Raw genomic sequence first — 121,896 nt, 5'->3', positions numbered from 1 at the left:
GATTCAGATAGGAATCTAGCCATATTCCTGTTCAAATTGCATGTGATTCTTTGCAGTTCGATTTGCGTCCATTTATTTTGTATTGACGCAAATTGCACTGCAAAGTATCGGTACTCGTTATCAGCGAGTACTTGGCCTAAAGTATTGTTACTTGTACTCGCTGATATAAAAACAGTATCGGTGCAACCCTACACAACACATTAGGCAGACTACAATAACAAAAATGTGTTTGGCTTGCAGCCAACACATCTTGCAAAAAAAAAAAAAATGCTGGTCTTATATAGAAGAAAGTGTGGTTCTGAGGTGGTTAACTCTGTAATAACCTCCTTGCACATCTCAAAAGAGGTGAAGATGCTTGCCACCTGCAACATCAATGCCAAAGAGGGGGTAGGCACGTCAATGCTGTCTGAAACCTGAACTCCTGAGCATTTGGAATCACTTCTCTGTGACACCCCTGAAACTAAGGTTCTGCATTTTAGACTAAAGGGTTTGTTTATCAATGAGGCAGGAAAACACAGTAATGCCCTGTACACACGAGCGGAATTTCCATCGGAAAAATCTTGGATGGTTTTTCCAATGGAATTCCGCTCAAGCTTGGCTTTCATACACACTGACACACAAAAGATCTCTGAACTTTCGAACGTCAAGAACGCGGTGACGTACAACACTACGACGAGCCGAGAAAATGAAGTTCAATGCTTCTGAGCATGCGTCGAATTGTTTCCAAGCATGCATGTTTTTTTGCGCGTCGGAATTGCATACAGACGAACGGAATTTCCATCAAGAACTTTTTCCATCGGAAAAATAGAGAACCAGCTCTCAATCTTTTGCTGGCGGAAATTCAGACAGAAAAAGTTGGATGGAGAATACACACGGTCGGAATATCTGACCAAAAGCTCCCATCACACTTTTTTTTACGGAAATTCTGACCGTGTGTATGCAGCATTAGGGCTAGTTTACACTTGCTTCAAAACATGGCTTCAGACAGGCTGTGTTAAAACTCTCTGAACGGCAGTCAAAGCCCCTGTCACTAAATAAAATGGTTAGCTTACAGTCCTGTTTACACCTTGCTTTGGCTTCGCTTCAAAAATTATACCCCATGTAGCTTTAGTGATGCTTCAAAAGCATCTTCAAAGACTTGCTTGAAGCACCTGCAGCTTTTGAGAGGCTTTAATTCAGCTTTAGCTTTGCTTTGTTTTGGAGAAATTGCAAGTATGAGATATCCACACACACACACACAGGGCATTCCTAAGCTTCAACAAAGCTTCAAAAGAGCATCACCGAAGTTTTACTAAAGCTCCACTGAAGCTTCATCGAAGCACCACCGAAGCATCAAAAACACATAAAAAAAACATGTTGAAGCAGTAGGCACTTTAATGTGTGTTGCCATACAATTTCCATTTTCGGGTGATGGATTAAACAGTGCCTTGTGAGATGTCCAAAGCTTGGGATATATTTTTATAACCTAACCCTGCTTTAAACTTCTCCACAACTTTATCCCTGACCTGTCTGGTGTGTTCCTTGGCCTTCATGATGCTGTTTGTTCACTAAGGTTCTCTAACAAACCTCTGAGGGCTTCACAGAACAGCTGTATTTATACAGAAAAATTGAAAACTAGTCCCCCGCGTTACTAAGTGAGTAAATAGCAACTAACAAAAGTGATAATGAAACTACTGCAAGATCTGAAGTGTTCACAATACACATGTAGCAATAAACTAAACGTAATCAGCGCAATTTCCCAAACATCAATATAAATGCAAGTGAATATTGAAATTAAAATGTCCAAATATTAAATAATGACAAAGTTCTAGCTGTCACAGCAAATAAAGTGATTGCAAAAGTGGTTGAAATAAAACAGTCCAAAACGTTGATCCAAACAAAAGTAGATAGGTAAACAGTCCAAATTTGACTCCACAAACAATAAGTGATCCTGTGCCTTCACACACCTGCTGAGTGCTCACAGAACTCTCACCTCTATAAAGTGATGAATCAGCCTTAAGGGTAAATATGGAGATGGCAACCTCCCACTTCCAGGCTCCCGGCTGCCGACTCTTGGTATAATGCTCAGGGTTCCGGATTGCATGTGAGAAATAAATAAATGCCTCCCATAGTGTAAATTGTTTAAACAGTTACAGGCGCCTCTCACTTCACTTCCGGCCCGCTACTCACGTGACTTCATCAGGGGACTCCTACAGGGCCCCTGATGAAGTCACATGATGTGATATAACGCGTAGGGTGTGGCCGGAAGTGAGTAGCGGACCGAAAATGACGTGAGAGGTGTCTGTAACGCTCCAATGCGCTTTTAACTACTTTCTATGTATGCTTCCAATTGTCTTTAAATAAATCTTTTGGTGTTTAAACAATTTACACTATGGGAGGCATTTATTTCATTCCCACATGCAATCCGGAACTCTGAGCATTATACCAAGAGTATATATATAGCGTTATACCAAGAGTCGGCAGCTGGGAGCCTGAAGTGGGAGGTCACCATCACCATATTTACCCTTAAGGCTAATTCATCACTTTATGGAGGTGAGAGTTCTGTGAGCACTGATTAGGTGTGTGAAGGCACAGGATCACTTATTGTTTGTGGAGTCAAATTTGAAGGACTGTTTACCTATCTACTTTTGTTTGGATCAACATTTTGGACTTTTTTATTTCAACCACTTTTGCACTCTTCACTTTATTTACAATGACATCTAGAATTTTGTCATTACTTAATATTTGGACGTTTTGTTTTCAATATTCCCTTGCATTTATATTGATGTTTGGGAAATTGCGCTGATCACTTTTATATGTATTTAAAGAGAGATTAAATTACACACAGGTGGACTCTATTTACTAATTAGGTGACTTCTGACGGCAATTGGTTCCACTAGCTTTTGGTTAGGGGTATCAGAGTAAAGGGGGCTGAATATAAATGCACACCATACTTTATTTGTAAAAAATTTTGAAAACCATCTATCATTTTCTTTCCACTGTACAATTATGTGCCACTTTGTGTTGATCTACCACATAAAATCCTAATAAAATATATGTATATGGGTTATTTTTGGAGAAAAAATACATCCTTTAGCTTAGGTTCACATTGGAGCAGGTTAGAAGTGGTATGAGTTCAGCTGAACTCGCACGATTTCAACCCAGCAATACAGTCCAACTTCAGGAGGCGATTTCACAGGGTTCCTGCACAGATGGCTATACAAATCGCCTCCCAAAGTTGCTAAAAGCAGTACAGAAACAACTTTTGGGAAACAGTGCGGCGTCACATCGATTCGGACTGTGCCATTGCCGGCAATAGACACCGATTTAGCATGCTTTTTGACATGTAAAATCGCATGCCAAATCGCTTCAATGTGAACCTAGGCTTAGTATCATTTTAGGATCTCCTTTTTGCCAGTACTCCCTCTTGTTCTGACCTATGAGGAAGACAGAGAAATCATCAAGAAAGGCTATTTACAAGAAAGAAAGAGAGAGAGAGAGAGAGAGAGAGAGAGAGAGAGAGAGAGAGAGAGAGAGAGAGAGAGAGAGGGAGAGGGAGAGGGAGAGGGAGGAGAGGGAGAGGGAGGAGGGAGAGAGAGAGAGAGAGAGAGAGAGGAGAGAGAGAGAGAGAGAGATCAAAACTGTAGCAGACAAAATCTGGAGTAGCCAAAATCTGGTGCAGCTGTGCATGGCAACCACTCATCTTCTACTTTTTTTCTTTTAGGATTCTTATTTTTCCTTTATGGGAGGAGAACTACATGTACCAGGAATATTGTGGTTGAGTTCCTGTTTTCTGGATCGCTGTCCTGTTGGATTGCTGCAGGTGTATGCTCACATCAGTCCAACTATAGGAGTCCATGGCTTGAGATCCTGACTTCCGTCCATGCCTGTTTGACCCACCGCCGGTGGCGTGTGTATCCACATCTTAGGGTAAGAGTACCTACCCCTCCCCTGGGTGTTGGAAGCACAGTCCTGGGTGCTGTGTGTGAATATCACCTTGCATGCTGTTTAGTAGAGACTCATCAACATTTGGGATCCACGCATCCTTGGATCGTGTTAGAGGAATCCACTATGCTATTTACTTTTTGATGGACTTTGCACTGTCTCATTGAGTTTTTTTTTTAACAATACAAGTTTTTTATTTTTTTTTAAACATTAAAGACATACAAGCATTGACAGTTTGAAATACAGAATATTTGCGCAGTGTTACAAGTCACGTAATTACTACGGTTTTAAGGTTGAACATAGCAGGTACAAGATATATACAGGTAAATTCACTTCAGTTGAGAAAATGCAACCGAAAGATTGAGAGAATTGGTCAGGCGTATGAGCAGACAATCGCCCTACAGCAGTACCACCCCCAGTTTTTGGGGGGGAGGGAACACAAGGAAAGAGTGACGGGGGGGGGGAGGAAAGGGGAAAAGGGGGGAGGAGGGGGCAGGGCAGGCGGGGGAGGGGAAGGACCACCCATCACTACTTCCCATTCGCTATAATGAGATGTTCTGAGGTCTAGCGGGTCTCAGCCACAAGCGTCGACCCAACTCGACCAGATTTTATCGTATTTAGCTGGGAAGTTTCTGCTCTCATACGTAATTTTGTACAATGGCAACACCCTGTTTACTGTATTCTGCCAGGAGGATCTAGTAGGAAGATCTGACCCCTTCCAGCGCAGCAAAATTTCTCTTCTGGCATAGAATAGGGTGAAGGTAATGCATAATTTGTTATATCTATCTGCCTCTACATCGCGCAGATAACTAAGTAAAAAAGGAGGGGATCTAGTGGCACCGCCACTCCACACATCTCTGTCAGGGTGTCTGCCATCTCCTGCCAGTAGGGGCAAATTCTGAGACAAGTCCAAACCATGTGAAAAAATTATCCCTATTCAACGGTACATCTTGTGCATAGTGGACTAAGGGAGGGGTATATATTGGCGAGCCTCTGTGGGGTATAGTAAGCCCTGTGCAAAAAATTGAATTGGATAAAACGGTCTCTATATACAACCATAGAGGGGATATATGAGGAGACAGACTCCTCCCAGATCTCCTCATCTAGGTCGGGAATGTCAGCCTTCCATTTACCCAAAGTTACTGTAGTGTCAGTATCGTAAGCTAACGTTAGATATAGATAAAGGGATGAGAGGGGTTTTCCCATCACTCCCGAGATCAGGAGTCGTTCAATCGAGTACGACTCGAGAGTCACTGATGCTGGAAATTGTGAGTTAAGGGCATGAGGGAGCTACCAATATCTGAACTGGAGGGAGCAGGGGAGGTCATAGGTTCGTCTTAGTTCCTGAAATGTCATGACCCTACCGTTCAGCATCACGTGCCACAGGGTAAGGATTCCCCGTTTAGCCCACATCGCTGGGTCAGGCACCGTGTTTAAGTGAGGAAGGAGGGGGTTACCCCAGATTGAAGTATGGGGAGAGACGGTCGCTGGTTTATTACCCGACACTCTGGAGCATTGCCATACCCGTATGGTCGTCCTCATGGGCCCCGTTACGCAGGGGTGTGCCTTACAACCCCTAAACACCAGATTGGAGAGTGCCGCATAGGAACCCAGGATGGCAGCCTCCAGGGTGACAGCCAGGTTCTGCTTAGGCTGAGAGAACCACCATCTGACCGTGACTAGGACCGCCGCCCAGTAATATATAAGGAAATTTGGAAAAGCCAGCCCACCGCTGGATAAAAGGAGATAAAGGGTACGTTGCGCCCCCCCGAGGGGGACGACCAGCCCAGATGAAGGTAGTCACAATACTGTCTAGTTTCTGGAAGAAGGATCGAGGGATAGGAGTAGGGGTCTGCCTGAAAAAGTATAACAATTTGGGTAGGTACATCATTTTGATGACATTTTCTCTGCCCACAGGTGTGAGGGGGAGGTTGCGCACACCATTTCTCATTGAGTTTAAAGTTTATATGCATATTCCCCTTTTTTGATATAACATCACACCTGTTGTTTGTCGTTCTATATATTTGTTATACCAAAGTATTAATAGATCATGCGGTGTCAATTGACCATTTGTGATCTCATTGGGTTTAGTTTTGGTGCACATAACACTCATGTTTTTATAACACTTTTACATATTTTTGAGTAGTTTTTTGCACTTTTTAGCACAACTATTTATTGTGCTCATTTTTCCCTGGTGTATATCTTGGGCACATTAATGTTTTCAGCGCTGCACTTTTTCCTCCATACTTCATTAGGTACACCTTGCTAGTACAGGGTTGGACCCCCTTTTGCATTCAGAACTGCCTTAATTCTTCATGGTATAGGTTCAACAAGGTGTTGGAAACATTCCTCAGGGATTTTGGTCCATAGTGATATGATAGCATCACACAGTTGCTGCAGATTTGTCGGCTGCACAGCCATGATGCCAATCTCCCGTTCCACCACATCCCAAAGGTGCTCTATTGGATTGAGATCTGGTGACTGTGGAGGCCATTGGAGTACAGTGATCTCATTGTTATGTTCAACAAACCAGTGGTGAGATGATTTGAGCTTTGTGACGTGGTACATTATCCTGCTGGAAGGAGCTATCAGAGGATGGGTACACTGTAGTCATGAAGGGATGGACATGGTCAGCAACAATACTCAGGTAGGCCGTGGTGTTTAAATGATGCTCAGTTGGTACTAAGGGGCCCAAAGTGTCCCAAGAAAATATCCCCCACACCATTACACCACCAGCCTGAACCATTGACACAAGGCAGGATGGATCCATGCTTTCATGTTGTTTACATCAAATTCTGACCCTACCATCTGAATGTCGCAGCTGAAATCGAGACTCCTCAGACCAGGCAACGTTTTTCCAATCTTCTATTATCCAACTTTGATGAGCCTGTGCGAATTGTAGCCTCAGTTTCCTGTTCTTAGTTGACAGTATCGGCACCCGGAGTGGTCTTCTGCTTCAAGGTTTGATGCGTTGTGCATTCAGAGGTTGTAACGAGTGGTTATTTGAGTTACTGTTGCCTTTATATCATCTCAAACCAGTCTGCCCATTCCCCTCTGACATCAAGAAGGTATTTTCCTCCACACAACTGCCGCTCACGGGATATTTTCTCTTTTTTGGACCATTCTCTGTAAACCGTAGAGATGGTTGTGCATGAAAATCCCTGTAGATCAGCAATTTTTAAATACTCAGACCAACCAGTCTGGCACCAACAACCATACCAAATTCAAAGTCACTTAAATCCTCTTTATTCCCCATTCTGATGCTCAGTTTGAACTTCAGCAAGTTGTCTTCACCATGTCTAGACGCCTAAATGCATTGAGTTGCTGCTGTGTGATTGGCTGATTAGCAACCAAGCAATTGAACAAGTGTGCCTAATAAAGTGGCCGATGAGTGTATATTTTTTTGGTACTTATTTACCACCTATGAAAGAGGAACCTATAGGATGCCAATGAATGGTTGGACGTCCTGGGGGGATGGGGAAGTGGGGGATATACAGAACCCGAGTATTACAAAACCCATCGCTGTATGAAAAAGCGCTGAGTATCCGTCTTATAATATAGGGGTCATCTCTGTGAGTGCACATTTTGGTCACACGTGGTGGAAGACTTAGGACCGTATGGAAGAAGAAAGGACGAGGAGGAAACACAAGTGTGTGAATAGTTCCTATGGCGTTGGCACACACTATATGTATATCTTCAACTTCTCTTTATGAATTTTAGTGTTTGAGCTCTTTTTATTTGGTTACATTTGTGTAACACGCCGTAACTTTACTGTTTTTTTTTTTTAGTATATTTATTGGCGGCAATCTCTCCTTTTTTGTGTGCGCTAAAATGAAGTTTTGCTTTTTTACGGAAAATTAGCGTTTGATAAACACGTCCACTAACATCACGTGTCGTGTAAAGATTGTCACTAGCACCATTTTATTGGAATTATCCAGACAATGTCTGTGGTAGTGAACAGGTAATCTGTGTGAATGAAACCTGCAGCTGCCCATAGTACCCCTCAGGATACAATGAGAGGAATCCATGTGCCCTCCTCGGAATAAAGCCCTTTCCTCACAGCTGCAGGAACACAAGCCCGGGAACAGTGAACACCACAGACTGTAAACGGGTGAAATCTCGGCGGAAATTCTCCACAAGGGGGACAGGCAACCACAGCATTTCCCAGCAGGCACAGCGAGCCGCCGGTGCGCAGGCTGGCCTCAGTCGCCCCCTGTACAGCAGACACGGGGCATGTGTCTATTTGCAGGCGAGGGCCCCAGACAGCCAGGCGCTTTATTAAATGCCGGCAGACAGCCAGCGCCAGCCCACGCTGCCCCTTTAAGGCGCGCTCCACGCTCGACCCGAATACGCGCTGCCCACCGACTCGAAACAAAAGATTCCTCGCCTGACGTCATCGGGCCCCGTCGCCGCCCGCTGGCTGGTAAACAGGTGGGGCGTCTGAAGGGGGGAGCCAATCAGCGCTAGCGCCGTCCTCCTGGAGGGGCGGGCGGGGCGCGCCGCGAGCGAGGCGTGACACGCAGACTTTGCGTTCCACAGGTGAAAAGAGGCCGTGCTGTGCGGCGCGCTCCCGTAGTGCTTGCTCTGTCTGGAAAGGCTTGTGGTCGCGCAGTTGAGTGGTCGCCGTGCGCTGGGTAACTATGGCGGAGCTGCCGGCCTTTTTCTTTGTTGCTATGAACGTCCTTCTGCTGGACGGCCCCGGTCTGACGAACGGTAAGCGGGACAATAGTGTGTGGGTACGGGGGGGAGCGAAGAGTGGAGTCCATGGGGAGAAGGAGGGGGGAGGTTACCTATACACTGTGTATACATGCTGGAGGGGAGCTCTGTGTGGAGGGGGAGGGGAGGGCAGCACTCCAACCTGTGTTTAGGGAAGTGCTGTGTACAGGAGACATTGCTGACATCACACTGAACTCCCTCACCTGGACAGCTCACCTCTCTGAATTCTAATCATTATACTCAGTCCTAGATCACCCCACCTGTGGGCCCCCCCTCTATGTCTTTACAGGAGATCACAACACTCACTTGGCATAAGATTGTTGTTTTTATTGTCCCATCTACATCCTATTAGATTCTCCTTCACTTCCTGTCCTATAGACACAACAGGAAGTGAGTGAATCCCCTCTGAAAGCAATATTAAACCCAAGCCCAAAATGTATTCTATTACAGATTACAAATCTTTTAGATGTGGCTACATCAGTTTTTTTCTTTAAGGTCCCCCCCCCTTTGTTTTCACCTGGTGATCTGGCTAGTAACACCCCTCCTGTATTAGGCCTCTTACACACGGTGCTGATAGTGTGAAGAGCAGCATTTCTGTACATAATTACAGACATTTATGTTAGGCGTATTTGCATGCATGTATTTGTGGTTATTTACTGACCAGCAACGCAGATTTAAAAAAAAAAAAAATTCTACTGATTTATATGAGACTGTTGTTTACGCACCTGTGTGCACAGGCTCAATGAAAACAATGGGCTGCAATTTAGATTGGTAAAAAAAAAAAAAAATAATTGTGTGCCTGAAAACCTGAGCTTTTTCAGGCAGCGATGTCTAAGAGTACACATGATCTGAAAATCAGAAGTAAAATTTCGTACTGAGAACAATCTGACGATTTTTGGATCATTAGTATTGGTGATTTCGACAGCCGATTCCCTTTTTTTTTTTTTTTTTTTTTTGTACGACAAAAGCTGGATGTGCAGACTGACATTTTAGTCGGATGTGAACACAACTTCTGATTTTCGTTTAACTAGTACTGTTTTCATCTGAAAAAAATCGTAAGAGCAAGACTACACATGCTCAGTAATGAAAGAATACATACAAAACTATTCAACATATTGCGTCACTTCTGAAGTTGTATTCTTTTGTATGAGAATTTTCTTATGGTGAGTAACTTCTTCACTTTCCACATGAGACTAGCATGTCACAAAAAAACGGACGAACGGTCGTCCGAATATCTGATTGTGTGTACGAGGGTTTAGGCTTCATCTACACTACGGCTGCTAAACTGAAGTTTAGGAACAGTTGTGTACTTTTTTTCAGCAGCCCCTGAAAACTCTCCTCTGTTATCTTATCTGTACATATACACTCAGTACTTTGTAGTTAAGAGGCAGTTGAGTTTACTGACTTTTTTTGAAAGCAGAACAATTGCATTCAGGACTTTAGTTTACCAGCATTTCAAATGCTTGTACAATTATAAGCTTTTTTAAAGGTGAAATTCTTTCCGATAATGTTTTGAACATAATAAAAATGTTGAAAAAACACAAATTTCACCACATGCTGCTGCCTGCTTCAATGAATGAATCCAGTAGTGACAAACTTTGGTCCTTTATTGCCATTTTCTCTCTTCGGAGCTTCAGCAACATCAGGAGCATTTCCTCACACATGCTCACGAAATGCTATCACAAAAAATAAGACCACTATCTACAAGCACACTGCTCTGTCTGCTGCTGCTCTCTTTTCTCACAGAATGGCTGAAATAGTTAATAATTTACTGTTTTTTCATGCATTGTGGGCGTTTGGCAAGGTCTCTAGAGGTAATCTTTAAAAAAATGCTTCTAACCTCAAACGCTCATAACCGCTGCAAAACTCGCATAAACTCAGCATGTAGAACTGATGTTTTTCACAGTTGATTTCCAGCTGTGAAGTTTTCAGCGTTCAGAAAAGGCTTTCAGCTGCCCTGTGTACATGAGCCCTAGGCTTCATCTACACTAGCCTTCTTTGGCAGCTCCTAAACTTGAGTTTAGGAGCTTTTGGTGTTTTTTGCCTAAGCTCAACTCCGTCAAAGCTTATGAGGACTTACTAAAACTGGTGCACTCAGAATCTGGTGCATCTGTGCATAGTAGCCAATCAGATTCTAAGCGCAACTTGTTCAATTAAGCTTTAGCAAAAAAACCCGGAAGCTGATTGGTTTCTATTCAGAGTTGCACCAGATTTTGCACTCTCTAGCTTTAGTAAATAACCCATGTGTCCATGTACACATAGGCTTTTCGCAGCGTTTAGGACATAGGTGCTCAACCTGTGGCCCTCCAGCTGTTGCAGAACTAAAAATCCCATGATGTACGAAAAGTTATGGGCTCCATTGTTAGATATTCCTGGGCTTGCTTTGGCGGATCTGATCACGGACAGGCTACTTGGGCTCAATGTTGATAATTGCTCTGAAAAAAATGCTAATATTGTCACAAAATATTTTTATGCATGTTAGACTCTGAATTTATTGTGTGTCAGGGGTCTCTAAACAAAGGGCCAGTTTACTGTTCTTCAGGCTTTTGGTGGGGGGGGGGGGCAGGACTTGACTTGACTGTGGTCATCAGGAGTAGAAAATCTCCCAGCATCATTTTGTAGTAAACAGTGCCTCATCTTTGGTAGGACTTGTGCTCCATCTTTGGTATCAAGGGAGGAATAATGTCCCGTCATTGGTATGAATTGTGCTCCATCGTAGTTGTCATTGGGAGGAATTGTCTCATCATTGGTAGGAATTGTGCCCCATCATAGGTGTCATTGGTAGGAATTGTGCCCCATTATTGGTATGAAGTGTATTGAATGGCTTTTATAGGTTGTTTTATAAAACTTTGTCCCATGATGTACTGCAAGGTTGACAGGTACAAGCACGACTCCCAAAGGCATAATGGGATTGGAGTTTCACATCAACCGGAAGGCCACAGGTTGAGTACCCATGGTTTAGGAGCTGTTGCGTTTAGGTGAGCTTCAACCTCCCTCTCCTGAATGTGGAAGAATCATGATCAGGATAGGAACATTTTGACCGTGGGAAAATGCTAATTTGATATAAATGCAATTAATTGTGTAGGTTTGTCTTTATATTACATCATTTTGGTAAAGCTCACACTCACTACACATTATAATCTGATGGTAAAATCTCTTTTTAGAACTGCTAACTGGGTTGAATGAAAAAATGATTTGGTATTTTGGCTCGTTCCTAATGCTACATAGTTTTGGTAAATCCAAAGTTGCTTGTACAAAGATTGTACAGTCAAATTTATAAAAAGCATGATGCCCTTTAGTCTAAAGTAGATGGCTATTTGTCATACTATACAATCCGATTGAACTTTGTGGTGTAAAAATGTCCGTAGATGGATAGAATCTTGGCTAGTCCGGCAGAGATTCAATTCATGTATGGGCAGGCTGGTTGTATTGAAGTCCATCGATCAACCTCAGTATAACCAGCCTATCTGATTTTTTGCATGCAATAACTGCCGGCGGCTTTAGCCACTAGCAGCAATCATGGTGTTTTGTCAGGAAGATTCCCCAATGTCAGAACACCATAGCACTGTGGGAGGGATTCCCCCCATCAACACAGACTGTATTTCTTTCCTGCAACCTGTGGTTGCAGAAAAGAAAATCAAATCATTTGTGGCTTTCCTAAAAGCCCACTTGATTGGATACAAATTGATTGGGTAGTTCAGGTAGGTCCCCATATTTTATAGTATTAGTAAAGCTCACAACAAAATTTACAATCTGCTATAATCTCTTTTACAACAACGAACATCTGTGTAGTGCACGCATCTGCCTGACTGGATATTTTAGGTCGGTCCTAATATTGCATAGTTTTGGTAAATCTAAAGTTGCTTGTACAAAGATTGTACTGTCAAATTTGTAACCTCTTATGGTGACCCTAAGGCCGGCCATTCACAGTTCTAATTTCGTCCAGTTCAGCAGGGGCCAGCCGTGATTCAAACCAATAATGGGCAGGCTGAAGTGTACCCAAGTTAATCAACTTGGTAAATCAGCCTGCCGGATTCTCTTGCTATAATCACTGTCTTCTCAGACAATTGCTCGGCTTGTTGATGGGAGAATCGTGAAAATTTCGTTCAAATAAATTTGCACCGTGTATGGCCTGCCTAACTTTGAGCCTGGGTTCACACTCTTGTGATGCGGGAACCAGTACAATTCCAGTGCGGGTTCCCACATTGCATCTCCCTCTCAGGCAGTTCACACTGCCCCCTGTGGGACTCAATACAAAGTTAATGACACCCCCAGATCAGATTACAGTGCGCACTGTGGATTCGAACAGGAATCGGATCGCATGGGTGTGAACACCCATGTGATCCGATTCCAGTGCAAGGGGAAAAAAATCCCTGCACCTTTTTTGTGATTCCAATGCGAGTTCAGCCATGCAGACTGAGTGCGAATCACATGCGTTGACTGTGTTCATATGTTTGAACCCAGGCTAAAGGAGATTGTACAATCAGATAGTATAGTGCAGTGATGGCAAACCTTGGCACCCCAGATGTTTTGGAACTACATTTCCCATGCAGCTACACTGCAGAGTGCATGAGCATCATGGGAAATGTAGTTCCAAAACATCTGGGGTGCCAAGGTTTGGCATCACTGGTATAGTGTATGACCAAGAGCTGTGTAGTTTTAAGGACCCACCTGACTGGATACAAATTGATTGGGTAGGTATATCGTTTTGGTAAACCTAAAGTTGTTTGTATGGTCAGATAGTGATGTGTATGGTGGCCACATGTGCTTCAGTTTTATTATCTGATTGATTTGTGATATGAACATTAGGACTTAATTGGCAAATAATTGAATAGCCATAACTCCTGATTGATTTAGATGCTTTGTTAATGAATTAAATTATGTTTTGATCAATCAAATTATGAGTTGCACGGTAAAAGCAGAGATGCGGTGGATAACTTACAATCATGTCTTCCACCTATCGATTTGAAATCCACTTCCCCATGTGTGTCACACTGATAGACTGTAGATTGATTATTCAGTTTGGGAGAGATTGATCAGAAAATCCATCATTTATGGAAGTGTGTATGGACACCATTAGGACTCAGGCATATGGATGTATTTGCCTGTACAGCATGAAAAACAAAAGTATTTTAGCAGCCAGACATCAGGAATGGTACATACAGCCCACTGCCTGTCATAATTGACAGGCTGAGATACGCGGAGGCTGTGCTCATATCTGATCGGTAATCGTGTATAGGGATATATACTCTAAAAGCAGAAAGTCCATATCTGCGGCATACGGCCTGTTACACAAATACTGCTTGGATATGCACTCTGCCACTGCTTATTTCAGCCTGTCATTGATCTTGGCAGGCAGTGAGCGCTAAGCATCACCTGTGAAAATCGGTCCTGTATGGACATACCTTTCATTGTGTAGAAGCCCTTACTTGTCGTCAGAAGAAGTGTTCTTAAAGCGGGGGTCCACCTATCTATCGTTTTTTTTTGGAGTTCATTCACAAACTTTTCTTCTCATGATTATCTACTCACATGTTCTGTGTAATAAGTCCGCCTGTGTCCGATTTCGTTGTAAAGAATAACTTATAAAATTCACTGAAGGCGGTTTCCATCTTCATTGTGGGCATTTGAAGCCCACAAGCATGTATTTCCTGGATGCGGTGAATGCTGTGCTCCCAGCATTCACCGAGATGTTGTGATGACGTTGTTGCACAATGCATGCTGGGAAGCCTGAGACTAGCTCCCAGGGGACTGTGGGAGGTCTGGGAGAGGCTAGAAACACATCTACTCCCATAGGAGATAAACCAGGAAGTGCTAAGAAGATTAGAAAAAAAAGGTAATTACGGCGATTTAAATTTTTTTACACAGCATGTCAGCATCTAGGCAAGGAAGAGAATGCATAGAGCTAATGTTTAAAATTTGGGTGGAACCCCGCTTTAACTTAAAATATTTGATTTCCCTCAGTTTGAGTCACAGATGCACGTCATCAGAACAAATCTCCTGAACACAAAGACAGCAGTAAGAAGCTGGCTCTGGTTCTGACCAATTCCCACTCTAAAACTAAAAAAAAAATTTTCATTTAGAAACATTATATTGTGTTGAAATTAGCAGCTACATTGGAGGGTGCCTGCCTTTTACACAGGAGATTAGATTATTATTACTATTATACAGGTTTTATATAGCGCCAACAGTTTGCGCAGTACTTTACAACATGAGGGCAGACATTACAGTTACATTACAATTTGGTAGAAGAGGAATCAGAGGGCCCTGCTCGTTAGAGCTTACAATCTAAAAATGGAGGGTCAATTGATACAAAAGGTAATAGCTGTGGGGGATGAGCTGATGGAGGAAGTAAAACAGTGTTTGTTAGAAGCAGGATAAGCTTCTTTGAAGAGAAGGGTTTTCAGGGATTGCCTAAAGATGGATAGATTAGGGGACAGCCGGACAGATTGGGGTAGGGAGTTCCAAAGTATGGGAGAAGCTCTGGAGAAATCCTGGAGACGAGCATGGGAGGAAGTGAAAAGGGAGCTAGAGAGTAGGAGCTCTTGGGAGGACTGAAGAGAGCGGCTTGGTTGGTATTTTGGGACTAGGTTAGTGATGTAGCTGGGGGCAGAGTTATGGATGGCTTTGTAGATTATTGTTAGTACTTTGAATTCTATTCGTTGGGTGAGTGGAAGCCAGTGGAGGGTTTGGAAGAGAGGGATGGAGGACACTAAATGGTTGGTAACGTGGATGAGTCTTGCAGCGATATTCATTATGGACTGAAGGGGGGGAAAGGATAGTCTATGTAAAGGTAATCCAATGAGGAGGGAGTTGCGGTAGTCAAGGCAAGAGATAACCAGGGAGTGAATTATAAGCTTGGTGATGTCATTAGTTAAAAAGCATCGTATTCTGGAAATGTTGCGGAGGCTAAGGTGGCATGATTTGGACAGAGATTGTATGTGGGCCTGAAAGGACAGTTCAGAGTCTAAGGTTACCCCTAGCACCCTGGCATGTGGGGACGGACTGATAGATGTGTCATTGATCTTGACAGAGAAGTCAGGGGATGGGGCACGTGGGGGAGGAAATATTAAGAGCTCTCTTTTAGATAGATTCAGTTTGAGGAAGTGGTTTGACATCCAGGCTGATATGTCTGTTAGTAGATCAGTGATGCGTGAGGAGACTGACTGGGTGAGCTGAGGGGCAGAGAGATTTGGGTGTCATCAAGATATAAATGGTAGTGAAAGCCATGGGAGGCTATCAGCTGACCCAGGGAGGACGTGTAGATTGAGAATAGTAGAGGTCCAAGGACAGAACCTTGGGGGACCCCAACGGTAAGAGGAGTTGGAGAGTAGGATGTAGAGTTGTAAGTGACACTGATGGTGCGATGAGATAGGTAAGATTTGAACCAATGGAGAGCGCAGCCATGGAGACCAAGCTAATTGAGTTTTTTGAGGAGGAGGGGGTGGTCAACTGTATCAAAGGCAGCAGAAAGGTCCAAGAGTAAGAGTATGGAATAATGACCCTTGGTTTTGGCTGTTAGTAAGTCGTTTGTGAGTTTTAGGAGGGCAGTTTCTGTGGAGTGCTGTGTGCGAAATCCAGACTGAAGGGGACCAAGAAGGTTAGATGACCTGCAGTTCAGTTTACTTGATTGTGTAGGCTGATCCTGAATACAGTACCTGTTGAAAACTTGCATTTATAGGTTAGCAAGCCACAATGTTGTTTTATAGGAGTTATGTGCCTGGGGAGGGATGAACAATGGTACAAATACATCAGTGCGTAATCCTCTTTGTATATATAGTGATTATTGTGCTTGTAGAAGGATGGATTGTACATACCGGTACTATTCATTGTTTCTAGTACTGAAGACAAGCAAGGGAGAGGAATGTATGGTGGTGTGAATGAAGACAGATTGTGCTGCTGGGAGAGGAGTGGGATCTGTAAAACCAGTCAGTGGTAAATAATGGATGGGTGCTCCAGTGTTCAAAACTGATCCTACAGTGGAGTACCGTCTGATCCTTTTTTTTTTTTTTTCTTTATTGCACTTGAAAGACCGCTGAGCAAATACAGTGTGACATAAAATATTGCAGCGACCACCATTTTATTCTCTAGAGTCTCTACTAAAAAATATATGTAATGTTTGGGGGTTCTAAGTCATTTGCTAGCAAAAAAAAAAAGATTTTAACTTGAAACCAACCAATGTCAGAAAAGGGTTTAGTGTTTAAGTGGTTAAACTTTCCACACTTTCACAGAAGTGTATTCCATTGACCAATTGTTACAATGTTTCTACTTAAAGGGGTTGTAAAGTTAATTTTTTTTTTTTTTTTTAAATAACAAACATGTTATACTTACCTTCACTGTGCAGCTCGTTCTGCACAGAGTGGCCCCGAACCTGGTCTTCTGGGGTCCCTCGGCGGCTGTTTCAGCTCCTCCCCGCAAGCATTTACCACCTTAATGCGAGCTCCCTCGCACGGTGGTGAGTGCTTGCGGGCGCGCTCCCGTGATACAGCCGGCGGCTATAGCCGCTCGCTGTATCACTCGGCCCCGCCCCCGGTGCGCCACGTCATTGGATGTGATTGACAGCAGCGCGAGCCAATGGCTGCGCTGCTTTCAATCCATCCACTGCAGCCAATCAGCGACCAGGCTGAGCTGCAATGAAGATGACGAGCAGCGAAGATTCGAGGCGTCAGGTAAGTAAAACGGGGGGCCTGGGGGCGGCGGTACTGTCAAAAGTGCATAGAATGCATTAAGGTGAAAACATTTTTACCTTTACAACCCCTTTAAGTTTCACTGCTCAAGAATGTTCAGATTCTTGGCAGACTGCCCTTTTTTTTTTTTTCTTCCTTTCTCTTGACCGTTGTGGCTTCAGAAGAGCAGAGAGAATTCTTTGCATAGCAAGAATCGTGAAACACTTTATTCAACATCGCATCAGGGATAAAATCGCGATAACGATTCTTGATGATTAATCGTGCAGCTCTAATTTGCAGTAGTAATATACTTCATCATGGTCTCTAGACAGTGCTGAGGAACATAGAAACTACATGCATCTTAGCAACAAGATGCAATGTAACAAATGTGACCAATAGTTGCATCCAATTGCTGATTACTTCCAGCGTTCTCTAGAATTGTTACATTTTATTGTTTGTTACAGACATATATATTTCCTACGCTCTTCACCGCCATCTAGTGGCCATAATTAGGTCTTTTACTACTGCAAAAAATAAAAAAAACTTATGTTCAGAGGAGAAGCTAGCCTAAGCCAAATTTTTTTTGGCCAATTTACACATAAAGATTGCATTTCTTTTCTATAAATAGACCACCACTGTATAAAGAAAAGTGTGTATTGGTGTTGGCAAGGAGAAGTATGTATCGTACCATGTAAATTGTCATGTTTTGTTGCTTTTAGAACACACAAATTATAACCTTGAATTTATATTTGTATTGATTTTGTATCCTGTCGCTTAGTCTTTATCCGATTTCATATAACTTGGTTACCATTGTTATAAGCAAAACATATGTAGGCCTAAACCAGTTTTACAAAGTTATGCATTTCTGCTTCTATATTTGCGTGCATGTATATCTATGTATTTCTTATTCCCGTTTTTTTCTTATTCAGTAAGTTTTATTGAATATCAAGGATAAGTTGCAAGCTTATATTGTTTCTGCACGTACAGTGCTTTGTAAAAGTATTCACCCCCTTGGCTTTTTACCTATTTTGTTACATTATAGCCTTTAGTTCAATGTTTTTTTTTAATCTGAATTATATGTGAGGGATCAAAACACAAGAGTCTAAGTTGGTGGAGTAAAATTAGAAAAATATATACATAAAACTATTTTTCCCAAGGCGTCTTTCAGGACAGCACCTGAGAGATGGCGACTCCACCCACCGGAACAGGAAACACCTTCTTCCTCCAAACTTTAAAGGGAGGCGCCTCCCCACCATACCTCAGTTTTTGTGTTTCCTCCGGCCTGGAGGGAACATCTTTTGAGGGGGAGCAGGTTCTCTCAGGTGCTCCTGGGAGACGGGGCTTCCTTTCTTTTTTTCCTCCTTCAGGGACCCGCTGTCCTCCCGGCCTACCCAAGCCTCGGCAGTGGTAGCAAACGGGCTCCTCTTCCCCTCCTGGTGCTCGGTGAGAGCCGTAGACCCGGTGATCCGCGCGGTCATAGGGCGGCGGTGCGCGTGCGCCGCCGCCATGTTTTTTGGCCGGCAGGCGCGGCGGAAGTGACATGGCGGGGTCGCTGGGTCAGCAGAAGCGTCATTTCTGGCATGGATGCAAGGGGGGAGGAGGGAGGACAGGAACTGGCGCCTACTTCCGCTTCCGGTCCGGTGCAGATGCACTATGGGAGTCCGGAAGCGGCTTATAAAGCCACAAGTGAGGAGCTGCACACCAGAGATGGAGGACTCAGCGTCTGCAGCGGTGGGGACAGGCACAGGCGCCAGTAAAGCTCAGGTAGGAGCAGCAGTTTAAGTCTGCCTTTCTTCCTTTCCTGGGTTTGGTCTATTTTCTTTTTTCTTACCCCCTAGTGGCAAGGGGCCTGTCTGGGCACTAGAGGCTGACTGGTTTCTTCTTAGTGCACCTGTGGGTGATTCTTGTGTAGCTGAGACCGGGTCTCACTAAAAGGTCCCCTGGTTTTTTCCCTTTTTTGTTTTTTCTCTCACAGGCTAAAAGCTCTGACCCAAAAAAGAGATGTCCTTCTTGCAGGGCCAAAATGGGAGAAAATTGGAAAAAAGCCTTATGCAGTACATGCATCACTTCTTTAGTTAATCAGCTTCGGTTTGTGATGATCTGGTTGCCTCTGTAAAGAAGGAACTATACGCCACGATTCAGACTTTTCGTGACTCTTTAGTTAATCCAGCTGCTAGTCAGCCATCCACTTCTGAGGCTTCCCAGGGTTCTTTTTCTTTCCCCATGGTAGAAGCTTTACCTGAAGGCCCCTCTATCAGGGAAGAGCAGTCCCCTACTCCTTCCGTTAAAGATTCGGAGGAGGAGGGTGAGGAAGCGGAGGTGGCTCCTTCCAAATTTAAGCTTTCCCTAGAGGAGGTAGACGGACTCCTTAAGGCTATCCATGTTACACTTGGCTTAAGTGAGGAAAAGAAGGAGTTATCTCTTCATGACCGCATGTATGCAGGGTTAAATGAGCCTAAGGGGCGAACATTTCCGGTTCATTCGGTCATTTCTGACGCCATTACTAAGGAATGGCAAGATCCAGAGAAAAAGCCCTTTTTTTCCAGAGCCCACAAAAGGCGATTCCCTTTTGAGGAGGACCCTTCTGCGGTGTGGAATAAGGTGCCCAGGTTGGATGCGGCCTTTTCACAGGTCTCAAGATCCACAGACCTGTCTTTTGAAGACATGGGTATTCTTAGGGATCCAATGGACAAACGCATGGATCTTTTGCTCAAGAGATCATGGCAATCAATCATGAGCAATTTAAAACCAGCAATGGCCACAACCTGTGTAGCCAGGAAGCTGGAATACTGGGTGAACCAACTTAGATCTCATATAGTGGCAGATTCCCCCAAGCAGGAGATCTTAGATTCCTTTTCCTACCCTGATTTCTGCTGTTGCTTATATTGCTGATGCTTCGGCTGAAGCTATCAAAATGTCAGCTAGGTCTGCAGCTTTAGCAAATGCTGCGAGAAGAGCTTTATGGCTAAAAACCTGGCCAGGTGATACAGCTTCAAAGAGTAAACTTTGTGGTATTCCCTTTTCAGGTGACCTTCTTTTTGGCCCTGATCTAGATAATATCCTAGACAGAACTGCCGATAAGAAGAAGTCCTTTCCGGTCAAAAAGAAAAAACAGACCCCAAAACGTCTTTTTCGACCTCAAAAAACTCAACAGCAACATCAGGAAAATAAGTTTCAGGGCAGGAGAAAAAATTGGTCCGCGCAAAAGGCGAAGGGCAAAGGCGGAATTCTCTTCCGTCCTCCTTCACAGGCCGAAAACTCACTATGACGCATCTCTGCGGGTCGGCGGAAGATTACGAGAGTTTCTTCCGCAGTGGTCAGTGATAACTACAAATCAGTTTATTCTGACCACTCTCTCGCAGGGTTATACTCTCGAGTTTTCCAGAAGCCCCCCAAGAAGGTTTCTGGTAACAAATGCTCCTCGAGATCCATTAAGGGCCCTGCCCATGAAATCCTCTCTGGAGGAACTGATGCAACAGGGTGTAGTAATCCCGGTGCCACCAGAGGAATGGCACGAGGGTTTCTATTCTCATGTCTTCCTGGTAAAAAAACCAACAGGAAGATTTCGTTTAATTCTAAATTTAAAGCCACTAAACAGAGCCATCAAATACAGAAGGTTCAAGATGGACTCAATTGTCACCGCCAGAAATCTTCTGACTCCAGGTTGTTTCATGGCGTCAGTGGATTTAAAGGATGCATACCTGCATATTCCAATCTCATCCCAGTCCCAGAGGTTTCTCAGGTTGGCGGTAAGGTTGGAAGGCAGAATTCAGCATCTGCAATTCAGAGCCCTCCCCTTCGGGCTATCATCCGCACCCCGAATTTTTACCAAAATAATGGCAGAAGCTCTAGCTCCGCTGCGTCTTCAGGGAATCGCAGTAATTCCTTACTTAGACGATCTGCTATTTTTCGCCCCTCAAGAGAGGAGTTGAGGAGCAATTTAAGCAGAGCATGCAGCCATCTGGAGTCTCTAGGTTGGATCCTAAATCTCCAAAAATCTTCCCTGGAACCATCTCAGGAGATTCGCTTTCTAGGGTATATAATAAATTCGGTAAGCCAAAGAATTTTTCTTCCTTTAGAGAAGAAAGGAAAAATCCAGGATACAGTGTCCTTTTTGCAGACCAACCAGCAGCTGACGGTAAGGTTGGTCATGTCAGCCCTGGGTGTTCTGACTTCGTCAATGCCAGCTGTTCAGTGGGCAAGACTGCACTTCAGACATCTGCAGGCCTTTCTTCTGAGATCTTGGGATCACAATTTGGAATCCCTAGATTCAGAGGTAAGAGTTCCAACCCAAGTGAAGAGGTCACTATGGTGGTGGAAAAGGCAGGATATCCTATCGGAGGGGTTAGTCTGGGCCTTTCCAATCGAAAAAAGGCTGACAACCGATGCCAGTTCCTGGGGTTGGGGAGCCCACCTAGAAAAGGGTTTCACTCAGGGAAACTGGTCCAGGAAAGAGGCGACCAAGTCCTCAAACTGGAGAGAGCTCAAGGCGATCGACTTGGCTCTGAAGTCATTTGCTCAGGGGCTTCGGGCCCAGCATGTTCAAATACTAACAGACAATGCCACGGCCGTGGCTTACATAAACAGGCAGGGAGGTACAAGGAGCAAATCGCTGCAAGTACTAGCCATGAGCATTCTCCGTTGGGCAGAAGGACACCTGCTGTCTTTATCAGCAGTCCATCTAAAGGGATCCCTGAACGGGGTAGCGGATTTCCTGAGCAGAAACCCCATTCGGGAAGCAGAATGGTCGCTGAACCCAGAGGTTTTCGCCATGATTGTCGAGAAGTGGGGGCTGCCAGAGGTGGACCTGTTCGCCTCAAAGGAGAATGCCTTGGTTCCGCAATTTTTTTCCCTAAGCAATCACGACGGGTCACTAGGAACAGATGCCTTGGCGTATCCATGGAGATTCCATCTCTGCTACGCTTTCCCCCCATTCCAGTTAATTCCCTTAGTTTTAAGAAAGATTCAGGGGGAAACAGTACCGGTTATCCTAATCACACCTTTTTGGCCAAGAAGGGCTTGGTTTTCAACCGTTCTGAAAATGGCGGTCAGGCCTTGTTGGCATCTGCCCCTCAGGTACGATTTACTATTTCAGGGGCCAGTAAATCACCCAGAGGTAGCCACTTTGGCGCTCACAGCCTGGTATCTGAAGAGCAGCTCTTAAGGAGCAAAGGTTTTTCCAACCGGTTAATCTCTACGCTATTATCCAGTAGGAAAAGGGTGACTAGAAATATCTATTCCAAGGTCTGGAAGGTTTACAATACATGGTGTAATTCATCTGACCATGACCCAGGGAGTCTTGTTTCCATTCTGGAATTTTTACAGGTTGGTGCTGACAAGGGACTAGCAGTTAGTACCTTGAAGGTGCAGGTAGCTGCGATAGCAGTGTTCCTAGAAAAATCGGTGGCCTCAGATCCGTTGGTAACCAGATTTTTCAGATCCCTTACGAGATCCAGACCAGCACCACTTAAGTTGTTTCCGAAATGGGATCTGTCGATAGTCCTCCAGGCTCTAACAAGGAGTCCTTTTGAACCTTTGGAAGAAGCGCCACTTAGATATCTCACTTTTAAGTCTGTGTTTCTGATTGCCATGGTCTCTGCACGAAGGATCAGTGAGCTTAATGCTTTATCAGTTAAGGAACCCTATTTATCTATCTTCCCAGATAGGGTTATACTTAGAACAGATCAGAAATTCTTACCAAAGGTAGCTTCAGTACAAAATCGTGTTCAGGACATTGTACTTCCGACCTTCTGCCCCAACCCAGTAGGGGAGAAGGAGACTTGTTTTCACATGTTGGATGTTAGAAGAGTTTTGTTATGTTACTTGGAAAGGACAAAGCTCTTTAGACGTTCAGATTCTCTCTTTGTGCTATTTTCGGGCAACAGGAAAGGTTGCCAGGCTTCTAAAATCTCTTTAGCAAGGTGGCTGAAGTTAGCCATTTCAGAGGCTTATTCGCATGCAGGTGTGTCTCCTCCAGCAGGAATTTCTGCACACTCAACAAGAGCATTAGCGGCCACTTGGGCAGAGAGAGCTGGTGCCACCCCTGAACAAATCTGCAAGGCGGCAACATGGTCGAGTTTTCACACATTCGTGAAACATTACAGGCTGGACCTCACATCTGCTAATGATCAGGCGTTTGGCAGAAAGGTCCTGCAAGCTGTTGTCCCGCCCTAAGGGGGTAAGTCTCTGTTATCCTCTCAGGTGCTGTCCTGAAAGACGCCTTGGGAAAAACCAAGTTAGACTTACTGGTAACTTGTTTTCCAGAAGTCTTTCAGGACAGCAACATCCCGCCCTATTGTATTGTATATACTATGCTGTGACTAACGTATGTGTTTATGTGTTCCAGCCGGGGCCGGAGGTCTTCTCTACTACAACTGAGGTATGGTGGGGAGGCGCCTCCCTTTAAAGTTTGGAGGAAGAAGGTGTTTCCTGTTCCGGTGGGTGGAGTCGCTATCTCTCAGGTGCTGTCCTGAAAGACTTCTGGAAAACAAGTTACCGGTAAGTCTAACTTGGTTTTTCAGAAATAAACTGATATTTGGCATGTGCGTATGTATTCACCCCCTTTGTTATGAAGCCCATAAAAAGCTCTGGTGCAACCAATTACCTTCAGAAGTCACATAATTAGTGAAATGATGTCCACCTGTGTGCAATCTAAGTGTCACATGATCTGTCATTACATATACACACCTTATTGAAAGCCCCCAGAGGCTGCAACACCTAAGCAAGAGGCACCACTAACCAAACACTGCCATGAAGACCAAGGAACTCTCCAAACAAGTAAGGGACAATGTTGTTAAGACAAAATCAAAATCTTTGAGGATCCCTAGGAGCACCATCAAATCTATCATAACCAAATGGAAAGAACATGGCACAGCAGCAAACCTGCCAAGAGACGGCCGCACACCAAAACTCACAGACCGGGCAAGGAGGGCATTAATCAGAGGCAGCACAGAGACCTAAGGTAACCCTGGAGGAGCGTCAGAGACTGGAGTATCTGTGCATAGGATGACAATAAGCCGTACGCTCCATAGAGTTGGGCTTTATGGCAGAGTGGCCAGAAGAAAGTCATTACTTTCAGCAAAAAACAGAATGGTACGTTTTGAGTTTGCGAAAAGGCATGTGGGAGACTCCCAAAATGTATGGAGGAAGGTGCTTTGGTCTGATGAGACTAAAGTTGAATTTTTTGGCCATCAAAGAAAACGCTATGTCTGGCGCAAACCCATCACATCACCCAAAGAACACCATCCCCACAGTGAAACATGGTAATGTATTTGTCATTTAGATATTTAGAAAATAGTTTTATATTAGAAACCCGAACTTCATATGTTGTAGAATGGTTGTTCAGAGTCTAGGTTACAAGAAACACTTGAATCCATTCAGTATTTTATTGGGCATTTAGACAGAATCTGTCTGCAATCTGTATCCCTGCTCTTAAAAATCAAATAGTCTTTTGCCTGTGCTGCTATTAAATTGCACACATGGGCCAACCATGAGATCAGGCTGCCCTGAGCAACCTGAGACTTAATTTTGATGATGGATCCCAGCTAAAGGATAGACTAGACAGACACAATTTCACAGCTGTCATATGAGGCTTTTAAGATATCACAGTTTCAGTTTTTTTCTGTATTCGGAGCATGTGTGGTCTTTCGGTCTACTTGCGAACAATCCTAATTTCTTGTTTTTATCCTATCTAGGATGATTGTACAGAAAATCTGTATGCTTGCTCAGAGTGGTTTTCTAGTTCGTGTAGGGAAGTAATTGTACTTTACTAACTTTTATCAGCTCCTGAAATATTAATTTAGTGTTGGGGATTATGCTTTGTGAAATGTCATTAAATAAACATACTTGTAGATTTGTTAAAATATGTTCTGCCAAGATATTTAGAAGTATGACTTGGAATAAGCTTCTTCCAAAGCTAGCCATGAATGTTTTACTTTTTGCTTCTATGAAAAGCTTGTATTCCTGTACTATCATACCAATTAAGTCAGAAAGTAAATGACTGTTGCATGTGTTTGTGTTGAATTTAGAGTTGGTCAGTTGCCATTGTACTTGAATGTCCAGCTAGGGGCTGTGAACTCAAGGAGTGTGTATCCATTGACTGTAATGTAGTAATATTTAAAAGCTATGTGCTGTCTATAATGTTTTTGGATTTATTGGCTACTTGAATTCTGGAATTTCCTAAAGTAGTCTTAATTCGATTGTTAAAGAAAAAAAAATGCCTATACTTACCCGCTCTGTCCAATGGTTTTGCACAGAGCAGCCCTGATCCTCTCCATCTGGGGTCCCCTGCTGACGCTCCATGCCCCTCCTCTTCGTCGGGTGCCCCCACGGAAAGCCGCTTTCCATGGGGGCACCAATGCAGGCTCGCTCATGAGTCCACAACCCCCACACCCCCCTGTTCCCGTGTCACAGCTTTTTATTGACAGCAGGGGGAATCGATGGCTCCTGCTATCAATCTGTTCATTGAGGAGAGCGACTGCTGCTGAGCTCGTACACATTGCTGGATCGAATCGGGCTCAGGTAAGAAAAAGGGGGGGCAGCTGCAGCACAGGTTTTTCACCTTAATGCATTAAGGTGAAAAACCTTAAGGCTTTACAACCAATTTAAGCCATGTAAATACTTTGTGGCTCAATTTTAGTTTTAGCCATCCATTGTATAAGAATGCACATACAGGCAGTCCCCAAGTTACGAACGAATCTGAGTTACGAACGGAGGTGGTATGACGTCACTGCTGGCCGTTTGTGCTCCATGCTGGTCCCGGATACAGCTGAGCATCCATCTTGCAGCACTAGACATAACCCACACTGCAGTATTACATGGCCACAAGAACCCCAAATAACACAACTGCATGCCCAGAAGCACCTGGAGCATCCCACATCATTGCACATGCTGGAGTTGCACTTAAAAATGTACTGTTCCGAGTTGCCAACAAATTCGACTTAAGAGCAAACCTACAGTTCTTATCTTCGTAACCTGGGGACCGCCTGTACTTCACTTTGATCATTATGAATGGATTGTTTTACCCAAATCTGGATATTTTGGTTCTCAATACCATACTGAATATAACTCTCACATTTTAATCTAATGTAAAAACTATTGTGCCAACGATGACTTCCATGTCCCGTGCCTTTTTCTGCATTTTCCATTGCGTTTATACAGTTCAAACACTTGTCAGGTTTTTATTGTCTTCTATGTCTCCGGTCTCTGCTGGTAAGATTTATTGCACTATTTGACCTTGTGAGCATTGTCTCTTGATTTGGGCAATCAAACAAACTAAAATTGTAACAGGAACAAGAGGTGAAAGGAGACCTTTCAGTAGGGACACCTGTCTGAGTGAAATTCTCCTCACTTTGGAGTCTTCCCTTCTTACTTTGAAACGCAGACAAAAAAAAAAAATCTTGCAGAGGTCTTAAGGGATAAGTTCACCTTTTTAGGAGTGCAATGCCAGACTCCTGCAGACAAGACCTGCAGCTTTCAGCTGTTCTTGCAAGCGGGCTGACTGTTTACCACCTGCAGGGCTTGTGAACAAACTACGAGGCCAATCTTCAGCCTCCTCGCAGTCCAGAACTACAAACTGTCAGCCGCAATGGCTGATGGTAGTTGTAGTTCATGCATTTCCAGGAAACTATGAATGACGCAACCGTGTGGGCGAAGCCCCGCATGGCCACATCATTTTCATATGACAGCGGGTGCGCGGAGAAGATCTCCCTGCTTGCTGACCCAGGGATGTGGGAAGGGGCTGCAGCTGCTGGCACATGTTGTATGTTCCAAAAGATGAACTTATCCTTTTAACCATTCCATAATCTATCTAAAATTTCACGTTTGGGGCTGTATATACACTTGCATCGATATTAGAACTTTCACTGTATAACCTTAGCAGATACCCTCAGGTGCCTCATGGGGTCTTATGTATGAAGGTTATACTATTGGAGAATTTTTGTTGCCTGGGGCACAGTAATGCGGAGTACACACCTAGACCCTTTTCACACTGGGGTGCTTTTCATGCGTTTTTGTGCTAAAAATAGCGCTTTTTGCTAAAAATAGCGCTTGTAAAGCGCCTCTCAAGTCACCCCAGTGTGAAAACCCCTTCTGGGGGGGTTAAAAGCGCTGCTAGTTTACTGCTAACGCCCTCACTGCCCCAGTGTGAAAGGGATCTAAGTTTTTTTTTTTTGGTTTAACTTTGTGGGCTGAACGGGAAAAAAACTTCCAGATCGCCATGCTAACACAAGCGGTTTTAGTGTTGCGATCTCCCCCCCGCTGAGCTATTGTATTCTGACAGGGGGACTAGCACCCCAACAATACACACTGTTCAGCGCTCATCGGCTGTGAGCTTTGATCAGATGCTAGTTTCACATCATGCTCGTGACGCTGGCTTTTGTTGGACAGGGATCTATACACACACGGGCTGAAAATTAGCCGGTTGTGGTCAAACCACCCATTTTCGGTCAGTTTTTCGGCCCGTGTGTACCCAGCCTCGGTCTCCAACTGTCATTTTTGCAGTCCTGTGAAAAATGAATTAGCAATTCTGTATAGGTGCTAAAGACAGCAAGGGCTGTTCTAGTTGGCACGCTATTTGTCATCCACACCATTTGCGAACAGCCGGTATAGGTGGCTTGAGGGAAACAGTCAAGTCTATTTTACATTTTATACGGTACAGAACCTTTAGTGTTCTTTTGGTAATGTGCTGTACAGTATGTATTTTGTATTAAATCACTGGAGAGTTCTTTCCTTGAAGCATCATACAATTAGAATATCATTACTATTTTAGATGTGAGGAATATTTTTATTTGTTTTTTTAATTTTTTTAATTGTCCTATTAGCTAGGGGATTTATGCAAAAGACAATGCTATATAAAAAAAATGGAGAACACCATTATTTCCTCAATTAACTTCAGGGACAGTCCTTACTCTTACTTTCTTACAGTAGATTGTTGGCTTGCCAGTGTATAAATAAAGTAAAATAACGGGGGCTCTATGGGTAGATTCTTGAGGCATTAGTACTCTACCCTCACATATTATACAGTGTTCTCAGAATATTAAATAATTCTTTAGCCCTGGTTCACATCGGTGCGTTTGACATACAATTTGACATGTCAAATCGGCAGCAATTGCTGGCAATGGCACCGTCCTAATCGGTGCAACGCTGCATTTGTGGCACCGATTTCAATAAGTAGTTTCTGTACTACTTTTTGCAATTTCGGGTTGCAATTTCCATTCACATCTGTGCAGAAACCACACAGATGTCTGAAATCATCATCGAAATTGGGACTGACATGCGGGGGTGAAATCATGCGAGTTCAGCTCAACTTGCACGGTTTTATTCCTGCAGCTCAGTGTGAGCCTGGGCTTAATGTGATAGCAGATTTGGATGCAAATGTGTGTTTCTCCCCTATTTTTTCCAATGCAGCTTTTTTGTTTGTGCAGCCATATATTTTTACCTCCAAAATGTAGCCAACAAAGTCTGCTGATTAAAATATCACATTAGTGCAACTTTTATGTAATGTGGCATAATAGCAAACTCAAAGTGAACATATGTGTTTTCCTTTTAAGAGAGCTTTATCCCATTTTCAATGCTACCTTGTCATGCACACAGGAGAAAACCTTTTGTGTAATTTAAAGCGGAGCTCCACCCAAAAGGGTAAGCTCTGCTTCACTGCCACATTTGGAATTTTTTTTGAGGGAAGCAGGTACCTGGTTTTGACAGGTACCTGCTCCTAATTCTGTCTCAGATCACCGCGGCGAACTGAGCTGGAAGTTCAGTCCCTTCTCCTGCAGTCTTCTGGGACACGTCCCAGGAGTCTACGGGACCATGTACAAGGCGCAGTGTAACTCGTGCATTCGCAGTAGGAAACGGGCTGTGAAGCTACAAGGCTTCACTTCCTGTTTCCCTTACTACAGATGCAGGCACCTGCACCCAAAACTGGTTAAAGAATTGGCATATGTGAGGAAATCGCGGGATCCCTGGACAGGTAAGTGTCCTTATATTAAAAGTCAGCAGCTAGAGTATTTTTTTCTGAAGGAGCCTGGAGCTCCTTTTTAAGATAAAAATAAGTAAGGTTGACGTGGGCACAGCTGCAACTTCTTCCAAGTTTGTGATCGCTAATGTGTATTCACTTACGTGAGCATTTCATGTCTGCGCAGTAATCACAAACATCTTCCAGATTGTTGCAATCTAAGAATTAATCTGGAAAGGAAAAGAATGTTTTATAATTGTGGGTGGGCAGCATGTGCAGCCTATTATAACTGTGCACAGGTCAGTCGGGCCCACAGGTGAAGATGTGGCCCCAGATACTTGCAAAATATTTTATTTAGGGCTCATTCATATGGATGCAGAGGCTCATACAGCATGAAGAGCCGCTTGTTTATATGCCTGCAGGCAGTCTGAGTTAGTGGAGACTTAGCGGTTGTATGAACTCACCTGCACATCTGAGTTTGACATACAGTGTAGGTCCAGGGCTGTAGAGTCGTCCTCAAATGTGCGGGTGAGCCTATACAGCTGTGTTGTCTCCATTAATCAACACAGGCTGCCTGCACACAGCTCCATGTTGCTCCAGACACATAAATGGCTCTTCACACTGTATGGGCCTCTGCACACATGTGAATGAGCCCTTAATCCCATTCCATATAATACCACTTAGTACATATGAACCAAAAAGGAACAACTGTTTTGGGCGTCCTTGCCCTTTCTTCAGTTCATGTGTCCATCTGAATTTTCACATTGTGCCGTGGAAAGTTCCATGCTTATCCCTTTAGGCTATTTTTCAATGAACACATCTGCTGAATGAAGCTGTGGGGGAGCTTCTATAGAAGGTGGGCTTAAATTGAACCTGTTTTGCTCTGCAAGGGTTGAGCAGATTTGCTTTTAAAGCAGGCCCATGAGTAGCTTTAAAAATCTACATGAATAAATTCCTGATATGCCGCAGTATAACAAAATCGTTATGTAATCTTCAGGCCTAAAATGATGTTTTAAGCATGTGTGCAAGAAAAAAAAAATGGCTCTGGCATTATCAGCTTTTAGTGAAGTTTAAATGGTTTGGTCCAAGTGGATAGAGGTGAGTTTGGAGGATACTCAAGCTCATCTGATTCATACTGAAATCATTGAAACAGCATGACAGTGGGATCAACGCAACGAGCATTCAACAAAGGCAGCCTCCATGTTTTTCCTCTACAGGTTTCCTTTTATTTTATAAACCATACAAGCAGTGCTGAGATTTCTTTCTGGCAGAAGCCTTTTTTTCCACGCTCTCTCCAATGACGTTCAGTCTTGATTTCTACAAAATTATTATACAAGATTTATGTAGAAAGAAACATTTGGTATATGTCCCCCACAGGTTTTAGTTAAGTCAGAAACTATACTAAAAGTTGGAAAGTGATTTTTTTTTTTTTCACCAATACAGTTTAGTGTGGAAGGGAGCAGCTTTAGTGTTTTTCCGTAATGTGAAAGCATCTTTTCAAGCAAAGCAGTCATTTTTATTCATTGCTGTCGGTTTCCTATTTATTTTTATGCTCACTGAACTTTAAGGACGTTTAGGGCTCACCTGAAGTCATCGGGTTTATTTTAGCTCCCTATCTGGAGTAGTGCATGTAGTAGCACCTGCATTTTTCAGCATTCTGTTGCTGAGGGCGATATTCCTTTGCCATAAATACCATACACCGCAACTGTAGAGAACAAAGCTCTATTCTTTGTCTGGAACCTGACGTTTAAACATGACAAAACAAGTCTGTGAAGGTTGGGTTTAAACACAGATCAGACACACAGCACTAATCTGTTGACTAGGAGTTGCTTGATTCTGTACAGATGTGTTATTTGTCCTAGTACAGTAAGAATGGAAGTGTGCACTATGAAAAAAAAATCATAGAAATTCATATTTGAATGGTTTGTGTGTGTGTGTAGTATAAAAAAGATTTATAAGATCTGCATATACCATCCCCATTCTTCAGTCTGCTAATTTTTATGTCTTCTCGATAAAACCTTCATAGACTTTGCTGGTGCATACTAGCAGAGGGAGAGAAACGTGCTCCCTTTGGTGTATCCATTTCACTCATTGATCTGGGCTGATGCATTGGTTTTGCTGATATCTAGATGGAGCATAAAAACAACCATGCAGACTAATTTCCTCTGGCAGAATAGACAGACGTATAAATGTGTAGTCCCAGCTGCAGTGTCAGCAGTACTAAGTAGGAATAATATGATCACCACTGAAGCACCTCGAAAGCCTTTTTCTATTTTGCTGAGGGTATTGAAATTTGAGATGGTATATTTAGCTGAGAGGTCATTGTGTTATTAGAGCGTTTATGTGATGTAACTGAGCTAACCTGACATAGGAGGGCTGGCAAAGGTGAAAGGGGCTAAAGGCTTTGGGCTAATCCATGTCTTTACAATGGGGACCTCCTTCAGTACAACACATGTTAAAACAAATTCAGCAGTTTTTTTATTTCTGTTACTGGCCTTCTATACGGTCAGTCAGCCATGACTATCCTTCAAAAAAAAAAAAGTTGATTGTAATACAGTGCGTAAACATGGCTATAATGAGCCATGTTTCTCACGTAAGGATCTGAATGTATTCTGTGTCATCGTTGCTGCAACGTCTGAGTTTTTAGCATATTTTGCTGTAAATGTATACATGGAGGAGCAGCTGCTGAGTAGCTATATTACTATACTATAGGGGAAAGTAGGGTTACACCGATACCAATTTTTTTTTAAGACCAAGTACCAATACTTTTTTTTTTTTCAAAGTATTCGCTGGTACCGATGCGTGTTTTTTTTTTTTTTTTTTTTTTTTTGTCGTGACAATGGCACTAATATGCAGCACTGATGAGGCATGGACTCTCAGTAGTTTTAATTTCTTTTTAAAAATATAAATATATATTTTCGGTCTCTGTCTCTATCTATAAATATCTATCTTTTTTTTATCAACCCTGTTTGGGGGGGGGGGGGTTTGGTGAGATGTCAGGGGTCTAAACAGACCAACAGACCCCTGACATCTCCCCTTTGAGACATGGAAAGCGACTGAGGACACTCATTCCCCAGTCCCTTTCTCCGCAGCATCAGCTGCACTGAAGATGAATGAACATGAGACAGAGGCTCCTCTCCATTCATAAACTGAAGCATTGTAAACACAGTTTACAATACTCGATTATGAATGGAGAGGAGCCTCTGTCTCTCTGGCCATTCGGAAAAGGAAGGAGCCGGTACATGACATTTATACCAACTCCTTCCTCCACTCTCCACCTTGACAGATCTGGGACGGAAGGGGGGAGGCACACAGAGGGGCACCGGAGGATGACACGGGGGGGGGGGGCACAGGGAGGAGTGCATGGAAGAGGACATGGGGATGAGGGGGGGACTGGACTGGACTGGAGGAGGAGGATACATGGAAAGGTTGGGGACAATCTGTGGGGGAGTTGCAATCGCTGATCTGTGTGGCTCGGTGATTTAACTCTCCCACCACTGCAAAGATCGTCCCTGACTGTCCAGGTATCGGGTCAAGCATTGGAGCATTTGCATGAGTACAAGTACTCGTGCAAATGCTCGGTATTGGCACCAATACTAGTATCGGTGCAACCCTAGGGGAAAGTAGTTGCTGAACTATTGTAGCTTCTGCCCCTGCTTTCTCCAAATTATTGTTACTTTTAAAATGGTTTAGGTGTCAAATGCCCATGTATACATAAGGGTATCATTTAGGCATGCATGCTTTAGCAGTTTTATAGAACATCTAAAGACTATCCTGAACTTTACCTCTTCTGTTTGTGTGAGCTGATCAGAAAAAATCGAATTGTTCTGTGTATCTCTCTATTTGCTGAATGATTACAACAGTGTTTTTTTTTTTCCTTCAGTCTGTGTATTCAAAGTGCAGTCAAGTATGTGTAAGGTGGATTCATGAAACTTAGACTAACAATGAGGAGACATACAAGTATATGGCGTGACAAGAAATGTGCCAATTGTTATCCATATATCTTGTTTTGTCTGAGGATAGGACTAAACACTGAAAATATCTGAAGTAACTGATGTTGATCAACTTTTTTTTTTTTTTTTTTTTTTTTTGTACTTGTATAAAAAAAAAAAAAAAAAAACCCCAGTGGTGCTATAGTTGACGCTGATTTGTAAGTTCCAACAAAATTCCATATTTAAAAAATTGAAAAGGCTATTATTGAGTACCAATGTAATGGGCAGGTACCCATAGCAACAGATTATCTGTGATTTTGTGTGCCTGCAGCCTATATTTATCAACCCTGTTTTGTTTTGTTTTTTGACGGCTTTGTCAGGTTAGCTTTGTTTCAGCTCTATTAGACTTTCTTTCTTCTGTGATTTAAAACACAAACTGGAGTCCTTTTTTTTTTTCCAGACATGGTTGACTGCTGCCTGCTGGCACTCATTATCTCTAATGAACCCTAGTGTTGCCTGATTATTGACACAGGTGCTCCTAGAAGTCATGCTTTCTGGGAAATTTGCAGTGTGTGGTCAGGTATAGGGGAATATTAAAGCAGTAATCTAGTCAAATATGAAAATGCAGATCACAAACACATTGCATCATGCCTGCACAGGATTGTATGGTACCGCTGTACCATGCAATCAGATTGCAGTGAATTTTGAAAAGCAATGCAAACGCTACTTTTGGTGCAACCCTGTATGATTCCAGTGTGATTCAGCGCAGCCTAGTTATAGCTTAAAAACATTTTGATGCATTTTTAAATGTTAATGTAACTGCCTGAAGGCTGCCTTCCATCAAACGGCTACATAGCAGAAGTCTGGGTGAATGGTTCTCACTGTGAGCCCATCAGGTCTGTCTTGCATAGCACAGTGCTATCTATCCAGCATATTTTTTCAACACGGGGGCCTAGTAGGTGTGTTCAGACAGTTTGTAGGAGTGATCAGCAAGAACCTCAACAGCTAGATGCTCTTCTTCCATAGTCCAATGCAGAAATATCTTGATTAAAAACTTCATCAACCAGATGCTCTTCTTCATTATTCAGTGGTCAGGCAAGGTGGATCCTGGCTTTACAGTGTGGTAGGGATGTGACAATTATAACAGTGTGGTGAAAAACAGTGCTGCCCAACACTACTTTCTTTCTTCAAATATTTAACTGAAAGCACCCAGAATTTTTACATGTCCTAAAATTTTGATTTACACATTAGTGGCATCTTCTGCAGTACTGCAAATACATGGAAGTAGGGGCGAAACAACTAATCGATTAATTGACAACTAATCGATTATGAAAATAGTTAACTATTTTCATAATCGGTCAGCTGATTATTTAGACTGCATACAGAATGCATTATTTGTTTTCATATCTGGAAATACAGTGCAGCATGCATACAGCTCAGTACACCATCCATACATGTCAGCAAGTGCCTGAGAACTTGTGAATGTGTGAGGAGCAATGCCTCATGGGACATGTAGTCCTGGGCAGGAAGTGAGTGGTTCTAAAGGCAGAAGGTTTTTTTTTTTACCTTGCTATAGGGGCACTCTATACTATACTTTGCAGCTTGCTATAGGGGCACTCTAAAGGCAGGAGGAGCCAGAAGTGTTGGTGGGGGGGCCCCAGAAGAGGAGACTGGGGCTGCTCTGTGCAAAACCATTACACAGAGCAGGTAAGTATAAAATGTTTTTTGTTAAAAAAAAAAAAAAAAAATACTTTAAAGACTCTGTGCGGTGAAGATCACCATCTGAACCCAGAGAAGGTGGAGGCTGACAGACGAGGTAATAGAAGGCATTAGTTATATTTAAAGTAAACTTTTACCACTATTGTGCATTATATTTAAAATGTTTATATCCATGAAATAAAGTCTCAGCTTTTAGTACTACTTTAATATAAAGGATTTATCTCCCTTCCACCCTAATAATTACTTTTACTGTTCCACAGTATAAATGAACTCCTTATAGTAGTGATTATCTGCTCTTTTTGAACTATAAAGGGCTAGTTTTTTTAACCCATTATGACGTGATAAAAAAAGCATGCTGCTGCTACTAAACGTCTTAGGCCTGGTTCACATCTATGTGTTTTTTTTTGGTGCTTTTTGCACCAAGGGACACGCTCCCTTCTATGCTTTTTTTCAGCCACTGCGTATTTGGAAAGGGACTTTTTTCAACGCAAAACTGTGCTTTTTTTTTGGTTCAATAGACTTCAATGGTGAAGCTGCAGAAAAGCATGTAGTGTGTTTTTACACAAATTTAAGTCTTTTAATCTGCCCAACATCAGAAAGCACTGCAGAAACAGATCAGAAGCAAACTGCATAGGTGTGATCCGAGCCTTATGCTGGCCATACACGTATCGATTTTCGGATGAGAATATTCATACGAATAATCTTTGTACTAGGGTTGTCCGATACCGCTTTTTTAGGACCGAGTACAAGTACCGATACTTTTTTTCAAGTACTCGCCGATACCGATTACCGATACTTTTTTTTTAATGTCACGTGACAGTTTTTTTTTTTTTTTTGCTATTTTTTTTGGGGGGGGGGGGGTGAACGTTGTATGTGTGTGTGGTTTTTTTTTTTTTTTTGTTTTTTTTTTTTTTTACAATTTTTATTTTTTACAATAATATTTTTTTTATTCTTTATTTTTTTTTTAATCAGCCCTTTTTGGGGGGGCTTTGGTGAGATATCAGGGGTCTTAACAGACCTCTGATATCTCCCCCTTGAGACAGAGAAAGAGACAGAGGATAGAGATTCCCCAGTCCCTTTCTCTGCAGCCTCAGCTGCACTGAGAATGAATGGAGAGAAGACAGCGGCTTCTCTCCATTCATAAACTGACACATTGTAATCACAGGAGATTACAATGTTTCAGTTATGTGAATGGACAGAGTCAGCTGACTCTATCCATACACAAAGAAAGGAGGAGGGGGACGGAGGAACTGAGGGGGAGAACGGAGGGGACAGATAAGGAGAGAGGAACGGAGGGGGAGAACGGAGGGGGACAGATAAGGAGAGAGGAACGGAGGGGGAGAACGGAGGGGGACAGATAAGGAGGGAGGAATGCAGGGGACAGCGGAGAGGCACAGAGGAACGGAGGGGGCATGGAGGAGGATGCAGTGACAGTCAGCTGTGAGCGATCACAGCTGTATGTCACTAAAGCTGCTGAAAGCCGCTGGGGGAGAATATTGTAACTCCCCCACGCGCCGATCACAGCTGTCTTCCAGGTATCGGGGGAAGTATCGGGAGCATTTGCCCGAGTACAAGTACTTGGGCAAATGCTCGGTATCGGTGCCGATACCGATACTAGTATCGGTATCGGGACAACCCTACTTTGTACATTCCCTGAGGCCAGGTTCACACTGGTGCAACACGACAGCCGTCCTGCTTTGGATCCGATTTGGATCCCCGCCAATACCAGGCACTGTGTTTGGTATGAATCTTGAGGGGGAACTCCACGCCAAATTTTAAATAAACCAGCATGGGTTCCCCCTCCAAGAGCATACCAGGCCCTTCGGTCTGGTATGGATTTTAAGAGGCACCCCCTACGCTGAAAAAACCGGCGTGGGGGTCCCCCCAAAAATCCATACCAGACCCTTATCCGAGCATGCAGCTCGGCCGGTCAGGAAAGGGGGTGGGGACGAGCGAGCGCCCCCCGAACCATACCAGGCTGCATGCCCTCAACATGGGGGGGGGTGGGTGCCTTGGGGCAGGGGGGCGCCCTGCGGCCCCTCCACCCCCAAAGTACCTTGTCCCCATGTTGATGAGGACAAGGGCCTCTTTCCGACAACCCTGGCTGATGGTTGGGGTCTGCGGGCGGGGGCTTATCGGAATCCGTGAGCCCCCTTTAATAAGGGGGCCCCCAGATCTCGGCCCCCCCACTCTATGTGAATGAGTATGGGGTACATCGTACCCCTACCCATTCACCTAGGGAAAAAAGTGTCAATAAAAAAACACTAGACAGGTTTTTATTTTAGGCAGCTCCGGGGGTCTTCTGACTTCGCGGGTCTCTTCCTTCTCCGCACTCTCCGGGTTCTTCTCCTGCTCTCCTGTATCTTCTGCCGGGCTCCTCCGCCATCTTCTGCTCGTTTGCCTGCTCTTTTGCTAGCGGTGACCCAGTCTTCTCTGCCGCCGTCTTCCCTCTTCTCTTCTTCCGATGTTGACACGGCGCTCTCTTCCGCTGTAATGCCATGTGCGCGACTTGTATAGGAATGGAGCGTGGTCACCGGGTGATGCCACCTATGACCCCTCCCCTTATGATGTCACAGTCCCAGGGCATGATGGGAAGACCGGGCCACTGCTAGCAAAAAGAGCAGAAGATAGCGGAAGAACCGGAGAAGAAGGAAGAGACCCCCCCCCCCCCCCCCGAAGTCGGAAGAAGACCCCTGGAGCTGCCTAATTACTTTAAAAACTGTGTGTTGTGTGTCTTTTTTTTTTTTTTTTTATTGACACTTTTTTCCTAGGTAAATGGGTAGGTGTATGATGTACCCCATACTCATTCACATAGGGTGGGGGGGCCGGTATTTGGGGGCCCCCTTATTAAAGGGGGCTACCGGATTCCGATAAGGTGCCCACAGACCCCGACAACCAATGGCCAGGGTTGTCGGGAAGAGGCCCTTGTCCTCATCAACATGGGGACAAGGTGCTTTGGGGCAGGGGGGGCCTGCAGGGCTCCCCCTGCCCGAAAGCACCCAGCCCCCCATGTTGAGGACATGTGGCCTGGTACGGTTCAGGAGGGGGGGGGGTGCTCGCTCGTCCCCACCCCCTTTCCTGACCAGCCGGGCTGCGTGCTCAGATAAGGGTCTGGTATGGATTTGGGGGTGACCCCTCCCCACTCCGTTTAAGGTTACACCACACTTTTTTTTAAGGTTATCCGATCGAAACAGTCGGCCAACTAATCAATTATGAAAATAATCGTTAGTTGCAGCCCTACATGGAAGCTCAATTTAAAACATGGATGACATAAAGCTTAAATCTTAACCCTTTTGATTGTATACTACTGAAAACAGGAGCAGAAATACAGGCAAGCCAATAGTCCCTGTTAAGAAAATGTGCTGGCAATGTTAAATATAGATAAAGCAAACAAAAGGTTTAGTTATGTAGCTCTGTTTTTTCCTTTGCAACCTTTCAGATATGTTATAAATAAACAGACCTGTTTAGAAATAGACGCGGGAGCGGGTCTGAAAGACACAATTTAATAGGTTTTTTTTTTTTGGAACCTGTCTTGTTAGAATCACCTTTACAGTGCGGAGTGCTATTAACTTTCATAACGAAGGAAAGAATGCAGGAGGAGCCTTTCCAGAGTACGGCTGTATTGTGCAATTCTTCAGCTAAGCTGTGGGGTGAGGTTGAAAAGAGAAAAGTACAGACAACACGTAACAAGAAGAAAAGCTCCCAGTCGGCCAACGGTTTTGAAAACAATACTTTGTAAATCTTGAACAAACATTATTGTAGGCATTCGTAGCCATCAGCCTGTTTAGCCGAAGTGTCATTCTCTGCAGATTTCACAGCAATCCATTGATCTGTCTTTCCTAACTGGGCTGACAGCAGCAGGTGCAGTAATGCCATGTCATTAGATAGTCTGCACCCAGTGCCAGGTCACTTCAACTCCAGAAACAGGATAACAATTATGCTGTAGAAATGTGCCCAATTTTACATATATTGCTTTGCTCTTCATGTTTGTAGTTTTTGCTTTCAGAGAATTATTGGGCATTACCTGGATAGAGGAGCGTCAGAAGAAACCTTCATTTTGAAAGGTTGTCTGGTGACTATTATCCAAGACAGTACTGCAGCTTTCTTTTGTATTGTCATATATAGCTTAAACGTTCTCTAAGCCCTCAAACAAATGCAGCTGACCAGTTCTTAGATAAGGTGCTTGCATTCAATTTCTTTTTTTAGTTATTACCTGGTAATCTTGTGAATAATAAACTAGTTGTCTCTAGGTGGCTATGCTCACTGCTCCACTGTATCTGTGGAGGGAACCATGGCTGCATGGAGTGATGAGCTTTAGTAGTCTACACACGAAAGCTAACATTGTTTTTGCTTCCAGTTTGGCTCACAGAAAGTGACAAGAACACTGAATGTTGGCAAAATGATCAGGTAATTTGTGTACTTGCTATAATGTTCTTACCCTGAAAAAGTAAAACAAAGCCACCACATCTTTCAACTGCTAAGCTGCAATGTTTTTTGTTCTTGGGTTAAATTTTGCTTTTAACCACTTCAGTACCAGGCACTTATACACCTTCCTGCCCAAGCCAATTTTCAGTGCTGTTGCAAGTTGAATGACAATTGCGCGTTCATGCTACACTGTACCCAAACAAATTTTTTATCATTTTGTTTCCACAAATAGAGCTTTCTTTTGGTGGTATTTGATCACCTCTGCGATTTTTTTATTTTTTGCGCAACAAACAAAAAAATGACCAAAAACTTTGGAAAAAAAAAAAAAAGTTTTTCTTTGTTTCTGGTAATTTTTTGTAAATAAGTACGTTTTCTTCTTCAATGACGGGCACTGATATGGCTGCACTGATGGGCAATGATGAGGTGGCACTGATAGGTGGCACTGGTATCCCGGACTGATGGGCACTGATGGGTGGCATGGATGGACACTGATGGGTTGCATTGCTGGGCATCACTAATTCTTATGCCATAGAGGTGCCAGTCAGTGCCCATTTGTGGGCACTGATTGGCATATGTTGATCATTTTCACATGTGGATGGCCATGAAGGATGTACCTGGCCATCCACATGTTAGGAGCTTCCCTGGTGTGGTCCTAGCGGCTTCCCTGGTGGTCTAGTGTGGGCATCCGAGGGGGGACTGCGCTAATAAACAATCAGCGCAGACCCCCCTGTCAGAGCCGCCGATCAGCTCTCCTCCTACTCGCGTCTATCAGATGCGAGTGAGGAAAAGCCGATCACCGGCTTTTCCTGTTTACATCATGATCAGCCGTGATTGGACACGGCTGATCACGTGGTAAAGAGCCTCCGCCGGAGGCTCTTTACCGAGATCGGTGCAGCGATGTGTCAGACTGATGCACTGCACCACCGATCGCCGCGATGCGCGCCCCCACGGGCGTGCGGCACGGCTGTTATCCTGCAGGGCGTCGTATGACGCCCAGTCAGGATAACTGAACCGCCGCCCGGCCGTCAGTCTGCTATAGGGCGGGAACTGGTTAAGGATGATGGTTACAAAAAACCAGTACAGAAAAATATGAGAATTAGTGGTGCGTCAAAATGAAAATTTTGGCAACATTAACAAAAGAAAAGCTCTAGAAAAATGCATCTCTTTAAATTCTATGTATATCTTCACATTGGTCCGTTGTACTTCCATTGTGGTGATGGAAATCCTGTCTGGTGCATTTTTAGTCTGTTAAAAAAAACTGCACCAAAAACTCACATCTCCCCTTTGAAATGCATAGAAAACGCATCAATAACGCACCCCTGTTGCGCTTCTTGATGCAGTTTGAGTCGCATGACCTATGAAAAACACTTTAAGCATGCTAACATGTCAAAAGTAAACTCGTGGCAAAATCATGTGTGTTTTTTCGGCGCCATTTTGTGCATGGTGCATCACTAGAACTGCCATTTTTGATCATTTCCTAATATTTGACTGATTTATCTCTGGCATATTTTCTGCGTCACTCAGTCAGAACAGACTAGGAAGTCATAGGGGTTGATTTACTAAAACAGGAGAGTGCAAAATCTGGTGTATGGTAGCCAATCAGCTTCTAACTGCAGCTTGTTCAGTTAAGCTTTTACAAAATTAACCTGGAAGCTGATTGGTTTCTATGCAGAGCTGAACCAAATTTTGCACTCCAGTTTTAGTAAATTGACCTCGGTGTGTCCCAGGGTGGATCCGGAGTCTAGTCTTGGGAGGGCCACTTCCAGAAAAGTTTTTTTGTGGGCAGTTTATCGGGGAAATGACACGTGTTGGTGCTTCAGTCATCCTGGCACCGTGGTTGTTATGGTGTCAGGACTTGGCTGCTTCTGATGAGAGAGATGTCCTTAGTAGGATAGATATGAGAAGAGCTGTCATGAGAGAAATATGTAGGTTGTCATTGACCGCCCATTATAAAAATGCTACTTGGCTGGGCCATCTCTGGCTTCAATGCTTATAGTAAGTCAATGACCAGAAACAAGCTTACGGCAGCTGTCAGAGCTCCTGATTTGGGTTAGTAAAAATATTAAAGCCAGGCAACTAGCACTAAGAGAATAGTACTATATGCACTTCTTTCCTGGCAGGTTTCCTTTTTAAATATAACCAAGTATTGAAATTTTGTGTGTCAAGAAATGGAACATGCCCTAAATATTTTATCTAATAAATTCCAAGCATGTGATGAGCTTAAGGCTTTAAGCACACAGGAATTTTCAGCTTTTAAACTGGAAAAAAATATATACATTTTAATTGCTACATTTTCTGTGATGTGCCGTACCCTACTAGATTTCCATGCCTTGTGTCTAGCACTTGTTCCTCCATAGTGTGTCATGCCAGGACCCCCAGTGTACAGAAATCCAAACACATGTGAGTTTCTGATGCATATGAACAGCGAGAGGCTAAACATGCTTGGCGCAAAATTGCCACACACTTGAATATTTTCCACCTCTTTCTGCTGTCTACGTGCATGAGGCCTAATGCAGTCTGAACACACATGCAGCAGTTTGCTCTGGGTCAGTTACTCAGAAGTTATTGGATCATCTAGAGAGGAGAACAGTTAGCATTTATGGAAAATGGTTACCAATAGCAGCCTATTTCTCTCATGTCGGGTTATATTTTAATGTAACTACAACTAAACTGTTGTAGTATTGACTGGAGCTATGCCTTAAGATCAACCTGTGGCCGTGCTATGGTCTTCCAAGTCAGTTCTCATGATGGCATTGCATTTGCTGGGGGGAAGGACAGCACTTACGAAGTGTGGCATAATGTGCAAGTTTGCTGAGCATTCTCATGGCAATAGCCCACCCACCACAAAGCAGTTATATTCCACTTTAAAGGTGAATTTCAGGTATGGCATATTTTTACATAATGACATTTGTCCAGCTTGGACCATTGTAACTGTATATACCATAGCAGGCTGATGCCCCGGACATCTGGAAATCAATGAAGTAAACACTGCTACGCCAGTGATCTCCACTTGCTTCCGGGTCCCCTACTGAGTGGCCAGCCTGATAAATTGTAAATACAGGAGGTCGGCTTGGGCACCTTTCAGAGAATGCTTGGAATTTTCTGAATGAATGCAAAGTGCTCTCTGATTTAATGAGGTAGAGAGGTGGGGTAGTGACATCTTTTACAATATATTACATGTTGCACCCATATTTAAGGAGTTCATTCACAGATCTGTGAATAAATGAATTACATGTCCCGTCTGCCACTGCCAAGGGTCCAATGACTTTACCTCCAGTTCAGTAACTGAAAAATCCGTACCTCGGTATGGGCAGGGAGCTGGAGAAAGAATCTGCAGGAGCCTGGCATTGCACCAGCGATGCACTAATCACCAGAACAATGCTTTTACTTTTCAGGAAAAAAAAGAAAATTTAGTAGGATTTTTCAGCACTGGAGTTTACAAAAAAGGCAATCAAATATAAAGTAGGTGTTGTTCCAGTTTGGCTGTAAAAGTAGAACTGTAGCTTTTAAGTAATATATCCAGCAGAGGGATTGCGGAAGCCTATAAGCTTTGCATTCAGTTATAATGTATGACATTGTCCACGGGTATGACCAGCCTGATCACCATGCACAGAAATGTTTCTTTTTCTGTTTCAAATGTTTCCATTTTGCTAGTGTAATAGAAATAAGTTCCAGGTCAGCGGAAATTGTGCCTGATGGCAGACGCACCAGTCTCCAGCAGGTTTTATTAATTCTGTACGGGCGAGCTCCCTCCACCTTATGTAATTGGCTGAGATACATTCAATCGTGCTGTGAATGAATGAGTGTATCTTTGTTGGAGTAATCTCGCCTTTTAATGATACAAGTATTGCATTAAATGCCAAGTCTGTTTGTTGCTTGTTCAGTAGTCACATAGTAATTTGACGAGCTTAAAGAGATGCACTATTTTATGATATCATAGCTGTTTAGTGACCAATGAACCCAAATGTCGTTTTTAGCAGAGATAGTATTTTTTTTTTCCCAACAGGTCACTAAAACCTGGACTTGAGTTCCTGCCCAAGATAGTTTACTAGGAAGTTTGTGCTGACTACCTGAGAGAGAGCTTTAAAACGGGGGTCTCAAACTGGCGGCCCTCCAGCAGTTGCAGAACTACAAGTCCTATGAGGTATTGCAAGGCTGACCGTTACAAACAATGACTCCCACAGGTAGAGTAGAGGCATGATGGGACTTGTAGTTCTGCAACAGCTGGAGGGCTGCCAGTTTGAGGCACCTGCTTTATTTTAATCACATTGCGTACTTATATCAATCAATAGCTTTTCAAATTTCCCCAGTGTTGGCACAAAGGGTGGCTGTCTTTTTGCTGAATATTGTAACTGTTTTCTATATATTTTTTTTTTAAGGGCTTTATTAGATTTGGTATTTTTAGTGCTTTTCATGCTTCCAACATCAATTCCAGTTACCAAAGATTGCATACATTGTTGCTGCATGTAAGGCCAGCATAATTGTACATGTATGTGTTTTATTTCTCTTTAAAAAAAAAAAAGTGCAGAGTTTACTTTTGTAACATAGTCTGTTGTGATTCTTATCTAATCCTCTCTCCTGCTGGTGCCTCACAATTATCTGCAACAATTGTTCATTAAAATATCTATAGACATAACATGGTTGTTGTCTACACTTGATGGTTTTGAATTTTTTTTGTGTTCTCTCAGACCTTTGCAGGCAATCTAGCTGATAGATCTTGGTTTAAGGGTAAAAAAAAAGTCAGCCTTTAAGCTTCATGTCCACGGGACGTTTTTACAACCTCCCTTGAATGATTTAACTTGACAGATAGTAACCCACGTTTAAAACGTCCATTTAACCGCGTTTACATGCAGCGTTTTTGGTGCATTTGATTTTAGAAGCGTTTAAAAAAAAATCATTTTTTTTTTAAAATGGCCAAAAATGAAAAACGCCTGTAAACAAAAGGCGGCTAAACTTAGCTTCTAAACTTATTTATTTATTTGCGTTCCAAAAAAGGCCTCTAAACTCAACTGCCTAGAAACTACAGGCATACCCCGCTTTTAAGTACACAATGGGACCAGAGCATGTATGTAAAACGAAAATGTACTTAAAGTGAAGCAATACATTTTTTCAGATAAATTAATGTAGAAGTCAGGAGTCAGCAGGTATTTGAAGGTGTCAGGTGTTTCCTAATAAAGCATACCAGACTGTTTTATGGGGCACATGTGTCCTCTCTCTCCTTTAGCCCCCGTTCACATCGGGCTTATTTGACATGTCAAATCGCATGCCAAATTGGAGCCTATTGCTGGCAACGGCACCGTTCTAATCAGTGCGACGCCGACTTTGTGGCGCCGCATCGATTCCCAAAAGTAGTTCCTGCACTACTTTTGGAGACTTCAGGGGGATTTCAATAGACATCTGAATGAACCTGCACAGAAGTCTCTCAAATCACCCCCCAAAGTCAGACTGAAATGCTGGTTTGAAATTGTGCGGGTTCAACATTCAGTGTGAACCTCATCTAAGGGCTCATTCACAGGAGCAGGAAAAATGCTGAATTTAGATGTGCTCTTTGCATAGTTTTGTCTACATCTAACTGCAGCACCATAGTAATCAATGGGCTACACAGTTGTGCCTATTTGCGAAAATGTGCACTGCGTTTAGCTGAGCAGAAAACAAATAGGACACACTAACTTTCAGTCCTAGGCTATGGGGCTGGGTGTTTTTATTCATGCAAATAGTGTGGGAAGATCTACATCTAGACCCTGCATGCAAGGGTGGCTCCATAGGGTAATCCAGGATATCCCCCTGATGTTGCGTCACTGTGACGTAAAGCATAGGGAGGAGCCAGCGACGTCTTTACGTTGCATCAGCAAGTTAGGCAGAGACTACAAAGTGCAAAGCTGGCAAGCACCTGCCAAGTAACATCTTAACGTGAAAGTACACACACACGCTTTTACTCTGTGGTGCACCAGATTTCAGCGCACAGTTTGATGCAAGTACAATTCGATCTTTTAATGAAGGAGAAGCTTTAGCAGAAAGCAATAGGGTTTTTTTTTTTTTTTTTTTTGAGCTATTAAAACAAGGAGGTTGGAGTAGTGTTCATACAAGTCATTCCCATGAAGGATAATTACATATCTGCATATTGGTCTTGGAGATTGGCGAATATCTGGTTCAATCCTGAAGGTGCCTGAGGTGTATACTCAAAGGGGAAGGCTCATATTGACCTATTTGAACTATAGGTCAGAAGTGGAGGTGAGAACATATTGTGGCAGGTTGGATGACATGATATAGCACAATACTGAGGAGGAAAATCTTGTTGTTTGGACTTCATTTCACTTCAGCTTGCACTTTATTCACGTGGTGTATAATATATTGAATATACCTTGTAGGGACTATACACACATTTTGATAAAGCAGATCATTTCCAGCATGTCGGTTGTTTTTAACTTGTATTTTATTTTTAAATATACTTGGAATATGTATAAATATTGGTCAGTTTTCACAATTTATATAGTGAATTGCGCTGAACTTTGTTGAAATGACCTTTCCGGTTGCTTTTGATATTAAATTACTTGTCGGAACTGGCATTTTCAGTTTTATTGGGAACGGTAAGGGGTAAAGTGATCTGTCCCTTCATTGTATGATTCTAATGCCATGTCTGTGACACTTGTTTTGCAGCCAACTGCCTGGACTGAGCCGATCTACTGCAGATAAGATGTCTTGGAAGATAAAGCTTTCTGCCAAGACATCTGAAGCATCACAATAAATCTACCACAAGTAAAAACATGCAAAATTGGTTCAGACACAATGTGTCTTAATAGGCTGATTATAAGGTTCTACACATATTTTCCCCCTAAGCAAATTTATAAATTACAGCAAACATTATTGCACTTTTAAGTTTTTTTTTTTTTTTTTTACATGTCTGAATATGGCTTCTCACAATACAAACTCTGTAAAAGCTGCTTTAGAATAACCAAAATTTATGGATGGCAAATGCAGATATTTGATATAAATCAAAAGGATTGTCCAGCTAGACCCCCCTCATGTTACATAGTGATTGGTAAATCTGAAGGTTGAAAGTGTTTTGTCAGTTACCAGTCGATCCTTCCAGAAATCTTGTTGGCGGATAATTTACCTTGCTTTGATTGTTCTGTACTCTATCAGTTACATTGTTCTAGTCTAAAACTATTTCGGAGGACTATTGAACCCATGATCTGTTATGGAGATGAGGGGGGAGGTTATTGTAGTCCTGTCGTGGGATGACATCGCTGCTTCTCTATAGATACAGTACAATGAGTGTTCTCACCTTATATCAAGAAGTGTTACTGACAGGATCAACAGATGAAAAGCGAAAAAAGCCTGAAAGAACTTGTGCAGACATCCATCTAAAAACTGGTAAACTACAATATAGTAAACAATATATTACATTTTTATTCTTTGTAAATACGCTTTAAGCTCCATAACTATCACATTTCACCCAATGTGAAAATGGTAAGGACTGTTATGCATGATACAGAAGTGGGTCAAACAGACCGCAGGCCAATTAGGATTTAGAAGTGTTACTATAGATATGAAGTGATAGTTTTAGTCTGTAATTTATCATGTTTATCATTTTGATACAAAGCATGGTGAACGTAAACAAGTTAATGTTGGGCTCAATTCACATTAGCGCGTCTCTAAAGTTGCACAATTTCCAGTGTGACTTTGGAGAAACTTTTGATGTGACTTTGTTCCAACTTTACATTCTTTGAACCAAAGTTGCATCAAAAGTCACATCAAAGCAGTGCAGGACCTTTTTTTAAAGTTGCTGTGACTTGAACAGGTGCAATTAAAAAGAATGGGCTGCCCACCAGTATGAATGGAGTCTGAAAGTTTTTAAATAGTTGAATAGGTATTCACTCCTGTAAAAATAAGAGGATTTTTTTGTATTGAGGGCCCTTTCACACGGGCTGTCTCATAAGGTCCACCTCTGTGTGTGTTTTTTTTTTTTTTCTTTTAGACGGACATGATCGATCCCTCCCATTCACCCCTATGGAGCGGCGGATGTCAACGGTGACATGTCCGCTGACAACCGCTGCTATAGGGGTACATGTGCAAAATCCATACGGATAGTGGTCCTATTTTCCATCAGTTGGTCTGTTTTCACGCAATTTCCCCATAGAGGAGTCCGTCTCCGCTCTGCACAGTGGAGCGATCCCCGGCTGGACAAGCTGTTTCTGTCCAACGGAGGCGCCCGTGTGAAAGGTGCCTAACAGTATATAAAAAAACTTTGTGGAAAAACTAGCCAAAGAGCGCAGGAGAGGAATGAGTAAAATGGGGCTATTTAAAGATAGCAAGGAGTTAAAGTTGGAAGTCCATGCTAAAACTAAAATCCCTACATCTATAGACACCCACGATCTAACACTAAGGCCCCTTTCACACTGGGGCGGGAGGTGCGTTGGCTTTAAAGCACAGCTATTATTAGCGGCGGTATTCGGCAGCTAGAAGGGTGGCCGAGAAAGGGTTAAAAATCACAGCAAAGCGCCTCTGCTGAGGTGTTTTGCCGGCGGTATAGCCACGCTGCCCCATTGATTTCAATGGGCAGGAGTAGAGTTGCCACCTCATCCCTTTAAACCCGAACACCTTTGACTTACACAGGTTCTGAGGCTAATTAACCACTTACCGACCGGCCACTGTATATATACGTCATTAATTTAAAGATGGATATCTCGGTAACGGCAGCAGCTGCTGCCACAACCGAGGTATTCATCTTTAGGGCCGGCGGTTCTGTACACGATAATGGTGGTCTCTGTGGCGGGTGCGCCACGAGATCACCGTTGGCGGCGGGAGAGGTGCCGCCCCCTCTCCTGTCGCTTACCGGAGTTTCCCTTCCTCAGTATGGAGACGAGTGAGGCTAAGATGGCGCCCACCTGTCTCCATACCATAGGACGGCCGGAGCGACGCCATTACGTCAGCTCCGCCCACTTCTCTTAAAGGCACTTTTTTTTTTTTGTCATTTTTTTTAAACGACTTTACTTTTTTTTTTTTTTTTTTTTTTTTTTTTTGCATTAAAGTCTAAATATGAGATCTGAGGACTTTTTTTGACCCCAGATCTCATATTTAAGTGGATCTGCCATGCTTTTTTCTATTACAAGGGATGTTTACATTCCTTGTAATAGGAATAAAAGTGATCCAAACTTTTTTTTTTTTTAAAACAGTGAAAAAATAAAGTAAAATAATAAAAGTTTTTTAAAGCGCCCTGTCCCGACGAGCTCGCGCGCAGAAGCAAACGCATACGTGAGTAGCGCCCGCATATTTAAACGGCGGTCAAACCACACATATGAGGTGTCGCCCCGACCGGTAGAGCGAGAGCAATAATTCTAGCCCTAGACCTCCTCTGTAACACAAAACATGCAATCTGTAGAATTTTTTTAAATGTCGCCTATGGAGATTTTTAAGGGTAAAAGTTTGACGCCTTTCCACGAGCGGGCGCAAATTTGAAGCGTGACATGTTGGGTATCAATTTACTTGGCGTAACATTATATTTCACAATATAAAAAAAAATTGGGCTAACTTTACTGTTGTCATATTTTTTTATTCAAAAAAGTGAATTTTTTCCAAAAAAAGTGCGCTTATAAGACCGCTGCGCTAATACGGTGCAAAAAAAAGTATTGCAATGACCGCCATTTTATTCTCTAGGGGGTTAGAAAAAAAAAAATATAATGTTTGGGGGTTCTAAGTAATTTTCTAGCAAAAAAAACTGTTTTAAACATGTAAACACCTAAAATCCAAAATGAGGCTGGTCTTTAAGTGGTTAAATGCAGATAAGGCATCAAGTGAGTTTAATTACCATCTTATTCAGCCACAGAACCTGTGTAATTCATGTGTGTTGGGGTTTAAAGGGATGAGGTGGCAACCCTAGCCACTCCGAAGATGCTGCTAGCAGGACTTTTTCTTTTTCCCGTCCTGCTAGCGCACCGATCCCAGGCTTTCACACTGGAGACACAGCAGCGGCTGTTTCGGGTCGGTTTGCAGGCGTTATTTTTAGCGCAATAGCGCCCGCAAACTGCCCCAGTGTGAAAGGGGTCTAACCCAGTGGTCATCAACCCTGTCCTCAGGGCCCACTAACAGGCCAGGTTTGCAAGATAACTGAAATACATCACAGGTGATATCATTTGCTGCTCAGTGATTGCAGTATTCTAGTCTGCATCTCCCCCAAGGTAATACATAAAACCTGGCCTGTTAGCGGGCCCTGAGGACAGGGTTGATGACCACTGCTCTAAACTATCTAGCCCTGTAAAGAGAAAAATCAGTATACATACCTTATTTGAAGCTCATCTGACCCGATCCCATGCTGAGCAGTCAGCCGCGGCTTCACTGTGTAGGCAGGTGCAGAGGACACATCCGACAACGAAAGCCCTATAGTAAGTTTATGGGTGATGTCTCTTCCCATTAATTTCATAGCCGTTGTCGGCCGTGTCCTCTGCAGAGCTTCCGCGCGCTGGAGATCAGGTCGGACCGGCTTCAGAAAAGTTATTTATACCGATTTCTTCTTTACAGGGCTCGATAGGCTAGTTTTAGATTGTGGATGTCTGTAGATGCAAGGATTTTAATTTTAGCATGGACTTCCACTTTAAAGTAGAACTATAGGCAAAAACTTTTTTTTTTTTTTTTTTTTTTTAGATAAGTAATGGCGACATACATCAATCGACATTTGTACAATCAGCCTGTCGTTTTTTTCCTGAACTATCAGTGCTATAGCCAGAAACTCTGGTATTTCCCAAACAATTCCAGCTATAGCCAGAAACACTGATCATTCTATTTTGACAGCAGGGAAGGCTTCTTGCTATCAGAATGCAATCTCACAAAGGGAAGGATTTCCCCATCCACCTCGTATATGTGGATGGACTGGGTCTTTAACCCTTGTCAGGTTTGGGGAGATTTACTCGTTGGGGAGATTTACTCTAACGTCCTGTCCTATAGCCAAAACAGGAAGTGGAAGGAAATCCTTGCAAATGATGTGAGTCCTTTTAGACCTCCCTAGGTTTCCAGAATTAGTGTCTCTGTTGGAAGATTTCCCTTCTATTTCTTTTATTGGGAACAACCCCAAGATTTTGAATTTTCTTTTTACTTTCAGTTTTGCGTTCAATGGTAACTGTAAACAGGACAACTGGAGAATGTTAATCTCTGATAATGATAAATGGGACAAAGAGACTGAACTACTAAATTGTTTTTGTTTAAAGTGCACAAATACAGCTACAATCACTGTAAACCCAATTAATTAGGACAATACATAATCGTTGAGCCAGTTTTATAAATGTAAGAGCATTATGAATTGCCACTGAGAACAGTAAAGACTTGGGTCAAAAGGTGCCTAGGAACAGTACAGGTATGCAAAAACATATGTTGTAATACCTGTTGCAACTAGGAGGAGAAAAGAAGCTGGCAATGCATACAAACCTAGTGTATGACAAGTAAAGAGAGTATGAGAGATACATAAGATAGGGGTGAAAAGAAAAGGAGAGTAGGTATGGAAAAAGGGTGGGCAAATTAAGTCCCCAGGGCTCGGAAGCCACTGCTGTGTGTTACTAGTCAAAAGCTATGGGGAAAGGTGGGAATGGTCAAGACCATGATTACTGATGATGCAATCCACCCATGGGGTCCATACTTTAAGAAGGTTAGCGTGAGTATCATTTGAGAATATTGGTTAGCTTCTCAGAGACCAGGGATATGCAATTAGCGGACCTCCAGCTGTTGCAGAACTACAAGTCCCATGAGGCATAGCAAGACTCTGACAGCCACAAGCATGACACCCTGAGGCAGAGAGGCATGATGGGACTTGTAGTTTTACAACAGCTGGTGGTCTACTAATTGCATATCCCTGTCATAGACCATGATTCCCATCACCTTTTGTTTGACCTTGGAAAAATTGATAGAGGGTTGTCTCCACAGTTTTGCAAGTGTCTGCCTGGCATCCACAAAAATTAAAATTCACCGACTTTCTTTCTCTTAGAAGGGTCAGAGACTTGGTCTATGGAGCAGGTCTTCCCTTGGAAGCCAAAATAGATTTGTGTGTACTGTAGGACAGATCGTGACATATTGTAAACCCATGGGCTTGCTATAGGACAGTGCCAACAGATATTGAGAAGTGCCTCACTCCCCTATGCCACAGAAGCAGTTAGAAGATGCGCTTGGACAAATTTTAGCAATCTGTCCAGTCATGTACCAGCATGATAGAACTTCATCCACTTGCTGAATGCAGTATGTGTGTGTGTGTATATAGTGGTATACCGGGGGGTTATTGCTGAAGAGAACCCCGGTATTGCTGATCAGATGGTGCAGCCGGCTGGTCAGAGGCAATAAGACCAGACCGTCTCTGATCGCCTCTATGGCCTTGGAGGACCAGCGTGCTGACGTGTCACCTCTGGTCCAGGATGGAAGTATACTTTTTTTTTTTTTTATATATCTTTTTGCTTTTGACCCCAAAACTCTACGTAAGGAGGACCTGTCATCCTTATTTCTATTACAAGGAATGTTTACATTCCTTGTAATAGGAGGCACGCTGGCCATTATAAAAATGTCAGTAGTGTTAGCTGTAGAATGAGTTTTGCAGTAGCATTTTTCAGCCCTTTTTTTTTTTTATTTTTTTTTTTTAGCAAAACTATACTCCTACAAAAGCTTATGGCTCAAATGCTGATAAACACAGAATAGCCACGTATTTTCAGTGGTTTTTGGCATTTTAAGCTTTTATCAGCGTTAGAGTGTATTTACAGCTGAAAAACACCTCTTAAAACCCACTAGTTCTGTTTGTTTTTTTCAGCCAGAAAAAACCCTCCCTGCCAAAAAACACTAACAGCCTATGTGTGCATGGATACATAGGATAACATGCTGGGGGGAGGTTACTGGCTCTAGAAAAAACGCCTGAAGCCAAAAACGGCAGCTGTAAAAATGTCCAGTGTCCATGAGGCCTAAGGCTGGGTTCACACTGCTGCAATGGCAGACATCACATGTGATTCGCAGCTCACTGCTGTTCACATCACATGCGATGTCTGTGCGGTGCGATATCAGCCATACAGATAGTATGGCTGATATCGCACCGCATTCGGTCCAAACACGCACAGGACCCTTTTTGTTCGGACCAGAATCGGAGTCAGTGCGATGTGGGAACCCGCAGTAGATTCGCAGCGTTCCCGCACCGCAGCAGTGTGATCCCAGCCTAAAAGTGGTAAAAAAAAAAACCTAAAGGGACAGTAATAAAATAAGTAAATGGTGTTCCCACCACACACGTGATGTATCGCCGCGAATGTTGGAGCGAGATCAATAATTCTAGTGCCAGACTTCTTCTGTAATTTGAAATGAGAACCTGTAAAGGCGTTTAAAGTGTCCCTATAGACCGCAATTTGCTGTCATTCCACGAGCGTGTGCAGTTTTAAAGCGTGACATGTTGGGTATCTATTTACTCAGTGTAACATTATCTTTAATACTATACAAAAAATTGGAGTGTATATATTGTGTGTTTTTTCCAAAAAAATTGCATTTGATAAATCGCTGCACAAATACTGTGTGACATAAAAAATTGCAATGATCACTAATTTATTTCCTAGGGTCTCTGTTATGTTTGGAAGTTATAAGTGATTTTCTAGCACAAAATACTGATTTAAACTTGTAAACAAAAAGTGCCAGAAAAGACTTGGTCTTCAGGTGGTTAAAGTCATTTTCCTAAGCTAAGATGTTGAGTGAGCAACAGTCTCCCGAATTCTAGACCAGTCATTGCAAAGAATTTGTCTAAATGACCCTTCCACCCCCCAAAAAAAAAATTAAAACAAAATTTTATTTAACCTTGCATTCAAATTGTATTTTTAATTTTTTGGGGCTCGTTTTCAGTTATACACATTATTGGTGGGAAGTATATCTATAAAATTTCATATTTAGCTGTTAGTGTTGCACAGACACATTTTTCACAAAATTTAGTAGAATCTCTACCAGGTTTTGTTGCTGTGTATTTTCCCGAGTGACTCCCGCCCCTTCATTTTATTTTGACCTGGTGTCATAGAAACAGAGTAAGGGGGAATCTCCTATGGAATTATTTAAATAATTGACGTGTAAAGCAGACACTAGAGTGCTATCCAATCCTCTGGGCACAAAGAGAAGGAAGATCCAAATCGAAATTCAAAAGTTCGCTAACACAAGGGAGTTTATGAAATTTCCACGTTTTTATTATATACTATAATGGAGGTATAGCAGTATACATACACTCCAGTGCAGTTATGTTAACATTTCAGATCTGTAATAAAGTATTCTCAAGCTGGAGACACTGCTTATTTCAGTACTGATTATTACAGATCTGAAATAGAGCTATGTAGTTGCATTTTTACTGCTGCCAAAAGATTCCTTATGCCGCGTACACACGATTGGAAATTCGGCCAGCAAAAGACCGATGAGAGCTTTTGGTCAGAAAATGCGACCTTGTGTGCTCAATCGGTCTTCTGCTGGCTAAATTCCAGCCAGCAAAAGATTGAGAGCATGTTCTCAATTTTTCGGTCGGAAAAAGTTCCTATCCGAAAGAGCGATCGTCTGTAGCAATTCCGACGTGCAAAATTCCTACGCATGCTCGGAAACAATTAGACGCATGCTCAGAATCATTGAACTTCATTTTCTCGGCTTGTCGTAGTGTTGTTGTACGTCACCGCGTTTTTGACAGTCGAAAGTTCAGCAAACTTTTGTGTGACTAAAGACTAACTGTTTTTTGAAATTATCAATGCTCCCTGCTGAGACCACCGCCTGTGGAAGGGAATTCCACATCCTGGCCACTCTTACAGTAAAGGACCCTCTACGTAGTTTATGGTTAAACCTCTTTTCTTATTTTAATGAGTGGCCACGTGTCTAGTTAAATCTCCTTCCGCGAAAAAGTTTTATCCCTTTTGTGGGGTCACCGGTACGGTATTTGTAAATTGAAATCATATCCCCTCTCAAATGTCTTCTCCAGAGAATAAGTTCAATGCACGTAACCTTTCTTCAGTAATATCCTCCAGACCCTTTATTAGCTTTGTTGCCCTTCTTTGTACTCTCTCCATTTCCAGTACATCCTTCCTGAGGACTGGTGCCCAGAACTGGACAGCATGCTCTAGGTGCGGCCAGACCAGAGTCTTGTAGAGTGGGAGAATTATCACTTTATCCCTGGAGTTAATGCATGCCAATATTCTGTTTGCTTTGTTAGCAGCAGCTTGGCATTGCATGCCATTGCTGAGCCTATCATCTACTAGGACTCCCAGGTCCTTTTTCCATCCTAGATTCCCCCAGAGGTTCTCCCCCTAGTGTATAGATTGCCTTCATATTTTTGCCACCTAAATGCATTATTTTACATTTTTCAACATTAAACCTTATTTGTCATGTAGTTGCCCACCCCATTAATTTGTTCAGATCTTCTTGCAAGGTTTCCACATCCTGCAGAGAAGTTATTGCCCTGCTTAGCTAAGTATCGTCTGCAAATACAGAGACTGAACTGTTTACCCCATCCTCCAGGTCCTTTATCAATAAATTTATATAGGATTGGTTCCAGCACAGAACCCTGTTGGACCCCACTACTGACCATTCCGAATATTCCCCATTTATCACCACCCTCTGAACTCACCCTTGTGGCCAGGTTTCAATTCATATACTCGCCCTATGGTCCATGCCAACAGACCTTATTTTGTACAGTAAACGTTTATGGGGAACTGTCAAATGCTTTTGCAAAATCCAGATACACTATGTCTACAGGCCTTCCTTTATCTAGATGGCAACTTGCTTCCTCATAGAAGGTTAAGAGATTTTTCATGAATCCATGCTGATTACTGCTAATTATACCGTTTTCATTATTAAAATATTGTATATAGTGCCTTATACCCTCCAAGAGCTTGCATACTATTGATGTTAGGCTAACTGGTCCGTAATTCCCAGGGATGTATTTTGGTCCCCTTTATAAATATTGGTGCTACATTCGCTTTTCTCTAATCCGCTGGTACCATTTCAGTCAGTAGACTGTCAGTAAAAATTAGGAACAATGGTCAGGCAATTACTTGACTGAGTTCCCTAAGTACCCTCGGGTGCAAGCCATCCGGTCCCGGTGATTTATTAATGTTAGGTTTTCTAATTCTGTCCTCTGTTAGCCATGAGGGTACTTCCTGTGATGTGTCATGAGGAAAAGCACTGAAGTTTTGGTTACTAAAGCCCCCCGATTCCTTCGTGAAGACTGAGGAGAAGAATACATTTGATACCTTTGCCATCTCCCCATCATTTCTAACCAGATGTCCTTCCTCATTCTTTATGGGGCCAAAATGGTCTGTCCTCACTTTTTTTACTGTTTACTTTTTTTTTGCTCTTCTCCGTTGTGTCTTTCATGTTCTATCTTAGCCTCCCTAATTGCACCCTTACGTTTCTTGTTGCATTCTTTATAAAGTCTGAATGCTGATAATGATCCCTCGACCTTGTATTTTTTAAAGGCCATCTCCTTTGCTTTTATATGCATTTTTACATTGGAGTTAATTCATCCAGGACTTTTGTTCACTCTTTTAAATTTATTACCCAATGGGATGCACTGGCTAATGCTCTTATTTAATATAATTTTAAGGCCTCTTTCAGACGAGCGATCCGTTCAGGTCCGCCTGTCAGTTTTTTAGGTAGACCTGAGCGGACCCTCCATAGACATCTATGGAGCGTCGGATGTCAGCTGACATCCGACCCGAAAAAGTGTAACGGAGGAAAAACCTACTTTTCCATCCGTTTTCAGATCGGGTGACGACGGACTCTACGGTCCGTCGTCATCCAATCCCCCATAGGGGAGAGCGGCACTGTGACAGGTCCATCGCTGCACACGTGTGCAGCGACGGACCTGTCATCTGCCTGCTCAGCGGGGATCCACGGAGCAATCCCCGCTTAGCAAGCTAATGTTCATGGGGCGGATCATCTCGGATCCGTCCCGTGTGAAGGAGCCCTAAAGTGAACCCATCTCTTCTCCGTGTTCTTTGTTCCTAAGTTTTTATCCCAATTTATTCCTTCTAGCAAGGTTCATAGTTTAGGGAAGTTGGCTCTTTTGAAATTCGGTGTCTTTGTATTCCTCCTATGTTTCCTATTTGTGTGATTTATACTAACTGAAGCCACTGACCTGTGATCGCTGTTTCCTAAATTGCCCTAAATTTCCACATCCGTGATCGGGTCTGTATTGTTAATCAGTAGATCTAGTAATGCTTTATTTCTAGTTGGTGCGTCTACCATCTAAACCATGAAATTGTTCTGCAAGACATTTAGGAACTGGCGAGCCTTAGATGAATGTGTGGTTCCCTCCGCCCAGTCTGTCTAGATAATTAAAATCCCCCATTATGATGACCCTTCCCAACCTTGCTGCTAATCCAAATTGTGATAGGAGGTCTGCCCCCTCACTCAGGTTAGGGGGCCTATAGCATACTCCCAGTATTACATTCCCCTTGGCTTCATCCCTTTGGAGCTCTACCCATAAGGATTCCAACTCCTCCCTAGTTCCCTTAGTGATGTCATCTCTCACATTCACGTGTACATTATTTTAAATGCGGCACCCCTCTGTCAGAAAACAGCTCAGAGGGCGGAGATCGCTGGACTAACCTTGCATGGTGCACAAAAAAAATGTAGCGTGTACCTGGCTTCTGTTTTGCATTTTTTTTTTTTTTTTCAACCTACTCTGAACGAAAAAACTAAACATGTATATCCTGCATAAAGGAGTTGTAAAGGTAGAAGGTTTTTTTATCTTAATGCATTCTTTGCATTAAAATAAAAAGCCGCCTTTGTGCAGCAGCCTCTCTCAGCCCCCCCTAACACTTACCTTACGTCACTCTCTGTCCAGCAATGCCCATGACTGTCTCAGCCGTCCAATATTCTCCTTCATGATTGGCTGAGACACAGCAGCGGTGCCATTGGCTCCTCCTGCTGCTGTCAAAGTCAGCTAGCCAATCGGGAGAGAGAGGGGCTGGGTCAGGGCTCAGTATCTGAATGGACACAGGGAGCAGTGACTCAGCTCGGGTGCCCCCATAGCAAGGTGCTTGCTGTGGGGGCTCTGAACAGAAGGCAGGGGCCAAAAGCACAAAAGAGCGACCCGAGCAGGAGGATCTGGGTTGCTTTGTGCAAATCCATTGCAACAGAACAGGTAAGTATGGCATGTTTGTTATTTTTATAAGAAAAGAAACTAGACTTTACAATCACTTTAAAGTGAGTGTGTTAAGTTTTGAATTAATTTTACTAAAAGACTTAAAGTAGAACTCTGGTATTTTAAAAAGGCTTCCTTCTTGCCTCCCCTCTCCCACACCAGTTTTCTTTCCCCTTAATACATACCTTTTACTGTTGGGTCCATGACACTGACATCCTTCCAACCTGACAGAGTGAAGTTTTGGGGGATCAAATGAGTGTTTGTAGGAAGAGCTGCGTTTTTTTTTTTTTTGCTATTCTATATATTTTGATTTGGGAAGCTGGAGTTCCACTTTAAGCTTGTACCTTTTCGCTTTTGACAAAAGGTTTGTACCAGTTGATGGGAAAGACAGGTCCTCCTTTTTCCCATAAACATTCTAATGACTCAGGATTATGCAATTTATTTTCGCAATGCAAAAGTGATTGCAAAATCTGTGATGGGAAAGAAAAAAGATTTTTTACTTGATGATAAAGCTTTTTAAACAAGAAGTGCCAGAGAACTAATTCTGCTTACTGCTAAATCATAAGTTCAAGAACCTGTTGCTCTGATGCTTGAATACCCAGTGACTGTAAAAAAATAATGTAATCAGAGAAGCTTGTTAGCCAGCACCATGAGCTGCCTCCACCTTGTTGATGCTTCTCTGCAGTCCCAACCCTGCTGTAGCAGCCTCCCAAAACCGAGTAAAGTTGCAAACATTCTGGAAATTGTATAGCGTTTGCTGTGAAAGTGATTGGGCATAGCAACTGGCTGTGCGGCAGAGAATAATGCAATATGAGCCACTCTTGGAGTATACAAATGTTCCCCTATGTGCAGGAATACCAGTCTTTTCCGGCAGTTAATAGATCAGGACAGCAAGAGAGTAAGGTAAATGCCTTATGATAAATACTTTGCAAGAGTGTGAAAAAATAGATTGCACGGTGCTATAACAGCCTTATACACTAATCAATCTAATAAGTGCAACATCAAATATACACAAACTGGCCACTTTATTAGGTACACCTTGCTAGTACCAGGTTGGACCCCCTTTTTACTTTCAGAACTGCCTTAAAGTGGTTGTATACCCCATTTATGAAATCAGACCTGGGCACATATATCTGTAGTGTTTACTTCTCTCTCCAAAGCTCAGAGTGCCATGTCTTTCTGCTGCTCTGTTCCTCTGTTACCTGCATGATGACTTCTGACAAGTTCACAACACATGAGAAAAAAATCAGCTGGAAATTTGTGGGGAGGGAGCTCAGCGATAGATAAGCAGTACAGCTCTGCATGTACACCGTGTATGCCCAGACTCCACACCCAGTGCTGGAACAGTAAGAAAGAGTTGTAACAGAATGTGCACTTTCTAAAGATTGTAGAAAGGGAAAGACAGCAGATATACATGTAACACTTGTGTAGGAAAATTTGTTTCTTAAATTTATCGGTGTATCATTTGAGGTTGTTCACGTCATTAGGTATAGGAGAGGGTTTACATCCACTTTAATTCTTCATAGTATAGATTTAACAAGGTGTTGTAAACATCCCTCAGATTTTGGTCTGTATCGCTATGATAGCATCACGCAGTTGCAGATTTGTTGGCTACACATCCATGATTTTAATCTCCCGTTCCACCACATCCCAAAGTTGCTCTATTGTATTGAGATCTGATGACTGTGGAGGCCATTGGAGTACAGTGACCTCATTGTCATGTTCAAGAAACCAGTAGTGAGATTTGAGCTTTGTGACATGGTGCATTATCCTCCTGGAAGTAGCCATCAGAAGATGGGTACACTGTAGTCATAAAGGGGTGGACATGGTCAACAACAATACTCTGTAGGCTGTGGCATTTAAACGATTGGTACTAAGGGGCCCAAAGTGTTCCAAGAAAATATCCCCACATTATTACACATAGTTACATAGTCAGGTTGAACAAAGACACAAGTCCATCTAGTTCAACCAAATAAGAAAAAAAAAATCAAACAATTGTTCACCTACAATTGATCCAGAGGAAAGTGAAAAACCCTAGCAAAGCATGATCCAATTTGCTACAGCAGGGGAAAAAATTCCTTCCCGAGAAGCAATCCGATAGTCCCTGGATCAACTTTACCTATAAATGTTGGTACCCAGTTATATTGTGTACATTTTGGAAAGAATCCAGGTCTTTTTTAAAGCAATCTACTGAGCTTGCCAGAACTACCTTTGGAGGGAGTCTATTTCACAGCTCTTACTGTGAAGAAACCTTTCCGTATTTGGAGATGAAATCTTTTTTTTTTTTTCTCTAGACTTAAGGAATGCCCCCTTGTCTGTGATGACCTTAAAGTGAATAACTCAACACCAAGTATGGACCACTTATGTATTTGTACATGTTGATCATATCCCCCCTTAATCTCCTCTTCTCAAGAGAATATATTCAGTTCCTCTAATCTATCCTCATAGCTGAGCTCCGCCATGCCTTTTATAAGTTTGGTTGTCCTTCTCTGCACTTTCTCCAGTTCCCCGATATCCTTTTTGAGAACTGGTGCCCAAAACTGAACTGCATATTCCAGATGAGGTCTTACTAATAATTTGTGCAGGGGCTCTCTGGAGTCCATGCCTCACAATACAAGAAAGGACTTTGCTCGCTTTGGTAACCGCAGGTTGGCATTGCATGCGGTTATTGAGCTTATGATCTACCAAAACCCCAATATCCTTCTCCACCGTTGATTCCCCCAGTTGTACTCCCCCTAGTCTGTATGATGCATGCATATTCTTAGCCCCCAAGTGCATAACTTTACATTTATCAGTATTAAACCTCATTTGCCACTTACCCCAATTCGACAGTGCATTGAGGTTGGCTTGTAAACTGGAGACGTCCTGTAATCCACTGCATAGCTGGGAGTCATCTACAAAAAACAAAATTTTTTTTTTTTTTTTTTATATCCCAGAACCTATATTTAGAAAGATATATTAAAAAGTAAGGGTCCCAACTCTGAACCCTAGGGTACACCACTGACCATTCAGAGTAAGAATCTTTAACCACTACTCTCTAAATTCGTTTTTCTTAGCCAGTTTTCTGTCCATTTACAGATTTCTTTCCAAGCCTGTAGACTTTACCTTACATTAGCTGTGTGTGGGGAATGTCAAAAGCTTTTGCAAAATCCAAGTATACCACGTCCACAGCCGTCCACTTACCACCTCATAAAAAGAAATCCGGTTTATTTGACAACTTCTGTCTTTCATGAATCCATGCTGTCACTTACATTTTTTTTCCAGAAAGAACTAGACTATGTGGTCTTTTTTATTAAACTCTCCAGTATCTTCCTGACTATAGACCACTATACACCTGAACCTTTGACAAAGGAAGTATGGATCCATGCGTTCATGTTATTTATGCCAAATTCTGACCCTATCTGAATGTCGTAGCTGAAATCAAGACTAATCAGACCAGGCAACATTTTTCCAACATTCTGAGCCTGCGAATTGCAGCCTCAGTTTCCTGTTGTTTGCTGACAGGAGTATCACTCAGTGTGGTCTTCTGCTGTGGCCCATCTGCTTCAAGGTTCGATGGGTTGTGCATTCAGAGATGGCGTTCTGCATACCTTTGGTTGTAATGAATGGTTAGTTGAGTTACTGTTGCCTTTCTATCATCTTGAACCAGTCTGCCCATTCTCCTCTGACCCTAGAGATGGTTGTGCGTGAAAATCTCAGTATATCAGCAGTTTTTAAAATACTCAGACCAGCCCATCTGGCACCAACAACCATGCCATGTTTAAAGTTGCTTAAATCCCCTTTCTTCCCCATTCTGATTCTCTGTTTGAACTTCAGCAGGTCGTCTTTACCACGTCTAGATGTCTAAATGCATTGAGTTGCTGCTGTGTGATTGGCTAATTAGCAGTTTGTGTTACCAAGCAATTGAACAGATGTAACTAATAAAGTCACCAGCGAGTGTAAATAACCAAAATATACGCTTCTGAAGCAACAAACTCAATGAGTAAACTCGCTGCGTGCCTTCATTAGGGAACCTTGATGAAGTGAATTAATGACGTAATGTAGGACAGAATGCCAAGAGATGACACAATGGTGCTGCTCTGGTGTTACTAGCCACTAAACCCCTGGAAGATTTACCCCCCCCCTATGACCATGACATTTTTTACAATACGGCAGTGCGTCTAACTGCCAATTGTGCAGTCGTGCGACACTGCACCCAAATAAAATTGATGCCTTTTTTTTTTTTTTTCCCCACATATAGAGCTTTCTTTTTGGTGGTATTTGATCACCTCCTGCTTTTAGTTTTTTTGCACTATAAACGAAGAACGACTGCCAATTTTGAAAAAAAAAATTTTTTTTTTTTACTTTCTAATCTAAATTCCCATCCAATAAAAAATTTTTAATAATCCAAATCAAATTTCTTTATCAGTTTAGGCCAATATGTATTCTGCTACATATTTTTGGTTAAAAAAAATCCCAATAAGCGTATATTGATTTACGCAAACCTTAGTGTCTACAAACTATGGGATATATTTATGGAATTTTTATTTTATTTTTATTTTTTACTAGTAATGGTGGCAATCAGCTGGACTGCTTTGCAGGAACACAGGATTAATGCCTTCTGTAATGACAATCTACCTTATTTACATAGGCAGAACACTGTTCTGCCTGTGTACAGAACTATCAGCGGGTGCTGGTGGACATGCACCGACATCTGGAAGTGCAGGATCACGTATGTATGTGTGTGTATGTATGTAAGCGAAAAAAGCGAATGTTTTGGCGTTTTTTGCTGGCATTTAGCAGTGTTTAGCCTAGTGTGTAAGCTACGTTACGGAGCGAGGCCACTGGCATCCTGATAAAATCCTATGTGGGCATGAACACATAGGATCGCATGCAAGGGAGTTTAGAGGCAGTTAAAAAAAAGTCTGCCCAAAACAGCAGCTGTAAAAATGCCCAGTGTGCATAAAGGCCTAATGTGAGTGAGTTTTTAGTCCCTGATCACATATAGGCAATTTGTAATCAAGTGTAGAATTTCCGCAATTCTGTCAGCAATGCTACATAGTGTTAAGACACAGGTTTGGGTACCACCCTGACTAGCACCCCAAACAGAGCAATTGTCGCGCAATGTAAATGTGCGAGAATCACAGCAAAATTCGCATGTAAAATCATGCCTCGCCCAGGGCCAAGATTTGGTCCTTGAGCTTCTTTAGTGCAACACACACCCATAGGGCAGACTATTTAAATTAATGGGCATGCTCTATGCGCGACATGCACTTTTGCGTGTGATATTCCTCCATGCTGTTTGTTCTGAGAGAGAGAGATTAATCCTCCATTAGAGCCCATCCCTGTTTTGTAAAGGGACTTTGCACATCTGATCTTATATTAAAATGGTTGTAAAAGCTGTTTTTATTTTTACCTTCATGCACTCTTTGCATGAAGGTAAATAAAGCTTCAATATGCAACTCTCCCCCTTATACTTACCTGAGCGCAATCCAACGATGTGCAGGACAGCAGCTGCTGTCCCAGCTCTCTGCCGCCCCATTGGCTCAGAGACAGCAGTGGGAACCAATGGCTCCTCCGCTGCTGTCATTTACAGCCAGTGTGGAGTGAGCTGGGGGCGGGGACAGGGAGCTAGCCCATACAAGTATCATCCCCCCGTGCCCCCCCCCTCCCCCAGTAAGTGGCTTGCTCGAAGAGGGGAGGAGCCAGGAGTACCGAAGGGGGGCCCAAAAAGAGGAGGATCAGGCCTGCTCTGTGCAAAACCACTACACAGAGCAGGCAAGTATAACATGTTTGTTTTGTTTTTTAATAGGCTTTATTATCACTATCATAGAAGGTGATAATTTTGTCCATGGGAGTTAGTGATCGTGAACATTTTATACATCTCTATGCTTATCTGTGTGTGGATGTTTATTTTGAAGGAAGATGGGCTAATTGACATTTTATTTCATCTGCACTATTGTTTCGTGTGTGTGATTATTTTGATTGGTTATTTCTATTTGAGTTTGCACTACTTAGATTGGTGTAGAAGGTTTTTATACCATGGTGCAATTTATTTATACTTTTGTTTTTTCATGCTCTTGCAAAGTTTATCAACACTTTGAACACCACTGTTGGTAGATTTCTTAAAGTTGGTGAGAGCAAGATTTATTTATCAATTATACACCTTATTGTACCTGCTCTAAAGCATCTGCATGGAAAATACCCAATGCTTCAGGGTATGGGAAAACCGTCTCCCACGATGCAGTGCTCTAGGTGGCAAATTATTCTTCTGTCCCTCTGTGTGCGATGGAGGGGGAGATCTGATCATACTAAGCTTGGGATAGACACAAAGAAAGGGCCATCTGATGTATAGTTGGAACATTCTCATATAGCTCTGGAGATAGATTTAGATAGAAAAGTGAAACTAATATATAAATTGGATTAACTAGATTCCCTTTTGACCTATAAATGGTTACATTTGTATAGCAATAATGTTTCAACAGGATTACTGGCTGGGATGAGGGCAAGGTAGAACTTCCCAGTACAAAGTTTTTACCCATAAAGAGTTGTGTCCCACCTACGTTTCTATGTGCTGATCTAAGGCCCCTTTCACACTGGGGCGGTGGGGGCGTCGGCGGTAAAACAGCGCTATTTTTAGCGCTGTTTTACCGTCGTTTTTGCGGCTGTATTCGGCCGTTAGAGGTGCGGTTTTAACCCCCGCTGGCGGCCGAAAAAGGGTTAAAACCACTCGCATAGCACGGCTATAGCCGCGGTATAGCTGCGCTGCCCCATTGATTTCAATGGGCAGGAGCGGTGAATACACCGCTCCTTCACCGCTCCAAAGATGCGGCTTGCAGGAGTTTTTTTTCTTCTCCTGCCAGCGCACCGCTTCAGTGTGAAAGCCCTCGGACTTTCACACTGAACAAACAGCAGCGGCTGTTTTGGGTCGGTTTGCAGGCGGTATTTTTAGCGCAATAACGCCTGCAAACCGCCCCAGTGTGAAAGGGGTCTTTGAATCCTATCTTTTGGGTCAGGTTCCGAGGGTCGCTTAGATTTTTTTTTTTTTTTTTTTGCACCTGCTTTTTATCTTTTAGCAGGTCAACTGAATCGCGGAAACATGACAAATTCACCCAGGCCTCATCATTGTAATCGGCACGAAAATGTTATGCGTTATATGTAATGATTTGATGGGTGGGGTAGCCAGGATATGTGAAAAGGTGTGCTATCCGACATTGAATATCCAGGTTTATGGTTGTACCAAGGGCCCACAATAGACTTCCCAAAGAAAGATCTCGTTTTTTTCATTAATAAAAAAAAAGTTTTAATATGATTATTTCAATAAAATTAAAGTTTTTCAAAAAGAGAGATGGTGTATTTGCAGTATTTTTGCTGCATCTGAAAAGTCCTGGCCTTTTGTCAATTTATATAAAATACTTGTGCATTATTATGCATCCTTATGTTAATAATAATATTAAAAAAAAAAAATCAACCAATGTGACTGATATTTCAGCTATTACTTCTAGTGCAGTGATGCTAAACTCAAGAAGTCTGCCCTGGAACTAATATACAATGAAATAACTTTTCAGTGTGTGTTTTATCACACAACTGATTTGCTTTGCTACAGTGACCCTTTTCAGCATATACATTTAAAAATAGCAGTCTTCACTATATTGTATGTTTCAGTAAGCATTGTTACTGATCTTAATATTTTTTTAAATCCCTTTAGCACTTAGATGTCTGTGCTCTAGCTGCATCAAATCGAACTACACATGTGAGACAGACGGAGCCTGTATGGTCTCAATTGCCAATATGGACGGAATGAGACATCAAATGCGAGCATGCATTTCTAAGAGTGAACTTGTACCTGCAGGAAAGCCATTCTACTGTCTAAGTTCAGAGGACATCCGCAACACTGAATGCTGCTACACAGACGACTGCAACAGCAAGGACCTCCTGGTGCCCACTGGTATGAATTTAATTTTCATGTTAGTGAATATCTTTGATGTTCCTGTCTGCTCATCTGCCTTTATTGGGGTTTGGGGTCCTTAGTTTCCCTGCTTGGGTTTTTTTATCCGTAAACAGGAGTAAAGATATTTACTCTGTTTAAAAAGTTTTTAGACTCTGTGAAGATAGAGCTAGAAATTCAGGCAGAGATACTTTTGCTGTTTGGTCAAGAGATATAAATTACCAAGTAATTCAAACCACCAGGGACCACCCACAACTGAAATATTCATCTTTGTGTGGTCTTATTCTTTATACTGATTTAAGATATCCACAATATATAGTATGTTGCCTAGTTGGAGAACTTGGAGTGCAGACGTGTGTGATACATACATACATCATACATACAGTATCTCACAAAAGTGAATACATCCCTCACATTTTTATAAATATTGTATATCTTTTCATGTGGCAACACTGAAGAAATTACACTTTGGGGTTGATTTACTAAAGGCAAATCCACTTTGCACTACAAGTGCGCTTGGAAGTGCAGTCACTTTAGATCTCTGGGGAAGCTCTGCTGATTTTATCATCCAATCATGTACGAGCAAAAATGCTGTTTTATTTTCCTTGCATGTCCCCCTCAGATCTAAAGTGCCTGCACTTCCAAGTGCACTTGTAGTGCCTTTAGTAAATCCCCTCCACTACAATGTAAAGTAGTGAGTGTACAGCTTGTATAACTGTGTAAATTTGCTGTCCCCTCAAAATAACTCAACACAAAGCCATTAAAGTCTAAACCACTGGCAACAAAAGTGAGTACACCCCTAAGTGAAAATGTCCAAATTGACCCCAAAGTGTCAATATTTTGTGTGGCCACCATTATTTTCCAGCACTGCCTTAACCCTCCTGGGCATGGAGTTCACCAGAGCTTCACAGTTGGAGTCCCCTTCCACTCCTCCATGAGGACATCACAGAGCTGGTGGATGTTGGAGACCTTGCGCTCCTCCACCTTCCGTTTTGAGGGTGCTCAATAGGGTTTCGGTCTGGAGTCATGCTTGGCCAGTCGATCACCTTTACCCTCAGCTTCTTTAGCTAGGCAGTGGTCGTCTTGGAGGTGTGTTCGGGGTCGTTATGTTGGAATGGTGGCCCAGTCTCCGAAGGGAGGGGATCATGCTCTGCTTCAGTATGTCACAGTACATGTTGGCATTCATGGTTTCCTCAATGATCTGTAGCTCATGCAGCCCCAGACCATGACATTCCCACCACCATTTTTTACTGTAGGCAAGACACGCTTGTCTTTGTACTCCTCACTTGGTTGTCGCCACACATGCTTTACACCATCTGAACCAAATAAGTTTATCTTGGTCTCATTAGACCACAGGACATGGTTCCAGTAATCCATGTCCTTAGTCTGCTTGTCTTCAGCAAACTGCGGGCTTTCTTGTGTCTCACCTTTAGAAGAGGATTCCTTCTGGGACGAGAGCCATGCAGACCAATTTGATGTAGTGTGTGGCGTATGGGCACTGACAGGCTGATCCCCCACCCCTTCAACCTCTGCAGCAATGCTGGCAGCACTCATACATTTATATCCTATGACGCTGAGCAAGTGCACTCAAGTTCTTTGGTCGACCATGGAGAAGCCTGTTCTGAGTGGAACCTGACCTGTTAAACCATTGTATGGTCTTGGCCACCTTGCTGCAGCTCAGTTTCACGGTCTGGGCAATCTTCTTTATAGCCTAGGCCATCTTTATGTAGAGCAACAGAACAGACCTTGTAACATTAACGAGTCACATGACACCGGGGAGGGAAAATGGCCAATTGGGGCCATTTTGGATATTTTCACTTTGGGGTGTACTCACTTCTGTTGCCAGCTGTTTAGACATGGCTGTGTGAGTTATTTTGAGGGGGACAGCAAATTTACACTGTTATACAAGCTGTACATTCACTACTTTACATTGTAGCAAAGTGTCATTTCTTCAGTGTTGTCACATTAAAAGATATAATAAAATATTTATGTGTACTCACTTTTGTGCGATACTGTGTATATATGTGTATGTATGTGTGTGTGTATGTATATGTGTGTGTGTATGTGTGTATATATATATATATATATATATATATATATATATATATATATATATATATATATATATAATATATATAATATATATTTTCAACCTAGACTCAGGTGCGAATGGGGAGCAGGTGTGTTAAATTTGATGTTATCACTCCCTCATACTGGTCACTGGATGTTCAACATGGCACAGAACTCTGAGTATCTGAAAAAAACAATTGTTGCTCTACATAAAGATGGCCTAGTAGGCTATAAGAAGATTGCCAAGACACTGAAACTGGGCTGCAGTATGGTGGCCAAGACCATACAGCGGTTTAACAGGACAGGTTCCACTCAGAACAGGCCTCGCCATGGATTGACCAAGGAGCTTGAGTGCATATGCTCAGCGTCATATCCAGGGGTTGTCTCTGGGAAATAGATGTATAAGTGCTGCCAGCATTGCTGCAGAGGTTAAAGGGGTGGGGGGGTCAGCCTGTCAGTGCTCAGACTGTATGTCACATACTGTATCAAATTGATCTACATGGCTGGTCCTCCCAAAAGGAAGCCTCTTCTAAAGATGGTGCTCATGAAAGCCTGCAAACAGTTTGCTGAAGACAAGTAGACTAAGGACATGGATTACTGGAACCATGTCCCGTGGTCTGATGAGACCAAGATAAACTTATTTGGTTCAGATGGTGTCAAGCGTGTGTGGCAGCAAACAGGTGAGGAGTACAAAGACAAGTGTGTCTTGCCTACAGTCAAGCATGGTGGTGGGAGTGTCATGGTCTGGGGCTGCATGAGTGCTGCCGGCACTGGGTAGCTTCAGGTTATTGAGGGAACATGAATGCCAACATGTACTGTGACATGCTGAAGCAGAGTATGATCCCCTCCCTTCAGAGACTGGGCTGCAGGGTAGTATTCCAACAAAATAACGACCCCAAACACACCTCCAAGACAACCACTGCCTTGCTAAAGAAGCTGAGGGTAAAGGTGATGGACTGGCCAAGCATGTATCCAGACCTAAACCCTATTGAGCATCTGTGGGGCATCCTCAAATGGAAGGTGGAGGAGTGCAAGTCCAGCGACACCTGTGAAGCTCTGGTAAACTCCATGCCTAAGGGGGTTAAGGCAGTGCTGGAAAATAATGGTGGCCCCACAAAATATTGACACTTTGGGGCCAATTTGTACATTTTCACTTAGGGGTGTACTCCCTTTTGCTATCAGTGGTTTAGACATTAATGGCTGTGTGTTGAGTTATTTTGAGGGGAGAGCAAATTTACACTGTTATACAAGCTGTACACTCACTACTTTACATTGTAGCAAAGTGGCATTTTCTTCAGTGTTGTCACATGAAAAGATATAATAAAATATTTACAAAAATGTAAGGGATGTACTCACTTTTGTGAGATACTGATAGAGATATATATCTCTACCGAGATATATAGATATATATATATAGATATATATATATATATATATATATATATATATATATATATATATATATATATAGATATAGATATAGATATAGATATAGATATAGATATAGATATATATATATAGATATAGATATAGATATAGATATAGATATAGATATAGATATATATATATATATATATATATATATATATATATATATATATATATATATATATATATATATATATATATATATTATATCATATCTCTGGGGAAAAAAAATCGAGTTGAGAGGTCAAATTGATTCAAATTTTCAGCAAATTGAATCTTTAGATTTTTTTTTTTTCAACAGGACCAGTGCTGACACCGCGCCGGTCCTGAGGAGCTGCGGGCAGGAGCTTTTAGGCTGGGTTCACACTGGTGCGACACGACAGCCGTCCTACTTTGGATCCGACTTTGCCCTGCGACATGAAGCCGGCATGTGTCCGACTTTCAATGAACGGGGATCCGACTTGGATCCCCGCCAATGCCGGCACTGTGTTTGGTATGAATCTTTAGGGGGGAACTCCGCGCCAAATTTTAAATAAAAAACCGGCATGGGTTCCCCCTCCAGAGGCATACCAGGCCCTTGGGTCTGGTATGGACCTTGAGGGGAACCCCCTACGCCGAAAAAAACGGCGTGGGGGGTCGCCCCCAATCCATACCAGACCCTTATCCGAGCACGCAGCCCGGCCGGACAGGAATGGGGGTGGGGACGAGCGAGCGCCCCCCCCCTCCTGAACCGTACCAGGCCGCATGCCCTCAACATGGGGGGTGGTGCCTTGGGGGAGGGGGGCGCGCTGCGGCCCCCCCACCCCAAAGCACCTTGTCCCCATGTCGATGAGGACAAGGGCCTCTTCCCGACAACCCTGGCCGTTGGTTGTCGGGGTCTGCGGGCGGGGGGCTTATCGGAATCCGGGAGCCCCCTTTAATAAGGGAGCCCCCAGATCCCGGCCCCCCACCCATTCACCTAGGAAAAAAGTGTCAATTTAAAAAAAAACACTACACAGATTTTTAAAGCATTTTATTAGACAGCTCCGGGGGTCTTCTTCCGACTTCGGGGGTCTCTCCGGTTCTTCTCCACGCTCTCCGGATCTTCTGCCGGGCTCCTCCGCTCTCTTCTGCTCTTTTGCCGCTCTTTTGCTAAAGCGGAGGAGCCCGGTCTTCAATCTTCTGCCTTCTGCCTTCTGCCCTCTTCTCCTGATGTTGAATCTGTGTAGTGTTTTTTTTTTAAATTGACACTTTTTTCCTAGGTGAATGGGTAGGGGTACGCTGTACCCCATACTCATTCACATAGGGTGGGGGGCCGGGATCTGGGGGCTCCCTTATTAAAGGGGGCTCCCGGATTCCGATAAGCCCCCCGCCCGCAGACCCCGACAACCAACGGCCAGGGTTGTCGGGAAGAGGCCCTTGTCCTCATCAACATGGGGACAAGGTGCTTTGGGGTGGGGGGCCGCAGCGCGCCCCCTCCCCCAAAGCACCAACCCCCCATGTTGAGGGCATGCGGCCTGGTACGGCTCAGGAGGGGGGGGGGGCGCTCGCTCGTCCCCACCCCCATTCCTGTCCGGCCGGGCTGCGTGCTCGGATAAGGGTCTGGTATGGATTGGGGGGGACCCCCACGCCGTTTTTATCGGCGTAGGGGGTTCCCCTCAAGGTCCATACCAGGCCCAAGGGCCTGGTATGCTCTTGGAGGGGGAACCCATGCCGGTTTTTTATTTAAAATTTGGCGCGGAGTTCCCCCTCAAGAACATCTGAGCACAAGTCGCGTGCCAAAGTCGGATCATGCAAGACGGCAATCCGACTTTGATCCGACTTCAATGATAGTCAATAGACTGAAGTAGGATCAAAGTCGGACCAAAGTAGTACAGGGAGCATTTCTAAAGTCGGAACGACTTGTGTCGGACCAGTTAGGACGGCTCCCATAGGGAAACATTAAATTTCACACGTCATGCGACATGAGCTCCCAATGTCGGAGCGTTTGTCGGACCAGTGTGAACCCAGCCTCAGGCAAGGCTTCGGCCTAGTCCGCGAGGCCGGACGACGCGGCCTTGCCTAAAAACGCCTGCCCACAGCTCCTCAGGACCGCGCGGTGTCCATCAAAGAGAAAAAAAAATTTGAATAGTGAATCAAGTTTTTTTTTAAAAATGTGTGTATGTGTATATATAGATATAGATATATTAAAATTATAAATGCAACACTTTTGTGTTTGCCCTTATTTATCATGAACTAAACTTAGATCTACAACTTTTTTTTTCTATGTACAAAAAAGGCCTATTTCTCTCAAATATTGTTTTAACAAATCTCTCTAAATTTGTTAGTGAGCACTTCAACTTTGCCGAGATAATCTATTCACCTCACAGGTGTGGCATATCAAGATGCTGATTAAGCAGCATGATTATTGCACAGGTGTGCCTTAGGCTGGCCACAATAAAAGGCCACTCTAAAATGTGCGGTTTTATCACACAGCACAAAACAAGTTTTCAGGGAGCGTGCAATTGAGATGCTGACTGCAGGAATGTCCACCAGAGCTGTTGCACTTGAATTCAATGCGCATTTCTCTACATTTGCCGTCTCAGAAAATTTGGCAGTACATCCAACCGGCCTCACAACAGCAGACCATGTGTAACCATACCAGCCCAGGACCTTTACATCCAGCATCTTCACCTCCCAAATCGTCTGTGACCAGCCACCTGGACAGCTGCTGCAACAATCGGTTTGCATAACCAAAGAATTTCTGCACAAACTTTCCTCAGGGAACCGTCTCAGGGAAGCTCATCTGCATGCTCGTCCTCATCGGGGTCTCAATCTGACTGCAGTTCATCGTCGTAACCGACTTGAGTGGACAGATGCTCACATTCAATGGTGTCTGGCACTTTGGAGAGCTGTTCTCATTACGGATGACTCATGGTTTTCACTGTACAGGACAGATGACATACAGCATGTATGGCATTGTGCAGATGAGCGGTTTGCTGATGTCAACGTTGTTGTTCGAGTTTCCCATGGTGGCGGTGGGGTCATGGTATGTAGGTAGGCGTATGCTATGGACAACGAACACAGGTGCGTTTTATTGATGGCATTTTGAATGCACAGATACTGTGACGAGATCCTGAGGCCCATTGTTGTGCCATTCATCCACGACCATCACCTCATGTTGCAGCATGATAATGCACGGCCCCATGTTACAAGGATTTGTACACAATTCCTGGAAGCTGAAAACATCCCAGTTTTTGCATGGCCAGCATACTTACTAGTCATGTCACCCATTGAGCATGTTTGAGATGCTCTGGATCAGTGTATAAGAGAGGGTGTTCATGTTCCTGCCAATATCCAGCAACTTCGTACAGCCATTGAAGAGGAACGGACCAACATTCCACAGGCTACGATCAACCTGATCAACTCTATGCAAAGGAAATGTGCTGCACTGCAGGAGGCAAATGGTGGTCACACCAGGTACTGACTGGTTTTCGGACCCCCCAATACAGTAAAACTGTACATTTTATTGTGGCCAGCCTGAGGCACACCTGTACAATAATCATGCTGCCTAATCAGCATCTTGATATGCCACACCTGTGAGGATGATGGATTATCTTGGCAAAGGAGAAGTGCTCACTGACACAGATTTAGACAGATTTGTGAACAATATTTGAGAGAAATAGGCCTTTTGTGTACATAGAAAACGTTGTAGATCTTTGAGTCCAGCTCATGATAAATAGGGGCAAACACAAAAGTGTTGCGTTTATAATTTTAATCACTGTGGGTATATGTATGTATGTATGTGTATATATATATGTGTGTATATATATATATATATATATATATATATATATATATATATATATATATATATATATATTTATATATAATATATATATAATATATTTTCATTTTTTTATTTCAATTTAATATATTATTTGCACCGGGAAATCTCATAGTGTAGCCCACACAGTTGCGTCTGTTTTTATCCAGTGTCAATAGATGGAACTTGTGTGTTTGTTTTTTTTATATTTATTTCTTTGTTGTTGTGGAGAGATCTAACATTTAAACATACCGTTCAACACATACACCTCCTAATAGTTTTTTCCTATGTATGTAAATGGCGCAAGATCAGCTGTTCAAGACAAGGATATTTTTGATTGTAATGATCTTTTAGCTCTGGTCATTTAGTATGAATACCTGGTGGCTGTGATTTTTTTTTTTTTTTTTTGGTTCTGGTCAGGCTGAGCAATCATAAGTCTATATATGGTCACTATAAGGAATGCAGACTCCACTCCACCATGCTGATTCATAGGGAATACATTTCTCAAATGCAATTTCCCTTTAGTTGCAATGGAAAGTCTTGATAAGGCAGAACAATGTGTGTTTCCCGTATTTATGTGATTCCTTTTAAATTTTTATATTTTTTTTTTTTTGGCAAAAATGTTTTCGAACTAGAGGGTGATTCATATTTAGTGTGTTTCTCAAAAGTGGAAATGTTTTGAGAATAAAAAAATATATTATCATACAAGGTAACAGACAACAAGCATTATTTATAAATGTGGTGAAAAAAATCTTTGGGGTTGCTCATAGCAACCATGGCTGGATACTGCTTCCTCCCATACTATTCTACTTCCTGTGTTAATAGTGTTGTTGATAGGGTTAGAGTTCAGGAGGCACAGGATTCTGAGGCAAATCCTCCTTTGTGTAGGAGCTACATAACACACAAGGCACTACGTAAATTGTTTTGTACAGAGTTTGTGAATGTTCTCAGCAATAACTATATTTATTCTGTTGCATTTAAGTAATAGGGCACTTAGAAAGAAATAGACTGTAGCTTCTTGTCTCATAATAAACCTTGTTATTACGTCTATTTCAGATTATTTATTTTTTTTGCAGGTTATACGAAACCTCCTCCATCAGGCTGGGGCCCGGTGGAACTTGTGGCTGTCATAGCTGGCCCAATGTTTCTCCTGGGTGTTATCCTTATTGTAGTGGTCCTGTTCCACTGTCACCAGCGAGTGTATCACAATCGGCAGAGGCTGGACTTAGAGGATCCATCATGTGAAATGTATTTGGCTAAAGATAAAACTCTTCCAGATTTGATCTTTGACCTGTCCACATCAGGTTCTGGCTCAGGTAAAGTTCATTGTAACTGATTTTGTATAAAGTGTCGCAGGGTTAAATATACATATGTTGACCAAGAATTGTAACCTAATCTGGGAAATGAAGACTTGCCAAAGAAAAAGCTAGGTGTGGTGTTGAAGTTAAAGTGGTTGTTAAGCCACTTGCATAAAATGCTCCCACCCACTCAGTGCTGGCCAAAGACATTCTGCTGCCTGGTACCAAGAATGAAATGCTGCTCCCCCTCCCCCCCCCCCCCCAAAAAAAATTGCGCCCACCAAAATGCCCCTACATCCATTATTTTATATCACGATAACTAAAGAGGATCTGTCATGGCTCTATACATGTATATAGGAGTATAAACAGGACCTGTTATAGTTGTTTACATGTATAGGAGTATAAAAAGGACCTGTTATGGCTCTATTCATGTATAGGAGTATAAAGAGGACCTGTCATGGCAATATACGTGTATATAAGTATAAAGAGGACCTGTCATGGCTCTATACATGTAAAGGAGTATAAAGAGGACCTGTCATCACTCTATAGATGTATGTAGGAGTATAAAGAGGACCTGTCATGGCTGTATACATTATATATGGTAGAATATCCGCGCTAAACCCTCTAACATATGTGCATACTTATTTTTAAAAATATATGTGGTTTTTATACATTTATTTATATTTCGGTTGCGAATCTAAATTTTACACCTGGCTCTATAAATGTATAAAAGGACCTGTGCGTGGCCGGCGGCCGCAATGTCAGCCGGCCACCCATGATCGCTGCACAGAGAGCCAGAACGGGGATCTGTCAGTGTAAACAGACAGGTCCCCATTTGAACACGGGAGGAGAGACAGATCTGCTGTTCCTAGTGATTAGGAACAGAGATCTCTCTCCTCCAGTCAGTCCCACCCCCCCCCCCAGTTAGAAACACCTCCCAGGGAACACATTTAACCCCTTCCCTGACAGTGACATTTACACAGTAATCTGTGCATTTTTATAGCACAGATCGCTGTATAAATGTTACTGGTCCCAAAAATGTGTCAAGTGTCTGATCTGTCCACTGCAATGTCGCAGTTTCGCTAAAAATCGCAGATCACTGCCATTACTAGTAAAAAAAAAAAAAAAATAATAATGTCTTAAATCTATCCCCTATTTTGTAGACGTTATAACTTTTGCACAAACTAATCAATATACACTTATTGCGTTTTTTTACCAAACATATGTAGAAGAATACATATTGGCCTAAACTGATGAAGACATTTTTATGTTTTTGGATGTTTTTTATAGCAAAATTAAAATATATATTTTTTTCCAAATTGTCGCTATTTTTGTTTATAGCACAAAAAATAAAAACTGCAGAGGTGATCAAATGCCACCAAAAGAAAGCTCTATTTGGGGAAAAAAGGACGTAAATTTTGTTTGGGTGCAACGTCACACGACCACGCAATTGTTAAATCGACGCAGTGCCGTATTTAAAAAAAAAAAAGATTGAAGTGCAATATTTCTATTACATTGTTATATAAAATAAAATAGTTCAACTCGCCATAATGCAGAATCGGTTGGAGCTCCGAGCGTGTCACTTGCCAATGTCACCTGCCTTCAGATTGTCACCTTCCACATTTTGCGAATTGTCACTTGTGACGACGCCACCTGCCACATGTTGCAGATTGTCACTTGCCATGACCTCACCTGCCACACATTGCGGATTGTCACTTGCCACGTCACCTGCCACACGTAGCGGATAGCGGATTGTCACTTGCCACGATGCCTGCCACACGTTGCGGATTGTCACTTGCCATGACCTCACCTGCCACACGTAGTGGATAGCGGATTGTCATTTGCCACGACGTCACTTGTCACACATTGCGGATTGTCACTTGGCACGACGCCACCTGCCACACATTGCGGATTGTCACTTGCCACGTCACCTGCCACACGTAGCGGATAGCGGATTGTCACTTGCCACGTCACCTGCCACACGTAGTGGATAGCGGATTGTCACTTGCCACGTCACCTGCCACACGTAGTGGATAGCGGATTGTCACTTGCCACGATGCCTGCCACACGTTGCGGATTGTCACTTGCCATGACCTCACCTGCCACATGTTGCGGATTGTTACTTGCCACGACGTCACCTGCCACATGTAGCGGATTGCCACTTGCTGTGTCCCAGAGTAAAGGCAGGCAGCAGAGAGATGTCATCTCTCTGCCCGCTGGCCCGCTGATTGGCCAGCAAGCCCGCTCACAAGCCGACTGTCCCACCCGCTGACTGTTCCCCTGTTCTGCCCGTACACTCCTTTCACCTTTCTCCTGTCGAGAAAGGTCCCCCATCGGATAGTGCCCGCCCAGTACTGTGCAGGGGCAGCACCTGCGCAGTACGGAGGACAAAGATGTTGAATATCTCCGAACATGAACAGCGGGAGCGTGTGGCACAATGTACTCTAATTGCGCAGGCGCCGCGTAGAGCTAATGAACAGCTGTTCATGTTCGGAGACTTTCGGCGTCAGCACTGCCACTGATGTCAGTTGGGGAGAAGAGGCAAGTCAGGACCGAGGAGTCATGTGATCGCAGGGTGCCCATGTGTTATCTGTACAGATGAGCATATTTATGATAAAACGCAGACACAGGGGAACTTCTTGTCCTAATACAGAAGGGATAGGAGCTTTTCAGGTTAAGTATTAAAGCCCAGCAGACTATCGGAGAATGCTTTGACAGGAAGAGGAAGGGGGAGCTGAAGACAGGTACAGAGGAGAATAGGAGAGCTGTGTGTGATGCAGACATGCACAGACTACGATCTCTTGGCTTAGACATGGTAATTGTGGTCAGAACTCAGGAGAGGCAGTCAGGACATGGCATTATCAAACCGCTATTGTAGGAGATACAGTTGGATAAGTTAAAAAAGCAAAAGCACCATGCTGCTAATTGCACATTAAAGGCACATTTGGGTTAACAAACACTTTAATGTTGTATTTGATTTAATGTGTTGTCCTTAGTAATGGTTAAGAACTAGAATGGGTATATTCAGATTTTTTTAATGCAGCTATCCAAGGATTTCTGCAGCACCTAGGAACTGTTTATAGGCCATGTTGTGTAAATGTATTTTTTTTTTAACCACTTCAATACCAGGCACTTTCACCCCTTCCTGCCCAGGACAATTTTCAGCTTTCAGTGCTTTCGCACTTTGAATAACAATTGCGCGGTCATGCAACACTGCACCAAACTAAATTTTTATCCTTTTCTTCCCACAAATAGAGCTTTCTTTTGGTGGTATTTGATCACCACTGGGGTTTTATTTTTTGCTAGACAAATTAAAAAAAAAAAAAGTTTTCGGTTATAAAATTTTGTTTTCTCCTTCACTGATGGGCACTGGGGGGGGGCTATGCTGGGCACTTCTGACGGGGGGGGGGGGGGGGGGGGGCGGCGGCTATGGTGGCCAATCGATTACAGCTGTGCTGATAATCAATGTGCTGATTATCAGCACAAACCCCCCGACAGGGAGAGCCGCTGATCGGCTCTCCCTGTCGGCGCGAACCGGGGAATGCCATTTACCGGCACTTCCTGGTTCACGCGATGATCAGCTGCGATTGGTCACAGCTGATCACGTGGTAAGGAGCCGACGTCAGAGGCTCCATACCATTATCACAGATGCAGTGGGTCAGACTGATGCACAGTACCTCCGATCGCCACGTGCCCCGGCATGTTATCCTGCTGGACGTCATGTGGCGCCCAGTCAGGATAACAGAACCACTGCTCGGCCGTCCTTCTACTATATTGCTATAGGCCAGGTGGGAAGTGGTTAAGATTTTTTTTTTTTTTTAAGGAATTTACAGGTTTGACAAACGCAAGCAAATATAGAACACAGTAGAGGTGTCAACCCAAAGCACAGAAAAATTAAGCAGTCATTAGCTCATCAATCAGACCAGCATGAAAAACACATCAAAGCTGGCCATCAATGAATGAGGGTGTTTTTTTTTTTTTTTTTTTTTTCTTTTTCTTCACCAGTAGGTTGAGAAAAACTGACCTGACTCCTCCGTCCACTCATTTAAGGTGCATAATGGAATCCTCCTGCCCTGGCATTGTATTCTGACAGTGGGGAGACTTCCCTGCTGTCAGAATACACAGATCAGTAGCGAATAGGGAGGTGGAAGGGACACCCAGGCTAGAGAGGGAGTGCACACACCTAATATGAGCAATGTGTTTGTGGAGTAGGGGCTACCATCTCTTGGCCTTTTGGTCTGTTGGATCAAGAAGGAAGGATTCATTAGACCTCCAAGTAGGGGACTGTTTCAGGGTGTCAGGAACAGTCACATAAAGAGAAAAGTGATCCAAAGTGTTCTGGGAACCAATGAGATGCAAGATGAATAAGTTTAGTCCTCTTAGTTTTGTTCCCCCTTTCTTCTACTACAGTTGCCTATAGAAGTCAATAGCTGTATGGAGCTTTACAGTGTTTTTGCAAGTACCTGCATAAGTGTAAAGGAATACAGCTCTGGATGCAGAAATCTATGTACAGAGTTGTGTGCCCATATGCATATATGTGGGTAGGTACTCAGTTACTTGCGAGTACATGCGTACAGCCATTAATTTCTGTAGGCAGCACTCTTTAATTTAGGCTGTGCGGCCAGCTTCGACCCAGTGCATGAGCCCTTAGGGGAAGTGTACGCGGTGTTTGAGCGCAATTGGAGGCTAGCTCAAGTGCACTTCATCAAATTCAATTAAAAATGGTTATCAGATCGAGGTCAGAATAGAAATATTATGTCTAGTAATTCTTGCTGAGGCTTTCATTGCAGAAGTGGATTTAATATGGACGTGTAATACTAAAAGCTGCTGTTATGTAAGAGTTCTAGAAAATCAGTGCATGGGGTATAATTTATGCATTCACATAAAAACATGCATAGGGTCTGTTACTGGGTTACTTTTTACCTGCACTTCTAAATAAACTTCCATGGTTCCTAGCAACATCTTTAACAGTGTCTTTTTCAAATGTCTTTTACCCTAAAATTTCACTCCTGGATTGTGAAATTGTGGTAATGGGTTTCCAGATAATGGACCTTGTACCTGTATATTCTCAGAAGCAGCCACTCTGTAGGTTACACCTAAAACATGTGCTGATAGTGTTGGAATTGTCTTTTGCACTTGAATATTATTGTAGACGGGAACTGATCTTCCTTGCCTTTCTGGCTTTAACTGAAAAAGCAGAAACTCTAGCCAGAGACACATTTGAACTACATATACTTACATGCAATTTGTTTTACTTACAAAAATATGTAATTCTGAGAATTTTGTGATTAAAACAGTTGCTACACTATAGCAGGTCTGCAGCTGCTAGAATCCTAGTCTCCAGTATATAAATGTATTCTGAACTGGCATAACCATACCGGGGAGTTTTACTGTACTCTCCTGGGTATCTAAAGCATCTCCTTCCACTTTTTTTACCGCTTGGAACATGTAAGGACATTGCAATACAGAAGAGCATAATTATCTCCACGTATAACCTTCCACTCTGATGGTGCACAGGGCATAATGAGATTTTAGTAAAAAGATTTTAAGGAATTTAGTCAAGCAATGTTCAAAAGTCCATTCAATGAATACATAATTGGACATGATTTACACTTTAATCTACAAACAGTTGATAAGTGTGTGTTTTTTATTTTTTTTTTCACTACAGGACTACCACTCTTTGTTCAGCGTACTGTAGCAAGAACAATCGTCTTACAGGAAATAATTGGAAAGGGTCGCTTTGGTGAAGTATGGCGTGGCAAGTGGAGAGGAGGCGATGTGGCTGTAAAAATATTCTCCTCAAGGGAGGAGAGATCTTGGTTCAGAGAAGCAGAGATTTACCAGACTGTGATGTTGCGGCATGAGAATATTTTGGGATTTATTGCCGCAGATAACAAAGGTATGGTATACTTCTACAGTGTGTTTGCTACTGATAATTTATTCAGAACTTTCAGCGCAGTTAGGGATGTGTACCATATGCGAACTCTAAGCTGGCAATACATTATACAATTTTCCTTTTAGGTTTGACCTCCTGTTTATATGGTTTTGCTAAATTTAAACACCTTCAGTTTGCATGTAATCAGGCAGCCCTTGCACTACATTATTGAAGGTATGGAAAAATGTCCATATAATTTGTGCAGATAGTGCTCCAATCAATAAAGTGCAATAGTGCTTTCATACTTCAAGGTGCATCACACACCCCTCCTGTGTCCCCACTCACCACAAGAAATGGACTGCTGGCTTTTCAGTCCAGGGATCAATCAGGCTTGAACATTGGCCATCAATGGCTTATTCACAGAAGGATCCACTAAAACGCTTGCCCCATCATGATGATCATAGGTGGATAATGGCACCAAAAAATGAAAGGCTAATGTTGAAGTACTTTAAGAGACGCTTTATTTGTGCAAACGTGAATAGGTACTAACAGGCTGGCAAGTTATAAATCGCATGAGATATTTTCAATGGTAAAAATAAGGAAATGCCACATCCAAGGTGCGTTCCGCGGAAAACGGAAGTGGCGTAGTTTGGACTCGAACACCGGAAATTACACTAACGAATTTCACCCTCCCCACAAGGCGTCAAGGATGGTTTCCATGGAACACACTCTGGACGCGCCATTTCCTTGATCTTACCATTGAAAAAATGTCATGCGATTTATAATTTGCCAGTCTGTAAGTACCTATCCACGTTTGCGCAAATAAATCTTAATGTAATTCACTATTAGCCTTTCTTTCATTTTTTTTTTTTTTTTTGGTGCCCTTATCCACCTATGATCATCATGATGGGGCAAGAGTTTTATTGGGTCCTTCTGTGAATAAGCCATTGATGGCCAACGTTCAAGCCTGATTGTTCCCTGGATTGAATAGCCAGGGGTCAATTTCTTGTGAGTGGGAACACAGGAGGGATGTGTGATGCACCTTTAACTTTGAAAGCACTACTGCACCTTATTGATTGGAGCACAGTCTGCACAAATTATATGGACGTTTTTCACTTATTAAATTTGATTTGTATGTTGTGAGTGCTGTAATTTCCATTTTTTTCTGTTTATCAAGTGTACAGCAGCTGCAATCACTAATTTATTTGTATTAATCAGTACACTTCTAGCACAAGTCAATAGATTTATATACAGTTGTGCTCATAAATTTACATACCCTGGCAGAATTTGATTTATTGGACATTTTTCAGAGAATATGAATAACACAAACTTTTCTTTCACTCATGGTTGATGTGTGGCTGAAGCCATTTATTACCAATCAACTGTGTTTACTCTCTTTAAATCATAATGACAACAGAAACTACCAAAATGACCCTGATCAAACGTTTACATACCCTAGTGATTTTGGCCTGATAGCATGCACACAAGTGCAAACCCCTGTGACACACAGGGGTTTGAATGGCTATTAAAGGTAACCATCCTCACCTGTGATCTGTTTGCTTGTAATTAGTGTGTGTGTGTATAAAAGGTCCAATGAATTTCTGGGCTCCTGACAGACCCTTGCATCTTTCATCCAGTGCTGCACTGATGTTTCTGGAATATGAGTCATGGGGAAAGCAAAAAAATTGTCAAAGGATTTGCGGGAAAAGGTAGTTGAACTCTTTAAAACAGGAAAGGGATATAAAAAGATATCCAAGGAATTGAGAATGCCATTTAGCAGTTTTCAAACTCTAATCAAGAAGTGGAAAATTAGAGGTTCTGTTGAAACCAAACCACGGTCAGGTAGACCAACTGAAATTTCAGCCACAACTATCAGGAAAATTGTTTGGGTTGCAAAGAAACTCCAATAACTTCACGTGAAATATAGAACTCTGAAAACGTGGTGTGGCCTTTTCAGGATGCACAATATGGAGGCACTTGAAGAAAGATGGGCTGCAATGTCAAGTAGCAAGAAGAAAGCCATTACTACGCAAATGACACCCAGTATCCTGCTTACGATACGCCAAACAGCACAGACAAGCCTCAAACCTTCTGGCACAAAGTCATTTGGAGTGATGAGACCAAAATTGAGCTTTTCGACCACAACCTTAAACGCTACATTTGGAGAGGAGTCAACAAGGCTTATGATGAAAGGTACACCATTCCTACTGTGAAACACGGAGGTGGATTGCTGATGTTTTGGGGATGTGTGAGCTACAAAGGCACAGGCAATTTGGTCAAAATTGATGGCAAGGTGAATGCCAAATGTTATGAAAAAATACTGGAGGAACATTTGCATTCATCAGTCAGGAAGCTGCGCATGGGACGTACTTAGACATTCTAACATGACAATGATCCAAAACACAAGGCCAAGTCGACCTGTCATTGGCTACAGCAGAATAAAGTCAAAGTTCTGGAGTGGCCATCTGTCTCCTGACGCCAATATCATTAAGCCACTCTGGGGAGATTTCAAACGTGCAGTTCATGCAAGACAGTCCAAGAATTTACAGGAACTGGAGGCTTTTTGCCAAGAGGAATGGGCAGCTTTACCATCTGAGAAGAGCCTCATCCACAAATACCACAAAAGTCTTCAAGCTGTTATTGATAAGGGGGGGGGGGGGGGTGGCAATACACAGTATTAAGAACTGGGGTATGTAAACTTTTGATCAGGGTCATTTTGGGTAGTTTCTGTTATGATTTTAAGAGTAAACAGTTGATAATAAATGGCTTCAGCCAAACACTAACCAATAGTGAAAAAAAGTTTATCATTCATATTCTCTGAAAAAAATCATAAATTCTGCAAGTGTATGTAAACTTATGAGCACAACTGTGTATAAAATATATATATATATATATATATATATATATATATATATATATATATATATATATATATATATATATATATATATATATATTTTTTTTTTTTTTTCACTGGTTCATCAATCACAATGATCCAGTGCAGAAAATCACAGATCACCTCAGTATATTTAACCACTTCCCGACGGCCTCATGCAGATATACTGCGGCAGAATGGCACGTGCAGGCAGATTAACATACCTGTACATTGCCCTTTAAGAGGCTGCTTGCAGGCGCACGAGTGCCACCCCACAGGAGCTCCTTGAGCGTGATCGTGGGTCCCGCAGACTCTGTCTGCGGGGATACCCGCGATCGTCTCACGGTGAGGAAGAATGGGTAGATGCTAATTTAAACAAGCATTTCCCCGTTCTGCCTAATGACACTGATCATTGATCCCTGTAATCGGGAGTGGTGATCAGTGTCGTGTCACACACAGCCCCCCACACACACAGTTAGAATCACTCCCTAGGACACACTTATCCCCTTATCACGTAGTGGTTAACCCCAGCACTACCAGTCACATTTACACAGCAATCAATGCTTTTTTAATCTCACTGATCGCTGTATAAATGTGAATAGGTCCCAAAACGGCGCCAAAAGTGTCCGATCCATAATGTTGCAGTCACGATAAAAATCGCTGATCGCCGCCATTACTAGTAAAAAAATTTTTAATAAAAATGCAATAAAACTATCCCCTATTTTGTAGACGCTATAACTTTTGTGCAAACCAATCAAACGCTTATTGCGATTTTTTTTTTTTTTTTTTTTTTACCAAATATATGTAGAATACTTATCAGCCTAAACTGAGGGGAAAAAAATTTTTTATATTTTTTGGGGATATTTATTAAAGGCAAAAAGTAAAAAATGTGTGTTTTTTTTCAAAATTGTCGCTCTTTTTTTGTTTATAGCGCAAAAAATAAAAACCACAGAGGTGATCAAATACCACCAAAAGAAAGCTCTATTTGTGGGAAAAAAAGGACGTCAATTTTGTTTGGGAGCCACGTCGTACAACCACGCAATTGTCAGTTAAAGCGACGCAGTGCCGAATCGCAAAAAGTGCTCTGGTCTTTGGCCAGCCAAATGGTCCAGGGCTTAAGTGTTTAAAAGGCTCTAATCCTTCCTCTGTCTAACCATTTTTTTTTTTGTGCTGTGGAAGTGATCAGGTTCTTTACAGCTGCCTAAATAACTGGTATTAACCCCTTGTAGACATCTCCTTGGCTTGAAAGAGTTAATGACTTCTGTGCAAAAGGCTTTTTTGTGTCAGATTTCATGACTCTGCTGTTGCATTGTACACTCAGATCTTCATGTGAAAGGCCAGATCTACAGCGAAAACTTCCCCAATCTACTTCCATGTTGTCCTTGTGGCACCCATAGCCACCTCTGGCCAAAATGCTGTGGGAAAGTGATAGTTTGGCATATTAGCTCTGTCTGATTGCTACTGATTTCTACCTAATATTCTGGCATCAGAGGTGTCTACAGCTTAGCTTCCCCACCCTGCTCTATAAAGTTAGTGGCCTAGTGGTTAGGTTAGCAAAGATGTAAGAGTGCAGTAAAATCATCTCTGCACATCTGAACACCCTCTTTTTTTTTTTTTTTTTTTTTTTTTTTTTTTCCTGTGGGCAGTTTCTCACTGCCGCTTGACTGCTGATGATTTTAATTTTTTTTTCTTTTTTTTTTTTTTTTTTTTACATGTTTTTCCAACATGCAACACAGACACACATGATCATTTACAATTGTCCCCTAATATTTGTTCAGATTGTATAATATAATTTAGCGTGAGCTTGGATGTGCAGACACTGTCATGGCTGTCTTGTCTCCCAGGACTGCCATAATGCAAAAATGCAAATGCTTCGAGGGTTCAGTCCAAGATTTAAGCACATTTTTTTGTAAAGCGAAAGAGTATAGCAGACAGACACTGCCAATGACCCTAATCTTGGAGCGGTTGTTTTATGACGATGGGAAACTTTAGTTATAAAAACACTTAGTTATGTTGGTAATTTACATTAACATGCTGTGATCAACAAATCATAATTTTAGGAAAGCCCACAGACTTGATATTTTAGTGCATTGCATGGAGAGCTAGATCTGTCATCCTTGCATTAAGTATCTTTGGACAGAATTTTCTTTGTAAAGTGATAAGCAGAAAATTCTTCATCTTAAGCTACATTGTTTTCCAACCAGCATTTTACACCCATCCCTCGTGAAATTTGAGCCGCCTTAGCACATTAATAAGCAGATTAGCTTTACAATTCCACTGGTAAAATGGTTTATTGGATTAACATTTTGCAGACAATGGAACATGGACCCAGCTGTGGCTTGTCTCGGATTACCATGAACATGGCTCACTATTCGACTATTTGAACCGATACACAGTTACCATTGAGGGGATGATAAAGCTTGCCCTCTCGGCAGCAAGCGGCCTTGCTCACCTACATATGGAAATTGTTGGAACTCAGGGTAAGATGTTTACTTTTTTTTTTTTCTTCATGTATTGCTCCATTTTCATGTTCCAGATTTAGGCCTCCTTAGGACAGAATAAACTTACTGTTTTATTTCTCTTTCAATAGGAAAGCCTGGAATTGCTCACAGGGACCTCAAGTCCAAAAATATCCTGGTAAAGAAGAATGGAGTGTGTGCAATTGCTGACTTGGGTCTTGCTGTGCGCCATGACTCTCTGACTGATACCATAGACATTGCTCCCAATCAGAGAGTGGGGACCAAACGGTGAGTCAGATCTATAGCTCTATCCATTGTTCATATCACTCTTTGTGCTGTACTTTTGTGTTTTACAGCTTGTGAAAGATATTGTTGCAGCATGAAAATGTTGAAACTTTAGGGCCCAGAAGTGACATTTATGTAACATAGTGATGTGAAAGATAATTGTAATTGCATTGTTTGCCAACACAGTAGTTTTTTTTTTTTTTTTTTTTTCAGTAAATGCTTTACCTTTGCATATCTATATCCTGAAATCTGTGTCCTTATTTCATGCATTTTCATTATTTTTTTTGTAGTCCCCTCACCCCTCCACCCCAACCCACACACCTTAAACACGGTCAGACACATTTATACATCTGAGAACCTGGGTCCAACATGTGTAGGAACCAGAACTCCAGGTCTACACTGACCCAAGAGCAGAATCTGTCAGCTCAAAGTCTTCATCCTGCCATATGTGTCACATCTGAACAGTAGAATCTTTATACAATCTTAGACTTAAGAAAGCTGTGTAAAATGAAAACCTACCTAAATTATCTTATTATATTTTATCTGGTCAAGCAGACCTTTGTACTACATGGGGTTTGGTAGATCCAAAGGAGGTTGTATAGTAGCATTTTAACAGATGTGCTTACCTTTAAGATGGATAAATATACCTATAATATTTTAAGAATATTTTGTAACACAGCATAACCAAAATGCTATATTGTTACATGAAAAATATGATGTTTCAGTGAGGCCATCAGAATATTCTGTAGAGGTCTGGTGGTCATTTTGGAGGATTCTGTTGTGCCTAGCCTCCCATTCAATAGTAGGTTACTGTGTGGAATCCCATGCAACCTAGATAAGCCTCCTTTTTTGCAGACATATCTCACCTACTACTGTTAAAACAGAGCCTGCAATCTCCTGCTACCACAAGCTAGTTCAAGGGAGATTGCTACAGTAGGAGCTGGTGTCCTGTGTTGTGTGAATGACAATGGTTGAGGAGCAGCACTGGTCATTCACAAAAACACAAGCTGACCACCGCACCTGTTGGCAGGTAATACAATAATTTTATCTGACAAATGTAGTTGCAGCCATGTGCTGTCGTTGGCTAGTGTTTTTGTCAATAATCAACACTGCTCCTTCTCCCCAGGCGCTCTCATTCACACAGGAACAAAGAAAATAACCCCCTCAAATGGGACTTTGACAGACCACCCACTCAAAAATGTATAACAAGCAATCTTTAATGATGTAGAGTAAAAGACATATAAAATCCTCATAAGACAAAAATGCACAACGTATATTACATGGAAAATCAAACAAATGCGGTACACATGATTATACAATGTAAATGCCCAAATGCCCGATGTGTTTCCGGTATGAAATGTTTAAATACCTTCCTCAGGGACCGAGGGTTCAAAAGGTTTTTTTACATACATATAGATTCCAGTGTGATGATTCCATGTATAGACAGGCACTGAGGACAGAAAGGTCCATATTGATAATACATAACTCTCAGACTGTGAATATAGGACAAATTCTCAAAGTGCACAATATCTGCAATATCCATCCTGTAGTGTATAGCTACGTAGTTCACATCCAGGTATGTGGGACAAAGTTACTAAAGCCTGTAAATATTGGCTGAGTAACCAAGGGATCAATGTCCAGATGTCCCACAGCAGATGAGTCATGTATAACAGGCCGACGTGTAACGTGTGGTGGCTGGATCGATGCCCCTCTCATTCACACAAAACAAGCCACTAGCTACTTCTGTAGTAATCTCCTTTGAACTAGCTGGCGGTTGCATGAGATTGTGGGCTCTGTAGTATTTGAACACTAGAGCTCCCAAAATTGTCTGTAATCTGTGTTTTAAAAGCTTTTACAGCTCATAAATTTAGTTAACTGTAAAATAATTTCTCCCATTCTGGTGTGTGCAGTGATAATGAATATGTGTGCTTCAATCTTTTTTGTATGTATGCACAGCCGACTGTAGTGAAGGTGTGTATGGCTAGGGGTTTAAAAAAAAATATATTTTTTTTAACTTGCAAGGGGCTAATGAGCCCCCTATATGATAGCATAGTGCAGATGACAGGAACTCTTTAAGGTGACATCAGGGGTCAATTAGACAGGTTCATACTACCTAGTGGAGGAGAACAGTGAATGGATGCTGCAACACCTTAATTTACAGTTAGAAGTGATAGGGGCAGCTATAAAAGCTGCCCAATTCACTTCTACTACATAGCTATAACTCGAGGAAGTTGTAAAGACTCCTGGCTGCTACATTTGCCAGCAGGTTGTTTATATACAAGTTCTGGTGCTGATGTAATCGTTACATTAGTGGCAAAAAAAGGAAAATGAACTTCACTTAAAACTGTTTAAGGTAAGGTCCCCTCCGCTAGCATCCCTGTCAGGTTTTGTACTTGCCTGTCTGATTCGTCAACATCTGCTATACATCCCATTTCTGAAAATTCTCCCAAGCGGGCGCTGTGCTTCCTGCACATTAGTGCTGCATGGAAAAATAGAATTGCGCTAAACATTACATGGAATGATTGCGCACACACACACACTAACCCAATATTGATGGTAATATGTCCATGTGTGTCTAACCATATGATGTGAACAAAATTATTGAACAATATCCTGACACCAAAAACAAAATAAAACAATGAGTTCAATGATTAATTAGTAAAAACATACCATGAAAACCTAAATATCATGTCCCCATGTGACCATATCATGTCCAAAAACCTAGGATGACCATATCACCCGTGAACTAAAATAAATGAATTATAAAGTGATCAAGTCCATCCATAGAGTGTATAATCTTCGATGTTGAAGGGAAAACTTGTGCCTAATCCACCATCAAAAATTAGAGGGTTTCCGCTTACCAGAAACCCATGATCCCCCACTACATAGGATCAGGGGAAGCCTATATTAGGAAATGCCCTCCAGGGCATATCACATGCAGCAAAAACCTGGATTGGTTGGTGAAAATATGGTGTCCAAGAACGCCAAAAGGAGCTAATTATGCTTCAGATCTCATCATGACCTTCCCAGCTCGTAGGTAGATAAGTATGGCATGTAAAGATATAAGAGGTGTCATACAGGCCAGAAGACTCTCGATATAATCCCCGCTTTTCAATTCTGGTTCTTCACTCACCGCTTGTCCCAAAGTCCCAGCAAAAAGGGACTTTTTGCATTCTTGGACACCATATTATTTTCACCAATGAATCCAGGTTTTGGCTGCATGTGATATGCCCTGGAGGGCATTTCTTAATATAGGCTTCCCCTGACCCTCTGTAGTGGGGGATCATGGGTTTCTGATAAGCGGCAACCCTCTAATTCTTAGTGGTGGATTAGACACAAGTTTTCCCTTCAACATCGAAGATTATACACTCTATGGATGGACTTTTTTCACTTTAATTCATTTATTTAAGTTCACGGGTGATATGGTCATCCTAGGTTTTTGGACACTTCATGATATGTTTTTACTTATTTAATTAATCATTGAACTCATTGTTTCATTTTGTTTTTGGTGTCAGGATATTCAATAATTTTGTTCACATCATATGGTTACACACACGTGGACATACTACCATCAATATTGGGTTAGTGTGTGTGTGCAATCATTCCATGTAATGTTTAGCGCAATTCTATTTTTCCATTTCTCTAATACTGTATTTTGTTGTGCAGGAGAATTGCTGCTTTCATGATATTTCACATATTTTTTCACTAGCACTTTTTGTGTCTGAGTACACGTCTTTATTCACCCTAGCGCAGTTCCTTTTTTTTCTTTTTTACATTAGTGCTGCAGTCTGCATTTATTTCTAAAGGACAAGCCTGCAACCTTTGTCGTGGCTTGTAATAGGCATTAAAGGCCTTTCCATTGAAATGAAAGAATATTATATGCTCTGTGAAGATCTTGCTGGAGTGGGAACACATGAAGTATAACATTTGGAAGGGGTGGTATGAGAGAGTGCTCAGCTCCCTCTAGTGGTGTTTGGACAGCAATATGAAACTCGCACTGACTGAAAAAATGCAACTGACTTGTTTGAGCAGGGTTGATTCAGAATGCTTAAACACATTAATACGCTTGTGCATCTCCCAAACTGTAAAACCTGCACTTTAGAGGTACTCGAAGACCAGTATGAAGAAAAGTTGCTAAATATTTTTGTTTTTCCATTGTGTAGATATATGGCTCCTGAGGTGCTGGATGAAACTATAAATATGAAACATTTTGACTCATTCAAGTGTGCTGACATTTATGCTCTGGGTTTAGTTTACTGGGAAATCGCCCGTAGATGCAGCGCCGGAGGTATGTTTCTTTTCATACATCTGTGGATAGCTTTGGATAGGATTTTTTTTACATAAAAGAATCTAGGAAAGTGAAATTAAAGACATTTTACATTGGTACATTTTCTCAAAATAGGAATAGGTGAAACAAACTGAAAAATTGTGAAAAAAAAAAAATCAATTGCAGCCTCAGTGTGCCCATCGAACGTTGCCGCTTGCTTCTCTCCCTATATGACAGTGGGGCTGATTTACTAAATCTGGAGGGTGCAAAATCTGGTGCAGCTCTGCATAGAAACCAATCGGCTTCCTTTTTTTTTTTTTTTTTTCCAAAGCTTCACCGCATGCTGACCGGCTCACGCCGATATACATTGGCAGAATGGCACTCCTGCGCAAACTGACGTACCCATGCCTCAGTCCGCAAAAGCAGGGTGGGGTGTCCACAGGTCCCGCAGACTTGATTGTAACGAGGAGAGGCAGAACGGGGAGATGCCTATGTAAACAAGGCATTTCCCTGTTCTGCCTAGTGATATGACAGGGATCTACTGCTCCCTGTCATCGGGAGCAGTGATCTGTCGTGCCAGTTGTAGCCCATCCCCCCCTACAGTTGGAAGACACTGAGGGAACACACTTAACCCGTTGATCGCCCCTTGTGTTAACCCCTTTCCTTTCTATCCCCTATTTTGTAGACACTATAACTACACTTATTGGGATTTCTTTTTTTTTTTTTACCAAAAATATGTAGAAGAATACATATCGGCCTAAACTGAGGAAGAAATGTGTGGTTTTTTTTTTTTTTTTTACCACTTACCGCCGCACGACGATGTACGCGAGTAGCGCCTGCATATGAAAACGGTGGTCAAACCACACATGTGAGGTATCGCCGCGACCGGTAGAGCGAGAGCAGTAATTCTAGCCCTAGACCTCCTCTGTACCGCAAAATATGCAACCTGTAGAATATTTTAAACGTCGCCTATGGAGATTTTTGAGCGAGCGGGCGCAATTTTGAAGCGTGACATGTTGGGTATCAATTTACTTGGCGTAACATTATCTTTCACAATATAAAAAAAATTGGGCTAACTTTACTGTTATTTTTTTCTAATTTTTTTATTCAAAGTGAATTTTTTCAAAAAAAGTGCACTTTTAAGACCGCTGCGCAAATACGTTGCAAAAAAAAGTATTGCAACGACCACCATTTTATTCTCTAGGGTGTTAGTAGAAAAAACATATATAATGTTAGGGGGTTCTAAGTAATTTTCTAGCAAAAAAAACTAACCTAAAATCCAAAACGAGGCTGGTCCTTAGGGGGTTAATATATGTTTTTGGAGGATATTTATTATAGCAAAAAGTAAAAAAAATGCGCTTTTTTTTTTCAAAATGGTCAGTCTCTTTATTTTGTTTATAACACAAAAAATAGGGATGAGCTCCGGCGTGTTCGCATGGCGCACGTGCCGAGCCCGCCAGGAAGTCGGCACGGCGCAGCGCTAATCACAAGCAGTGAGACATTTCCCGATGTGCGGCTGCAGAGATCGGGAAATGTCTCCCTGCCTGTGATTAGCGCTGCGCCGTGCCGACTTCCTGGCGGGCTCGGCACGTGCGCCATGCGAACACGCCGGAGCTCATCCTTACCAAAAAATAAAAACCACAGAGGTGATCAAATGCCAAAATGCCACCAAAAGAAAGCTCTATTTGTGGGGGGAAAAAAAAGGACGTCAATTTTGTTTGGGTACAGCATCGCACGACCGTGCAATTGTCAGTTAAAGCGACGCAGTGCCGTATCACAAAAAATGCTCTGGTCATTAAGGAGGTAAAATCTTCTGGGGCTGAAGTAATTAAAGAGGAACTGCATGCAGTCTGCTCTCCAACCACTTTGCATATTTTTTATATTTACTGTGAATTCTGTACTGGCCAAATTTGCTATAGAAATCTCCCTCCACTAAGTCTGGCTGCAGCCATTTTAACTGTGAGCAGCTGAAGCTGCAGCCTGTTTGCTTCCTGGATTTACACAGACACACAGAGGCACACCTTTCATTGGCCCTCTTATGATTTAACCCACCTCCCTTCCCGGCAAACTATAAGGAGAGAGAGAGCGAGCTGTGCATGAGGTCATTAGCCTAGGCTAATTTCCAGACAAGAAAGAGGTACAGTATAAGGTATTTACTGGCAGAAAAAAAAGTTTAACTATCCAAAGTTAAAACAACAAGGGCAGAAGATTTAATAGATGGAAAGTTGAAAAACATGACTGAAGGGTCTGCTTTAATTGATCAAGCAGAAGTTAGAAGCTTATTAGCTACCATGCAGAGCTGCACCAGATGTTGCACTTTTTAGTTTTAGATAATCAATTCCAATGTTTGGATGTTTATAAAACATTGGATGAAGCTCACACAGATTCTTGTAGTCTAGATTAATTAGCCCCGCGTTTTTTGAATTCCTAGGATTGGCAGCTCTATATAGTGGCCACAAAGCAGTACATTTTCTCACTTGGCTATTAGGAAAACTGCCAGTTTTTGGTCCACGGCCGATAATCACAGGTGTTCTATTCCAGAAAATACAGGAAAAATTAATCCAGCCAGCACGATTGTGAGGGACATTTAGCAAATTAATGTTGTATAGCTAGACCTCAAAGTGTTATCTATTGACTTGTATGTTCTATATTTAGGTTCATCTGTTTGCAAATAGAATTTCTGTCAGAGCAGCATGTCATGTTTTTATTTTATTATGACGTACATATATGTATTTACAGGTTTCCATGAAGAATATCAGCTTCCATACTATGATTTGGTACCGTCAGATCCTTCTATTGAAGAAATGCGCAAAGTAGTATGCGACCAGAAATTACGGCCTAACATACCAAATTGGTGGCAAAGTTATGAGGTAGGTGCTTGCTGTTGGCTTACCACACTGCAGAAAGTCTGGTCATTTTACTGGCTATACAATGTTGTACTGTAAATGTATAAATATCTTTTTCATAATTCTATATTAGATTACATATCCCATTCCTGCATTTTCTTAGTGATCACACAACATTTCAGCCTACTATAATAAACTAAAAGTATTAGGAGTACTTTAGGGCCATGCTGACCTGCTACTTGTGTTACCCTCCACGTACGTACCTTTTGTCCCTGGCACTGTGTGACATACACAAGTAGATACCCACCAGTAACACTTGACCGGTAAAACAATGAGGGTGTTTAGGCTACTTTAATAAAAATAACAGGTTTCCAGAACAGACCAACTGCTGCTTAGACTGTAGTAGCTTGTGCTGTGTACAGTCAGCAGCAGCACTGTGTTCAGGAAGCAGTACCAGGGGCTTCACCTTTTACTTGTGTGGTTTGTTTTTTTTGTTTTTTTTTGTTTTTTTTTTTTTTTTTAGTAAATGCAATGCTCCTTCTGATTGGCCGAAGTGAAGATCACGATGTTGTTCACCCACCTCTCCACTTTGGCCATTCAGAGGAAGCCATTTCACCAAGGATTGAAATGGCTTTCTCAGTTAAACTGAATGTCAGAATCTTCAGCATTCATAGCCATCTGGGTAAAGCCTGCTACACTAGTAGTTGCGTTTTTAAAAATTTTTTGTTCAACCCAGCAGGACTGCATGAAAAAAAAACTGTCCACTCCAGAAGAGCCACTGTCCTAACTATCCGACGTTAGTACAGCGATCCCCCCTGCTGTGCTATTGTGTTCTGACTGGGGTACGCCCCCCGCCAGAACACTCCAGCCAGTGCTCTCAGCCATTGGCTGAGAGCGCTGGTCGGGAACCGATCCGCAGACCTTTTTCAGTCATGCCCCATTTGACAGACTGTCAGACCAATTGCAGTATACATGGGCTAAATGTCGGCTGGTTTCTTTTGAACCGGTCAATGCCGCCTGACATATTAGGCCCGTGTGTTCTAGGCTTAATTGTAACCTTAATCCATTTACCATGTCACAAAATGTGTTGTCTTTTATAATTAAAAACAAATGTTATTACTAGAGTTGTGACAATGTTATGTTCTACTCAACCTAATCCAATTCACTCATGGTTAGTGTTTGGCTGAAGCCATTTATTATCAATCAACTGTGTTTACTATTTTTAAAACATAATGGCAACAGAAGCTACCCAAATGACCCTGATCAAAAGTTTACATACACTGATGATTTTGGCCTGATAACATGCACACAAGTTGACACGAAGGGGGTTTGAATGGCTATTAAAGGTAACCATCCTCACCTGTGATTTGTTTGCTTGTAATTAGTGTGTGTATAAAAGGTCAGTGAGTTTCTGGACTCCTGACAGACCCTTTCAGCTTTCATCCAGTCCTGCACTGACGGTTCTAGATTCTGAGTCATGGGGAAAGCAGGGTTGTCACTTTGGGGGGTACACCTTGGCACCTAACTGTTAGGTGGGTGACCAGGCATCCACAGACCCACTGCCCTCCACTAATTTAGGCTGCGTCTTTGCAGCCTACAGGGCGACGTGCGAGCCGGCCCTAGAGCGTGCAGCGGAGGTGACCACTTTCCGTTGCAGGCATCCGCCCTCCTATTTTGGAATTTTTGTTCATAGAGACTGGGCGGGTCCAAAGCGTCCTTTTGTGATTCCAAAGACACTTCGTCGTGGAGTGGACTGTTCCACCAGTAGTGGATCCCCCTGTCTCTAAGTTGCGCAAGCGACCATGATTCTGGTAGAAGAGTCTCCGGCTTTTAAGGATCCGGCTGAGTTGGCGGACCAGCTGGTCTGGGGGCTGTTTGTATGCGATGCCTCTTGGACGCAGTTCCCTTGGTTGCTAAGCTCTGTTTCTGCAGTGGTGCTTAGACATGTGTTGGGGCCTAAGTGTTGGTCTGCGGACTGGGCTTCTTAAAAAAGCTCTGACTGGGTTACCATTTCAAGGCAATTGTCTGGGGCTACCCTGGATGACATTGTTGTGAGTCTCACAGGAGGGAAGTGTAAATGTCTTCCACAGTCTGAAATGTGGAAAAGGGCCTCGTAGCAGATGCGGTCCTTCTCGGCATGCAATGGACCTGGTCTGGCGAGCCGAGAGCGGAGCTCCCTAGACCCACGGACAGGGTCCCTTCAGCAGGAAGGCGCGCCCTCACCTATGTCCTAGTGTTCCAGCCTTGAACCCCGAAAAGGGTTTTTTCATTCCAATTGCCGTCTGTCACCGGACTGCTGGCAGTTCTCCTTGGGGCTGTGTTTCTTCAGGATGTGCTTGTCCCAGTTCCAGTGGGTACAGAATGGAGTCCATCCGCATGGTGGTGGCGTCCCTTCATCATGGGGACTTTCGGCCTTCTGTCGACATCACGGATGCTTATTTACGCACTCCAATATGTGCCCAACACCAATACTTCCTCCATTTTACTGTGGGAAAAGAGCATTTACAGCTCGTGGTGTTGACTTTTGGTCTCACTTCCACCCCTCACGTACTCACAAAGGTGTTGGCCCCAGTTCTGGCGTGGTTACGAAAGCTGGGGATTGCGGTCCTGGGCTGCTTGGACGATCTTCTGCGAGCAGAGTCCTCAGCTACCCTGAGGGGCAACGTAGCTCACTATGCAGACCTCAGTTTTCAGTTGGCTTCTATACTACCTGAAATCTGCTCCAGCTCCTTCCAGAAACTTGGATTTTCTGGGCCTGACTCTGGTTTCATCCCTGGCCAGAGTGTTTCTTCCTCCGGACAAACTCCAGAAGTTGCATGCTATGTTTCAACTACTGTTGTCTCACAGGTGGGCCTCCCTGTGGTCCTGCAGGTGGGTGTTGGGCCTGATGGTGTCTACCTTCGAAGCGGTTCCATTTGCGCAGTTCCATACAAGCTTCTTTCAAGTGAGATCCTGGCGTAAAGTGCCCAAGTTCTCTGGGCTATAAGATTTGGCTAAGCCAGAAAGCCGGGGGTCCCTGGTCTGATGGCTTCGCTCTCCGGGATTTCGGCAAGGCACAGCCTTTCTCCCCTTGTATTGGACAGTGGTCACCACCAATGCCATTCTGTCTGGGTGGGGAGGTGTCCTGGGACTGGGTTCTGCTCAGGGTCATTGGAAAGCTGGAGGAATCCCGACTGCCAATTGTTATCCTGGGACTTCGAGCGAACTGACTATGTATTGATCATGGAGGTCGACTTCAGGGGCTCCGGGTACAGATCCAGTTGGACAATGCCACGGTGGTGGTCTATGTCAATCACCAGAGCGGAACGAAGAGTGTGTTGGCAGCACTGACAGTAGCCAGCATCCTCCGGTAGGTAGAACTCCTTGTTCCAGCCTTCTCCGCCGTATGCATTCTAGGAGTGAAAAAATGGCAGGCAGTTGGCTAGTGTTGGTTCACGGCGTGGTCCCTTCACCAGGACATGTTTCACTGGATATGTCTCCGATGGGGCAGTCCCGAGGTAAACCTGTTGGCGTCCTGGCTTAATGGAACAGTACTGAGGTTTCTGGTACGCCGACCTGGTGCGCTTGTTCACTGATGTACTTCGGTGACTCCCTCTCAAGGAGGTTTTACTGTCCCAAAGGCTGATCTTCCATCCTCCTTCAGTCGCTGGTTTTTGAAGGCCTGGCTGTTACGAGCCAGGTGCTGAAGTTGCAACGGACGTGTCAAAAAAAGGGCCGTCCACTGCTTCTGTGACCTCTCTAGACGGATCAGACTGACGATGACTCTGGTCTATTCTATCAGGGGTTGGGTTCCACCTTTCCCTGTTACTGTGCATTCTACTTGGCTGCTTGTTGCTTCTTGGGCCTTCCATCAGGCGTCGGCTGTGCTGGTTTGCAAGGCGGCCACTTGTTGGTGTACACTTTCACAAAATTATACGTGACTGTGCTGGCATCTGAGGATGCTTCTTTTGGGTGCAAGGTTGTTGCAGGCTGCTGTTTAGAGGGTCTATTCCCTCTTGAAGGGGTATTATTCAGGTTGAGCTCCTGTTACCTGGTTGCCTCTTGTGTTAGCCTTGGGATTTTTCGTTATCCCACCCCTCATGTTTGGCACTGCTTCGGGACTTCCCTATGGTTATGAATAATGGAGCGCTGTGTCTGTCAATGAACGAATGAAAAAATAGGATTTTTGACTTACCGTAAAATCCGTTTCTCTGAGTTCATTGACAGACACAGCACCCACCCCTCTAAGGAGTTTGGTTGCTTCTGACACTGCTTGTTACTAAACTGAAGCCCTATAGCAGAGAGGGGGGTATATATCACCTAGGACCATCCATAGGCATAGAAAAGTCTTTTTTTCTGCCTAGTGTCCTACTCCTGTAGGGGGCGATATAACCCTATGGTTCTGAATAATGGAGCGCTGTGTCTGTCAATGAACTCAGAGAAACGGATTTTACGGTAAGTCAAAGCCGCAGTACAGTCCACCAATCCACTATGCAAGGGACATGCTTATATTGTAAATTCAGTTGTTGGGGTTTTTTTTTTTTTAAGTTTTAATAGATATTGGCAATCTTTTCAATAGTTTGCATTCCCATATGTTGGGGGCATTTTTTCCTTTTACCTTGTTTTGAAGCCTAAAACTGTGTTTATTGCTCTATTTTCACTAGGCTTGTAAAATTTCTTGCAGGAACAATGTCTGGGAGATCAATTCCTAATTAATATAGGTACATTCCAGAACTACATCTCAGGAGCTCTTTCCCTACGGTGTATAGGCAGCAACCTATAGCAACCAATCAGAATTGACGCTGTTAAATTCAAAATAGCATAGATTAATGGCTATAAGTTACTACACTTAGAAATGAGAACTCCTTTTTAAAAAAGGCCTTTTAGATGTGTCCATTCTTGACTAAAGTTTTGTGCTTTCATTTACCAACAGGCTCTTCGGGTGATGGGGAAGATGATGAGAGAGTGTTGGTATGCCAACGGAGCAGCTCGCTTGACAGCTCTGCGCATTAAGAAAACACTGTCACAACTCAGTATACAAGAAGATGTGAAGATCTGAAGCCTCTCACAATGCCCCTAGAAAATGTGGAAAAATTCATACAAGCTGCCATGATGTAGTACATAAGTATGAGGCCTACCTCAACGTTTCTTCCCAAACAACTGCCAGTTGAACAATGGGGCCTTTTGGCCAAAATGGAAGAGAACAGCACACTTCAATTCTAGGTTTGGGTCTGAAACAAACTTTTTTTTTTTTCTATTTTTTTTTTTTTTTTTCCTTTCTTTTCTTAACAGCATGAAGATAAGGAATCCGATTCAGGTGACTGCCGCATTGCCTGATTTTTTTTTTTTTTTTTTTAATTCACCTCCAACTGAAATAATCATGGTGGCACCCCCGTTTCCATCTGTGAAGGGTAAAATCCACTTCATCTAACTTGGTCCACATGGTTCAGAGTATTGCCTAGCGTACTAGACCCTGCTCTTCTTACTGGTTCAGGTCCCAGTAATCAAGCTGAGGTTTCTCTTGGATTTACCCCTTTCACAAACAAGGAGACTCCCCTTGCAATGGACTGTGTTCTTACAATTCAGGCTTTGTACAGAATGATATTGGAGCTTGGAAGAAAACAATACACTATCCACATAGACCCGCGTCTGTGCATGTGCAAGGGTGTGTGTAGCTATTTTTGACCTGTGTTTTTGTAGGTGTACATGTGAGCTTGTCTGCATGCGCAAGTATAAGTAAACAAAAAAAGACTCTTTGAGGTGTCTGTACGTAGATCACCGGACACTTCATGTAAAGGTTGCATACAGGGCCACTTGTCACATTTTTCTATTTTTTTTTTTTTTCTTTTTTTTTGCAAAGCAACAAAATCCAAACTCTGAGCTTGTCTGAACATAACACTAACCATCCACTTACCAGAGGAGAGGAAAACAATGATGGTGAAAACATATTGGCAATAGAAATCTTTCAATAAAAGACCCTCAGCTTGTGCTGTCCCAGCGGATGTGAGCGAGGACAACCTGCAAAAATCCATCATTTGTAAATTAATCTCAGGTGTCAAGCATTTGCCAACAGCAGGGATTTTAAATGTTTGTGCTCATCAAATAGACCGGCATGGAGCGAGGTGGAGATCCTTTTCCGGTCTCTTTGGGAAGGAACTGAAAACAAGCAGAGCTTTTGTCTTTCTGGTCTTTTTGATCAGCGAAAAAATAAGAGCCTGTTCTCGGTCACCCAAGCCAGGCTCCAGCTGCGGCAGGTTGGAAGCAGGGTTGCTGTGTGAGCGACACATCACATTTTAACACAGGATCTTAATGGAATGGGAGAATTTTTTTTTTTTTTTTTTAGTTTAGCATCTACAGTACAATAACTCTAAAGCCATAACTTTTAACTGGAGTGTCTTCTTCTTTTTTTTGTTTTTTTTTTTTGTTTTTTCTTTTTGCTCTTTTAATTATTTTAAGATGTTTGGGGGGAGGGTTGATGGGCAGAGGAGGGATTTTAACATTTTTTTATTAAGTATTTTAATTCTTTGTAAAAAAGAGAAATGACAAAAAAATCAGAATCTCTCTCTATATATATAAATATATACACACATGCATATGTCTAAATATTACCTCTCAGTCTATTGTTTGTACAGAGATCACAAAAAAAACCAAATGCGCCAAGCTATATTTACACTGGAACTATTTGTATTTGTACATGAAATTTTCTCCTAGACGCTGGATTGGTCCTCACAGATACATGTCACATTTTTTATAATGCCATGTCGTCATTGTCTGTTTCTTCAGGTGTACACCATTTCTCTGTGTGTATCCTTCAGGGGTTTTAGTGATGTGTCCAAAGTTCTATAAATATATATATATATTTTTTTGTTACTTTTTTTCTTTCTTTTGGCTTTCTGTGCAGATCTGTTAATAAACTCCTAGTTATCTTGTCTGAGGTGCTTCTAAGCCTCACAGCTCACTAACATAGTAATGTGAGGCTGGCTTGTGCATTAACGAGGCATGCGTTTACCTTTTAGTGTTTTGGAGGTGCAGTGCGTGGTCTGTGTCAGTCGGGCTGCTGTATTTATCTTAAGCGTACGTCGTCATTCTTTGTCTGTTGTGCAATTTCTAGAGAATGCATTTACACATATATGCAACATATCATCTTCCTCAATTCAATTAGGTGATATTGAGTGACGCTTTTCATAAGGGTAAGATTGGCCAACATCACACATTGAGGTCTGCTGCAGAATCCATTTTGCTAAAAAGCACTGGCTTTTTTTTTTTTTTTCCTGCCATAGAAGCAGTAAAGCATTGCCGGTCTGCAAATTTATTGCAGTTAGCTCTTTGCACTATGCACAGATGTGCTGTAACCATGGAGATCAGGCATTTTCTAATGTCCAGAGGAATGTAAGTGAACACGGTTGGTTGCTGTAGGTTACAGTACATGTTGATTGTAAAAATATTGGTTTGGATTTGATATTTGTGCTCCTTTGTGTGAAACAGGAGATTAATGCAAAGCTATATAATGCGGCACTGGAGGCATTTGTGAAGGACTGAACATAGGAAAATGCTGGTGATGCTCATAACAGCTTCTTAGATACCAATTGCCATTTTCGTGGTAGTATTCAAATGTTAAAGAAGTATGGGAATCGGGGTTATTGCTGTTTTATACTTGGGTGGATGCTGCATTTGTCCCCTGCCGCCTCTGCACTTGGAACCGAGCCACTGAACACCGCCAATGGCTCGGCTCCCCAAGGGTAGAGCTGCTGACAGTTAATCAGCAGCTCTCCTGCTCTGCTCCTCCACGCTCATTGGAGCACTGAGCTGCGGAGGGGCGGGCAGCGGCTGTCTCAGTGGCTCGCTGAGTGGCTGAGGCAGCCATCAGTCCAGGCACCTGGCGGATTCAGACTTCCAGAGTCAGAATGACAAGCTGCCTGGACTGATCTGTGCAACGTCAGCAGAGAGCAGACTTCTGACCGCTCTGGTGAAAAACGGGTCACAGGAGTGCAAAACGAATTGCACTCCTATGACCTATAGGAGAAGCCAAGCCAAACAAGCTCAGGCTGGACTTCTTTTAAAGCAGATCTCTGGCTGCCATGGTCAACACTAATTTTCCTGTGCACATGGTTTCATACATGTTTATGTGTACTTTGATTGTGTAGTGCAGGAGAATCGTGCTTTTGTGATAAAAGCGAACTAAAGTAGATCCTATTGAAACATACTTGCACATTAATATTAATGCATTAAATGATTAGAAAATTGTGCCAGGTGCATGGTCCTGGCTTCAGCTTGGCATTAAAGTGTACATGTCAGTACTTGCCACCAACCATGATGTGCGATATAGACCGAAAAGTGAATGAATGTTCGTTACTGACTGGTTTCTTTGGGGAATTCATCCTGAAGCAAAAGGCTTAGTTATGACCCAGTCTGCTTTGTTTGTCCTTATTTAGGCCAACTCTGTGCCAACCCTCCTATCTAAAATATAGCTCTGTCTAATTTTTTCTTTGTTGGGCAATAGTAAAATTCCATCCCATCCTTGGGATCATTTTTTTGCTTTTTGAAGCCCCCTTGATTCTACTGTTTTTATGATTAGGTTTTAGTGGCCCTTTAAAAGGTCACTTGGGAGGTAAGACTGTAATTGTCAAATTTCTTCCATTGCTTGGTCCCCTTTATTCAGTGCCTATAGGGAGCCTAGATTGTCCTGTGCAAAAGAACCATCCTTTCTTATTGCTGGCATTTTTTTCTCTTAAATACTTCACTTTTACGTAGCAGAATTTAAAAGGCACTTCTTCTCCTGGGCAATATTCCAGGTATTTATATTTCTTAATTTTTGTCCAATGAATATGTGCCTTGTTCACCTACTTTAGTCATCTCAGTTGTATGGTCACAAAATGCATTATTTTATAACCACTACATGAATTATTTGGAGGTATCTGTTTTTTTTTTTCTCTCTCTCACATGAAAGAGTAATCATCTCAGCCTGCTGTGGACTTTTTTTTTTTTTTTTGGATTTTCTAAAGTGTCTTTTGTTGGAATATCGCCCCCCCCCCCCTTTTTTTTTTTTTTTTTTTTTTTTTTTTTTATGTATATAGGGTGACTATTTTACAGCTTTCGGCTGATTGGTAGTTTTTAGGCCATAAGCACATACTTTAGTGATAGTAGAATCACTTTTTTTTTTTTTTTTTTTTTTTTTTTAAGTTAACTGTAGCATGAATTCTAATCATTTCTCAGGATGTCCGAAAAATGTTTTACAGTAAACAGAAGATAGGTACATAATCAACAGGGACAGCAAATTTCAGTCATTCTTATTGACTGCTCAGCTGTGCTGTAAATGGGGTTTTGTTGCATAAAAATGTCCTTTTTATGCAGTTGGGTATTCACTGAATTTTATCATTGGCGACACAATCCGTATCAACATATGGAATCTTTCGTTTATGGTGGGGCCTGAAATACAGAATTTGTATAAAGCATATAATGATTGCTGCTGCGTGAAAATGATTTATAATAGACTATGTACACTAACTGTAAAGCGTGCTGCTACATGAATGATATAGAGAGTGGGGGGATTTTACTGGATGGTTTTAAAACATGTTTAAAGTGTATTTATACCGAAAACTTTTTTTTTTTTTTTTTGCATATAATGGGGAAAGGTTGGAACCCCAGTCTGGTTTTACGGTTTATCCAGGGCTCCATCAGTGAGATTTCCCTGACCTTCACCTCTGGGGACGTTTTAAACAGACAGGAGGTAAGGGAAAATCTGCACCAGGGAAACGGACCACAATAAATAGCTGCCAGTGGTTCTTGCAGTCTCCTACTTAAGAAAAAATGTTTTTCCTTTTGTCTGTGTTGCTATTAGATATTTCCCATCACTTCCTGTTCTTGGGACAGTGGTTTTACCAGACAGGAAGTGAATCTTTTCAATGGAGCCTCCGATGGCAGTAATACCTGACAGAAGTTTTAATACTTCTACAGTCTATCCGAAAAATAAAAAAGCTTTGGCTTTAGATGCACTTTATGTGGAAATACTAAACCCCATATAATAGGATTCCATACCTGCACTATGAAAGGGAACATGCTGAATATAAATTATATCCATGTACAAGGTACATGGAGCTATTTGGTAAACCGGATCATTGAAAACTATGCTTTGTTTGCTTGAATTAGTCTCATCAATGTAATCAATTTCTAGTGTTCGTTTTAGAAATGGCCCTGTATTTCCCAATAAAGCAAGGGCTGTAGTAGATATAAAATCTCTCTGCTGTTGAGAGGTTTATCTACGCATTGGCACTATCCTCATTTGCAATACATTTAGAGCAATATGAGATAATAGGCAACAGGTAGTCAAATCTCTCAGAAGCAAAAAGGTTTAGACCCCTTTCACACTGAGGCGCTTTATAGGCGCTACAGTGCTAAAAATAGTGCCTGCATAGCACCTGTAAAGAGCTTCTCCTGTCTCTCCAGTGGGAAAGCCCCAGGGCTTTCCCATTGGAGCGGTGCACTAGCAGGACGGTAAAGTTCTGCAAGCCACATCTTTGCATCACTGTAGGAGCAGTGTATACATCGCTCCTAAAGCGTCCCTGCCCATTGAAAACAATGGGGCATCGGCGCTTTGCGGGCGGTTTTAACCTTTTTTCGGCCGCTAGCGTGGTCCGCTCTACCGCCAACACCTCGTGTGAAAGGGCTTTTAATTGCCAGTGTAGATGAAGTTATTGTATTACCTCTGAACTCAACTTTTTTTTTTTTTTCTAGTCATCTTTCAGAGAGAAACCATATAATGCTGAAGGGCTTACCTACTCAAACACTTACTCCAGAAGTAAAAACATCCAACCTAATATTGTTAACATGCCTACAGGATAAAGCCTGTTGGTATACACAAATAATTCAGACTATCCGACGTTAGTACAGTGATCTCCCCCACGGAGCCATTGTGTTCTGACAAGGGAACTGCCCCCACCCCCCCGGCCAAACGGCTGGCTTCTGTCGGTCCGGCTGACATACACACAGGTGGAATGTCGGATTTTTTTTTTTTTTGAACCAACCGATGTCTCCCGACATTCGGCCCTAGTGTACGAGGCTCATACACTGAGATGTTAAGGGAGATGCCATGAGAGAGATCCAAGGTCATGGCCTGCTTTGAAATTCTAGTTTCTTTTGTTCACATGCTTTGACTTGAGTTCTTCCTGAGAAACTGACTTGGAACAAGTATGCTGATTAAGCCAAAAGAAATGCATGCCACACAGGGAACCAGTATCTCTCATGACAGGTTTTCTTTAATGATGCCAGATTGCTGATAGCCTGAATTTGAAAAAATACAATTATTTTTGGACTGTGATGTGGTTACATTTTCAAATTACTATTTTTTTTAAATAAAATGATGTTGAATGATTCAAGAAAAGTGTTTCACAAGCATGTTCCATTTCAGGGATAGGTTGGTCTTTGTCGATCATAAAATGCAGTGAAGTGTTAGTCTGAATTGGCTTCTAAAGCGATCCTTTTAGAGCTTGGGAAGGACATAATGTATTGAAATCAGATACAAAAAGTTGTTGCCACACTGGCTGTGCGGTGTTGGCTCTAGAAGAGCTGAATTTGGTACTTCTCTTACCATCCAGGTTTTCATTGTATTGGAAAGATCTGTAAAAGAACCACTTAGACACTTTACCTCCTCAGTATGCAATTGTAAATATAATGTATGATAGAAAATCTTTTGTTAATATAAAAAGCTGTCCAATTTCTGCTGTACATTAAAAATTTGTTTTATTCATGTTATCAGTGTCTTCATTTTCCTTAACTTCTATACCTCTGTGTAAATGGCACCAGTTTTGGAAGCATGGTCTTTAACAGCATAATCAAAATATTATTTACACCCATGTAAACGTAATTATTTTTCTTTCAGAAATAGAAGTGTTAATAGTTTATTTTTTATAATATAACAAAAGAGACATTCAAATCAATATTTGGTGTGACCACAGTTTGCTTTCAAAACTGCATCAATTCTTCTACGTACGTTTGCACACAGTTTTTGAAGGAACTCGCCAGGCAGGGTGTTTAAAACATGTTTGCGAACTAACCACAGATCATCTGTGGATGTAGGCTGCCTCGGATCCTTCTGTCTGTGGGAGCTAAACCATCACTTCCAGGACTCCTTGTCCTTTTCATTATTACTCATTATTGTACCACTCTTCAGCCCTTCGCAAACAAACTGCCTTTTGCTAAAGCCAAATATTTCAAATTTTCAATCCAGGGCACCTGCTGCCCTTTTCCCCCCAGTTCTTATGTTTTCATGCATAGGATATGGAAAAAGGCTAAGTGACTCAACGTCACACACAAACGTAGGAACTGGGTGGACTTTAATTTGGAACTATTGTGGTGATCTCTGTGAATGGTCAGTGATCACATGGTACAGGGGCTATTCACAGTGGGTCTGAACTGTGTAATAGCTGTGCCCAATCACAGCTATCACAATTGTAGACATCATACACAATGGCACATGGATGGATGTCATTCAGATAGGAAAAATGATTGCTTATACAGTGATCACTACTGGCAATCATAGTAAAAAAAAAAAAATCTTGATCACCTCCTCAGAGTATTAGTGTCACTATGGTGACACTGTACTGCTCTGGTGAATGTGTGTGTATGTATGTATGTGTGTGTGTGTGTATATATATATATATATATATATATATATATATATATATATATATATATATATATATATATATATATATATATATATATATATATATATATATATATTGTGTGTATTATTTTGTGTGATCACTGTCACACTAGTCTTTTGATGCTGTATTGGGGACTGTATGTTAAACATGTAATTGAAGTGTCATTAAACCCCTGTTTAATGAGCAGGGGTGTCCAAACTTTTTTCAAAGACAGCCAGATTTGATGAATTGAACATGCATGAGGGCCAACCATTTTAGCTGTCATTCTTTGAACCATTAAAATTCTAACTGTGTTCGTCCGAGCACTAATACACTGCCCAGCAAGAATTCTCTTGCCTTTGTGGCTGTGTGGTAAACGCGCACCTTGACTTTAACAGGGAAGTTTTAGTAAAAAAATTACATTTTAAATAAAGAACTGTGAAGCAAAATAAGGGTCAGTGTCCATCAATGCAACCTCACCATTGCCATGATGAATGCAGCCTGATCAATGCCCATCTGCAGCCTCGGAGGGGGGCGGGACGAGCATTAACAGATTTCATACAGGAGAATCTCACACACAAGGAACAATGGGAATCCTATTTGTCAAAACCAAGCAGACTTTATCGGCACAACATGAGGCAACTAGTATTAAAATTATAATGTTTTATTTTTCCAAAAATTAAAAATTAAATATAAAACAATTGCAACACCCTCTATACATAAAGGATCCAATACCAGAAGGATACCCAACGCAAAAATGGAGATATGCAGTTGAAGTAGTGCTGAGCAGTGCATGAATCGCTGTGTTGTCCATAGTATAAACATCAATATCAGGTAAAATGTCCATAGTTACTCCATTCTGCAAAGTCAATACGTTTCAAGAAGATTTCTTGCTTCATCTGGACCAGTTGGGTGGGTGCTGTTACAAGAAGTAAGATGCAGACAAATGTGTAAATATATCACATCATTTGAAATTGCAATTTGTACATTTGCCCACTGACACAGAAATTATCAGTCTAATTTTAATGGTAGGTTTATTTTAACAGTGAGACAGAATAACAAATCCAGAAAAATCCATTTCAAAAAAGTTATAAATTGATTTGCATTTTGAGTGAAATATATGTATTTGAACCCCTCACAAAACATGACTTAGTACTTAGTCTTCTTGAGCCACTTCTTTGTTGCCTTGGCTGTGTGTTTTGGGTCATTGTCATGCTGGAATACCCATCCATGACCCATTTTCAAAGCCCTGACTGAGGGAAGGAGGTTCTCACCCAAGATTTGACGGTACACGGCCCTGTCCATCGTCCCTTTGATGCCGTGAAGTTGTCCTGTCCCCTTATCAGAAAAACACCTCCAAAGCATAGTGTTTTCACCTCCATGCTTGACAGTGGGTATGGTGTTCTTGGGGTCATAGGCAGCATTACTCCTCCTCCTCCAAACATGTTGAGTTGATGCCAAAGAGCTTGATTTTGGCCTCATCTGACCACAACACTCTCACCCAGTTCTCCTCTGAATCATTCAGATGTTCATTAGCAAACTTCAGGTGGGCCTGTACATGTGCTTTCTTGCGCAGGGGGACCTTGGGGTGCTGTAGGATTTCTGTCCTTCACTGCGTAGTTTATTACCAATTGTTTTCTTGATGACTATGGTCCCAACTGCCTTGAGATCATTGACAAGATTCTCCTGTGTAGTACTGGGCTGATTCCTCACCGTTCTCATGATCATGAAACTCCACGAGGTGAGATCTTGCATGGAGCCCCAAACCGAGGGAGATTGACAGTTATTTTGTGTTTTTTCCATTTGTGAATAATCGCACCAACTGTTGTCACTCTCTCACCAAGCTGCTTGGCGATGCTCTTGTAGCCCATTCCAGCCTTGTGTAGGTCTACAATCTTGTCCCTGACATACTTGAACAGCTTTTAGCCATGGTCAAAGGCCTGATTCCTGACACCTATGCATTTTTTGTGCTTTTTGCAGATTGCCACTACTGAACGCGCTCCATAGGAAACCATGATAAATGAACTGTGGTGCAAATCTGCAAAAAGCACTAAAAATGCGTAGGTGTGAATCAGGCCTTAGCGATGGTAGAGAGACTGGAATCTGATTGCTTCTGTGGACAGGTGTCTTACACAGGTAACAAGGTGAGATTAGAAGCACTCCCTTTAAGAGAATGCTCCTAATCTCAACTCGTTGCCTGTATAGAAGATACCTGGGAGCCAGAGATCTTTATAATTGATAGGGGATCAAAAATGTATTTCACTCATTAAAATGCAAATCAATTTTAACTTTTTTGAAATGCGTTTTTCAGGATATTTTTTTTTCTGTCTCACTGTTAAAATCTACCATTAAAAATATAGACTGATCATTTCTTTGTCAGTGGACAAACATACAAAATCAGCAGGAGATCAAATACTTTTTTCTCAAGTCGTCTTCCAGGACGGCACCCTGAGAGAGATGACTGGTCCACCTGACAGGAAACACAATCAATCAAGAGGTTAAAGGCCCCTGCCCCTCTCGATGCTCCTCAGTTTTTGATAGTGTTTCCCCACAGCGAAACCGTTTGTTATTTTTCTGTTGACCTAAAAGCCTGGGGCTGGTGGTCTCCCCCTGGGAGCCGGACCAAATGCCTGGGAAGCCGCTGGGTCCGGCCGGATGGTTCTCATCCTTCCTGGGGGGTTTCCCAATCCGTGTCTCGGGAGGGGGGGGGGAGAGGCAGCAGAAGCAGGACCCTGGTGGGTGACCGTGCTTCTTTCCATGGAAGAGCCCCCCCCCATCCCCCGAGTGCTGAAGAACCCTGGGTACGGTGGTGTACCCAGAACTTCAGGGGCCAAATTTCCTGTTGCCCTTCCTTACCTGTGCGGTGGCCGCGCAGTTGCAGAAGTTGGTGGTTTTCCTTCTACTGGCTACAATACCACAGGAGGTGAGTCTGGGACCCGTTCTGGGGTCTGGCCAGGGCTGCCGTTCGTCCGCCTCTCCGCCCGCCGACTAACCGGAACGACCGTTCGCAGGGGTTGGGCGGCAAGAAGCTCTGCATGGAGAGTTTTTCTTCCAGGAGCGACCTCCTTGCTGAGGGCAGCTCAGAGTCCTGGCGCTCAGCGCCATTTTCCTGAAGATCAGGAAATGACATCACTTCCTCCTCTAAGAGGGGGGGAGTGGGAAGGCTGCAGCAGGAAGTGACCTCAGGTCCAGTACCACTTCCGGTCTTCGGCAAGATGGCGGCGGTGGCGTGATGCAGCCAGCATACAGAGGATATAAAAAGCCACAGGGAACAGGCGCCCATGTCTCCTCTGCGTTCCTGTATACAGCACCTCCAGGGAGAGATCGGAGTAGCATGGAACATGAGAAGGAGAGACCCGCAGGGTCTGCGGCCATGGAAGAGACCACAGGGGGTGAGTCTGACCAGCCTTCGGAGGTTTAAAGGGGGAGGGTACCCCTACTCTTCTCCTCCGACTCTCAGTGTATGCCTGTGTGTTTTTTTTTTTTTTTTCAGGGGACGACGCTATTGCCCGTGAGTTGCCCGTCCTGTGAAATCCTCCACCAGCTCTAAACGATGTGGGAACTGTAATGACAGGCTACCCCCAGAACATCCAAAGCCCTTCTGTTTTAAATGCATACAGAAGTTGACAGGGAAGGAGACATCTCAGATGATGAAGAAATTCCTTACTGTGCAAACTGAGATGCTGTCCACCTTAAAGTCTTTTCAGGCCACCCTTAAGCCTAGGGATTCAGAGGCTTACTCTAGTAAGGATGCCTCTTCCCAGGAGAGCTCCGCCTCCTCTAGGAGGTATCGGGCAGAGGTACTGAAGTATCCACTCCCCCACGATTCAGAGGAAGAGTGTGATTTAGAAGTTCCTAATCAGGAGTTTTCTGATGAAGGGGTGGTGGACAGCCAAGAGAAGGATGGGAGGGAAGAATCCAGGTCTAGCAGACATATATTTTCTGCCGACGACATGGAAGATCTTCTGAAAGTTATTTATGCCTCAGAAGAGATTTAGGAGTCTGCTGCACAGGTGTCCGCTCAGGATAGGATGTATAGAGGCTTGATTAAACCTCAGGCCAGGGTCCTTCCGGTACATTCCGCCGTTAAGGAAGTCATCTTAAGGGAATGGAAAGAACCAGAAAGAAGGCTTCTGAAATATAAAACCTGGAAGCGTAGATGCCCCTTCTCTGAGGAGAATGAGGAAAAGTTTTTCAAAACTCCTAGACTAGACGCCTCCTTAGCACAGGTCTCTAAGCAGTCGGATCTTTCCTTTGAAGATACCGGTAATTTAAATGATCAAATGGATCGCAGGGCTGAAACCATTTTACGCAGAGCCTGGGAAGCTAACGCTGCGGCTATGAGCCCCGCATTGGCCTCAGCTTGCATTGCAAGGAATGCCGACACGTGGGTCTGTAAACTAATGGACCACGTATCCCAAACCTCCAAATCCAAGGAGGTCCTGGATTCTCTGGAGGTCATAGGGAATGCAGTCGCATATTTAGCAGATGCTGCGGTTGAGACAGTGCGTACAACCGCTAAGACAGGTGCCTTACTAAACTCAGCCAGGCGAGCCCTCTGGGTTAAAACCTGGGATTGGTGATAGCTCATCAAAAACCCATCTATGTGGTCTCCCTTTTGAAGGGACGCTCCTTTTTGGTGCTGGCCTAGATCAGGCTCTAGCCAGATCTACCGAGAAGGGGAAAAAATTTCCTACCAAACCTAGGAGAGAGAGGAAGCGTTTTTTTCGTGACCCCCCCAGGCAAAGAATCGCTTCTCCGAGAAAAAGGTCGCCCCTAATAGACGGGGCGCAGGAAAGACAAACAAAAAACTGGCGTTCTCTTTTCCAGCCAGAAGTCAGTTGACAAGACCCCCAAATGACTTTCCGATAGGTGGAAGACTTTCCCACTTTGCCTCTCAGTGGGAAAGGATCACCCAAAGCCCCTATGTACTTCGGATCATAAGAGAGGGTTACAGATTGGAGTTTCTCTCCCCTCCACCCCCCAAGTTTCTCTTGACTTGCCTTCCCGGGGATCCCTGCAAGGTGGTAGGAATCCTTCAGAATATAAGAGAGCTGGCCAATCAGGAGGTTATAATACCTGTTCCAGTGGACCAGCAGGGCCAGGGGTTTTATTCCCACGTTTTTATGGTACCAAAACCCTCAGGAAGGTATCGTCTTATTGTAAATCTAAGGAACCTCAATGTTTTTCTTCGTTACAAGAAGTTCCGCATGGAGAGTGTCTATTCCCTCAGGAGACATCTCCTCAAAGAAGTGTTTATGGTGACCTTGGATTTAAAAGACGCCTACCTTCATGTCCCCATTTTTCAGGGCCATCAAAGCTTCCTGAGATTTGCGATCGCCTCTCCAGAGGGAGTGCAACACTGGCAGTTCACAGCCCTCCCCTTTGGACTGGCATCCAGTCCGAGAGCCTTTACAAAGGTCATGGCAGAGGTGGTGGCTTTTCTGCACCTCCAGGGAGTGGCATTGATTCCCTACCTGGACGACATTTTGATTTACAGTCTAAGTCGTGATCAACTACTTCTGGATCTTTCCAGAGTAATGGAGACCTTAGAAGCCCTGGGATGGATTGTCAGCAAGGAAAAGTCCTCGCTGACTCCTGCTCAGACAAAGCTGTATCTGGGTTTCCTGGTGGACTCCTCAGAACAAAAGTTAGTTCTTCCTCAGGACAAGGTAGAAGGGCCTCTCCTACAGAGGTATCAGAGTTCTGGGTCTGACGTCAGCTATCCCAGCAGTTCCTTGGGCGCAGCTACGCTCCAGGCCCCTCCAGCACTTTCTTCTATCCTCTTGGGACAGAAAAAGAGACTCTCTGGACATAGCGATAGCCATCCCGGTCAAAGTAAAGAATTCCCTTCACTGGTGGCTCCGGCCTCAGAGGCTTCAAGGGGGCCTCCTTTGGAGCCAACTTCAGCCTCTCAGGATTACTACAGATGCAAGTTCCTGGGGGTGGGGAGCCCACCTGGAGGATCTAATAGCTCAGGGGTCCTGGGATTCAGAACAAAGAAGGGCCTCCTCCAACTTTTGAGAGCTGTTGGCCATAGGAGAAGCACTAAAGGCTTTCGAGGGAAGGATCAGGGGCCTGGAGGTGCAGGTCTTGTCAGACAATGCCACGGCAGTGGCGTTTCTGAATCATCAGGGGGGTACCAGATCTGCAACACTCCTATCCCTATCAGCAGAGATCCTGTCCTGGGCGGAAAGTCGGATTCCTTCCATCTCCGCAATCCACATAAAGGGGACGTTAAATGTAGAGGCAGACTACCTCAGTCGGCAGCCGATTCTGCAGGGGGAATAGGAACTGAATCCAGAGGTCTTTTCCCTGGTAAGTCGGCAGTTCGGCATTCCAGAGATAAATCTCTTTGCCCGCAGGAAAAGCAGAAGGGTAAAGAGATTCTTTTCCCTTGCTCGAGAGAGAGGCTCAGAGGGGATAGATGCGTTGGCGCAGGTCTGGGACTTCCGACTGGCCTATGCCTTTCCCCCTCTGAGACTAATTCCGAGGGTCCTTCAAAAACTGTTTCTTTTGGAAAGCAAGTTGATTCTAATAGCCCCTTGGTGGCCCAAGAGAGCCTGGTTTCCAACCCTGCAGGGTTGGTTCATAGCCCCACCGCTTCACCTCCCGGTCCGGGGTGACCTTCTCCTTCATGGTCCAGTCCGCCACCCAAACCCCAGCTTCTTCAAGCTGATGGCCTGGCTCTTGAAAGGCAGAACCTGCGGGAGAAGGGGCTGTCGGACAGAGTAGTGGATACACTGCTCCTTAGTAGGAAGCCAGTCACAAGGCGTATCTACTCCAAGACCTGGGCGATTTTCTCTCGCTGGTGCCAGGAGAGAGGGACTTCTCAAAGAGAGATCCCTGCTATCTTAGAATTTCTCCAGGATGGGGCAGATCTAGGTTTGGCAACCAAGACCCTTAAGGCGCAGGTTTCAGCCCTGTCCTGTTTCCTTGAGAAACGTTTGGCTTTACACACCCCCTGATCAAGAGATTTCTCTTGGTCAGGGAGAGGTTGTCCCCTGTTCAAATGTCCAGGTGTCCTCCTTGGGACCTTACACTAGTACTGGAGGGGTTAACAAAGGCCCCATTTGAACCGATAGATCAGATCCCCCTTAGGATCCTGACCTTTAAATTAGCCTTTTTACTAGCAATCACCTCAGCTAGGAGAGTAGTTGACATTCAGGCTTTTTCTATTAAGGAACCATTTTTTTTCTTTATTCGAGGACAGGGTTATACTTAGGCAGGACCCCCTGTACCTCCCTAGGGTAGCATCAAAGTTCCATAGGACTCAAGAAGTGGTGCTGCCTTCCTTTTGTAGTAACCCCAAAAGTGAAGGGGAAGTTTCTTTTCATTGTCTGGACGTCAGATGCTGTTTATTATCCTACCTAGAAAGGGTTAAGGAATTCAGAATATCCAGCCATCTTTTAGTTAATTTTTCTGGCCAAAAGAAGGGCCAACAGGCATCCAAGGCTTCTATAGCTAGATGGATTAAACATACCATTTCGTTAGCCTATGAGCAGTCAGGTAAAGCAGCTCCTAGAAATCTTAGAGCGCATTCCACGCGATCTCTGGCAACCTCCTGGGCGGAAAGGGCCGGAGCTTCGGTGGAGCAGATATGTAGAGCTGCTACATGGTCAAGCCAGAACACGTTCCTGAGGCATTATAGAGTGGAGTTACTATCGCCTCAGGACCTGGCATTTAGCAGGAATGTCCTGCAAGCGGTGGTCCCGCCCTAAAGGTAGGCCTGAGCTACTTGCTCTTCTCTCAGGGTGCCGTCCTGGAAGACGACTTGAGAAAATACTTACCGGTAACGGTGTTTCTGGGAAGTCTTCTAGGACGGCAGGCCTACTTCCCACCCGTTCTATTTAGGAAACATGTAATGTTTAGAGTGTAGTGGTGGTTATGTTTTTCACTCTCGTGCACTGGTGTGGGTCAATACTTTGTCACAACTGAGGAGCATCGGGAGGGGCAGGGGCCTTTAACCTCTTGATTGATTGTGTTTCCTGTCAGGTGGACCAGTCATCTCTCAGGGTGCTGTCCTGTAAGACTTCCCAGAAACACCGTTACCGGTAAGTGTAACTGGTTATTTTTCACCTCACTGTGTGTATGTGTATAAAATATATATTTTGCCTGGTCTAGATAAATGTGGGGAGTGGATGATACAAGTCTTGAGGGGTGGACACAGGAGCCCCTTAGACAGGGGGAGAGAGAACCCCCCCCCCCAAGAAGGCAGACCCAACATATAAACCAGCCACAGATTATCCAGTATCGAATAGAGCGCATTCTGGGGAAACGTATGACATATACAGAGATCACAAAGCTATTTCCAGTTCATATTACTATTGGTGGACTAGTTAATACCATGACTTTACCCCACAGAATGATAGATGGGACCTAGAGCATCAATTCCCTGGGACAACGAGGGTACAAAAATCTTGGGGTGAAATGGTGTTGTGTGCCATCGTGCCATTTTATTTAAAGCCCAGTAATGTGTATCCAATATGGCACCCCGTGAGTGCAGCCTATTGGTGAAAGTATTCAGACCCCCTTAAATTTTTCACTCTTTGTTATATTGCAGCCATTTGCTAAAATCATTTAAGTTCATTTTTTTCCTCATTAATGTACACACAGCACCCCATATTGACAGAAAAACACAGAATTGTTGACATTTTTGCAGATTTATTAAAAAGGAAAAACTGAAATATCACATGGTCCTAAGTATTCAGACCCTTTGCTCAGTATTTAGTAGAAGCACCCTTTTGATCTAATACAGCCATGAGTCTTTTTGGGAAGGATGCAACAAGTTTTTCACACCTGGATTTGGGGATCCTCTGCCATTCCTCCTTGCAGATCTTCTCCAGTTCTGTCAGGTTGGATGGTAAACGTTGGTGGACAGCCATTTTTAGGTCTCTCCAGAGATGCTCAATTGGGTTTAAGTCAGGGCTCTGGCTGGGCCATTCAAGAACAGTCACAGAGTTGTTGTGAAGCCACGCCTTCATTATTTTAGCTGTGTCATTAGTTTCATTGTCTTGTTGGAAGGTAAACCTTCGGCCCAGTCTGAGGTCCTGAGCACTCTGGAGAAGGTTTTTGTCCAGGATATCTCTGTACTTGGCCGCATTCATCTTTCCTTCGATTGCAACCAGTCGTCCTGTCCCTGCAGCTGAAAAAACACCCCCACAGCATGATGCTGCCACCACCAAGCTTCACTGTTGGGACTGTATTGGACAGGTGATGAGCAGTGCCTGGTTTTCTCCACACATACCGCTTAGAATTAAGGCCAAAAAGTTCTATCTTGGTCTCGTCAGACCAGAGAATCTTATTTCTCACCATTTTGGAGTCCTTCAGGTGTTTTTTTTTTAGCAAACTCCATGCGGGCTTTCATGTGTCTTACACTGAGGAGAGGCTTCCGTCGGGCCACTCTGCCATAGAGCCCCGACTGGTGGAGGGCTGCAGTGATGATTGACTTTCTACAACTTTCTCCCATCTCCCGACTGCATCTCTGGAGCTCAGCCACAGTGATCTTTGGGTTCTTCTTTACCTCTCTCACCAAGGCTGTTCTCCGATAGCTCAATTTGGCCAGACAGCCAGTTCTAGGAAGGGTTCTGTTCGTCCCAAACCTCTTCCATTTAAGGATTATGGAGGCCACTATGCTCTTAGGAACCTTAAGTGCAGCAGAAATTTTTTGTAACCTTGGCCAGATCTGTGCCTTGCCACAATTCTGTCTCTGCGCTCTTCAGGCAGTTCCTTTTGACCTCATGATTATCATTTGCTCTGACATGCACTGTGAACTGTAAGGTCTTATATAGACAGGTGTGTGGCTTTCCTAATCAAGTCCAATCAGTATAATCAAACACAGCTGGACTCAAATGAAGGTGTAGAACCATCTCAAGGATGATCAGAAGAAATGGACAGCACCTGGGTTAAATATGAGTGTCACAGCAAAGGGTCTGAATACTTAGGACCATGTGATATTTCAGTTTTTTTTTTTTTTAATAAATCTGCAAAAATGTCAACAATTCTGTGTTTTTCTGTCAATATGGGGTGCTGTGTTTACATTAATGAGGAAAATAATTAACTTAAATGATTTTAGAAAATGGTTGCAATATAACAGTGAAAAATTTAAGGGGGTCTGAATACTTTCCGTCCCCACTGTATATATGTATGTGTGTATATCTATCTATATATATAGATATCTATAGATATCTATATCTAGAGATATCTATATATAGATATCTCGATATATATATAGATAGATAGATAGATAGATAGAGATATATAGATAGATATAGAGATATATATATATATATATATATATATATATATATATATATATATATATATATATCCATCCCAAAGTTTTAACAGCAAAAAACATATGGTCCATGTGTGTACATCCGATAGTCTAAAGCAGGGGTCAGCAACCTGTAGATCGCGAACAGGCGCTTGGGAGATTGCCATCCCAGAGCATCAAAGTGCAATGCAGAGGGACTACTGGTAAAGGAAAAACAAAGCATTCTCCTCCCTCCTCTAATAAAAGATGCCCTTACTGCAAAGCGTCCCTTAAGGAGAGCCGGACCAAGACCCTGTGCAAGGACTGTATTGCGGACCTAGTAAAGCACGAGCAGGGAAAGGTAAAGCAGCCACAAAGCTCAGATCTTATGGTCTCCTTACAAAAGAAGCTTATGGATACTTTCCAATCATTCCGCTCCTTTTTGGACAAGCACCTGACACTCCAATCCAGTCCTCTGCCATCCACTTCCAAGGAGGATAGTGACTCAGGAGGAGGCCGCAAGCAAGGCCAGTTCACCCAAAGCCTCAGATGATGAGGATAAGGTGGTGTTGGACAGAAGATCGTCTAGATATAAGTTATTCTTGGACGAAGTGGATGAATTGATTTAAGACCATTCATACTCGGGAAGATAAAGTTGATCTATCCCTGCATGATAAGATGTTCGAGGGCCTGGGGGAAACTAAACAGAGTTTTTGCAGTGCACAATGTCCTCTCAGACTGTCAAGCGAGAATGGAAGGAACCAGAAAGGGCTCAGTTTTTTTTTTTAATTCCTTAAGCGTAGGCTTCCTTTCGAGGAAGACTAATCGAATTTGTGGAACAAAAGGCCGAAATTGGATGCGGCCTTTTCCCAGGTTTCTTGTAATACTGACTTGGCATTCGAGGACATGGGTATCTTGAAGGATGCCATAGATAAACATGCCGAATCCCTTCTTAGAAAAAAAGCATGGGACTCGTCTATGGCAAATCTTAAGCCAGCCATGGCCTCAACAGTGGTAGCCAGAAACGTGGAGCATTGGCTAGAACAGTTGAGGCAGCACATAGAGGTACTTCCTGAGAGGATTTGTTGGAGACATCCCAGTTCCGTTGAAAGCAGTGGGATATGACTTCAGCCCTGGTGAACTTGGCACGAAGGGCTCTCTGGTAAAAAAGACTTGGACCCCGCTTCTAAAGTGAAGTTCTGTGGTCTCCCTTTTCATGGGGATCTGCTTTTTGGCCCTGACTTAGAGGCTATTTTGGATAGGACTGCAGATAAGAAAAAGGCATTTCCGGAAAAGAAAGACGCCTTTAGTCAAAAAGAATTTTCTTCCTCTTCAGCATACCCAGGCCCCCAAGGAAACTGTTTATAAGAAATCCTGGGGTGCACAGGGGGGGAAGAGGTAGGGCTGCTGTTCTGTTCAGACGTCCTGAACAGCCAGCTAAAAGCCAGTAATGGTGGTCCTGCTGTGGGAGGGAGACTTCTATCCTTCCTCGCTCAGTGGAGAGCAGTAACGTTTAGTTTTTTGTCCTTAACCACTTAAGCCCCGGAAGGATTTACCCCCTTCCTGACCAGAGCACTTTTTACAATTTGACACTGCGTCGCTTTAACTGCTAATTGCGCGGTCATGCAATGCTGTACCCAAACAAAATTTGCGTCCTTTTCTTCCCACAAATAGAGCTTTATTTTGATGGTATTTGATCACCTCTGCCGTTTATTTTTTGCGCTATAAACGGAAAAAGACTGAAAATTTTGAAAAAAATTATATTTTCTACTTTTTGTTATAAAAAAAATCCAATAAACTCAATTTTAGTCATATATTTAAGCCAAAATGTATTCAGCCACATGTCTTTGGTAAAAAAAATGTCAATAAGCGTATATTTATTGGTTTGCGCAAAAGTTATAGCGTCTACTAGGGAACACTTTCTGGAATTTACACAGCTTTTAGTTTGACTGCCTATCTAATTTCTTGAGGTGCTAAAATGGCAGGGCAGTACAAACCCCCCCCCCCCCCCCCAAATGACCCCATTTTGGAAAGTAGACACCCCAAGGAAATTGCTGAGATGCATGTTGAGCCCATGGAATATTCATTTTTTTTTTGTCCCAAGTGATTGAATGACAAAAAAAAAATGTACAAAAAGTTGTCACTAAATGATATATTGCTCGCACAGGCCATGGGCATATGTGGAATTACATCCCAAAATACATTCTGCTGCTTCTCCTGAGTATGGGGATACCACATGTGTGGGACTTTTTGGGAGCCTAACCGCGTACGGGGCCCCGAAAACCAAGCACCGCCTTCAGGATTTCTAAGGGCGTACATTTTTGATTTCACTCCTTACTACCTATCACAGTTTTGAAGGCCATAAAATGGCAAGATGGCACAACCCCCCCCCCCCAAATGACCCCATTTTGGAAAATAGATGCCCCAAGCTATTTGCTGAGAGGCATGTTGAGTCCATGGAATATTTTCTATTTTGCCACAAGTTGCAGGAAAATGACAAACTTTTTTTTTTTTTTTTTTTTGCACAAAGTTGTCACTAAATGATATATTGCTCTCACAGGCCATTGGCATATGTGGAATTGCACCCCAAAATACATTCTGCAGATTCTCCTGAGTACAGGGATACCACATGTGTGGGACTTTTTAGGGAGCCTAGCCGCGTGCGGGGCCCCGAAAACCAAGCACCGCCTTCAGGATTTCTAAGGGCGTAAAGTTTTGATTTCACTCCTCACTACCTATCAGTTTCGAAGGCCATAAAATGCCAAGATAGCACAACCCCCCCAAATAACCCCATTTTGGAAAGTGGACACCCCAAAGCTATCTGCTGAGGAATGGTGAGTATTATGCAGCTCTCATTTGTTTTTGAAAATGAAGAAAGGCAAGAAAAAACATTTTTTTGTTTCAATTTTCAAAACTTTGTGAAAAAAAGTGAGGTCTGCAAAATACTCACTATACCTCTAAGCAAATAGCTTGGGGTGTCTACTTTCCAAAATAGGATCATTTGGGGGGGTTTTGTGCCACCTGGGCATTCCATGGCCTCCGAAACTGTGATAGGTAGTGAAGAGTGAAATCAAAAATTTACGCCCTTAGAAAGCCTGAAGGCGGTGCTTGGTTTTCGGGGTCCCGTACGCGCATAGGCTCCCAAAAAGTCTCACACATGTGGTATCCCCATACTCAGCAGAAGCAACAGAATGTATTTTGGGGTGTAATTTCACATATTCCCATGGCATGTTTGAGCAATGTATCATTTAGTGACAACTTTGTGCAAAAAAAAAATTGTCTTTTTCCCGCAACTTGTGTCACAATATAAAATATACCATGGACTCGACATGCCTCTCAGCAAATAGCTTAGGGTGTCTACTTTCCAAAATGGGGTCATTGGGGGGGGGGGGGGTTTGAACTGTCCTGGCATTTTATGCACAACATTTAGAAGCTTATGTCACACATCACCCACTCTTCTAACCACTTGAAGACAAAGCCCTTTCTGACACTTTGTTTACATGAAACATTTTTTTTTTGCAAGAAAATTACTTTGAACCCCCAAACAATATATATTTTTTTTAAAGCAAATGCCCTACAGATTAAAATGGTGGGTGTTTCATTTTTTTTTTTCACAGTATTTGCGCAGCGATTTTTCAAACGCATTTTTTTGGGAAAAAACACACTTTTTTAAATTTTAATGCACTAAAACACACTATATTGCCCAAATGTTTGATGAAATAAAAAAAGATGATCTTAGGCTGAGTACATGGATACCAAACATGACATGACATGCTTTAAAACTGCGCACAAACGTGCAGTGACGACAAACTAAATACATTTTTAAAAGCCTTTACAGGTTACCACTTTAGATTTACAGAGGAGGTCTACTGCTAAAATGACTGCCCTCGATCTGACCTTCGCGGTGATACCTCACATGCATGGTGCAATTGCTGTTTACATTTGACGCCAGACCGATGCTTGTGTTCGCCTTTGCGTGAGAGCAGGGGGGGGACAGGGGTGCTTTTTTTTTTTTTTTTTCTTTTTTTTTTTTTCTTTTTTTCTTATTTTTAAACTGTTCCTTTCATTTTTTTTTTTTTTTTTTTTTTAATCATTTTTATTGTTATCTCAGGGAATGTAAATATCCCCTATGATAGCAATAGGTAGTGACAGGTACTCTTTTTTTGAAAAAATTGGGGTCTATTAGAACCTAGATCTCTCCTCTGCCCTCAAAGCATCTGACCACACCAAGATCAGTGTGATAAAATGCTTTCCCAATTTCCCAATGGCGCTGTTTACATCCGGCGAAATCTAAGTCATGAAATGCTCGTAGCTTCCGGTTTCTTAGGCCATAGAGATGATTGGAGCCATTCTGGTCTCTGATCAGCTCTATGGTCAGCTGGCCGAATCACCTGCTGCATTCACGGGTTCCCTGTTGGGACAGGAGAGCCAGAGAAAAACATGGAAGACGGTGGGGGCATTCCCTCCCACTGCTTGTAAAAGCAGTCTAGAGGTTAATTAGCCGCAAGGATTGCTTTTACATGAAAGCCAACCGCTGGCTGAAAAGGATACCAAGATGATACCTAAACCTGCAGGCATCATTCTGGTATAACCAAAGTCCAGCAACATACCAGTATGTTGCTGGTCCTTGTTGGGCATATATTGTAAACTTTTTTTCCATGCAGCCTGTGGGCTGAACGAAAAAAAGATATTGATCGGTGGGTATGCGCACCATTAGAATACCTCCCTTCATCCACCCACTTCTAATGATGGGCATACATGCACCGTTTACATATGCCGAAGCATGGGGGCATCCTCCCGCAAAAGTTAGGAGCAAATCACTCCTCCGCCCACTGCTGCCCCCATGCTTCGGCATATATGCTGAAGTATGTAACTGCGGTGGTGAAATCACCTCCGACAGCGCTGGAGTCACGGCTTTATGTATCGTGGGAGCAAACACTGTTGCTGTCAAGATAAATAAATCCGCGCTGCAACTGAATGGCGTACCTGCTAAGCAAATGATGGTTAACAATAAAACAAAGTAACATTACAGTATAACAGTAAGACTTACTATACCTGCAAAGCAAATACAAAAAAAACATAGTGAAAAATAAAACATTTAAACGCAACCTGTGCCTAAAATATATATATGCCGAAGCATGGGGGCATCCTCCCGCAAAAGGCAGGAGCAAATTGCTCCTCCACCCACTGCTGCCCCCACGCTTTGGCATATATGCTGAAGTATGTAACTGTGGTGGTGAAATCACCTCCGACAGAGCTGGAGTCACGACTTTATGTCTCCTGGGAGCAAACGCTGTTGCTGTCACGTTAAATCCGCTCTGCAGCTGAATGGCGTACCTGAAAACAAAAAAAATGGTTACCAAACATGATAAAAACATAACAACAATAAAACATTGCAGAATAGAATACAGTAAAAAAGAGCAGAACAATAGAGAGAGAACAATAAAACGACAACTATTTTTAGTTTTTATTATTTTATATTTTTTTTGTTTGGGTTTTTTTGTTTTTTTTGTTTTGTTTTTTTTTTTACGCTTTTTTTTGTAACTTTAACTTTTGTAACTGGTACCAGGTTTGGGTCTCTCAAAATGTGATGGCATCTTGGGAGACCCTGTGAAAGTGTGTCCTAGTCTGTGCAGTGCTGTACCCTACGCTAATACTCAACTAGTGTATGGTAGCGTTCAAAACATTCACCAATGCAAAGACCAGGATTGTCAGGACAGGAGGGACAATAATACCGGGTGTCACGCCTAAATCCGCGCTTGCTGCAGACACGACATCTTTTATGGGGGGCTCGTTGGGTAGGGGTACTCGGGAGGACATAAAGAAAATGCTTCTCATGCAGCCAGCTTACTGCATTTGGTTGGGAAAGGTGAGGTGGAGCACCGTCTGGAAACAGAGGGGCTCTGACGATCTCTTCCTGGAATTTAAGGAAGTATCCAGTCCGTCCTGAAGCTCTGTATAGCACATAAGCGTTCAGCAAAGCCAATTGAAATAAACAGACACTTTTTTGTACCAGAGTCTGGCCTTACGGGCAACTAGGTACGGCGCCAACAACTGGTCGTTGAGGTCCACCTCTCCCATATTTTGGTTATATTCGTAGACACGGAGGAGTTTCTCCACAACACCAGTCGCCGTAGTAATTTTGACCGTCGTGTCTGCATGAAGGGAGGTAAGAACGAAAACATTCTTATTATCCCTCCACTTCATAGCGAGCAAATTATTACACTGCAAGCGGGCTCTCTCCCCCAGCCTAAGACGGGAATCTACAAGCCTCTGGGGAAAGCCCCGGCGATTAGGTCGCACGGTGCCACATGCTCCTATCTGATGATCAAAAAGGTGACTAAAAAGTGGCACGCTCGTGTAATAATTGTCCACGTACAAGTAGTACCCCTTTCCGAATAAGGGTGACACTAAGTCCCACACAATCTTGCCATCACTTCCTATGTAGTCAGGGCAGTTTGTC

The 121,896-nt window shown here is 42.8% G+C and overlaps 1 protein-coding gene across 1 annotated transcript; it reads left to right on the top strand.

Annotated features, from left to right (window-relative positions):
• The first annotated feature begins 8,423 nt into the window (after window positions 1-8,423).
• On the top strand, window positions 8,424-104,280 carry ACVR1B (activin A receptor type 1B). Its single transcript, XM_073614111.1, has 9 exons — window positions 8,424-8,637; window positions 65,132-65,371; window positions 73,730-73,969; window positions 79,620-79,850; window positions 85,014-85,181; window positions 85,292-85,448; window positions 89,609-89,733; window positions 92,452-92,582; window positions 97,471-104,280. The coding sequence occupies exons 1-9, from the start codon at window positions 8,565-8,567 to the stop codon at window positions 97,594-97,596; spliced, it is 1,491 nt and encodes a 496-aa protein (XP_073470212.1). The 5' UTR covers window positions 8,424-8,564; the 3' UTR covers window positions 97,597-104,280.
• Window positions 104,281-121,896: the final 17,616 nt, after the last annotated feature.

The sequence above is a fragment of the Aquarana catesbeiana genome, linkage group LG02, assembly GCF_042186555.1.
Source record: "Aquarana catesbeiana isolate 2022-GZ linkage group LG02, ASM4218655v1, whole genome shotgun sequence".
Lineage (NCBI taxonomy): Eukaryota > Metazoa > Chordata > Amphibia > Anura > Ranidae > Aquarana > Aquarana catesbeiana.
The sequence above is the reverse complement of the archived record's forward strand: the minus strand, read 5'-3'. Positions and strand labels throughout refer to the sequence as shown.

Bases quoted from the DNA above. Each gene is read 5' to 3' on its own strand.
- ACVR1B (XM_073614111.1), top strand. From the start codon at position 8,565: ATGGCGGAGCTGCCGGCCTTTTTCTTTGTTGCTATGAACGTCCTTCTG. The intron at 85,182-85,291 runs GTAAGATGTTTA...CTCTTTCAATAG, and splicing joins GGAAATTGTTGGAACTCAGG to GAAAGCCTGGAATTGCTCAC. The intron at 92,583-97,470 runs GTAGGTGCTTGC...ATTTACCAACAG, and splicing joins ATTGGTGGCAAAGTTATGAG to GCTCTTCGGGTGATGGGGAA.